Source organism: Adiantum capillus-veneris, chromosome 27 (assembly GCF_014529385.1).
Source record: "Adiantum capillus-veneris isolate H3 chromosome 27, ASM1452938v2, whole genome shotgun sequence".
Taxonomy (NCBI): Eukaryota; Viridiplantae; Streptophyta; class Polypodiopsida; order Polypodiales; family Pteridaceae; genus Adiantum; species Adiantum capillus-veneris.
In genome coordinates this window covers 88,363,664-88,507,842 of record NC_140957.1, presented here as the reverse complement: position 1 = coordinate 88,507,842, position 144,179 = coordinate 88,363,664, and the positions used below count along the sequence as shown (strand labels likewise).

The following is a 144,179-nucleotide window of genomic DNA, read 5'->3' as shown; positions in this document are numbered from 1 at the left end:
ATTGCCACGTGTATACATGCAGGGCTTCAAACAAGTGGATACAGAGCATGTGTCACATGTGGACCTAGACTTAATGCACGCCGGGCGCCCTCATTGAAGAAGCAAATCTACGAAGGTCATCAAGCGTATCTTCCAGAGAATCATGAGTTACGCGACTGCTTTTTGGGAAGAAGCCACCGAGGATGTCTGCACAAGCATGGTTAGAGAAAAAGGAGATGTGTGATGACGGTTTGCCCCCAGGGATGACGAGACTCTCTCTATGGTACGAGTTACCATATTGTCCCAGACTCATGATCAATCACTTGCTCGATCCAATGCACATATTCGAGAATGTGGGTAATCTGTTGTGGGTAATACCGCTCTCTCTCTCTCTCTCTCTCTCTCTCTCTCTCTCTCTCTCTCTCTCTCTCTCTCTCTCTCTCTCTCTCTCTCTCTCTCTCTCTCTCTCTCGTGATAGATAAAGATCTGTCTCGCAAGTAATCGAGATAAAGATATGTCGCAAGTAATCGAGAAAACTATGGAAAATAGAAAAGGAATTTAATTTATGACTAGAGTGTCTTGTCACAGCTACATATAAAAGGCACATTGTCCAAGACATAGCTTTTACAAGATACGTAGAATGCACACGGGAGACAAATTCACAAGAACTTCACAGGAATCTCTCTACACAGGAATCCCTCCCCCTTTATGAGTCCTTTCTCTCTCTCTCTCTCTCTCTCTCTCTCTCTCTCTCTCTCTCTCTCTCTCTCTCTCTCTCTCTCTCTACACAGAGGAATCCCTCTCCCTATTATCTATAGTATAGATTATAACTTGTCCATGTTTTTTTCTCCATTTAATATTAAGATTAAATGTTTGTGTGTTTAATGCAGGTATGGATGATGATGAGCTTCTTTCTTCTTTGTCACCCCAGCAGAGGAAGTGGTACGAGGAGTGTCATCGCTCTAGAGCACCATCATGTCGTTCCACTCCTTCAGTGTCTCCCTCTGTTTCGGAGCATTTAGCACACTCTGAAGCTTCGGTGTTGACGAGACGATCTTCACACTCGTGTAGGCACCGACGCTCTAGTAATGGCAGCGGCGGTTGCTGTGGGGATGCCACCGTTGATGCCTCAACACCGCCTCGTGCTCGACGAGGCTCCTTACCTTCCCCTTCTTTGCCCGCCCCCACACCAGCCATGACATTGCCATCTATGCCAGGTTTTGCGCGGTTATCAGCCGTTCCTGGCTACAGACCACTAGCTACTCCTTCGGGAGTCACCCCAGACGACGCTCCTCGCTTTGGAGCCCAAACTCCAATGGAGACACCTGACGTCCATACCCCCATCGAGACGCCGCTAGAGACACCTACTGAGACACCCAGGTTCACGCGTCACAGGCGAGAGGGCTTGCCGTACTCGGTCAAGATCAGCGGCGGCATCATCTTGGATGACAAAGGCAAGAAGGTGATCTCACGCATGCGCGGTCTTTGCTCTCAGGTGTTTAGACACTACATACTAAACACATGGAGTGAAGTGCCAAATGAATTAAAAGACAGAATCATCAGCATGCTGCATGACAAGTTTCCCATGTCAGCAGTCGGGATAAGCGCTTCAATGAAGACCTAATGAAGGTTTGAATGCGCGAATACTGCAAGCACAAGCGTTCTGAAGTACAAAAAGCAATAAAGCATGGCTAGAATAGACCATATTGGCTGGCCAAAGAACATTGGAAGAATGCGAAGTGAGCAACGCGCGAGAATCCTGACAAGAGGAAGCAACAAAAGGAGGCAGCCAAAGCACGAGTAGAGAAAGGGAGCTCGCACCACTTGGGGAGCGGCGGGTGGACATCATTTGAAGCCGATTTTGTAAGTGTTTTTTCATTGCTCTTTAGGTTTGGTAGTAACGTCTGTTTGTACTTTTAAATTCTAACATAATGGATTCTTTGTATGTTTTGAACAGTGGTCGATGTGATAGGACGTGACCCCACACCGTACGAGCACGAGTACGCAGGCAGAAAGGGCTTAAATGCCTTGATGGACATTCTGAGTTCTCACGGCGGCATGGTTAGTATTTCACTTTACTCTTTTACATTTGTTGTATTTTTATGATAAGCTAAGAAAATAGATTGTTTTGTAATTATATGTTTATACTTACAGAAAGTCTTATTGTTTTTTTTTTGTAGAATCTGATAGGTACGCCGCTTGGACACGATGAGACGTCTGATTAGACGACGTCATGCTAGCCATATCCAGATAGCATTAGTTTCCTTTTTTCATAGCATGTATAATGAGATGACGTGTATACGTCTTTTTGTAACTATTGGAAAACCGTGTATTTTCTCAATAATGACAATTGTGTTGTAACTATTACATTTGCAAAGCTTAACAATCAAGTGATTTTGCCTATGATGTGTATAATTTTCATGATTTACTTTCGTCCAATTACTTTTGTCAGTTTTGTATCTTTATTCTGCAAACAATACTATGCATGATGGAGTTAATGGTTATATTGTCTTGTGGGTGACTACTTTGGGTCTATACCTTGCACTTTCTTTCAAAGGTGAATCTGGGCTTATCTTGGAATTCATTACTCTCGGGCATCGCTATAAGCGTCTCTATTAAGTTTCTTCTACATCGTTATAAGCGTCGCTATAGAAGGACTGTAATCGTCGGTATATAGCGACGCTTATAATGATGTTCCCGTAGCGACGCTGTTAGCAAGGGTGTTAGCGATGTTGGGGAGTATAAAAACCCAATGTATTCCCGTCGCTAAAAGCGTCACAAGTGCACATAACCTCTTGTAGTGTATGAGGCTGGTAGCTACTAGTCATATACTAATGGCTACTAGTTTAGGCAATGGACAGTCTAACCACTAGTAGCTACCAATTTGATCTTGGTAGGTACCAATCTCATAGTGGTAGGTACATTATCTAGCTAAGGTAGCTCCCGCACTATCACTAGTAACCACCACTATGTGACATTAATTGTTCTATCTAAGGTCATTATTAATACCTATCATACAAGAAGGTATAGTTAGCAGGGTTCCCTTGATAACAGACATATAGAAAATAAGTTCTAACTCAATGCTACAAAAAGAAGTTAGGGTGAATACCATAGCCCATGCTTTTGGATGCATCACAATTGCTTAAGGGCACCAATGATGGTTTGGTTTGTGATTGAACTCCTTGAAAATTGGCATTGGTGCTATCGAGCATCACTAAAGCCCACATAGCTCTTGAAATGGGTTGCATGCATCCCATCTCCATGCATGTATCTCTACTTATAACAATGTGGCCAAAAATGTGAAAGGCATGATTACAGGGCAAAAAAACATGCCAAGTGCATCACCATCGTACATTGTCAACCCGTAAGCACTACAGACTTTGTGCAAAGCAAAGGTGCCCACATCCACATGTGGAACTTTTGGTGGAGACGTAGAGAGCAAAATTATACTTCTTTTGACCTGCATGCTTGTCAAAAAATCCATCCATGCACATGTACACTCCTCCATTTCTTATGCTAAATCTCTTTCCTCTTGATCCCTAGCCATAGCCTCAGCTGATGCCTTGTCCATGGCAATTCCTTGCAATGTTTGGATTGTTAGTGACAACTTGCCAACATTATTTCTAAGCTGCTCCACATACACTGCATCCACAACATCCATGTTGTCTTCTGCCTTGTGTAATGTAGCCTCTGCATCCTTCAATTGCCCAATGAGCATGTCTACTAGGAGATTGGAAACTTCATCTCGTTGCACATCTATGCCTTATGCAATTTAAGTTTCTTGGTAGCTTCATTACACTCTAACAATGCCAAAGCATGCATGCTTTCAACCATGTTGTAAATAGTATCTAAATCTACAAGAGATGGTGGACCAAATAATATATTTTTTTGCACATCATCCACTTTGGAGATAGGAGTTTATTTTCCTACCTCCAAGTGATATGGAGTCCTTGTCATTGGTCGAGAACTCTAAGGAGCAAAGGAGAAATGAAAAGCTGCCCGGCATGGTTCTCGTGTCCTAATGTGTAAACGTGCAATGAAATCATCCCCGTTTGGTAAAAGCAGATGGAGCTTTCAAAGGGCAAGAGGCCTCAATCACTCCATTGACTGGAAAGGTAAGGCTCCATGTGCAAAGCTATGTCAACAAAGAAGATTTCTTCATCTCTCCACTCAAGCATGAAGATGTTATCCTAGGGGCACCATGGTTTGATTGCATGGTTGTCACTATGAAGTGCCATGAAAGAAAAGTCCTATAGGAACAAGGATGTTGCACTTGATGTAAATAGTGTGGGCAACACTATACAAAATCAAACTTTAGACAAAATAATGAAAAATTATCTTTCTTATTACATGGTTTTTGTCAAGGAGTCTAAGAAAGATACATGTGTTTCTAATGAAGTTACAAATGAAACTGAAGAGGAGGTAGAATTCTCTAATTTCCTAAAAGAGTTTCAAGATGTGTTTACGGATGACATTCATAGGTCTACCTCCCAAAAGAGGAAAAAATGATCATTCCATAGAACTTCTACCTGGTAGTTCACCTCCTAATAAATAAGCCTCCTTATCTAGTCTCACCAACCCAACAATAGGAGATTATGAGACAAGTGAATGAACTTGTGGAAAAAGAGATGGTCAGGCCTAGTTCATCTTCATTTTGTTCACTAGTTCTACTAGTACAAAAGAAATACGGTACTTATAGAATGTGTGTGGACTATTGAGTGCTTAATCAAATAGCCATAAAGAATAGATTCCATGTTCATAGGATAGAAGATCTATTTGATAAGCTACAAGGGTCTATCTACTTTAATAGAATAGATTTCAAAAGATCTATTCAATAAGCTACAAGTGTCTACCTACTTTAGTAGAATAGATTTCAAAAGTGGTTATCATCAGATAAAGGTTGTGCTTGAAGATATTCATAAGACGGTCTTTCGTACAACCTTTGGCCTACATGAATTCTTGGTATTCCCTTTTGAACTTACCAATGCACCAACTACTTTTAGTTGGATAATGGAGAGACTCTTTAGACCTCATTGAAGCTTCATGAGAGTGTTCTTTAAAGACATTATTGTCTACTCCAAGTCTATTAAGGAACATAAGCAACATCTTCAAGTATTATTTCTTTCAAGGTTTGAGAGATAATAAGCTTTATATTAATCAAAAGAAAAGTGAGTTTTTCTTAAACGACATTCAATACTTAGGGTATATTGTCTCCCAAACAAGGATCCTGAAAAGTTGGAGGTAATATAAGGATGGCCTACACCAATGAATCTGCATGAATTGAGAAGCTTTATAGGAATGTGGGCATACTATAGATGCTTAATAGACAAATTCTTATTCATAACAGAGCCATAGTAAGATTTAACTAAAAAGAACGTTAATTTTTTATGGACTCCAAAAGAGAATGGATCTTTTGAAAATTTAAAGGCCAAGCTTACCTCTTAACCAATGTTAATATTACCAGACCTTTCAAAGCCTTTTGAAATCCAGTGTGATGCTCGTGGACAATGCCTTGGAACTATTGTGCTTCAAGAAGGACCTGCCATATCATACAAAAGTAGGAGATTGGATGACCAAGAATCCATGCTTATATGAAAAAGAATTGCTAGCATTTTACATGACCTAGATGCATGGAAGTATTATCTCCTAGGCACTCCATTTATTGTTAGGTAAAGGCGGTGTGCCTCACCGTGCTTTACTCGTGTCCGTCGGCCAATGTCCGCAGTTGCCCACATTTATCTCCTTATTCTTTATACATACAAAGAATAAGGAGCTCTCACTCATACTCTCACATGGTACTCATACAGTGAGATTTGGGAGCTCCACCCCACATCCTGTGTCGTGCTCTCTCTCTCTCTCTCTCTCTCTCTCTCTCTCTCTCTCTCTCTCTCTCTCTCTCTCTCTCTCTCTCTCTCTCTCTCTCTCTCTCTCTCTCTCTCTCTCTCTCTCTCTCTCTCTCTCTCTTCGCACTCTCTGCGTACGCGCACTGCATCCGCACACTCACATCTGGTATCAGAGCTGGTTTCATTCCCGAAATCGCTTCCACGCGCGTGCACTTTCAAGAGTGCAAACAGGGTTTCGACTTCGGCATCAGCAAATTCAGCTTTTCGAGAGCGTTTCCACTAGGTCATAGGTCTCCTACCGTTTTACCCCCCTTTTGAAGCCATTCGAGCCATCAAAAACTTCATTCGAGCTACGGTTGAGGAGCTGCATTTTTCAGCCCTCTTTTGGCAGTTTATGCTGCATTTTTGGGTCGAAACGGAGGTTTTTGGCATAGCTTTCACACCCGGACTCAGATACATGTGATCCAGGACTCTACCTTGGGGTTTTGGCACGCTCCGGACGCGCTCGTTATATCAGAATTTTAAAATTCTGAATGCTGAATTTTTTGCTGCAGCAGTTGTTTATTGTGTGTCGAGGATTCCACACATGGTTTGCTCTCAAATGTGAGAGTGATATTTGCTACAAGTTTCCTCACAGGTGGGAGGATACGATGTATGCCTTATGTGGTTTGATGCTCAGGAGACTAATGTGATTGCATTTTGAGCTCGACAATGTATGCCTCGAGCATGTTTTTTGGCAGTCTCATAGGTAGAGCAAATATTTGTGTACTAGATTTGCAAGTGTTTGCAATGATGTATGCAAAGTGTGGAGATTGGTGCATGCATTTGGAGTGCGGTTTGATGCGCTTGGGTTGCTCATGGTTTTGAGTGTGCAGTCAGTTTGGTTACTGGTTTTGTGGCCGTTTTACTGACAAAACTCTGGCGAAATTTTCCCAGGAGTTTTATGCGCATTGTTGGTGCGATCGAGATTGCGATTGCAGGTTGAGTCTAGTACTCCCACAGGTGTTGCCATTTGCAGTTGAGGACATCTTCTGCAGTGTTTTGGCTTGCATACCGGTTTCGACACAGTAGGTTTCTTGAGATTTTGCTTTGTGTATGTTTTTGTGGGATAGTGGTTGGAGATTACTCGCCATAGTTTGTGATCGAGCTTGGCTCTCACATTGACAGGTTTTGTCAGTTTGGACACAGTTTGGTGTTCTTGTACCCACTCTCGTAGGAGTGAGGATTTGTGTATGCTATGGTTATCTGGCACATTGGTCATTCATTGACACATTTTGACAGCAGTTTTTCACTCACATATGTATGTCATTTGTAGCGCCGTTGAGTGATACGTTGGCTAGAGCGGTTTGGCGCTGTGTATGACTTTGTGAGGTGATTCCAGACGAGTACATTCCCGGATTGGCCATTTGGGCATTTGTTGTTGTCTCCATTGCGATTTACTGTTGAGTTTTTGCTCCAGTTACAGAGGAGACTCTGCCGAAATTTTGCCAGATATGTATGCCTATTGTAGAGGCTAGTGCGCTTGACCTCTTGGTCACCTTCTTTGCTTGAGACAGTGGTTTGCTCTCGGGTGGGAGAGTTTTGTTATCTCGAGCATTGTTTGCCATAGTGTTTGGCAATTTGGATTGCGGCGTGTATTCCACATCCATCTCTTTTGCCCGTAGATTGTGGTTCTAGTGGAAGACCTTCTGCGTACTTTGTGCATCGAGCTATTCCGCACTTGCTTTTTTGGTTCTGTCTCAATTGTGTGGTTGCCGACAGTTTTTGGATTGGTTTTACTGCTCTTTGGTTGTACAGGTTGCCAGACATGGCAGTACGCACGTCAGAGTTTGAGCTCTTTGTTACAATGCATCTGATATGTTTGAGGGCGACAGTGTCCTTCAGACAGCTGTGTGTGATTGCAGTGGTGCTGATTTTTCGGTTTTGCAATCATTCTCAGCAGATATGCCTTTGCCAGAGGATGTTGACATGGTGATGCATAGTCAGGTGGTTCCTGACGAGGATGCATATGGCACTGAGGTTGCTGACAGGGATAGGTTGGCACACATAGTGCATGTTTCGTCGGCTTTCGGGTCTCTCATGTCTGACCTTTTGGTCTCGAGACCTGATCTTGCTTATGCGGTTGGTGCATTTGCAGTGAGAGTTGTCAGTCGTGCGATGACTGACACTGGCATTGTGCATCATCGAGCCATGCAGATCGTCACTCGATACGTGCATCAGGAGTGTCATCGTAGCTCTAGCCGTAGTGGTATGCATGTTGCCTCTACACTAAAGCAGTTACAGAGTGAGCTAGTGGGCATAGGTTGAGAGTCGTCTTCTCTCACCTCTTGTATATACTAGTTGTAGGCTAGTCTTCTCGCCACTTATCGGCACACAGCCTTTAGTGGGAGAATGTTAGGTAAAGGCGGTGTGCCTCACCGTGCTTTACTCGTGTCCGCCGGCCAGTGTTCGGCTGCCCACATTTATCTCCTTATTCTTTATACATACAAAGAATAAGGAGCTCTCACTCATACTCTCACATGGTACTCATACAATGAGATTTGGGAGCTCCACCCCACATCCTGTGTCGTGCTCTCTCTCTCTCTCTCTCTCTCTCTCTCTCTCTCTCTCTCTCTCTCTCTCTCTCTCTCTCTCTCTCCCCTTCACACTCTCTGCGTACGTGCACTGCATCTGCGTACTCACATGGTACTCATACAGTGAGATTTGGGAGCTCCACCCCACATCTTGTGTCGTGCTCTCTCTCTCTCTCTCTCTCCCCTTCGCACTCTCTGTGTACGCGCACTGCATCCGCGCACTCACATTTATTTTATGCATAGATCACCAAAATCTAAAGTATTTTTTGACGTAAACTAAATTAAGTGATAAACAAGTGAGATGGGCAAACACTCTTTCACAGTTTAACTTTCATAATGCTCACATAGTTGATAAGCACAACCAAGTAGCCGATGCTCTTTCACGAAGACCAAGGATGAATGTTGTATCAATAGCTACTCACAATGATCTATCCTCTATGATGGATGAGTATGCTACACATTTAGACTTCAAAGATGTAATGCAACTATTGCACCTTGAAAGAAAGAGGAACCATACAATGTGCAAGATGGTTATCTTCTCCATGGCAATAAATTATGTATTACATATAGCTTACATGAAAAGGTTATATAAAAATTTCATGTTCCACCTTATGTGGGACATAGAGAGATTCAAGCTACTCTCAAAGGAGTAGAAATGTACTTTTATTGGCCAACAATGAAGGCATACATACACGACTATGTTTCCAAATGCATTGTATGTCAAAAGAAAAAAGTATGATAGAGGAAAGCAGTCTAGCTTGCTTCAAGCATTTCCTACATGATTCCCCATATGGGAAAGTATATCCATGGATTGTATCTTTGGATTCCCTAGATCCATTCATGGGAATATGGGAATATGGACAATAGTAGACCGGTTTAGCAAGCAAGCGCATTTTACACCGGTCAAAAAGACTATTAAAGCACACCATATAGAAACCCTCTTTATCTCAAAATTCTTTAAGTATCATGGCTTACCAACATCTATAGTATCAGACAAAGATCCAAGAATGACTAGCAATTTTTAGAAGGGTCTCTTTGAGAATCTGGGTACTACGTTGAATTTCTCCTCGGCCTATCACCCACAATTGAATGGCCAAAGTGAGATAAAAGTTTTGATTATTATTGATCTACTTAAAATCTATGTCATGGAAGTAGATCAAAGAGATCGATGGAAACCGTATTTACCCTTAGTAGAGTATACGTACAATAACACTATCCATACTTCTACGGGAAAGGCACCCTTTGAGGTAATTGAAGAAAGACCCAAGCTCTCATTGATAGTCAAGACACTTGGGAAGATATTTGCTGGTAATGAGTATAGTAGAGACCTTAAAGAATCTTTTCAAAAGATTAAGGAAACTATATCCACAATGCAATAGAAAAAAAAGACTGTTGCTGATGATAAGCATAGAAAAGCCTTGATCTTCAAACAAAATGATTGGATATTGTTCAAGTTTCCCCAAAGCACTTCTAAGCCATATTGTAGGAAAGGGGACACAAGAACGCCAACGGGTCACCAAAAATATTATGCTAAATTAGAAAAAAGATATTATGGCCCATTTCAAATTCTTAAGCCTATCAATGAATTGGCTTACAAGTTATGGTTACCTAACACTTGGCTCATTCATAATGCCTTTCATGTGAGACTTTTGAAACCTTAAAAGGACGAGCCATCCAAAGAACCAATAATTGAAGAACCATCCAATTTGAAAGCCAAGAAGAGATACTTACTTTATGTGAAGCTAGCAAGTATGTGTGTCATGTGTACACTTGCCAAGAATAGTACAAGAGAAGGGGAGTAAGTTTTTATGTGTGTGAACATGCATGAGTTGCACTTTTGAGTGTTCACTTCTCATTGGACTAAGTTGTAGGCATTCCATTTAAAGACTATTAGCAAGTTTGCATGCATTAAAAAAAAGGGGGGGTTGTAAATTTTCTCTCTCTTTCTCGTTCTCACACTCTCAAGTGCCAAGAGTGGCCAAGAAAACTTGTTGTCTCTCTCTCTCTCTCTCTCTCTCTCTCTCTCTCTCTCTCTCTCTCTGTGTGTGTCATCGGAGCTCTAGAGATGGACTCTACGCTCAAGAGCTTGGCTATGGATGCAAATCCAAGGAATTTGTCATAATAACTATTATCTAATTCTCCTAAATGACTTTCTCATGTTAAACTGATCATTTAATATGGGGAAGTGCCAGGGGAGAAAAAGTTAGAATGTTGGTTAAGCTGGCAGACCGGTCACATCAGGGATACAAAGGAGGGAAATTAGGGATCCAAAGGGGGGGCCATCTGCAAAAGAGCAAGGTGAAACAATGGGCTTTAAAGACCCTAAGGTTCAGCCCATTAAGACTTCCAAAATGCGAAGGTTCCAAAATTCAAAGGTTGTGTCCAATGGTCAAAGCTTAGTTGAATTGGATTCTTAGTGTGTGTACCAAAAAAGCTTCACAAGTCCTACAAAGGAGGGAGTGAGCCTTGCAAGAAGGGGATGAGAGAGAAACACACACACACACACTCACAAGCCTCCTTTACACAAAGGGAATGAGGGACACATGTCAGCTCCCTAGACCAGATGCCCACAAGGTGTACTCAAATCCTATTGGATGGCCATGGAGGTGGACCAATGAGAATTAGGCTAGAGTAAATGTAGTTTAATTAATTTAAAAACACTTAATAAAAGAACCAATAAGAATTAAGCTCTCTAGAAGACTATTGGACAATCTCCCAAGGGGTCCAATGAGCATTCAGCAGCCTAATGGCTTGCCTGATTCCTATTGGCCAGGAGACAAAGGGGTCCAATGAGAGTTTAGTTGCATTAATTAATTACCTAAAGCTCTCACAAAAGGGAAAAGGGGAACACATGTCAGAAGGCTATCACTTATGCTCCTTAAATCCTATTGGCTAAGCTTGGAGAGATCCAATGGTGTGGTAGCATGAGCAGATAGCAAAAGGGGTTGACCAAGAGAGAGAGGGGGCTGAATTTTACAAGGCATTATTCCACACACACTCACAGAAGATCATGTGTGAAGCAAGAAGACTCTCTCTCTCCTTCTCAAGCTTTAATGGAAAGCTTATCACCTTCTCCAAGCTTGTGTGATAAGGGAGGCCTACACCAACAACTCTTGGCTTTGTGATGCAAATCCAACCAAGAGCCAAGCTTCAATGCATGTTCATCTCCTCTACCATGCTAATTACTAAGTTATGCTATGCTACTATGAGTGATTATGCGAGGAGATGTACATCTTTCTCGTAAGACTACTCCTTCTTCCTCTCAATCTACTCTTATACCCTGCTAGCTCTCACCATCTTCGAAGGTGTGTGAGGTCTTGGGTCTGAGACCGTGAGGGAATTGTTTTATAAGTGTTTTGCTTAGTGCTCGAAGCTTGCATCTTCATTGCACTAGCTAGTATTGAAGGAACACAAAGAATTGTATTGTAAAATGTCTCTCTTGATGGGAGAAACCTATAATACAAAGCCTTTTGGAGGGGGGACTGGCTCCATGTAAATTTGGTCCTCAACTATTGTCAATAGCTTAATTTTCTCTCTCTTTTGAAGTATTGTTCATGCTATCTAACTAGGTGTTATGATTTTTGTTGCTCTCTCCACCCAAGCACTCTAGTTATTCTTATTAGGAACCTATTCTAATGAAATGCTCACTATGTTCATGTTATTTTTCGCTACACACAAGTTACTAGGCCATTAAATGTTACATTGGTATCAGATCACAAGGTTTCTCTTTTCTTGCTCAAGAAGGGAGGTCCTCAAGCTAGCTATAAATGGTTGTTATTATTAATTGTAAATGAGTAAGTAGAATAGGGATTTTTTAGCCTTGCAGTACGCCTGCCTTCGTGCAAATAACGGGGCATCACCTTCGAGAGCTATGGTCTTAATAGTGGAGTCCTACGGGGCTTGCCTATGGCTTAACGACTATTGAGCTATTACAAGCTTGACAAGAGCTGGTGTTGTTTTGGTGTTGAACGACCTTCTCTTCTATTCCTTGCAATTAATGGTATTTGAGCCACGGGTATAGTAGCTTGAATGCTTTTTCTAAAGGGGTAAAGAGGAGTAGCAACTAGGGCTTGAAGTGCCAAAGTACATCTAAAAAGTTTACACCTAAAAGTTGTTAGAATGGCTGACAATAGTAAAGAGAGTGAAACTATTGTTGATAACTTTGATTTTGCTAATGAGCAGGCTACTAATGATGCCCCTATGCTTGTTAACTACCTTGTTTCTAGGCTTCAACAAGCCATCCATCCCTCCAAAGTGAAGTTCAACGGCAGCTTCGTGCTCATGGGATTCTCCAAACTCCCCACCATGACGAGAGAGTACCTAGAAATCCTCCTTGTGAGACTTCAAAAAGGTGCCTCTCTCCGATTTGGGAAGAAGAAGAGAATCCATACGAAGGGCTCAAAAATTTGCTTCTTCATGATGCATCTCCTTCTCAATGGAGAACTCAAGAGCCCCCACCGAAGAAACGAGAAAGAAGTGAGTCTCCTGCCACCTCGATGGAAATGGCTCCATGAAGACGGCAAGCTAAACGCTCTCCATCACCTCCTAAACGGAGAAGACCATCGCACACTTCTCCACACCATAATTCAAAGAGGGATGACAAAAAGCAAGAGAAGAAAAATGCAAGAAAGAGGACACCCTCTTCTCCATCTTCTTCATCCTCTTCCTCTTATGAAAGTGATGGTGCAGACAAAGAAGATCAAGGCAAAGGCGTGAAAGAGGTCACCCTCTTCTCCATCTTCCTCAAATTCTTCACCTTCTGAAGAAAGCGATGGTGCAACTTTTGGACCATCAAAAAGAAGAGGCCATAGGAAATCCTATGCCGCTTGGAAGAGGTCGTCCAAGCTCAAGAAGTTCAAAGAGGGAGGAAAGAGCATCTCTTTCCTTACCTACGATGACACCTTTGGTGCTACGGACAAAGTCTTGGCTTTTATCCAACAATTTGATGCGGTGTTTGGAGATGAGGGATTTACGGAGTCCTCTAAGCTATGCCATGTAGCTATGCACTTTCAAAAGTCTGCCAGGCAATGGTGGTCTAGCCTACGGGCCAACGCTGAGGCCATCGATGCCAAAGACAAAGTACTCACCGAATGGCGAAGCTTGAAGCTCTCTCCCTACGAATCCAATCACAAATATGTAGACAAGTTTTGGGATTTACATCTCAAAGCCACTGTCTTCAAAAAGATGGATTTTGGAGAGCAAAAACAACAATTTTGTGCGGGCTTAACTGAAGAAATGATGGAGTATGTCAACTCCCAAAGGCCACGCACCATTCGGCGGTTATACACCATACTATGGTGGCTTCTCGAATCAATTTCCAAACATGGGCTAAGAGAAATTCTGAGCCCACGGAAAACAAGAGTTCTAAGGGGAACGACAATGTCCAAAAGTCTCCTAGGGCAATTCCAACAAAGCTAAGGAGAAGGGAGTTTACAAAGGCAAAAACAAACTCTCTCCTGAAGAGCTTGAGTGTTATCACAAAGATAACCGTTCTTTCAAGTGCGACGAGCAAGGGCATGTGTATCGCGCTTGTCCCCAAAAGAACAACCGTCGTGAGCCTCCTAGAGCTACCTTGGTCGAAATCCAAGAAGAGGAAGCTCACCACAAAGGCTCTCCTCTATGCCATGCTTGGGAAAAGGTAAGAGAACATGATGCTTTTATTCTCTTTGACCCTGGTTCTACTCACAATTTCATATCCACAGAGTTGGCCACCAAGCTAGGCATACAAGCCTACGAGATGGGAGATGTCCTACCAATGGATGGTTCTTTCAAGGGGCAAGAAGCTTCAGTCACTCCCTTAATCGGGAAATTGAGGCTCCATCTCCAAATCTATGTGGACAAAGAGGACTTCTTTATCTCTCCTCTCAAGCATGAGGATGTAATCCTAGGGGCACCATGGTTTGATCGCATGGCTGCCAATGTTAAATTCCCTGAATGGAGAATCTACTTTGGGTTCACGGAAAAAGATATGTACATACCCATTGTACATACGCAAGCTTTCAATAAGTCAATAAAGAGCTCTATTTCCGTGTACATGATTTTTATTAAAGATTCTCAAAATGAACCTAATGCTTTAGCAAAAGAAAATATAAACAATCACAAGGAATTAGAGTTATCCAATTTTCTCAAGGGGTTTCCAGATGTCTTTATTGATGACATCCCTTGTGAACTACCTCCTAAACGAGGCAATGATGACCATGCAATTGAACTTCTTCAGGAAGTTCATCGCCCAATAAACCTCCTTATGGAGTTTCTCAAGCTCAACAAGAAGAGATTATGCGGCAAGTGCATGAGTTAGTTGAAAAGGGCATTCAGTATTTAGGTCACATTATCTCTCAAGATGGCATCCAAATGGATCCATCAAAGTTAGAGGTAATAAAAGGATGGCCTAAACCAAGGAATCTTTGTAAACTAAGAAGCTTTATAGGTATGTGTGCATACTATAGATGCTTCAAAGAAAAGTTCTCACGAATGGCAGGACCATTACATGACCTAACAAAGAAAAACTTAGGTATACATGGTCTGCCAAGGAGAACAATGCTTTTGAAAAGCTTAAAGAAAAGCTTATGTCTCAACCTGTGCTTACACTACCGGATCTCTCAAAGCCATTTGAAGTCCAATGTGGCGCTTGTGGTGATTGCCTTGGAGCTGTCTTGCTCCAAGAAGGGCACGCCATAGACTATGAAAGTCGAAGGATCGACCCTATTGAGCAAGCTCTAGGCATATATGAAAAGGAATTCCTCATAGTTCTACATGCCTTACACTCATGGAAGCACTATTTATTGGGGACTCCTTTCATTCTACGAATGGATTACCAAATCCTTAAGTACTTCATGACGCAGACCAAGCTCTCCGACAAACAAATGAGGTGGGAAAATTTCCTTTCGCAATTTCAATTTCATATTGCTCACATTGCTGGCAAGCATAATCAAGTAGCCGTTGCACTCTCAAGACGGTCGAGAGTGAATGCGGTTTCCATAGCAACTCACAATGATCTATCTTCTATGATAGATGAGTATGCTATTGATCCTGATTTTAGAGATGTGATTTTAGCCCTTGCACTAGGGAAGAGAGAGGAACCATTTACTTTAAAAGATGGTTATCTTCTCTATGGCAATAGACTATGCGTTACTAACTCACTACGTGAGAAAGTAATGTATGAATCTCATCCTCCTCCTTATGCAGGGCATATAGGGATTCAGTCTACCCTAAAAGGGATTGAAACATCTTTCTATTGGCCTTCCATGAAAGCAAACATACAAGAGTATGTTTCTAAACGTGTGGTATGCCAAAAAACGAAGTTTGATAGAGGAAAGCAACATGGATTGCTTCAACCTTTGTCAATCCCTATTCACCATGGGAAAGCATATCCATGAATTTTATATTTGGATTGCCTAAGTCTATCCATGGGAATACGGGAATATGGAAACAAGTTCATTTTATACATGTCAAAAAGACTATCAAAGCTCATCAAATGGCAACCCTCTTCATTTCACAAATCTTCAAGTACCATGGCTTGCCAATGTCCATAGTGTCGGATAGAGATCCTAGAATGACCACTAATTTCTGGAAGGGTCTCTTTGAGAATTTAGGGACAAGGCTAAACTTCTCTTCGACCTATCACCCACAAACGGATGGCCAAAGTGAAATACCTAACCTAACAATTCTTGATCTACTAAAAGCCTATGTAACGGAAGTAGATCAAAGGTCCCAATGGGAGAAGTACTTACCCTTAGTGGAGTATGCCTACAATAACATTGTACATACTTCCATGGGAAAAGCACCTTTCGAGGTAATAGAGGGAAGATCCAAAGTCCCCTATTACTTAAGGTACACGGAAAGATCTTCGCGCTGCAGATGAGTGTAGTCGAGACCTACAAGAATCTTTCCAAAAGATTAAGGATGCTATCTTTATCTGACAGCAAAGGCAAAAGGTTGTTGCTGATAAGCACAGAAGAGCCCAAGCCTTTAAAGAAAATGATTGGGTCTTACTTAAATTTCCAAAGGCTCGATTAAGGTACACGACGGGCAAGAATCCTACGGGACACCAAAAGTACTATGCTAAGTTAGCAAAAAGGTACTATGGTCCCTTCCAGATTCTTAGGCCAATCAATGCAATGGCCTATCAACTCAAGTTGCCCAGCCATTGGCTCATACACAATGCTTTCCATGTGAGCCTACTAAAGCCTTATAAAGGAGAGCCACCACAAGAACCAACTATTGAAGACCCACCGGAGATCGAGGACCAAGAAGAGGTACTGCAACCCGAGTCCATTCTCCGACATGAAGACAAGGTATTAAGAGGCGGTAAGACTATCCGACGACATCTTGTTAAGTTTAAGAATTATCTATTTGAAGATGCTAGATGGATGCAAGGCATACAATTAAAGGATAACCTAAACCTTGTCAATGCTTACAATGCTTCCCTAGAGTAAGCAAATGTACAAATGTTTAAAATGAACAAAGTTTTTGTCTTATAAGACTCTCTTTTTCTTTATTGTGCACAAATGTTAAGTAGTATGCATGCTTAGATCAAGTTTGCAGAGACGAAGTCTCCCAAACATCAACTAGAGCTTGTCACTCTACTATGGAAGATTGATAGGACTAATGTGCAGACATGCTTGCGACGGCATCTTAGGCTCTCAAGCGCCAAATGGATTAGTCATCCATTCTGGAACGATGCCGTAGGGTAACATAGGGATCCTCTACCCACTAGAAAAAAGGACTAATGAATAGGCTTTATCTTCTCTACCCCATGATCCAGGACGACTATGATTTCAAGAGAGAGGTAATGTCATAATAACTAATATCTAATTCTCCTAAATGATTTTCTCATGTTAAACTGATCATTTAATATGGGGAAGTGCCAGGGGACAAAAAGTTAGAATATTGGTTAAGCTGGCAGATCGGCCACAGTAGGGATCCAAAGGGGGGGCCATTTGCAAAAGAGCAAGGTGCAACAATGGGCTTAAAGACCCTAAGGTTCAGCCCATTAAGACTTCCAAAATGCTAAGGTTCCAAAATTTAAAGGTTGTGTCCAATGGTCAAAGCTTAGTTAAATTGGATGCTTAGTGTGTGTACCAAAAAAGTATTCACAACTCCTACAAAGGAGGGGGCAAGCCTTGCAAGTAGGGGATGAGAGAGAAACACACACACACACACACACTCACAAGCCTCCTTTACACAAAGGGAATGAGGGACACATGTCCGCTCCCTAGCCCAGATGCCCACAAGGTGTACTCAAATCCTATTGGATGGCCATGAAGGTGGATCAATGAGAATTAGGCTAGAGTAAATCTAGTTTAATTAATTTAAAAACACTTAAATAAAAGAATTAATAAGAATTAAGCTCTCTAGAAGACTATTGGACAATCTCCCAAGGGGTCCAATGAGGATTCGGTAGCCCAATGGCTTGCCTGATTCCTATTGGCCAGGAGACAAGGGGTTCAATGAGAGTTTAGTTGCATTAATTAATTACCTAAAGCTCTCACAAAAGGGAAAGAGGGACACATGTCAGAAAGCTATCACTTATGCTCCTTAAATCCTATTGGCTAAGCCTGGAGAGGTCCAAGTGGTAGCATGAGCAAATAGCAAGAGCGGTCGACCAAGAGAGAGAGGGGGCTGAATTTTGCAAGGCATTATTCCACACACACTCACACAAGATCATGTGTGAAGCAAGAAGACTCTCTCTCTCTCTCTCTCTCTCTCTCTCTCTCTCTCTCTCTCTCTCTCTCTCTCTCTCTCTCTCTCTCTCTCTCTCCTTCTCAAGCTTTAATGGAAAGCTTATCACCTACTCCAAGCTTGTGAGAAGGGAGGCCTACACCAACAACTCTCGGCTTTGTGATGCAAATCCAACCAAGAGCCAAGCTTCAATGCATGCTCATCTCCTCTACCATGCTAATTACTAAGCTATGCTATGCTAATATGAGTGATTATGCAAGATGATGTACATCTTTCTCGTAAGACTACTCCTTCTTGCTCTCAATCTACTCTCATACCCCGCTAGCTCTCACCATCTTCGAAGGTGTGTGAGGTCTTGGGTCTGAGACCGTGAGGGAATTTATAAGTGTTTTGCTTAGTGCTCAAAGCTTGCATCTTCATTGCACTAGTTAGTATTGAAGGAACACAAAGAATTGTATTGTAAAATGTCTCTCTTGATGGGAGAAACCTATAATACAAAGCCTTTTGGACGGGGGACCGGCTCTATGTAAATCCGGTCCTCAATTGTTGTCAATAGCTTAATTTCTCTCTGTTTTGAAGTATTGTTCATGCTATCTAACTAGGTGTTACGATTATTGTTGCTCTCTCCACCCAAGCACTCTTGTTATTCTCATTAGGAACCTATTCTAATGAAATGCTCACTATGTTCATGTTATTTCCGCTACACACAAGTTACTAGGCCATTAAATGTTACACAAGTAAAGACCTTCTTCTTCTTCATCGTCTTCTATTACTCTAATATGCTAAGAGCTTGCTCATTGAGTAAGCATATACAAAGTACTATTGTCTTGCTTGAAAAATGCTTCTTTCATCCTCATTTACCTCTTACCCCGTAGTCCTTTCTCATTGCTGGGGTGTTTAGGGATTGGAAATGAGGGTTACACCATGAAATCTTGAAGAATACCATCTTCTTGGTTTGAGGAAAGCTCCGTAGGAGCACAAATTGTGTTGTAATTGAAATTGAAGCTCTCTTTGAGAGAGAATTATGATACAAAGACCCTTTGGAGGGGGGACTGGCTCCAAGCAAATCCAGTACTCATCAAGTTATCAATCTTAATTGTGGTATTCTTTTTGAATTATGTGCATGGTTTTGATGTTTTAATGTCATAAAATCTAATATCTAACTAAACCAAATGATTTTCTCATCTTAAACTGATCATTTAATGTGGGAGAATAAATGGGAACAAGAGTCAGAATATAGACATGTGCTTATGGATCTATCTCAACACGGGGCCAAAGTCAATAGGTCCAAATGAGAGATGGTGTGTCAAAGAGCAATGTTAGATAATGGAGCTTGAAAGACCTTAGGGTTAGCTTCATTAAAGACCTCCAAATACTAGTGTTGAAAGTCCTTAGACCTAGGACCTTAGGCAAGCTAGGGTTGTGTGTGAGGTGGGAACCCGGCCTAAGCTTCAGGTGTTTGTCGTGCTTGTTGAATAAGGTGCTTTAGGTGCTTCATGACTAAGGTGCTTGAGGGACTTAAGGTGTTCAAAAAGTCAACAAAGATCCCTACATATGGGGGGGCGAGCACTACAAGTAGGGGTATGAGAGAGAACACACACACCCTCACTCAAGGCCAGCCTAGTCTAAAGAGGCAACAAGGACACACATCAAGCTCCTCTCCATGTTGTCCTCATAAGGTGCCTAAAGCCTATCGATTGGCCTCTAAAGGGGTCCAATAATCTTCTAGCTAATTACATTAATTGTTTAAGCATTTATCAAGCCCTCTCTCTCAAAGGGGTAAGAAGGACACTTGTCCTAATGTTAGCATTGTTGCTTGATATGACTAAAGCATGTGATTGGCTAGGCTTGTAGGGGTCCAATCAATTTCATTCTTGAGCTACAAGGAGGGTCGAACAAGGCAAGTTGGGGGTATACTCTCTCTTACACGCACTCACAGGTGCTAATTCTTACTTGGTGAAAGTACAAGAACTCCATCTCCTCTCTATGCTTGTTGAGAAGTTGAGAGCCTACACCAACACTCTTGGCTATGGAATGCAAATCCAACCAAGAGCCATGCCTCAATGCTAAGTCTTGCCATCTTCTCCATCTTCATTACTATGCTATCATGCTATGCTAAGCAAGAAGAGTGATGATAAGTAAGGAACTATTTCTTTCTCGTAATCATGTTTCTTCTTCCTTTTCCCTACCCTCATTCCCTGCTAGCTCTCTCCACCTTCGAAGGTGTTTGAGGTCTTGGGACTGAGGCCACGAACAAGTTGATGCTTTCATTTAGCTAGGTTACATGCATAATTGTGGTGCATCTTCGAAGCTTTCTATCTTCATTGCACCATTAAGGTCTCAAGGGACACTAAGCTTGTATTGTACCAAGTCTCTCTTTATGGGAGAAATTATAACACAAAAGCCTTTGGAGGGGGGATCGGCTCCACATAAATCCGGTCCTCAAATGTTATCAAGTTGTCTAATTCTCTCTCTTGCAAAGTATTGTTCATGCCAAGTTAATTAAGTATAATGGTTATGTTGCTACCGCTAACTAAGTTCACCCTCTATTTTCTCAAAGTAGTCTCATAAAAATGCTCACTATAGTTCTCTTAATTCCTCTATTCTCAATGTTCAAAGGCCATTTCCATGACATTGGTATCAGAGCTATTGGTTTCTCTTTTCTTGCTTAATAAGAGAGGTCCTTAAGTTGTCCATGAAAGGTTGGACATGTTCATTGCAATAGGGTAAGTGAGACAGGGATCTTTTATCTTGGTTGAAAAGGATTGAGTTCAAGGTACACTGTTGGGAACTATAGTCTTAATAATGGAGTCTCTCGGGGCTTAACCATTATTGAACTACTAGCAAGCTCAACAGGAACCATAATTAAACGAGCAATGTTAGACCCTCTCCACTATTCTTTGCAATCAACAGTCTCTAAACAATGGGTGTGGCTATTTGAGAACTAATTTTCAAAGGTAAAGAAAAGTAGCAACTAAGGTTTTTGAGGGTACCAAGGCACAAAGTATCTTTTACATAAGTTTAATTAGCATGGATGACAATAATCAAGAGATTAGAATGAATAATGATAACTTTGATTTTGCACATGAAGGTGCTACTGATGATGCCCCAATGTTTGTTGACTATCTTGTTAGTAGGTTGCAACAAGCTATGGGCAACCCCGCTTTCCAAGCTGAAGTTACTCAACAAATTTGTGCTTATGGGATTTCCCTACCTATCCAAGAAGAGAGAGAGCGTAGGAAGCCTCTTGTAGAGACTTCCAAAAGAAGACTCTCTCTGATAAGAGAGAAGGAGGAATCCAATGAACGAGAAAGAAGTGAATCTCTGAATTCCTCTAAAGATGTGGCTCCATGAAGATGATTGTTTCGACGATCCCCAACTCCTCCCAAGAGGAAAAGATCATTGTAGAGTCCTTCTCCTTGTCACTCCAAAAGGGAAGAGAGGAAATGAAGGAAGAAAAAGGCAAGAAAGAGGTCACATTGCAAAGGATCGTCCCTTTCATATGCTTGGGGGAAGGTGAGGGAGCATGATGCCTTCATCCTTTTTAACCCTGGCTCTACTCACAACTTCATATCAACAGAGTTGGCCACTAAGTTGGGCATTCGAGCTTTCAAGATGGGAGATAATGTAATTGTCGATAGAGCTTTCAAGGGACATCAAGCCTCCGTTACTCCCTTGATTGGGAAGTTGAGGCTTCATGTCCAAAGCTACATCAACAAAGAAGACTTTTTCATCTCTCCTCTCAAACATGAGGATGTTATCCTATGGGCACCATGTCTCTAAATGATGTTAATATTTTAATAAAACAAAGTAGTAGGAATCAAGAAGAATTAAACTTGTCTAATTTTCTAAATAGATTCCAAGACGTATTTATCAATGACATCCCTATGGAGTTACCTCAAAACAAGGGGATGATGACCATATGATAGAGCTTCTACCCGAGAGCTCACCACCTAATAAACCTCCTAATAGAGTTTCTCAAGCTCAACAGGAGGAGATTATAGTGCAAGTGCATGAGCTGGTAGACAAGGAGATGGTCAGGCCTAGCTCCTCTCCCTTTTGTTCTCCAGTCCTTTTAGTGCAAAAGAAATATGGCACATACTGCATGTGTGTGGACTATCGAGCACTAAATCATACCACTATCAAAAATAGATTTTCCATATCATGGGTAGAAGATCTGTTTGATAAGCTACAAGGTCGTTTCGTACAATGTTTGGTCTTTATGAATATCTAGTCATGCCTTTTGGCTTGACTAATGTACCGACCACATTCAATCGTTTAATGGAGAAAAAATTTAGACCCCACAACAAGTTTACTGGAGTGTTCTTTGATGATATCATCATCTACTCCAAGTCCTTGGAGGAGCACAAGCAACATCTCCAGGTAGTTTTTCAAGCTTTGAGGGAGAACAAGCTTTTTATCAATCAAAGGAAGAGTGAATTTTTCCTTCAAGAGATTCAATACTTAGGTCATATTATCTCTCAAGATGGTATTCATATAGATCCATCAAAGTTGGAGGTAATAAAAGCATGGCCTAATCCAAGGAATCTACATGAGCTATGAAGCTGTATTGATATGTATGCGTACTATAGACGCTTCATAGCAAAATTCTCTCAAATAGCAGGACCATTACATGACTTAACAAAGAAGAACGGTTAAGTACTCATGGATTGCTAAAGAGCAAAATGATTTTGACAAGCTCAAAGAGAAGCTTACCTCCCAACCAGTGCTTATGCTTCTGGATCTCTCAAAACCATTTGAGGTCCAATGTGATGCTTGTGGTGATTGCCTCGGATCCGTTTTGCTTCAAAAAGGGCATGCCATAGCATATGAGAGTTGAAGGCTCAAGGACGATGAGCGGGTCTTGGGCATATATGAAAAAGAGCTTTTAGTTGTTCTACATGCCCTAGACAAATGGAAGCACTATCTATTGGGGACTCCATTTTATTTTGTGAACGCACCGCCAAAGTCTCAAGTACTTCATGACGCAAACCAAGCTTTCCAACAAGCAAGTGAGGTGGGAAAATTTTCTTTCGCAATTTAATTTCCATATTTCTCACATTACTGGTAAGCATAATCAAGTGATCGATGCACTATCACGACAACCGAGGGTTAATGCGGTGTCTATAGCAACTCACAATGATCTATCTTCCATGATAGATGAGTACGCTACCGACCTTGATTTTAAAGACATAATGTCAGCCCTTACCTTAGGGAAGAAAGAGGAACCATTCACCTTGTAGGATGGTTATCTTCTCCATGGCAACAGGCTATGTGTTACTCACTCCCTTCGTGTGAAAGTCATGTATTAATCCCATGTTCCTCCCTATGCGGGGCATCAAGGGATTCAACATACTCTTCGAGGAGTAGAAACGTACTTCTATTGGCCTACCATGAAAGTGGACATACAAGAGTATGTTTTCAAATGTGTGATATGCCAAAAGACAAAATATGATAGAGGGAAGCAACCTAGGTTACTCCAGCCATTGCCAATCCCTAAATCACCATGGGAGAGTACATCCATGGATTTGATCTTTGGATTACCCAAGTCTATCCATGGGAATACGGGAATATGGACAATAGTCGACAGGTTTAGCAAACAAGCACACTTTATTCCTGTCAAAAAGACTATTAAGGCACACCAAATGGCAACCCTCTTCATATCTCAGATTTTCAAACACCATGGATTGCCAACATCCATTGTGTCAAATAGAGATCCTAGAATGACCTGTAATTTTTGGAAAGGTCTCTTTGAAAATCTAGGTACAAGATTGAATTTCTCTTTGTCCTATCACCCACAAACTGATGGCCAAAGTGAGATAGCCAATCTTACGATTCTCGGTCTACTAAAGACTTATGTTACAGATGTAGATCGATGCTCACAATGGGAGAAGTACTTACCCCTTGTAGAGTATGAGAACAATAATACTATCCATACTACTACGGGAAAGGCACCTTTTGAGATCATAGAGGGAAGACCTAAAAGTCCCTTGCTACTTAAAGTACAAGGGAAGATCTTTGCTGCCGATGAGTATAGCCGCAACCTACAAGAATCTTTCCAAAAGATTAAGGAGGCTATATCCAGCTCTCAACAAAGGCAAAAAGTTGTTGTTGATAAGCACAAAAGGGCCTTAACATTCAAAGAAAACGATTGGGTCTTACTCAAGTTTCCCAAGGCTCGATTGAGGCAAACAACGGGCAAAAATCCTACGGACCACCAAAAGTATCATGCTAAACTAGCAAAAAGATACCCTGGTCCTTTTCAAATCTTGAAGCCAATAAATGACATGGATTATCAACTCAAGTTGCCCAGCCATTGGCTCATACACAATGCTTTTCATGTGAGCCTACTCAAGCCTTACAAAGGAGAGCCACCAACAAACCCAATTATTGAAGGCCCTCCAGAAATCAAAGACATTGAAGAGGTGCTACAACCCGAAGCTATCCTTCGACACGAAGACAAGGTACTACGACATGGTAAGATTATACAATGATATCTTATTAAGTTCAAAAAGTATCCTTTTGAAGATGCTCGATGAATGCAAGGAATACAGCTTAAGGATAGTATGAACCTTGTCAATGCTTACAATGTTGCATTAGAGTAAGCAAATGTAAGTGTTTCTTTTAAATGATCAATGTTTTTGTCTTATAAGACTAATTTCCTTTTGATTGTGTACAAATTTAATTAGTATGCATGCTTAGAATCATGTTTGTGTTGACGACGTCTCTCAAACACCAAGTAGAAATTGTCACTCTACTTTGGAATTATGATATGGACCAAAGAGTAGACATGCTTGCGGCCGGCAGCTAAGTCTCCCAAGCCCCAAATGGATTAGTCATCCATCTTGGAATGATGTCATAGGGTAAAAAGGGATCCTCTACCCGTTAAGAAATATAGACTAATGACTAAGGCTTTATCTCTTCTACCACCTAGTCGAGGACGACTACGATTTCAAGAGAGAGGTAATGTCATAAACTCTAATATCTAACTAACCCAAATGATTTTCTCATATTAAACTGATCATTTAATGTGGGAGAATAAATGGGAACAAGAGTCAGAATATAGACATGTGCTTATGGATCTATCTCAACACGGGGCCAAAGTCGATGGGTCCAAATGAGAGATGGTCTATCAAAGAGAAATGCTACCTAATGGAGTTGAAAGACCTTAGGGTTAGCTTCATTAAAGACCTCCAAAGGTTAGTGTTGAAAGTCATTAGACCTAGGACCTTAGGCAAGCTAGGGCTATGCTTGAGGTGGGAACCCGGCCCAAGCTTGAGGTGCTTGTCGTGCTTGCTGACTAAGGTGCTTAAGTACTTCATGTCTAAGGTGCTTGAGGAGCTTAAGGTGTTCCAAAAGTCAACAAGGATCCCTACATATGGGGGGGCGAGCCCTACAAGTAGGGGCATGAGAGAGCACACACACAACCTCACTCAAGGCAAGCCTAGTCTAAAGAGGCAACAAGGACACATGGCAAGCTCCTCTCCATGTTGCCATCATAAGGTGCCTAAAGACTATTGGTTGGCCTCTAAAGGGGTCCAATAAGCTTTTAGCTAATTAAATTAATTGTTTAAGCATTTATCAAGCCCTCTCTCTCAAAGGGGTAAGAAGGACACTTGTCATAATGTTAGCATTGTTGCTTGATATGACTAAAGCATGTGATTGGCTAGTCTTGTAGGGGTCCAATCAATTTCATTCTTCAGCTACAAGGAGGGGTCGACCAAGGAAAGTTGGGGATATACTCTCTCTCTCACATGCACTCAAAGGTGCTCATTCTCACTTGGTGAAAGTGCAAGAACTCCATCTCTTTCTCTAAGCTTGTTGAGAAGTTGAGAGCCTACACCAACACGCTTGGCTATGGAATGCAAATCCAACCAAGAGCCATGCTTCAATGCTAAGTCTTGCCATCTTCTCCATCTTCATTACTATGCTGTCATGCTATGCTAAGCAAGAAGAGTGATGATAAGTAAGGAACTATTTCTTTCTCGTAAGAATGTTTCTTCTTCCTTTTCCCTACCCTCATTCCCTGCTAGCTCTCTCCACCTTCGAAGGTGTTTAAGGTCTTGGGACTGAGGCCGCGGACAAGTTGATGCTTTCATTTAGCTAGGTTACAGGCATAATTGTGGTGCATCTTCGAAGCTCTCTATCTTCATTGCACCATTAAGGTGTCAAGGAACACTAAGTTTGTATTGTACCAAGTCTCTCTTCATGGGAGAAATTATAATACAAAAGCCTTTTGGAGGGGGGATCGGCTCCACATAAATCCGGTCCTCAACTGTTATCAAGTTGTCTAATTCTTTCTCTTGCAAAGTATTGTTCATGCCAAGTTAATTAAGTATAATGGTTATGTTGCTACTGCTAATTAAGTTCACCCTCTATTTTCTCAAAGTAGTCTCATAAAAATGCTCACTACAATTCTCTTAATGCCACTATTCTCAATGTTCATAGGCCATTTCCATTACATCTTATGTGTAAATGTGTAATGTAATCAGGCTGACACAACCTCTAGTCTCCTCTTAAGAATTCTCTTAAGGAAAACTCTCTCCTTTCATAAGTTAAATTTCGTTGTATCTAAAGTATTAGATTCTCTGACATAAAGTGGCATCTATCTTCCGGCACTATCTTCGCGATGAGTTCGCCTCATTGTCCGTTGACATGTGCTTTCTTGCGCTTTCTCTCTCTAGCAATCATTTCTAGAGAGAGAAAGGCCATAGTGAAGCCTAAAATATAGTACTTGTCAAGTTGACGTTATTTATAACCAATTGTCAATGGTGAATAAAAAGGATTTTGGGCCTCATTTAGTCATAAAATAATGCTAATTCAATTCTACCTGCAATGATCTATGGTAGATTTTGGGTTTTTGCCTAAGATTTGTGGACTTGATAATCTACAGTCGAAATGTACATTGGAAAGTTGACAGAACATATTCCGAGAATAATTGTAATGGTATAAAAAAATAAGTTTTTATTTTCCTAGAGGGAATATTACCCTGATTACTATTGGCAGAAGAAATCTCAATTATTGTGATCTTTTGGGTGAGTTAGACTTGCTTTATTTTTGTACATGGAAAGAAATTGCAGATTCTAATCTTTGGGTTTTGCATGTTAGCTAAGACAATACCTAACAAAGATCGAGATTGGAATAGTTTTCTACTTCAATGCTTGGATTGATAAGAAACGTGTACATTGCATTAGTGAGAAACAAAAATTTGACTAGCTGGATCCACTATGGTATAGATGACAAATATGCTTGTGTCTGCCTATCACATGGTGTTGATAAATGCAAGCGAAAAGTCATTAAAGCAAACGATCTGGAGAGCCTTCAATAATGATCCGGTGGGCATCGGCCAGCATAAATAATGACTTGGCTGGCTAACTTGCATAATAAGACTCATTGGTCAAGATGACGAAGCTTCCATGAGATCTTCCGTTTGTGGAAATAAAAAGGAACGGTCCCATAACGAACCGCAGGGAAGCCGTGGGATAGAGATATATCGACGGGTGAGATGTGTGCAATCGAGTCGGTCGATCGGCATAGCCGATCCAACGGTCTATATTTGCCTGCCTCGTCCCTTTTCTCTTTCCTGTCCGCTCACGCTCATTCCCTTTCCTGCCATAGCCACGCGAGGCTCTCCGACCTACACGCAGACATCTCGCCATCGCCACCGCAGTAACCAAAGCTGCAACATCTCTCAAGATCAACGTACGCTTCGCTTCATTGCCTCTTCACCATGTTTGGACGCGCCCCAAAGAAGAGTGACAACTCTAGGTACTATGATATCCTTGGAGTCAGCAAGACTTCCTCCTCAGAAGAGCTTAAGAAGGCTTACCGGAAGGCTGCCATAAAAAACCATCCAGACAAAGGTGGCGATCCAGAGAAGGTACAGTCCTGTCATACATACAAACAAAACGTGCGTTTAAGTAGCGAATGGTCACGTGTGAATGTGGAAGATTTCCTGACTGTTGTGCACTGCTGCCTTTTAATTGGTGAATGTCTCCAGTTTCTGGAGTGTAAGGTGTGCTGTCTCATGCATTGAGACATCTCGTTAGATCTGCCTCGGTCTTTTTTGGATTGGAAATTGAGAGTTAATGCTGATCATTTCTTTTGGATTTCTCATGAGTGTACCTTGCTTATTGCTGCATTAATGAACTCATTTTGTCGTTCAGTTCAAGGAGCTAGCGCAAGCCTATGAGGTGCTAAGTGATCCAGAGAAAAGAGAAATATATGACCAGTATGGTGAGGATGCACTTAAGGAGGGAATGGGTGGAGGAGGTGGCCACAATCCTTTTGACATTTTTGAGTCCTTCTTTGGTGGTGCCAGTCCTTTTGGAGGTTTGTGCAAGCTATTCTACAATTAGAAGGATGTGAAGTAGTTGCCAGGAATTGTTTGAGTTTAATTTTAATGCTATGTACTTTTTAATATGAAACATTGTAGCTAGTACGATGAGTTGCTGTTATAAATTTGTAAATGGGTTACCAAATTGTATTGACTCTTGAGTAGGTGGTAGTAGCCGAGGAAGTAGACGTCAAAGGCGCGGAGAGGATGTTGTCCACCCTCTGAAGGTCTCTCTTGAGGACTTGTACAATGGCACATCTAAGAAACTATCTTTGTCGAGAAATGTCCTTTGTCCGAAGTGCAAAGGGTATGGTACCCAGCTGGTACTGATACGCGGTCTTTGTATTTGCTCAATGTGAAAGAATGCCTATGGTTATTCCTTGTTGCAGGAAAGGCTCAAAAAGTGGAGCCTCCATGAAATGTGCTGGCTGTCAAGGGTCTGGTATGAAGGTTTCTATAAGACAGCTTGGCCCTGGTATGATTCAACAGATGCAGCATGTTTGTCCTGACTGTAAAGGTTCAGGTATGGTCTTCTGGGTTACGCCTTTCTGAAATTTCGAGGAAAAAGAATTGGACTGCTGACCAATATGTGTTGGTGCAGGTGAAACTATAAGTGAGAAGGACAAGTGTACACAATGCAAAGGTGAAAAAATAGTACAGGACAAGAAAACGATGGAAGTGCATGTGGAGAAAGGCATGCAACACGGGCAGAAAATCACATTTCCAGGAGAAGCAGATGAGGCGGTAGGTGCCCTTATATGCAAGGTTATCAATCTACTTTGACGCAGTTGGAGCTGAAACTCTATAACTGTTTTTTCTGGCAGCCCGATACTGTCACAGGTGATATTGTCTTTGTTCTGCAACTCAAGGAGAATGCCAAATTCAAAAGAAAGGGTGACGACCTTTTTGTGGAGCACGCCTTGAATCTTACAGAGGCTCTCTGTGGTTTTCAATTTGTCATTACCCATCTGGACGGGAGGCAATTACTAATCAAGTCTGCTCCTGGAGAGATAGTGAAGCCAGGTAAGTACGTGGGTCAGGTCGTGTATTGGCAGCTGTGGTTATATCCGTTCTCGAATTAAAATTATGACAGTTTTCATGTGTATTAGGTGCCTGGCAATTCTTTCACACATAAAGCTCATGTTTTTGCATCTTTGCAGGTCAATTCAAGGCCATAAACGATGAGGGGATGCCCATGTATCAAAGGCCTTTCATGAAGGGCAAGCTGTACATCCATTTTTCTGTAGATTTTCCAGAGTCTGGCTCTCTTTCATCCGAGCAATGCAAGGCTTTGGAAGCCATTCTTCCACCCAAGCCTTCCAGTGAAATGACAGACATGGAACTTGACGAATGTGAAGAAACCATCTTACAAGATGTCAACATGGACGAGGAAATGAGGAGGAAGCAGCAGCAACAGAGCCATGAAGCTTATGAGGAAGACGAGGAAGGTGGTTCTGGGCCAAGAGTGCAGTGTGCTCAACAGTAAGAGTACGACTTATGAAAGTCCAAGTGGGATTGAAATTCCATTTAAGTAGTTCTCCCCCCTCAACTGGTGTGAGGAACAGGTTTCTTTTAATAGCTTGTCTTGCAGCGAAGACTGCCTTGGATACATCCCATGGACATAACTAATGCTCATCAGTCATCTTTAGACTAGATGGTGTGCCGTTAGGTTTTGAAGATGTGCTGGTATAGGATTTTTGGGCGTGTATTGTAATTTGGGTACCATACTGTTTTATCATTTAAAAAGAACTTCTGATTGTTACCGCTTGGTCATCATATGATCTGCTATATGCATGAAGTACTAAAGAGAGTGGGTGTCTCTACATTCTGCTCTTATTGACCTAAAGTTGGTTGATGATAGAATTGCTCGTGTGTTTTCATCTCTGTTTGGATAGGAGAGGTCATCTACCTCTGATAGAATTGCTTGTGTGTTCTCATTTCTGTTAGGATAGGAGAGGTCATCTACCTCTGAATTGGTGGATATGAGCAATATGAGAAGGGATGGGAGCATCAGCTATGTTGTCTATCTTTTGAAGTGTTTTTACCATATTTTATCTTCATGGTTTGATCTTTGATTTGCTATAATAATATCCACAAGTAGTCACAACAAATATCTAATTACAGGCTGTCTGCTAGTTTTGTATTGCCAGGTTTGGGAAAGGTCCGATTGATTGTCTTCATATGCTGAGGTAAAGGGAAGAATCTTGGTGTTTTATCTGCAGGTGGCTTGTATGCGTTGGAGGGTTAAGTGTGTGCGCTAAGGTGAAACCTTGTTCATATTCATGTGTCGATGTATTTGCTAAAAACGATAAATTAGATCAATGTTAACCAGAACAGAGCTTTGTGGAAGTTAAGTAAGCAATTAAAAAAAGCCGAGTTACAATGTTTTGAAACAAGAAAATTTAGGCAATGTCACCCAAGTGGTAGGATAGTTATCCCAAGAGTCATCTTGAGAAGCATGTCTCGTGTCCACAACCTGTTGGTAGATCCTGAAGGTCTTTTGGGTTTTCCCTATGACAAATTTTTTTCCCTTCTCCTTGGTTTGCACACTCATCATTTAGTTCTATAGGCACTAGAGAGAGTACTTACTAAGAGATTTTAACAACTACTATCTGGATTAAGCCATGCAGATTTGGTTGAATATCATGGTCCAGGGTTGCGGGGTTGCTGATCCCAATCATCAAAACCTGAATACTGCCAAACAATCAATTCACAGGACAAGTCAGTGTGTATAATGCAAATCGCCAGTTTAATGCAAATCGCCAGTTCTTGACAAATTGAACGATTAGACGTCAATTGCAAGAATATTGCATGCATAACGTCCCCCTCATTGTTGCCTGCCCCACTGTCTGAGACCATGATGGTTGGGAAAGGACACGTAATGCTCCATAAAACATGCTTGCCATGTGGCTCTAGGCTCCCGTCAATCACCACACTTACCCTACCCTAACTTGTGCATGCCTTGAAATCTCATAAATTTCTGTAGGGCCACCTGTTTAGCATCCACATTAGGAGCATCTCCTTCAAGCGGCGGGTGTGATTCAAACATGAGGTAACATAACAATGAAGTCCAAAAATTGAACACAATTTGTTATTTGGTATGTGGCTCTAGCACCCATCACACCAAAGCTCAAAAAAACTTTTTCCCAAAGACTTGGCAAACCTGTATCTGAGAAATAGTAGCGGCAAATTGACTAAATTTAGAGATTTTTACGCTAAATTTCTTTGAATTTGTAGGTTTTCTCACCTTCACATTAAAAAGTTCGAGGTAAATCTCAAAATTTACAGGTGGGATTATGCTAAGCCTAGGTTTTCTTTCCAGCATTGCATCACACCTTGGCAAACAAACCCCCCAATGCTCATCTCACACTCTTTGGTAGACACTGAAAGATCTCAGGATAGAGTTCTCTCTGTATTTTTCCTCTTGGAACAAAACAAGAAAGATCTCAAGATAGAGTTCTCTCTGTATTTTTCCTCTTGGAACAAAACAAGAAAGATCTCAAGATAGAGTTCTCTCTGTATTTTTCCTCTTGGAACAAAACAAAAAGAACAGTGAGAGTCAAATTCTGCTTACACTAAAGAAATTTGTGGTATGTCTAGAAAAGTTGATGTCACATGTCACATGCATACGCATGTGCAATTAATAACTAAAAGTTATCCACCCTTAGAATATAGATGTAGTTTCATCAGTCCAAAAAATAAGAGGACAATCCCCTACGAACAAATCAAAGGGTCACGGTGACTTTCTAAAAAAATAAGAAAATGATAAAATCATTAGGTTGAGTTTAACTAGAATTATTTAAGATAAAACATTGTTCATGAATATCTCTTTTTATTAAGGGACTGAGTTTCCTCCTTGTAAAGAAGCAAACCGAAAATAATAGTCGAATTTTTGAATTTGCAAGATTTTTGAACTAAGTTCACATATTTCACCATTTTTTCTTCCCTTTACCATGGTTAGTTCATTTAGTGTGTGTGTGTGTATGTGTAAAATAAATAAATATATGTATGTGTATATGTATAGAATTTACTAGAATTATGCAAGGTGAAAGAATAGAATACAAGTGAATTCAAACCATGTAAGGATGTGAAATGAAATGTGAAATAAACAGATTTATTTAATATTTCAAAATGGAAATAACATTTAAGGTAAGTCTCGTGAAAACAATGAAAGTATGCTTGACCCAACTCAATACTAAGGCTTCTTTTAGAAAGCCAAAAAGGTGGCCCAATTGTGAATCTTTAATCTTCTTGAAAGTCACTTGGCGGTGAAAGAATAGAATACAAGTGAATTCAAACCATGTAAGGATGTGAAATGAAAGGTGAAATAAACAGATTTATTTAATATTTTAAAATGGAAATAACATTTAAGGTAAGTCTCGTGAAAACAATGAAAGTATGCTTGACCCAACTCAATACTAAGGCTTCTTTTAGAAAGCCAAAAAGGTGGCCCAATTGTGAATCTTTAATCTTCTTGAAAGTCACTTGGCGGTGAGTGTGTGTAAGATTACTATGTTTAAGTAAAAGTGGAAGGCAAGTTGCACTTCTTCCTCAGATTTATATGATATCATTAAATAGGCTAATACAAAGTGTGATTTAAATCATACCACTAACTAAGAGGGCTCCCCCATAAACGCTCTAAATCAAACTTAAGAAAGGGGCCCTTTTAAATGTAAAGGGCCCTATAAAAATTCCTTTGTGTGCCCATAAGTTCTTCAACAACAAGTTTCCAATAGTTTGCACCGTGAAATTGGGAGGAAACTTTCTCTTTTTGACTTGTTGACCTTCTATACCTAGTTATAAAAATGTTTCTCAAGTGTAGGGGGTGGTTGAAGGACCCCTTACATTTTGTGTGAGACATTTTAGGTGAAGTGCCCGTCATTTTTGTGAAGGCCTATGAGGCATGGATTACTTTTTTCACGGGCCCCTTAATAGCACCTTTATAGGGTCTATGGGGGAGTCCTCTAAAGAGGCTAATACAAAGTGATACCCGACTCCAAAAGGAGGGTGTATGTTTAATTTTAAAGCAAGAGGGGAGTCACGCAAAGACCAATCAATTGAACATCAAGCTCAATTAAGTAATGATAAAGAGAAATCAACACCTTTAAAGGCGAAATAAGCTACCTTTAAATCTAAGGCACACTCTCAAGAAGAGAGCAAGGCTTTGAATCCTATCCATAGAAAGGCTATGTAAGGCCCCCATCAACACATTAAGTTTCTTTAAAGGAAAAATTAGCAAAATAACCCTCAAATTTGTGGTAATTCCTAAAACATCCTTTGTGCTAGAATAGATCCTCCAGATTTCACGGTTGTTTCCTTGAATTCACTTCCAGTTTATTTCAACTTTTTCTGTAATAGCTTTTTTGGGTTCAATCGGATCAAAATTGGTGCATGTTCACTCAGTTTCAGGTTGCAGATTAAACCTTTGATTTTCTGCTTAAAAAAAGTCAAATTTTGAATCCCATAGCTCGATTTGAAGTGATACCTGTAGACCAATCACGAGAGTCAGCAAAAACTCTACGGTCTTCATAGAACAATATCTAACTTGATCAAATTTGTACGGGAATCAAGTTGCAGACGAGGAATCAATGGCTTGACAGAAAGTTGTAATCGAATCAAGTGGAAACTGACGACAAGTCAATCAAAGGTGAGTATTCTATCCATGGCTTCATAAGTCTATAAGAACCTTAGATCTGATCGTGTACTAGGAAATCAGGGCATACTCGGAGAAACCTCCAGTAGAGTATCCACCAAAGAAAGCGTATAAGGCAATTCCTTGCACACAATTCTTGAAGAAGTCGCAGACACTTTTTCAAACTCAACATCCGAAATGTCTTCTTACTCGACTCACTCGGAAACCGGAACAACAATGCGCTATAAGCATATACTACCTTTTTACAAGACTAACCGCCATGGAGCCCAGGTTTACTTGGACCCTAATGAGGAGTATGCTCTTCACATTGATGACCATGGTATTGAGTTTGAAGAAGAGATTAGGGCAAACAAACAAGGAAAAATTTACATAGACAGAAACGGAACTCAGTATGTACAAGTCGAAAACCCTGATGTGGTAGACAAATGGGGGTTAGAAGTCAACACTACAATCCCAGATATGTCAGCAAAAGAAGGACCACCAACTTTAGAATTTGAGGGATACGATCAAGTAGATTTGAAGCCTTTGAAATGGCTTAGTACGGATAATCCTAGGATCGGGGTCTATTGTTGGGAAGATAAAAACATGAAAGATCTTCTGTGGACTTCGCATGCCAAACCAGAACAACTAACGGCCATGAAGATCATCTATATCTTCAAGATCAAAGATAAGGGATCAGTAGACCTACCAACCTACCTGTTTAGGGATTGTTATAACAACAACTTTGTTATGATGACTCCTGAGGAGGTAGAACAAACCAAATACCAAGGGTATTCCATACGGGATTGGATACTGGGACAAGGACCAGAAACAATTCCAAGAGATGAACAGCGTGAGAGATCATCTGAGAGTAATGTGAAGAAACCAGAAACCACCTCATCACGTAGAAAACTGGGTGACACTAAGGCCAGTCCAGTGCTACATGAGTCACTATTTCCAACAGATTGGCTTAAAGGACTTGGAAAAGGACCAGCTGCCAGGAGACCAGGAGTTGAACCAAACAGACGCGTCAGACCAGCTGATTTTCAGAAATGGGTCAAAAAATACAATGGATCAGGAGATCCATACGACCACTTAGCAAGCTTTAAGCAAGTGCTAAGAGCAGAGCATATATTCGAATTTTATACTCAATTCTAGGGGTTTGGAATGACATTAGAAGGAAAAGCATTGACATGGTTTCAAAACATTCCACCAAGGTCAATCATGGACTTGAACACATTAGCTCAAGGATTTGTAGCTGTTTGTTCCAAAACGGGGATCAAACATAATATAGTAGCTCAAATCTACAGCTTTGAATAGAAACATGGTGAGTCTGTTAGGGATTGTGCAACTCGAATGAAACAATACATTGCCAGATGCCCAGGGCTAGAGATACGTGCAGAAGAACGACTTGTATCTTTGTTTCTAGAGGGACTGTTAAACAAAGAACTTCATGCTATACTCTATAGTAAAAAGCATACAACCCTAGAAGAGTGTGTGTCAGATGCTATTGACTTAGGAGACAATTGTGATATTTTCAACGAAGAAGATGTCCCTAAGGATAACCAAAGTGAGAAAACAACAATTAATAAACCAGTCCAAGTGGGAACGGCTGCTGCAGCAAAGGATGCTCAAAAGGATGAATGACATGATGAACAACATGCAAAAAGCACCTATGACGGGACCACGACAAGGGGACAATCAATTAGGCCACAAAAATGGTGTGCAATTGAGGGTAAATGAACCAACCATGAGACCCACGAGTGCTACTTCAAACCAAAGTATGATGGGAATGTTCAGTATGTGCCCATGAGGCCACAAGGACAACCCATGTACAGATATCAGTCTAATATGGCTCAAGCTCAAAGACCACCAATGGGTATGGAAAGACCTCAACCTGTGTTGGGACAACAACCTCCATATCCAGGACATAATGCAGTGCCTATAAAGTACATGCACTCCGAAGGAGTCATAGATGAACAAGCATTAGGCCTGTTACACCCTATGCGGAGCCTAGTCCATCTACAATAATGGTAGAAGGAGATTGGTATAATTCACATCCACCACCAATGGAAGAAATCGTGACTTATGCTCCATCAGAGCTCGTACCAATGTATTATGTAGTTAATCAAGGTGTTAGACCTCCCATGGTAAGACCCATGTTTAAGCCAAGAACAGGAAACTGTCATAATTGTGGTGTAGATGATCAGTGGGAAAATCAATATCCAGAGCCTGACAAAAACCTCAAACCAATTGAAGCCTATTGCATACAATGTTGCAAAAAGGGAGGACACTAGATTGTCCTAAAAATCCTTTAAACAAGGGTAAAACAGTAATAAACGTAGTCCAAGTGATACCTAGTAGCTCATCAGAGAGCGAACCGATTGTTCCAATCAAGGTAATCACTAGAGCCCAAGCCAAGAAAAAGAAACACAACTCCTCTGATGATTCAGAAAATACAAAAGTTTCCTCTCAAAGAATCAAAAGGAGCAGAAGCAAAAGATATGAGATGAGAAAAAAAAACAACGAGTTGAAATTGAGGAGAAAGCAAAAAAGCTATTCCAGGAAAAGTTGAAATAAACTGGAAGTGAATTCAAGGAAACAACCGTGAAATCTGGAGGATCCATTCTAGTTCAATACGATGTATAGAGTTCTTTGTATAGAAACTTATAAAAGATTACCATTTTTGTCCATGTTTGCTATTATTGTGAGGGGTAGATTGGGAATTTGGAATATTTCAAGGGCATATTTGGGAATTTTAATCCAAACTTGAGAGGTATCTTGGGAATTTTCCACATTTCAAGGGTATTTTGGGACTAGGGTGGCTACTACCGTACTCTCCAACAAATCTAAAAGAAATACATACTATGCATGGCACTTAAAGAAGCAACATGAATTGATAAACAATAAATTTTACTAAGAATGATGGATCAACTCAAGGAATTCATGCTACTACATACTTTGCATAGTGTCAGCAACAACAAGAAGTGCAGAACAATACAAAATGCAACAAACAGTCATGTAAGCACAATAAAAATTTAATAATTTGATTGGTTATGTAGGACAAGGTCGAGCAATATTTAGTAGTAGGAAAGTTGATAATGAGGATGTTGCCTTTGGTACTCAAGAGATTTTCTAAAATGTTCATAATGGTGCTTATACTAAGAATAATAATGGCGAATATATTTTGGGGTATCACTTATGATTTAACTTGTGTTTTTCTTTCTTGCACCACTCTTGCCACCTCCTCTCTGTGAGGGCTCTGACTACAACATCTGCATAGCCGAACCCTTTGAGATCCACCGAGAAGAGACCCGATAAGTATGATCCTGCTAACTAATCTCCACCCAATCTGCATATTTAAAGGCCCTTGCCTATAAGTATCCCTCAAATTGCTAGGTCCCTAAGGGTTGCCTCCCACAAGACCCTTGTCTTGACACTACTTTCCCTTTGTGGAAGGGTTTGCATCCTTGAAAACAAAAGTAGAAAATCTCTTCTTGAGATCGTCCTATGCCCCCCTGAGAGAGTTCTTGATACATTGCCCCTCTATCTCAGGGTCTTGACAGAGCAAAGAGTAGTGGGCAACGTCCAATAATTAGCCATCCACGCTCATACAAATCCTCTTTGAATAGCTCAAGTGAAGTTCCCAAACATATGATCACACTTAGCATGAGCAATACGGTAAAACTTTGTACTTATACCATCTCCCTCACTAACCATCTCCTCGTCATCTTCATATCTTGCTCTAAACAACATATCTACCATTGGATTACCCTTCCCCAAAATATGCTAATAGTCTAGGTTCAAGGACTTAATGTAATCGCAACATAGCAATGTCACGAGTTGAACAATTGATAATCATTCCAAGAAGAGGGAAACAATCAATTTCTATCATCATGGATGCCCCTATCAAGAACTCCTTCTCACACTTCAATGTAACCACTCCCCACAAATCCCGCTTTACATATGCATAATATTGATGGCAAGAACTCAAAAACTTAGCTCCAAATCTCACCACATACATGGATCCTTCTTCATCATCTTGCCCTATTGCCTATCAAATTTGTGTAGGATTTTTATCCACTATCATAGTCATAGGTCTTTCACTCTCCTAGTCTACCTTCCTTGAGGTTGGTGGTGATAGATGTAGCCTTGTTAACTTCCCCATGCCTATTTTACACTCTTCTTGACATTAAATTTTTTAATTCTTTCTCAACAATCAATAAAGAGGATATCCTACATGTGCACAGAGGTACCCAAATAAGACAGAAGATGCATGCACCCAAAAAATTTAAACTTCAATTAGGATTGTGCATGTTTCCTTCATGTTTTTGATTGAATCATCCTTGTTGGACAAGGTCTTCTACCATAAGAAGCACCCATATGTCCCACTATCAACACTTCTTAGACTCCAAATATATCTTTGTGTCCTAATAAGGTAAGATTGACTTTTTCTAGTCTCGATAAAATCTTCTCAAAATCTTTCGTACAATTTGCAAATGAAGTTACAACATCCTTCAAATGTATAGCTTCATCTTGTCTTTTCTTCACATCTTTTGATACTAAAATCCCTCAAGAGATGGCATTGTATGCCTATGTAAATTCATGCACAACTAGTACTTGTTCACGGGCTACATATCCTTTGAGCTCCATTATTCCTAGGTATAATAAACCACTTATATTGATATTCAATTTGTTCTTAGCTTCAAAAGCCTTAATCACTTTAGACATTTTCATAGAGCACACTTCTACAATATCGTTTCTATCTTGCACAGCCCCAAGCTTGTACACTGTATCTACAAAATAAACCTAATGGAAGATTCCTACAGTACATTCGATATCTTATATGAAACCATTGTTACTCCTTTTTTTACATTATATACATAGTACTGCTCACTTATTTTAATATTCTCAAGCTTAGTGAAACATACTAAACCATGCTTTAATAACCCTTGAAAACCTGTATTTTGCCTTTGGGTTAGGCGAGATCCTTTTTCCTTTTGTACCACTACAATCTCGTGTTAAAATCTCATGCTACAATGCTACATGGCCAAAACCTCTCATCTGCTTGTAATCTTTGAACTCTTTGTTTGCAATAAGACTATCAGGGTTCCTCTGAGGATTCATACATAGAGTCTAGAACTTGATAGCTTGCCTCCCACCTCTACTCCTTATTGTGGCATAAGAAGGCATGATCATTGAAGACCTTTGCTCCCATGCAAATAGTTGTGATGTACGGCTGCCCAAGGATAAGGAGACAAGTAGACATTTCCTACATAGAATTTTTGCTCATCCTTGACATTGCCAATAGTGACCTTCACATGATGAGTTGTTTGTTGCTCTACTTATCCAACAATGATTGTGTCTATCGGCCACTTTCCCTTCATGAGATTTGATTTTCAGAGCCATGATCTATCAATGCAACATGCCTCCACAAGATCACCCATCTTGACCAAAGTTTTAGTTCTAGCTCTTGCCCAATGACTCCCAGTTTAAGTAATGGCTTTGTAAGTGGCTTCTTCTTTATTTTCATCATGCTCTTTCATAAGTCTGATAGATTCCTCCCACACTTTCATTACATTCTTTCTCATGAGCATGTATCCCTTGTGCCTTTAATGTCTCTCCTGTTTGAATGAAAATGCATGTTCTAGATCTAAGCATGGGATCATTTACCCTTAATATTTTGTTGGGTTCTTGAAGTAATGCCCTCTGATTATAATCCATGTAACAAAATTTAGAGGGATAGACTGCCAACATAATGGCCTTGTTTGATCAAGCCAACAATTTTGGCCTTCTCTAATCGGCAACATCGACTCATGAAGTCCTTTCTTTGAGAAAGCGTCATCTTCTTCCTTCAACACGTCTTCATCCTCCTGTAGAAGCATCACATAAACACACAAAACTCTTAACAAATATGTGAATGCTTCTCTTTAGAAGGGTTTTACTTATAGAGTTCCATGCATGGTTCATGCATGCCACATAACTTCTCCATTGTCTTCTACAAAACTAGCGAGCAAAAATGCTACTACGTAAACTAGTAAACATGGGTGATTGGACTGGAGCAAGCTTTTTGAGCGTGCTTTGGAGATATTTTTTAAGATATTTCTCAACTAACTAAATTTAGAAAAAGGCTCGTTCTAAAACGCTCACTCCAAAAAGAGTTTTTGCAGTGAACTTTTTTTCCTCTCTCTCTCTCTCTCTCTCTCTCTCTCTCTCTCCCATCCTTCTATCTCTCGCTGTTGGAATTAGGGTTGCAGATAAACGTACACAGCTTGAAGAAGACGAAGGAAGCTCAAGATACACAATAGAGAGAGTGTTACTTAGTGTGCAATGGAAAGATAGATATCCCTAGAGTGATGGGCGTATATACAATGCACGGGGGGAAAAACCTCCTAAAGAGGGAAAAAATGCCCTGACGGTCCTAGTGTGTTCACACACATCACTACCACATGTATATAGTAACAAATCCCCCCTGAAGTGATGCGGTGAATGAGAGGTGACACATGAATAAAAGGAAGTGCCATGCCCTGAGGACATGGTCAGTCCACAAAGGGGAGTAAGCCCAAAGTTTTGCGAAAAGCTTTGAGCTTCTCACGAGACAATTCCTTTGTGAAAAGATCTGCAAGGTTGTGATCTGTTGGCACATAAGCCAAGATGATCTCTCCTGTTGAGAGCCTCTCCCTGACATAGTGGTAATGCACCTCAATGTGCTTTGTGCGAGCATGAAAAACTGGGTTCCTCGCAACTGCCAATGCGCTCTAACTGTCTGTGTAGATAGTGTTGGTAGTGTCCTGTCCAACACCAAAATCAGCCATAAGGCGTCTGAGCCATACACACTCAACCATAGCTGTGAAGACTGCCCTGTACTCAGCCTCACAACTAGAAGTGGCCACAGTAGGTTTCTTCTTGCTCAACCATGATATACATGAATTGCCAAGCATGAAACAAAAACCACTTGTGGACACTCGCATGTCAAAACAACCAGCCCAATTTGAGTTTGAAAAAGCATGTAAGTCTGGCGGCAATGATCCCCCCTTGGGATAAAACAAGCCAAGATGTAAAGTGCCACTAAGGTAGCGGAAAATCCTCTTGACAGCCTGCCAATGGTTGGACCCTGGGCTATGCATAAATCTGCTGACCTATGAGACTGCAAACTGAATATCCGGCCTCATGTTGCATACATAAATGAGGCAGCCAACAATAGTGATCGCCAGCATCATGTAGACTCAACTTCAAACCTATTTCCATGGGAGTGGCAATAGGTTTGCAATCCTCAAGTCCAAACTTACATAGCAATGTCTCTATGTACTATTCTGACACAAGGCAATACCACCATCACACTGCTTAAACTATATGCCCAAGTAATGATGCAATAGCCCCAAATCTTTCATCTTGATAGTAGCATTCAAATCAGCCTTAAATTTAGCAATATGTCTCTCATTTGGTCCAGTGATTAGCAAATCATCTACATAAAGAACCACAATGAGAAGTACATCACCTTCATGCTTTACATATAATATGCTTTTTGTTGGACTGTTACGAAGCCTCGTTTGACCAAATCAGTGTCAGCCTTCTCATACCAAGCACGAGGAGATTGCTTCAACACATACAAAGCCTTCTTACATCTGCACACTTTGTCCTCTTGTCCTTTCTTGACAAAACCGCGAGGTTGTGTTACATAACCTTCCTTGATGTCACCATTCAAAAAAGAAGTAACAATGTCTGATTGATGTACATCCCAACCAAAATGAGATGCCAATGCACATAGAAAATGGACAATAGTCATACGACAAGTGGGGGCAAAAGTCTCTTCATAATCTATGCCTTTCTGCTGTGCATAACCCTTTGCAACAAGTCGAGACTTATGGCGATCGATCTCACCATCCGGCTTGCGTTTCAACTTCTAAACTCACTTCGTACCAATGGCCTTTTTGCCAGGAGGCAAATCACATAAAGTCCATGTGTCATTTTCTATAAGTGCATCATATTCTGATTGCATGGCAACCATCCAATTTTTTGAATTCTGTGCTTCACAGAGGTTCCTCAACATCATGTAAGCTAGACACAGCCAAAGCATAACAATCTGATACATAAGATCATGGCTAGAGCCTGAACGAGTACGACTAGACAAAGGTGCATCCAATTTACTATCACGCAATGTATGAAGCAGCCATTTTGGCATACCTCTAGCTTGCTCATTTTCAGCCTTTTCCTCATTAAGTACATCATGTACATCTCCATCAGTAATAGGCTGATCTGTAAAATTTTGGAAAACCTCATAGGCTGTACATTTGCCATTGGAATTTACATTCAAACTTCCACCACTTAAAAGAGGCAATAAAGTGTCATAAATGTTGTGTGAGCTTACATTACTATCTCTAGTACATGACAACAAGGGCTGAACATAATCTTCCACAAACACTACATCCTGTGAAACCAAAATATGCTTTGTTGCGGATGATACAATCTGTAACCTTTGCTTTCAGCACTATAACCAACAAAAATATATTTGACAGCCTTATCATCCAATTTTCTGCGCCGTGTTTGTGACACCAAAGCATATGCCAAACAGCCAAAAACACACATGTGTTGGATAGAAGGCTTTCTATCATGCCATGCTTCATATGGAGTAATAGACTGCAAAGCTTTTGTAGGACACCTGTTAAGTGCATAAGTGGCACACATGATGGCCTCAAGCCAAAGAGAATGCGAAAAAGCTTGACTTTTGACCATACATCGTGCCATTTAAGTGACCTATTTTTCCTCTCAGCAACACCATTTTGCTGAGGTGTATAAGGCACTGTACATTACTATTTTATCCCATGACTAGCCAAAAATGCATTAAATTCATGAGACATATACTCCCCCCCTCGATTGGAACGGAGGGTGCCCAAAGTACATTTTGATACATTTTCAGCCATAGCCAGAAATTGTTTGAAGCACATAAAAACTTCGGACTTCTCTTTAAGCGGAAATACCCATGCATGCCTGGAGTAATCATCAATGAAAGTCACAAAGTACATATAATTGCCCAAGGACGGAGTTTGCATGGGCCCACAAACATCACTATTTATGCACAAGCTGCAACCTGCACGTGGCCCTAACTGAACCATCCTTTGGAAACTTAGAACGCTGCATTTTACCCAAAATACAGGCCTCACAAACATGTTTGACAGGGGCTTCAAGAGACGGCAAAGAAGCAACCATATCAGATTTTTGCAAACGCAGCAAACTGGCAGAATTTCGATGCCCAAAATGTGCATGCCACAGTTTTGCATCTGAAACAGTCCTTGAATCTGCAACTACATTTGCAAAATTTGTCCACACTTGTCATACAAAGTGAGCTTATACAGCCCACGACACAAAAGGCCAGATGCAACAATTTTATCACCAAAACTGAGATCGTGAACTGTACATCTGTCATCCACAAATTTGACTACAAGTCCAAGTCTAGCAAGTGCAGATACAGACAAAAGATTCTTCTTGATCCCAGGTACATGCATCAACAAGTGTGAAAGAACTACCATTTGCAGCAGTAAGCACAATCTTTCCAACCCCCTGAACCGGATAAGAGGCATTGTTCGCACAAGTGACTGAATTCCCATGAGGGACAGAGTCGAGAGAAATGAACAATTCATGATGTGAGGTAATGTGCTTTGTAGCACCACTGTCGAAATACCACACATGTGAATATGTAGCAACTGACATGCATGCATCATGGACAACAGGATTGTAAGTGCACTTTGCACTAAAAGCCCATTCTGCATCAACATCAGCATCACAATCTCCTTTCACAAAAGACTCAACAATGGCTGCATTTGTAGTGGAACCAGCATTTGCAATGGAACCATCCTCTTTCTTCTTAGCCTCTTTGGCCTTCAATTTAGGACACTGCTTGATCAAGTGATCATTAGCTTTACAATAATGGAAACGCATCTTCTTGTTGCCCTTATCATCATAATTTCCAGACGAATTGTTGCCAGCAGAAGCATTAGGAACAGAAGTTTTGCCACTCGCAGCAGAACCATAAGAAGTGGCTACATTGCTGTTACCACCCTTTCTTTGAGAAGCAATAAAAGCATGTTCAACTGCATGATGCCTAGTACTGCTTTTTCTGGAAAGTGACTCTTGCAACAGCAATGTGCATAATACATCAAACTTGACAACTTCACGATTTCCTTGGGTCATAAGTCTCCAAGTACTAACAAAAATCTGGTAAGAATCTGGTACAGTCTGCACAAGGGAACTGTCTGAAATGACTTCACCTACAGAAATAAGTTGCTCATTGATATCCTTGACACCAGCAAGGAAAGTGTCCATATCATCCTCCTCATGCATAATCTTGGATTCCATCTCTTTATGCAGCAAAGCAATTTTAGTCTCATTGCGGCTTGAATAAAGACCTGCTAGAATATCCCAAGCATGTTTTGCAGATTTCGCTGAATGAATGTGAGGAGTAATGGTGCGCTTCACAGACAACGTAATCAACGCATGAGCCTGCGCATCCTTTACATCCAATGAGCTTATTATGTCGTAGGCAAAACAACTCTAATAGCAACAATCCTTGCAGTAAGACCTGCAACATCCTCAACGTTGCCTACATCCTCAAAAATAGGACGTACATCAATGCCTTGCAAAATACTCCAAATGCCCTTTGACACAAGAACATGTTGCATCATGTAAGCCCACATAGGGTAGTTGTGCTTCATTGCGGCTTGCATAAAGACCTGCTAGAATATCCCAAGCCTGTTTTGCAGATTTCGCTGAGCGAATGTGAGGAATAATGGTGTGCTTCACAGACAACGCAATCAACGCATGAGCCTGCACATCCTTTACATCCCAACGAGCTTGTTCTGCCGTAGGCAAAACAACTCTAATAGCAACAATCCTTGCAGCAAGACCTGCAACATTTTCAACATCACCTACATCCTTACAACCAGGACGTACATCAATGTCTGCAAAATACTCCAGACGCCCTTTGACACAAGAACATGCTGTATCATGTAAGCCCACATAGGGTAGTTGTCCCCATCCAATCTGCCCTGAGTAGCAAACATCTTGAACACATCTGTGTTGTTGTCAGCCATGGAAAATGCCTGCACCTGATGTGAAAACTGCCCGAAATGAGGAGAAACTAAGTGAGAGCAGCACGTGCTATATAGCACAACCCGCAGTAGTAGACTGTATGGGACCTGTTATGCAGTATGTGACACTGATAGAAATTTTGCACAAAATGATGAAATTGCCTGTGCAAACCTGGTTGTAGAACGCTCGCCAAACCTCACTGAAATCGGAGAAAGTGAGCAGGCGTGTGCTAGAGTAGCTGGCAACTAAGCCCGGGAGGATGCAACTTGCTTTGATACCAATTGTTGGAATTAGGGTTGCAGAGAAACACATACAGCTTGGAGAAGACGAAGGAAGCTCAAGGACACAATAGAGAGTGTGTTACTTAGTGTGCAATGGAAAGATAGATAGCCTTAGAGTGATGGACGTATATACAATGCACGGGGGAAAAAACCTCCTAAAGAGGGAAAAATGCCTCGGCGGTCCTAGTGTGTTCACACACATCACTACCACATGTGTATGGTAACACTCGCTACCTCTCCCTATCTCTATCTCTCTCTATCTCCCATTCCTTCAATCTCTCCCTCCCTCTCCCTTCCTTCCTCTCTCTCTCTCTCTCTCTCTCTCTCTCTCTCTCTCTCTTTCTCTGTCTAGTTGGAAATAGGGTTGCAAGGAAACACACAGCTTGGAGAAAAAAAAAGAAGCTGAAGACCCACAGCAAGTAGTACTACTTAGTGCGCAATGGAAAGATAAGTTAGCTCTAGAGTGATGGGCGTATATACAATGCCCGGGGGGAAAAACCTCCTAATGAGGGAAAAAATGCCCCGACCGTCCTAAGTGTGTTCACACACATCACTACCACATATGCATGATAACAAATCCCCCTGGGAGTGATGTATTGAACGAGGACCTGGCACATAGAGTATATGGAAGTGCCATGCCCTGAGGACATGATCAATCCACAAAGGGGAGTAAGCCCAAAGCTTTGCACTTCTCACAACACAATGTCGTTGTGAAAAGATCTACAAGGTTGCCTTCTGTTGGCACAGAAGCCAAGCTGATCTCCCCTATGGCATGTCTCTCTTTGACGTAGTGATAATGCAGCTCAATGTGGTTTGTGCGAGCATGAAAAATTGGGTTCCTTGCAACTATTAGTGTAGATGATGTTGGCAGTGTCATGTCCAACACCCAAATCAGCCATAAGGTGTGTGAGCCATACACACTCAACCATAGCTGTAAAGACTTCCTTGTACTCAGCCTCACAATTGGAAGTGGCCACAGTAGGTTGTTTCTTGCTCAACCATGATATGCATGAACTACCGAGCATGAAACAAAAACCACTCGTAGACACTTGTGTGTCATGACAATGACCCCCCCTCGTGGGATAAAACAAGCCAAGATGTAAAGTGCCACTCAAGTAGCAAAAAATCCTCTTGATAGTCTGTTGATGCTTAGACTGTGGGCTATGCATAAATCTGCTCATCTGTGAGACTACAAATTGAATATCTGGCCTCATATTGCATATAAATAAGTCATCCAACAAGAGTCTGGTAAAGAGTGACATCGACATGATCACCAACATCATGAAGACTCAACTTCAAACCTGTTTCCATGGGAGTGGCAATATGCTTGTAGTCCTCAAGTCCAAACTTACATAGCAATGTCTCTATGTAACGTGTCTGACACAAGGCAATACCACCATCACACTGCTTAAATTGTATGCCCAAGTAATGATGTAACAGCCCCAAATCTTTCATCTTGAAAGTAGCATTCAAATCAATCTTAAATCAGCAATATGTGTCTCATTGGGGCCAGTGATCATCAAATCATCAACGTAAAGAATGATGATGAGAAGTACATCACCCTCACACTTTTCATACAAAGTGCTTTCTGTTGGACTGTTACAAAAGCCTTGTTTAACCAAATGAGTGTCAGCTTTCTCATACCAAGCACGAGGAGATTGCTTCAACCCATACAAAGCTTTCTTACATTTGTATACTTTATCTTCCTGCCCTTTAATGAAAAAAACGTAAGACTGCATTACATAAACTTCCTCAAATATGTCGCCATTCAAGAAAGTAGTAACAATGTCTAATTGATGTACATCCCATCCAAAATGAGCTACCAATGCACATAGAAAACGCACAGTAGTCATACGACAACTGAGATCAAAAGATTTTTCATAATCTATGCCTTTCTGATGTGCATAACATATTGCAACAAGTCGAGCCTTGTAGCGATCAATCTCACCGTCCGTCTTACGTTTCAACTTACGTTTTAACTCGTAAACCCACTTTGTACCAATGGCCTAAATGCCAGGAGGCAAATCACATAAAGTCCATGTGTCATTTTCTATAAGTGCATCATATTTTGATTGCATGGCAGCCATCCACCAATTTTTTGAATTATGTGCTTAATCAAAAGATAGAGGTTCCTCTACATCACGTAATCTAGAAACAACCAAAGCATAAAAATCTTATGCAGAAGATGCATGGCAAGAACCTGAATGAACTTGACTAGACAAAGATGCATCCAATTTACTGTCACCCAAAGTATGCACCAACCATTTTGGCATACCTCTAGCATGCTAATTCTCAGCCCTTTCCACATCAAGTACATCGTGTACATTTGCATCATTAATAGGCTGATTTGTAGCATTTTTTGAAACCCTAAAGGCTGCCATTTGCCTCATTCAAATTACATTCAAATCTTCACCACTGAAAAGAGGCAATAAACTGTTATAAATGTCACGCGATCTTACATTAATATCTCTAGTACATGACAACAAGGGCTGAACAAAATCTTCCACAAATGCAACATCTCAAGAAACTTGAAAACGCTTTGTTTGTAGATGGTACAACCTGTAACCTTTGCTTTTATTATTGTAACTAACAAAAATACATTCTCTAATTTTATGCACTGCATTTGTGGCACCAAAGCATAAGCTAAACAACCAAAAACGCGCATGTGATCAATAGAAGACTTTCTATCATGCCATGCTTCATATGGAGCCATAGACTACAAAGCTTTTGTAGGACACCTATTAAGTACATAATTAGCACACATGATGGCCTCAAGCCAAAACGATTGTGGAAAAGCTTGACTCTTGACCATACATCGTGCCATCTCTGTAAGCGAGCTATCCTTTCTTTCCAGCAACAACATTTTGCTGAGGTGTATATGGCATTGTACATTGGTGTTTTATCCCACGACTAGCTAGAATTTCATTAAACTTATGAGACATATACTCTCCCCCTCGATCTGAACGGAGGGTGCTCATAGTACATTTAGAGACATTTTCAGCCATAGCAAGAAATTGCTTGAAGCACATAGACACTTCGGACTTAGTTTTGAGCGGATACACCCATGCATGCCTGTAGTAATCCATCAATGAAAGTCACGAAGTGTACCTTGGATGCTATATCTTGTTGGAATAGCTTCGGCTATCTCTGCTCTTGGGCAAACTAAACTCTATCAAGATGTCTTACTAGTGTTAAATCGTACAAAATATAAGGTTGGATTGGACACTCTCTGCAAGGATATTGAAGGATTGGATCTTTTATGCCGTTTGGGTACTAAGACACTTGGATCAGAAGGGGTGATGGCCTTCTAGTCAATATGATGTGTATAATAATATCTATTAAGGTTTTCTTTAAAAATGGGGCTATATAGAAACCATATGTATAATAATCTCTTTAAAATTTAATAATAAAATTTTGGAGTACATGAGCTCTTTTTGGACATCTATTTCTAGTTAAAAAAGTTGTAAGTTGGACATGGATAACAACTGATATAGTCCATTGACACCTGTAAAACACATCCAAGGCTAACGTATCTGTTGTTTTGTTTGAATGGATGCAAGTGAGGACTCTATCTTTTCTTGGAATTTTTTTGGCTTAAAGCAATTGTCTGTACATGATTACACTTACACCTACTGTTGGGGAAGTACTTCTGATATCTGTGTATACTGGAATGAGGCTTCATTCTCATAAGCTTTGTACAAAGATAATTCTAAAACTGAGTTGTTTTTGTACTTATCATTACTTTTTCTCTAAAGCCATCTGTCTTTTGAATGTTAAAGTTCAATTATGTCTTATTATTTAAGTAAAAACAGCTACAGACACGTCCTATACAAAGATCTCCATAGATACTATGCTTTGCTATGTCTCTCTTCGATATCTATGCATCTATGGTATCACTTTCATGCTTTGATTATGTTCATGAGTTGAGGTTTGGAGCGAGCTTTTTGAGCGAGCTCTGGGTTAGCTTTTTTCAGATATTGGTCAATTGACCAAATCTATAAAAAAAACTAGCTCCAAAAAAAGAGTTTTCAAAGAGACCTCCTGGAACGAGCTTTTCTATCTATCTCTCTCTCTCCCCTCTTTCTTACTCTCCTTCTATCTCCCACTACTTCTCCCTATCGCTATTTCTATCGATCTTCCACTCCTTCAATCTCTCTCTCTTGCTCTCCCTCCCTTCCTTCCTCCCTCTCTCTCTCTCTCTCTCTCTCTCTCTCTCTCTCTCTCTCTCTCTCTCTCTCTATATATATATATATATATATATATATATATATATATATATATATATCCCTCTCACTCTCTCTACATCTCTCTCTCTCTAGGCACATTTGATTCGAAAAGAATTTCATTGGCACTTTTAAAGGTTGCATCATCCTTTTGGCATCCTAAGGTCTTGAGATGCATCTCACACTACTGCATTGTCACGTTTAAAGATTGCTTCATCCTTTTGGCATCCCAAGGCCCATGTGCACCTTACAACCATCTTTGTAATCTTGGTCCTTCCACTCTTTTTATGTCCTCTCTTTGAAATGAACAATTCTAGAGATAAAAACTCATTTAAGTAGACCAAAATTAAATTTTGTTTCATTACCTCTCTTTTGAAATTATAGTTGCCCTCGATTATGCACATATACAAGGGAAGGTGGACTTGGTCCATTGGCATTTAGCTAAGCACATTGACACCACTTTTTACTAGATAACGAGTCTACCCACTGCTTGGAAGGCAAGGTTGTTGAAAGTGTGTCTAATCATTGTAGCTAGCACACTGTTCAGTAGTAGATAGCACGTCTACTTAGTGCTTGGAAGACATAGCTACAGCAAGTGTGTGTCCTTTTGTATGCATACACTTCAAACATTTGAAACATAAATGATGGGCATTTAAACAAATAAGACAAAATCTTTTCATCCCTTTGCTTTTGCAACACTTACATTGATGATTACTTTTCATACATTTCCTTGGAAGCATTAACTAAGTACATTTAATCCTTCAACTTAAATTAGCTTTAGATCACATATATATATTATTAATGGATTTTGAATGCTCCAAAGACATATAACTAATTGAGAGTTTGGCATGACCATTCCCATTACATTTGCATTTCCGATTTAGGTATTAATTTTCTCTTTCTAGCTTGAAAAGAGAAAATCATGTTTTGAGACTCAAACTTTATTCTAACTTCCTTAAATACATTGTAGAATGTTACAAAATGAATTTCAATAACTAAAATTTGATGGGGCTCAAACTTTATTCTAACTTCCTTAAATAAATTGTAGAATGTTTTAAAATGAATTTCAATAATTAAAATTCGATGGGGCTCTTACCAAAAGACAATATGGGTGACATTACCTTGCTCTTACATGATGGTTGTCCTCGACTGTAAGTTGAAAACATGGATTGATTGTGGATCCTCATTTGAGCAACAACACCAGTCCACAATAGGTGGCTACTCTAGTCAGTGCTTGAGAGACATAGTCTTCCACACATTGTGTTTCTCATGAAAATCTTAAATAATTTAGTTCTTCAATGAAAACATAAGAGAAACTTTGATTCATTGAAGTCATTTCAACATTGATATCTTGTTTGATGTCCAACTCATATGAAAATTGCAATTCGATTTTCCTTGGTCATTGAATCATCTTATTTTGCAATTCATTAATAATAGTCTTCAAATTGAGACATTTGAACTGGGATATATCCGCACATATTTTCTTACCTTTGGGTGGTAGCTTATGCACATGCTTAAGGAGCCTTGATAGTTTGATTTGTCCTTAAGATAATCAAATCCATGCTATGAATAATATGTGTCTCCATAAGAGGAAGTGTTAGGCTTACTTGAGAGGCATAACTTTTAGCAAGAAGGTGGCAACTTGAGCCTATAAGCCAATCATTTACCTTTCAGCTAGATAGGTGGCAACTTGAGCCTATAAGCCAACTTGATAGTTTGAATTGTCCTTAAGCTAATGAAATTCATGCTATTGAATAATAAGAGGAAGTGCTAAGCTTACTTGAGAGGCATAACTTTCAGTCGTACAAGTGGCAACTTGAGCCTATAAGCCAATCATTTACCTTTCTTTGTAAAACAACAAACTTCTTTTTGTGACTTTGCATGACATTGGTGATGTATGTGTTTCTCACCCTTATATCGTTGCTCATTTTTACTCATTTATAAGCTTTATTGGATGTGGCACATTAATCATTTAATGAAGGTATCTTAAAAAAACTTTGATGTACTAGCCAAAGATTTAATCCTTGGTATCATGTAGTACGGTGTGCTTTTATCTTTAAAATAATATTTAGAAGATCACGCATATACTCTTTTGTAAAACAATTTGTACACTGTGTGACACTTCAAATATGGAGAAACATATTCAAAAATATGTCCTATCCTTAAATATCACAAGTTAAGACATTGTCATCATAACATTAATATAGTGCCCCTTCAGCAAAAAAGACATGGGTTTTATTGATGCAACACAAAACCTTTTGTGTCAACTATAGTAGTAGCATTTGCATCTAGCATGGTAGGTAGCCATTGATATATGCTACTAAAATAATTTGAATTCTTGTGCATTATGAGAAAGCATAATTTATATAGCTTTGCTTGAATAAATGTAAGCAACGTGAAAAATAAAAAAATAGTGTAACTTATTTAGTGGAAGTAGATATCTCCTCAATAAATCTTTTTTCTTCAAAAGACGAGCAAGTATGATTGCTTGAATTGTCTCCTTGATTTTAATTTTCATGCATAGAGAACATCCAACTCCTTGTGACCTATTCATTGATGAGATGCTCTAGTTGATGCTTATAGTTCTCTTCTTTGGATTCCGTCTTGCAAGTACGGATGCTTCGCTTCACATTCTCTTGGTGTTTATGTTGTTACTTTTGTCTTTTGATTGCTTAAACACAACATTCTAAGAGGAAGTGGATGCTCTTTTGAGAAGAGATTCATGGTGACATGCATGGTTTGAATCACTTTCATTACTTCATAACAGCCTTTGGGAACCTCAACATGGCCTTTTTCCCCTCTCTGAGAGAAACTCATATGCATTCAAGATTTGAGCTACTCATGTTATTTAGATTCCTTGATAACTTCAAACGTGAAAGCTCTCCTTCTCTAATTAGAAACACTAATTTAATTAAAATAAAATATCTTTCTTTGTGATCATTAAAATTTTCTTGCTTGCACCAATTCATCTCTTGATTGAGAAAGAGATAAACCTTTGACATTTTGGATATTGCCTTGCGTTGGCGGAGTCTTTTAGATCGGTCATAAAGGAAAGCTAAAAGCAAACAAATTGTATATTTTGAACAATTGATAGACTTTTTACTAGTCTATAACTTTTTGGATATGTGATAGGCTTTGGTCCTCTCGCAAGGCTTGGAGTTAACTCCTAAACCTTATATATGGCTAACTCTCTTGTACTTAGATGTATTAGCATGTTGGATCTTTCTCAACTAATTTATGATTCCTTTTTGTCTCATTGAATCAAAATTCTTGCAACACTTGACAACAGCCTGAAGAAGGTTGTAAAATGATCTCTAAAAACGATTAGCCTACTCTCGGTCTTGGCTCAAAAATATAGTCAAGAGCTTGCTAACTTTTCTTCCTTAGGAGCTGAATTTGCTAATTTTTTGAAGAAATTGTGTGAGTTTAATTTGGCTTTTGTCACTAAACCTGCTACCCTCATTGTCCCCCTATCTGGTGGACTTTTTTGTAGAGATATGACTACTTTGGAGGCTGTGAAAGAGTTTTAAAACAATTTATATATTCTTAGTGAGACCACTCTTTGAACTCTTCATCATCAAGAGGAAGACATGAACAACCAGGGGCAGAGATAAAGTTTTTGTTGACATGCTCTCATGACACTTGCATTCCACATTTGTACTAACTCTAGTTTGTGATGTGTTATGATTGGAGATAATAGAAGGTATGCTTGCAAAAAACCTTCTCTCTTTTACAACTTCGAGTGCTACTACGGTCGCTTGGCCGCACTCAAACCCATGACCCGGATCACAAAAGGCGAATATTCAACCAACCAATCTAGCTCCTTTGGACACTTACCATTCGGATCTTATTGTCTCGCTGGAAACTATTCACACAAACATGGATATAAATCTTTTGATTTGAGCCTTGAGATTGTACACAGCAGCACATAGTGACGGCAGTGGTGAAATGCGTGGCCCGAGATTAGCTTGTAAAACGAACGCTATCCTGCATGCGGCGGGGTGTCAATAACGGTTCTGTGCAGGTTGTAAACCCTGCCTATGTGCAATGGCCAAGTTCGAGCTCATGAACAGAGCTCAATGTAGACCTTTGGGTCCTTGTTCCTCCCTTCACAAGCGCAGCCTCAGCATCACCCATCAAACAGAAAGCAATTTACTTTCCGGACGAGTTTTTCTTTGCAAAGGCATTAAAGCCCTGCACAGTGGAGATACCAAAGGCCAACTACCGGGTGATGGCTCTGCTTTGCGATTGCTTAGACAACACCCAACCGTGTTATGCCATTTTGCGCGTAGCCGCATGCTACATGTCCCAAATTGGTGTGCTGATAATAGACTTCGAACTTTATCAGTGCTGACGTTCACGAATCGGGACAAATTTGTAGCTAAAATCTGGCGAAAAGATCAGGATGCACAATTGTCTGCATTTATGGAGCAAAGTAATAGTGCCAATGAAGAACTCTTGCTCTTCTTTTTTCAACTTGATTTGACGACAAGACTGCAGGTACTGTCCTCTTTCTTATGGAGACATCAAGGAATGTGGGGTTTCATTGCAGAGTGAAGCACTTTTAGATACCTTGCAATCAATTGAAATTGGGTTGTATCATAGGGGCAGTTTGATAAATGTGGGGTCTCTGGCATATATCATGATGCGTTTGTGGTGACGTTGATGTTTCGTGTGATGATGCAACGTGGCATTACATGGGCGTTTGGTTTTCTTCATCTTGAAACTCATTTATATCAGTTCATGTGTTTTCGTCCAATAGTTGAGATATATATTTGAATTTGAAGGTTTGCAAGTGACAACAGCTGGTCTAAACATACCAATTTCTGTCCTGTGGTTGCTCAGAGAAGTTTGAAAAAGCAAGTCTGCCATATCAGTTCATGTGTTTTCGTCCAATAGTTGAGATATATTTGAAGGTTTGCAAGTGACAACAGCTGGCTAAACATACCAATGTCTGTCCTGTCGTTGCTTAGAGAAGTTTGAAAAAGCAAGTCTGCCATTCTAGCTGCTGGCCCTCTTAAATAGTATTTGGGGTGTAATGCGGCACATAAAAGCAAAATTCCATATAGTTTAGTGGAGAAGATCATGAAATGCTTTGTTTTTCAACTGTTAAGACTTCAAAGAATACTTTTTCTTTGATGCTGTAAAGCTTGAGTAAGCTCTAATGATATGGTGATGGATTCAATTCCATTCGACTTCTCCACATTGAAACTGTACAACTTGGATCTGACAACTTTGCTTTGTGTCCCTTAATGTAAGAGATAATACCCATTTTGAGTTATCTTTGAGGAATGAGCATGTCATTGAAGCCCCACTCCCCCACCCCCCACCCCTTCCCAAACAAGAAAAAGAGGCATGTAGGTTCGATAGATCAGCATGAAATGAAACTTGCTTATAAACCTGTGAAAGGTGAACTGACCCAATTTTTGCAGGGTGCACTTAAATTAGATCTATGTGAATGTGACTTCTCCATGTTAAAACCGTTTTGACAACTTGAATTTGGAAACTTTGCTTTTTGTGTGGTAATGCAATAGATTATTCTCATGCTGGAATTTTTTTGAGGAATCCATGCTCTATGCATATAAGGATGTCATTGAAGGGGCCTTCCCTCAGAAGGCATGTAGGTTCAGCATGCAATGAAACTTGCTTATGAACCTCAAAGCTGAAAGGAAACCTGCCTTTATTTTTACAGCGTGCACTCAACTTGGATCAATATGAAGCTGCTCAACAGCTAAGGGAAAAGATTGTGGAGGTAAAATTTTCATACTAAATGGCTGAGGAACTTTATGCTTGCGCAAAGAATCAATTACGTTGCTGGTTGACTTAAATTCTTGTGCATAAGTGGTTCTCGGATCTACGCCTTGAACACAGGTTGACTTTTGCCTGTTTTGAAGTTAAGGTGGACAAAGAGGTTGAAAGGTTAAGAGAAGCCAATTTGGGCTCAGTCTCTTCAAAAGCTGAAGCTCAAGACAAGGCCATTGCAATTCTTCGCCTAAAGTAAGGAGCTTATTTCAAAGCAATTTCTACTTTCTCTCGTATTAAAGTGCATGGATGAAGCATGCGGTGCTGTTCAAATATTTTGACTAGTATCATGTTTCTGTCAAAGAATTCAAGCTTCCGTAAAGAGTTGTGAGGTGTCCAAATTTTCCACACCGAAGGTAACTGACTTGGTGGGAAGGAGCCTGCTTTATGTATACCATGGCTTGCTTGGTTCAAAGCCCGTCAGTGAGATCATTCTCTAGCTTTGGCTGTTCTAGAGCAACATATAGTTGTTGATTTTTTTGGCAAGGACAAACATGATCAGTCAGAATGTTCATCACTTGGGGTCGCACTAGGAATGTTTGCAGATAAAGGTTTGTGAACTACTGCTTTGATTAGAGCTGTTCTTCAAAAAACGTCTTAAAAGAAGGTCAGTGGCCCAGGCAACGTCAATTGTACATAAAAATATGAATATATTACCAGATGCATCCAGGAAAAGCCCAAAATTAACTTCAAAGAAAAGGGCAAGTTATAGACTCATGGCAGTTATCCACAAGATAAACCAACCAGCTCCACCATGCATCATATTGACTAAACTTATCACTGAAAAGGTCTATGTACGGAGCTTCTTTCATGGTTTGGGACTACAGTGTTGCAAGGCAGAGTATGCGCCAATCTGTGATGAAACATGAGCTTTAATCTTGTTGCAAGAAAGAAAGTTTTTACATGATGAGCATTAGTGGCAGTGGAGCACCTGCTTGAATTGTGGATGCTTTGCAAAGATCATGCATTACTAGTCAAAGTTCAGCGTTCTGTGGAAGTGTCCGTGACACGAGTGGCTGAAAATGAGAGGGAGAGAGAGAGATGGTGCAAGCCGTGCAGGTTGCGAGATGCACATCTATACAAGAGTGTATACAATGCCTGGAGGAATGTGTCGAAGTGTAGCAGAAGGTGTGGTGACAAGGGAACAGTGGGGAGAGGGAGAGGGAGAGGAGAAGAGGAGAGAAAAACGCTAGAGAGAAGAGACGGAGAGATAGAAGAGTGGACAACCTCTGCAAGGGCAAACTTTGCAATCACAGGAGATTACAAGGCTCTATGCCAGAATGGGAGCGCCTCGTCCCCCCCTCTTCCTATATAGGGGAGTGAACCAAAATGCCCCACGACCCATAAATATGGGGAATAAGTAAATAGGTAGAACATAAAATAGGGCGCCCATCAAAAAGACCTAGAAGTGGCTGACGGGACTAAAACTGAAAAACCCCCATGCCTAGAATATGGAAAAGCCTCATAAGGTCGGGCATAGCCGCGAAGAAGTCCTCACTTACAAGATCTAGATGGAAAACAAGGAGATGACCTCCAAAACTCAACACCCCTCTCAAATCCTTGGTACACAACAAGACCAAGTATCTAGGGCCACCAATAGTGAAGAAGGAATTTGCAAGTCTCTGCTGCATCAAGCGCACCTCTGTACAGGACACCGCAGGGCCATGATAGAGAATCACGTCCACTAATGGAAATCAAGTGGGCACAACCGCAATCAGTGTCCACCAAGCTCTAGCAATCTATGTCAGACGTATAGTCTAGAGCTCAACCGCCTATTGTGTGGGCATGTCATCAATAGCTATAGGTTATAAGAGAAGTCGGAGATTTGCCGTGCCTCCTTGAGAACAATGCTAGACGCCAACATGCACGTGTCTCGTCACGGAGTATCACAAAGATATGAACAACCTTTGACTCGTCTGCTGCACCATTGTGCGAAGATTGGGATAGGCTTTCTAGGTTCTTTCAAGGAAGTAGGAGCAACCGCTTGAGCTTGGTGCTGAGAAAGAGATTTGACAAGAGTGCTTTCCATCTGCAAGTCTTTTTGAGTCCATGATGAAGATGGAGGTAGGTGAAAGAAGTGTCTAAAAGCCGGACTAGGTGCAACAGTAGTCGCCTCATTGGACTTTGAATTGCACTTTGACTTCTTCGGACAATTCCTAAGAATATGCCCCTGTTCTCCACACTTAGGACATGTCACCTCCTTCTTGAGTTTCTCACTAGTTCCAGAAGTATCATCCTTCTGTGCGTTTTGCTTTTGCTTCGATTCTTGGACAACCATCCAGCCTTCCTTTGAGCCGGCTCTAAACCTGGACCTCCATAACTGATCCTGATTCAACTAAAGAGAGAGAGAGAGAAAAAAAAAAAGAAAGAAACAAAGAAACTGATACAACAATCCTACATGTGATGATCCTCAGTGCACGTTGTCCTTTAACAGGAGGAGATTTAGACTCGTTGTCCTCTTGTTTGCTTGGTTGTTTCCCAATTGTTGCGAGTGGTCTCGTGTGCAGGAGCAGTTGGCAGTGTCAAAGGAGTCGCAATTGTGTGTACCTCTCTCTATCTATTAGGCATGTCAGTTCTATTTCGGACCACCCTCGGTCACTTGTATGAGCAGCTTGTTATCAGCGTGGAGAGCCTTTCCCAGATCTCTCTCTCTCTCTCTCTCTCTCTCTCTCTCTCTCTCTCTCTCTCTCTCTCTCTCTCTCTCTCTCTCTGTGTGTGTCACAAGACGGGCACCATGTGCCAATAGAAAAGAGCAGACTGAACACCTTTAAGCACTTCAAATAATAACTGAACTGAGGGAGAGAGAGAGAGAGAGACGACACGACACGGAGTGGCGGAATTCCACCCCAGAGAGTATTGGCCCCAAACCTTGGCGCCCCTTTCGGTATTTCTTTATATTGCATCAACACAATACAAGCCGATACTCCAGACTTTGCACCTTCTCCCGGAAGCATGCCAGAGAATGAGTCATGGCCTCATATTTAAAGGCCCTAGGCCCCAAAAGCAGTGTAACATGGAACGGGGGGAACATGGCCCAAACGTTTCGAAACGGTGTTCCGCACGAGTCCCGTTCCTGAAACGGAGATGGAAACGAAACGCTGTTCCGGAACGGGGTGTAACCAGAACGGTGTTCCGGAATGGGGGAATGAGGCTGAACAGCGAAACGCGGGGGGGAATGGGCAAAAGCAGGCATTTGGGGGGGAAAAAGTGGGCTTTTGGGGGCAGATTTGGGGTTGTTCGGGGAACATATTTGGTGCAGTTTGAGGGCAGGTTAGGGAGCAGATTTGGGAGCAATTTTGGGGTTGTTTAGGAGTTTATTTGGGACTAAGCTGAATGGAGGTAATTCAAGCCTTACTTTAGATGGACCGTTCCGGCCCCGGCCCCGTTCCCGTTCCGCCCCCCCCCCCCCCTCCTCCTCCTCCTCGTTCCCGTCCTGTTCCGGACCCTCCCATTCCCGTTCCCGTTCCGGGTAACTATGCCCAAAAGCAGTTTTACATGAAAAGCCTTAAAACTCAAAAGCATCTGGTCCAAAAGCAATGCCCAAAAGCTGCCTGCGTAATTTACGAAAATCCGTACAGCTTGCCACGTCAGCATGTTAGCGCAAAACGCGGAAATCCATATGGCCTGCCACGTCAGCACTGTCAGCGTAATTTTCGGAGTGTCCGTACTGTTGCCATGTCATCAGCTGCGTGCGTGTGTGGGTGGGTTCTGCTTTATTTTAATTCCTTTATGTCACTGGGGCCCCATCAGACGAGGTCCCCATAAGTTGGTAAGACTTCTTCTTCTATTACTTGTTCTTCTTAGGGTTTAGGCCCCTCAGCCAAGATTTGCAAGTTGGCTCCATTCTTCAGGGCTTTGACACGTCAGCAGTTTGTGACACACTCTCTCTCTAGCGCAGCCGTTTTTGACCTAGTAGACATGAGTTCACTCTTTTGATCATAACGTCTTCATTCGATCTCCGATTTGAGTGATCTCTAGCCTCAATTGACGCCCTCTATGCATCGATGTAAAAACAGAAAATTTGTGAGTTATAGAAAGCTTTTTTGCAACAACATTTTGAAGTGAACAGGTTCGGGGAAGTTGACTCTCATCTCTTATTTTACATAGAATGTCTTATGAAGAAAACATGCCCAAGGAGGAGGCAAGTCCCTTGAGCAAATATGAATGCACGACCTATGAAACCGAGTTACAATTGAAAGTATGCTTTTGAAAGTGCAATGGATACCCATGAAATACGGGGGTTGGCATAGATAAACTAACAAGCAAAGCCGATGTCGCACGTGTTGTTGAGACTTGGGAGCATGATGCACACGGATTGGAGGATCCTAATATACATTCATTGATATGGTCAAATAATCTCAAGCAATGAAGAGGGCAAGGAGGGGTAGCATGTATGATTAAGAAAGGATTGGAAGATTTTGTATCAATTGTGAAAGATAACAAACACAAAGGTTATGTATGACTGAAAATTATGACACGAAAAAGAGCACCCATTTTTATAGTTGGTTGCTACATTCCTCATTATGATTCTCCTTTTTATCTTGCATTGATAGAGATAAGCCTTAATGCTCTGGGTAACTGGAGAGGCAATAGATGAATGCCACTTGTGCTCCTCTTTGTAATTCACGCTTCGCGTGCACATGAGAATTGAGAGGTAAAGAATGCAGACCCTCCTCACCACGAATGATCATGGGAGAGTCACTTTTGGCATTTAGTGTGAGAGTATTGTCTGCCCAATCAATGAGAGGGTCATAGTTTTTCCATACGTCAACCACAGGTCGGACGCACACGGGTACGGAAGTACGGATGAGACTACCTGGAAATTCCACACGTCAGATAGCCTACTACATAGGATGCTCAAAAGCCTACATACTACACCATGTTTTAAACTTTATACACAAGCACAAAATACAAAACAAGTTTAGAAATTAGAATTTAGAGACTAGCTTGTGGGCACGGGAGAAGCTGAAGGTGAGCAAGAGAGGGGCGAGAGGATGGGCTGGCCACTGATTCGCAGCTCGCAGCTCACCGATGTGCTGCAATGCGTGCATAACAGAGTCAGCAACTCAACTCGCGCAGCCAAAAAACTGTAGGCGAAAAATTTTTGCCCCAAATTTTTTGCAGGGTACGGAATCACTTTCCGTACGTTTCCATACTCGGACGAGTATGGAAGTACGGCTTGGCAACCACAGGGGTACGAAAAAAACTAGGAAGAGGGTTATGCTCACGAAACCATCTAATGCCCAAAATCATATCACATCGTGAGAGAGGAGACACTACAAATTTTTTGGGAAAGGAAGCTTGTTTAACAGTAAATAACACATCAAGGCACTCTTGCATAATGAGAGAGTCCATACCGGGAGCGAAGTCTGACACCTCGAGAGGAGTTGTCTGACTAACCTCTAGGCGGGCTCTCTCTACAAGAGAGTCACCAATCACATCATGCATATTGCTTGAATCAAACAATATGACAAAACGCTGACCCTTCACATGACACAAACATTTAAAGAGAGACTCATCAATGTGTCTGTCAGAAACTTGTGGAAACTCAGATTGGTGCACTAAAGTGCTTGTGGTAGCTGTCGGTGCTTTGGGTTCTTTAAGTCGTGTTGTCTTAGGACAAGCCTTCTTAATATGACCCTTGACGTGACATTGATAACATCGACCTTCCTTAGCATAAATGGCTTGTTCTTCTTGCGTTATGTATCCTTCTATAATTCCTTGTGCGGCTTTTTCATCCGGGGTTAGCTTAGGTTTAGCAGGTGCTTTAGCTTTACCCTTAGAGTCATTTTGAGAGTTCTTTTCCGAAGGATTAGAGGAAGATTGGCTAGAAGAGCTACCGTTCTTACCATTCTTACCAATCTGTGGGTTCTGAGGAGTCTGAGAGGTACTGCGAGAAGACTTGTTCTCCTTAGGCTTTACTTTGTTGTGCTTCATCTCTTGTGCGAGAGCAATCACTATCGCCTTGTTGAGATCGACAGGGTCGAGGACTTCGACATCGAACCTGATATATTCGTCCAACCCGAAAATAAAAGCCTCTTTACGCTTTGCATCCGATTTGCGTAATTGGGTGCCAAGCCGCAAAATACGCTTAGCAAAAGACACGAATGGGGTACCAATTTGCTTGATATTGCGCCAATCTTCCTTTAACCGTGCTAGGTACTGAGGTGGCATGAACCGCGCCTTGAGCTTGTCTTGGAAGTCGGCCCAATTGAAAGAAAGTGTAACAAACTGTGGACGTGTTAAAGCCCTGAAGAATAAAACCAACTTATAGATATCGGCCGAGGGGCCTAAACCCTAAGAAGAACAAGTAAAAGAAGAAGAAGTCCTACCAACTTATGGGGACCCCGTCCGATGGGGCCCCAAGTGACATAAAGGCATTAAAATAAAGCAGAACACACTTAAAAGACTTTGCACATCAAAATATGATGACGTGGCACTTGTACGGACGTTCCAGAATTCGCGGCGGATTTTTAGGAAAATCGTGAAATTGTGATTTTTTGCGTCAGCTTTTCATATTTGATGCTTTTAGGCTTTGGGACTTTAAATATGAGCCTTGGGGACCCTCTTTGGCACGCTTCAATGCCCAGATTGCAGAGGAGGTGCTCCCGCGCCCCGATTGTTGTACTTTGCGAATCAACAATAATATAAAGAAATACCAAAAGGGGCGCCAAGGTTTGGAGCCAATACTCTCTGGGGTGGAATTCCGCCACTCCATGTCACGTGTCATCTCTCTCTCTCTCTCTCTCTCAGTTCAGTTGTTATTGAAGTGCTAAAAGTTTGTTCGGTCTGTTCTTTTCTATTGGCACGTGGTGCCCGTCTTGTGACAGTGGTATCAGAGCATCAGGTGTGTGCTTTTCTAAAAGCATACCGGTCCTACCAAGGAGGAGACAGAGCAAGATTGCACTTTCAAAAGTTCATTGGAAATTTTGGATTCGTGTTCCGGACTCGGACTTACTAGCCACTCCCACCCTTACTACATTGCGCATCGGGCGCGCTCCCGTCTTCACCGCTCATGTCTTACAGGGCATAAGCCATTAAGATCACTTGCAAGAGAAGGATCCAAGATTTATTTCAAGTCACTGTTTTTCTCGAAAGCAGTGCCATGCAGATGTTGATGTCTATAGCTACCAAGCCGCACACTTCCAAGGACTTGGCAAGCTTTCAAGAAAATTTTTGCCCGAAGTTATATGGTTTCTGACATCTTCCTTCGGAGTGCAACTTCTGGCAGAGTGGGGTATCTTGAAATGCTTGCCATGGAAACCCTAGCAGATTATAACTTGAAATTTCTCAACATCTCTGAGTAGATGTCTCTTCACGAGCAGATGACCTTGGAGATCCAGCGCGATTGCTATCTTGGGACCACCATCGCCGCCAACGAAAACACTCTGTCCAAGAGCTAATGGACCATGCTGTGCTCGGCGACAAACCTCATGGAAGGAACCTAACCCTAATTTGTGGTGCGGGTTCCACGATGGAAAGTCAGTCGACTTTTCGAGCTCGACTGACTTTGTCGAGATTGCTTTTTAAGTTTGAAATCTGTTTGAGAACTTGTTTGGTGATCTTGTTTGGAATTTGTTTGAAATGGATGGTATCTGTTTTGAACTCGTCTTGGTGCCGATTTGAATTGTTTGACTTTTGTTTTAATACCGGTTTCAATATTTGGTGATTTTACTCCCGGGTGGAGTAATGAGAATTATGTTTGAGGATGCTTGTTCATACTCATGGCTCGGACCCTTGTGGTTATTTGTGGGGGGAGTATTGAATGATTGAAAAGGGTTGTTTTTTTAAATTCATGGCCCGGATCCTTGTGGTAATTTATGGGGGGAGTATTGTTGTTGTCACTCCCGGCCCGGACCTGGAGGGTTATGCAGGAGGAGTATTAAGAAGTCTGAGCAATGGTTACTCTCAGTGGAAGATCAGTATGGTCTGGGTGTGATGGCTAATTTTACTACGCCGGAATATCAAGAGTTCCGATCTGGACGAAAGGAGAAGCTAACTCCTCGATCAAAAGAGTAGAAAGGAGAAGCTAACTCCTTGATCAAAACAACCGAAAGGAGAAGCTAACTCCTTAATAAAAAGAGCAAACTGATTGTCCCTCGGAATGTCCCTCAGAAATTTTTGAGCTAACTTGAGTTGTTTTGTAGATATGCTGTAATCGCGGACGATTACTCTCTTTCAAGAAGGGGAGATGTAACAAACTGCTGACGTGTCAAAGCCTTGAAGAATAAAACCAACTTGCAGATATCGGCCGAGGGGCCTAAACCCTAAGAAGAACAAGTAACAGAAGAAGAAGTCCTACCAACTTATGGGGACCCCGTCCAATGGGGCCCCAAGTGACATAAAGGCATTCAAAATAAAGCAGAACACACTCAAAAGACTTTGCACATCAAAATATGATGACCTGACACCTGTACGGACATTCCGGAATTCATGGCGGATTTTTAGGGAAACCTCGAAATTTTAGGAAAGCGATTTTTTGAGGTCAGCTTTTCATATTTGATGCTTTTAGGCTTTGGGACTTTAAATATGAGCCTTGGGGACCCTCTCTGACACGCTTCAACGTGCAGATTGCAGAGGAGGTGCTCCCCGGCTGTTGTACTTTGCGAATCAGCAGTAATATAAAGAAATACCGAAAGGGGCGCCAAGGTTTGGGGCCAATACTCTCTAGGGTGGAATTCCGCCACTCCGTGTCGCGTGTCGTCCCTCTCTCTCTCAGTTCAAGTTGTTATTGAAGTGCTAAAAGTTTGTTCAGTCTGTTCTTTTCTATTGGCACGTGGTGCCCGTCTTGTGACAGAAAGGGCGACGCCTTCCTCGGCTTCCTCTAGGTGCACGACCAACTGTGCCTCTTGCCACGCTTGATACCAATTAATGGCATCACGCAAGATACATGGCTGCCGTCAAAACTTTGTTATTCCCTGTTTTCTTCGCTGTTGCAAAATAAGGATTAAATTGATGCAACCAAGAATGAATAACATTAGCATCCATCTTACCGTCATACATACTGAACGTAAACTTTTGAGCGACGGGGTTGTTGGAATCCGCTTCTCGACTTGTGTTATGTGATGACTTCAGACTCGTCCACGTCTTTGAGTGACTCGGATTTCGAGGTTAGTACTTGTAGGACCAACTGTTGCATGCGTTGGTCTCTCTGCACCTCACGTTCTAATTCCATAGCCGCTCGCTTTTCGTCGTTTGCGATGCATAGAGCTTTGCGTGCTTGCTCGGCCACCAAGTGCGTTTGCTCACGCTCACGCTCCAAGGCTGCCTTCCTTTCTGCGTGGTCGCAATCCAAGGTGGTGCGTTGCGCCTCTTGTTGTAGCATGATGTCCATCATCGACTTGACCAAAGCCTCCATAGGATTTGGTACAACCAGTGGCGTAGATGGAGAAGGGGGAGGGTTGGAAAAAAATCCTCCTCCATGCTCATCACCGTCACGCAAAGTATCCATCCGGCTTCGGGTGATGACCATACACTGAGATCTTGGGTACTTAAGTTCGCGAGGAACTTGGGTTCTTGAGGTTCTTGAGGTTCTTGAGCTCGTTAGCTTGCAATCGGTGTTTGACAAGGCGTTTCTCTTACCCGAGCTCGACTCTTCGCTGTGGGCGCACCCCTTGGCGGCCTTGCGCTCACACCAAAGTTGCTTTTTCCCACCTCACGTCGATTGGCCGGCCGCTAAGTGCACGGTCCACTCTCAATGAGTGAAAAGAGGAACAAGGGGAGGCTGCACAAGCCCTTCTTTCTTGGGTTTCCTGTCACTCTTCAAAAACACGATTAGGAATCGACATGCCCAAGTGGACTTGGGTTACGTGCGACCGCAACAAGCATTTTTTTTTGCGGTTCTTTCCTTGAGTGATACAGAACATTGCCAAAGCTCTAATACCAATGTAATGTGCAACGGAAGTGTGTTGATCTTGCTCAAGATGAGTGCTCCAGATTGTGCTCAAGGGTTCCTTTTACTTACGGAAGGGAGAGCCTTCCATTTCTTTAGAGAGAGAATGCAATGATTACAAAAAAAGTGAATGCTACTGTGAATGAAGGTGCTGAGAGAGAGAGAGAGAGAGAGAGAGAGAGAAGAAAACGACACCAGACGGTTCTCAAACCTCCTCCAAGGGCCCCCCCTCTCTATGGCGAGAGAGGTCTATGCTATAGATTGCACAAATCTGGTACAATGGTCTAGATGCAATGGACTTGCCGGCGATTTCGAAGACAATGATGATGACGACAAGGACGGGCTGAAATCTGAAAACGCTAGGGCTGAAATGCTGAAATCTAAAACGTTGACTTTTTGCTGATCTCTCACACTGCATCGGTGAGGACGGCGATGGCGACGATGCGATGACGATGCGCTGAAAACGCAGATGCTGAAATCTGCGGACAGCGGGCTGAATCTGAAAATGCTAGCTGACTCGACGGTACGGCGAGGATCTACTGCGGGTAGGTGAGATCTGTGAGGCTAAGGGCTGAATCTGTTGTGGCTAAGTGCTGAAAACTGAAAACTGAAAACGCTGATGTGCTGGGGCTGATCTGGTGCCGGAATCTGCAAACGCTAGGCTTGATCTGCAAACTGGAAAACGCCAAGCTGATCATAAGAAAAAACGCTAGAGGATCTGTATCCAAAAATGCGTCTGTTGCTGTCGGTTGAAAACGCTATACTCTCTTTTGCCGGTCTTGCTGAGGAGAGAACATTGCAAGTTGCTGGAACTTCTTCTGTCTCTTCTGCTTAAAAGTGCTAGCGCTAGGTTTCTTTTATAGAGTCTTAGCAATTTGCCCTACTCTCTTTTCCAACAAAAGTCACTTATTAAATAATAAGTGAAAATTGGGTAATTTGGGAAAAAGGGTTCTATGCTCTGTACCAACAACACTAGAGAGCAATATGGTGAAGTACCAGGCTGGACAAGACCCTTTTCCTTCACTTGGTTCATAATTTCTTTTTTCTGGGCTCGGCTCACATGATAAGGTGGCCGGTTCGGTGGTGTGCTTTCATGTATCAGATCAATGGTATGATCTTCAGGACGAGCAGGTGGTAACTCGCTTGGTAGGCCCTCTAAGAAGTAATCGGCATGAGAGTGGAGAAAATCTTGGCATTCTTTATCAAGTTCATACATATTTGTCCTATCCTCATCACTCAACTCTTTAAAAAAGATCGAGTAAACAAACAGACTAGATTTCATTAATTTAGAAATGGCCGATGCCGATACAATAGGGATAGACTCGCCCTTAAGTTTTATATCGAGTACAATGGTTCTGCCCTTCTCTGTGGTCAATGTCGCTTTCCTCGCCCGATAGTCGACCACGGCGTTCTTCTTGTGGTGCCAGGGAATTCGCAAGAGGACATCACAACCTTCCAAAGGCATTATGTAAAAGTCCGCATGCCCCAAATACCCCTGACAATGCAACCGAAGTTTGCCATTGACAGGTGTAATGGCTACGTCTCTGCCGGGTGCCGCTAGAACTGCCTCCGCAAGTGGTCCCATCCGACCGAGAGTGATCTCAAGCTGCGCCGCCAATTCCGTTGAAATGAAGTTGGCCTTGGCTCCTCCATCAAAGAAGATCAACGCTTCTTGATCTTTCACTTTGCCCCAAGCTCGGCAAAGTTCTGTACTCTCGTCCAACGTGCTGGGATCTGTACCCACGCAATCTGGAACCAGTCCTGTTTTCATCTTGCCTTTTCTTCCACGTTCCTCAGCTGCTCTCGAACTCTCAGGCCTTTCGTCGTCCTTGTCGTTCTGTTCTTTCTGTGCCTTTTTAGGGCACTTCGCGGAGATATGTCCAGTTTCCCCGCATCCAAAGCACTTTCCTTCCATGATGTAGCGAGCTCTCTCCTGAGGAGCGAGCTTGGGTCATGCATCCTTCTTTTCTGGGTTGCTCTTCCTCTTTCTACTTTCATTTGTCGAAGTTTGTTCGGCTTTTTGTGTCATGATCTCATCGGTGGGGTAGGTCAAACTGCTTGAGTGACTGGCAAAACCCTGTTTCGCATGACTCATGAGCTTCTGAATGGAAGCTGACTTTTGTTCCAAGCAGTGATCGCGGATCTCTGTAGGAAGACCCAAGGTAAATCGCTCAATCCGTTCCTTGAACGAGATCTTCTTAAATGAAGAGGCGGGTAGAAAAGAGCTCCAGAATCTCTCGCAATAAGCGTCCACTGTATCCTTCTTGGTCATCCGAAGATGGTTCCAAGTAGTTCGTATATCGCGTTCATACTGTTGAGTCAGCCAAGAAGAAATAAAAAGCCTCTTGAATTTCAGCCATTTAAGTGGCACAGTCTTGTTTAATAGAAGCGTGGACCACCAAGTTCTAGCATTCCCCTTAAAGTAAGAGGTAGCTCTTCGAATCTTAGTGCTCTGAGTAATGCCCTCTCGCGAAAGCGATGTCAAACTGCTATACAAAAGACAAAGCCTTCGAAGCATCTCTATATCCAGAAAACGTGTCAAATTTAATTGACTGTCCACCTTCCGTAAACTCTCGGACTTTCTTGCTTTTGTCTTCCAGAAAGTCATACTGGTTGGGCTTTGTAAAAATTCTTCTTCTTTGCATAAAAGTTGCTGTCATCAGAGTTCGAACTGTCGACGAGTCCTCTGTAGAATTGTCAATCACGGGGTGAGATTTAGACTTCTTTGCCTTTTTCTCGCCCTTCCCCCCGAAGTGTTACTTCTTGCTTAGCTTTTTGCCTTTTCTGTCTTCTTCGCTCGAGTCAGATGAGCTAGAAGAACTGTCAGAAGAAGAAGAAGAAGAACTCGGTACTCCTTCAAATCGAACACGCTTCTTCTGCTTTCTTGCCTTTTCAAAAGTAGACTGACGACCTAAAGAACCCGGGAAGTCAGCTCCTTTCTTCTACTTTTTTCCGTGCTTTTTAGCTTTGTTCTGCGCGTCAAAAAGCTGAGCAATTCGTGCATCAACCACCTCTTCTAATTCTTTCTCTGTATACTTCTTGGGAGTAGGAGGTTTCTTGAGAGCGGGTTTGCGGGGTGGTTTTGTGGTTTTATGTCACTGCGTGTGCACCTCATCTAAAGAAGTTTGACTCATATATTTTGCCAATTTCGGGTCCTTGGCAAAATTAAGCATCATCTTTGTTGCATTGCCGATCAATTGTCGACGCTCCATCTCTTGATGCTCCGCCTGAGTAGGCCGAGACGGGCCATACTCCTCGCGTGAATCTTCGTTGTGATCCCTTCCCGCATCTTCGGATGCAGAGAGAGTCGAGTGATTTTTGCCTGAAGCCTTAGGTGCCGCGGAAAAAAAAATAGGGATCGAATTTCCTGTGGAAGAGAAATCGGCCGTGCTTTGATACCAGTGTAACAGACTTGGACACTCCAAGTCGAGAATCTACCGCGACAGCAGAAATAAACACTTCAAAACAGTTCACAGTTTACAATTTGATTCGACAGTGGCCCGGCGGATTCCGTGCCTAGAGATATTGGGCCCAAAGACTGGCGCCCCTTTCGCTATTTCTTTATGTATTAATCCGTGTTCAAAGTACAAGAGTGCGGGCAGGCACTCACACTCAGACTCTGCGTCCAGATGCTCTGAGTTATGAGGCCCTGCCTGCTTATTTAAAGAGTACAAGGGATGCCAAAAGCAGAGCCCCAAAAGCTTCCCATAAAAAGCTTCCCCATAAAAAACTGCCACAAAAATAGGCTTGCAATTTAAAGCATCTTGAAAATTAAAGCTCTTTCTCTCTCTCTCAAGCTTACGTAGAATAAAGCAAGAGTCTCTCTCTCTCTCTCTCTCTCTCTCTCTCTCCCATGCTGTATTGCGTAGCAAAAGCAATGCTCAAAAACTGCGTAGCCCAAAAGCCGTACGCTGCTGCCACGTCAGCACCTGCCCGTGAGTTGCGCCGCAGATCGCGGAGGCTGCCACGTCAGCATTTTTCTCTGCAGGGAATTATTTCCGCGGGACTGTTTTTAGTGGTCAGCCATGTCATCGTCTCTGCAACCTTTGCCAGATGGTGTGTGTGTACTGGGCAGCCATGTGTCCAGTTTGTGACACCAGTCACCCAATCGGCACCGCCAAAAACCTAATTACCAAAGCAAGCCTCACAAGGCCAGGCTCAGTCACAAAGAAGCTAATATTATCAACTACATAGGCTGAACTTCTATGGATTGTGTGAGAGACAGATTCGGTATTCAAATTTCTAGTGTCTTATAGATGGTTTGATACATACATCAGACATTTCACAGTATAGTTTGTGTCAAGAATATGGCTGGGGGTTGACAGCGACATGAAGGCTACAGTCATGGTGAAAGGTTAGCATGTGATCATTGAAAATTTTGCAATTGGCTATATAGCTGAACTCTAAAGCTTTGAAAAAATTATTTTGATGTGTCAATTTGCCTTGGAAGATACATTGTGGAATTTTTGACGTTGGTAGCTTGGTGCTTTTGTGATTCACCCTCTTCCAAATGCAATGCTGTGTAGCCAACTAGTTGTTACTTGAATTTCTAAAGAGTTGAGCAGCGAGAACCTTGCACAACTGTTACTCTCTCTCTTTCTTTTCCCATCTTGTATATTTTGGAGTTGTGACTTGAAAGCACGAAGGAGAGGCTACCGGGAGACGCGCGAGGTGAAAGAGTGCAAGTTTGGACCGGGTGGAGCCAGGCGTGAGTGCAAGAAGGCTATGGCGTAGATCTAAAGCAGGGAGAGACAGAGAGCTCGTACGATTTTGGAAAAACCCGCGTGTGTGGTTTTGTGGCCTTCCCACTTTTATTATAAGTGACTTTAAAAAATGTGTCCAGGTTCACATTCAAGTTCAATGTGAACCTGGACAAAGTATAGATTGTACATAAAGGGGTCATTTAGGGCCTTTAACCCAACAACCTCCCACTTAAAGGTATAAATGACGCCTTTAAGCTAACCAGCTCCCACCAGCTATATGCAATGCTCATGTTGAGCCTTAACAAGACTCTTGGTGAGAATGTCTGCAAGGTTATCCTATCTATTGATCTTAGTCAAGGTGACTAGACCATCCTCCAATACCTGACGTATGAATTGGTACCGCACATCTATGTGTTTGGTACGCGCATGAAACATGGAATTTTTGGCTAAATAGACAGCACTCTGGCTATCACATCCCAACACTGAAGTACTAGCAGGCATGCCAAGTTCTTTTGCAAGTCTACCCAACCAAATGGCTTCCTTTGAAGCCTCTGTGGCTGAAATGTATTCAGCCTTAGTAGTACTCAATGCCACAATTTTCTGCAACCTAGAACACCAAGAGACTGCACCACCAACAATAGCAAATACATATCCACTGGTAGATTTCCTGGTATCCATGTCACTTGCCATATCTGCATCACAATATCCTTGCAACTTCAAGTCACTTTTGCCATAACAAATACACTTTGATTGTGTACCTTGCAAATATCTCAGAATGCATTTGACAGCTTCCCAATGCGCTTTGCTAGGATTCAACATGTATCGACTAACAACTCCCACTGCATAAGCAATGTCGAGACGAGTGGCAACCATAGCATACATAAGAGAACCACAAGCTGATGCATAAGGGATTCCCTTCATTGCTTTCACTGCCTCCTCATCCTTTGGGCAATCTGCTTTGCTAAGCTTGGTGTATGGAGGTAAAGGTACTCCAAGGGGCTTAGCATCAGCCATATTAAATCTGTTAAGTACTTTTGCAATGTACTTTTCTTGAGATAAAAACAACAATTTCTGCTTTCTATCTCTTTTAATACGCATGCCCAAAATATGCTCTGCATCACCCAAATCCTTCATAGCAAATGCTGAATTTAGCTTACGCTTCAGAGCATCGAGACTAGTCTTATGTTTCCTGGCAAGCAGCATGTCATCAACATAAAGAACAAGTATGATGGGACTACCATCTTCATCTTTTTTGTATACAAACAATGATCTGCATGGCTGCGTTTAAAGCCTTGAGACAGCATAAAAGTGTCGAACTTCTTATACCATTGCCGTGATGATTGTCTCAAACCATACAGAGCCCTTTTCAGTTTGCATACTAGTTTCTCACGTGTAGGAACTACAAAAGCCTCAGGTTGTTTCATGTATATGTCCTCAATATCACCATGTAAAAAAACTGTCTTTACATCCATTTGATTCAATTCCAAATCAAGCACCGCAACGAGAGCAAAAAGGACACGTAACGTTGTAAGCTTTACAACAGGGGAAAAGATTTCTTTAAAATCAATTCCTTCTTTCTATGCATATCCTTTTGCAACCAATCTTGCCTTGTACTTGGGTTTTTCATCCACGATCTTAATCTTGTACACCCAGTTGTTAGGAAGAGCCTTTTTCCCTTTAGGCAATGGCATAAGCATAGTTACAAGGGACGGAGGGGGCGGAGCCTAGAGATGGGGGACATCCGATTCTGGATCGGGGACAGGTGGGGACGGACGACAAATTGGTTGCCAAGTGGGAACGCAGTCAAAACATCCCGGGGACGGGAGGGGACGGCAAGGGACGACAGTCAATGTCACAAACTGCTAACGTGTCAAAGCCTTGGAGAATGGAGCCAACTTACAAAAGCCGGCCGAGGGGCCTAAACCCTAAGAAGAACAAGTAATAGAAGAAGAAGTCCTACCAACTTATGGGGACCCCGTTCAATGGGGCCCCAAGTGACATAAAGGATTAAACTAAAGCAGGACCCGCACACACACACAAGACCGGCGTAGCAGCTGTACGGAAATTCCGATAATTGCGTTGACATGATGACGTGGTGGCTGTATGGAAATTCTGATAATTGCGCTGACATGATGACGTGGCAGGTTGTATGGATTTCCGCGTTTTGCGTTGATTGTTGAACAGAAATTCCGTGATTTACGCTGGCAGCTTTTTGGCATTGCTTTTGCGCCAGATGCTTTTGATTTTGAAGGCTTTTCACTGTAAACTGCTTTTGGGGCCTAGGGCCTTTAAATATGAGGTTAGGGCTCATTCTTTGGCATGCTTCGTGGAGAAGGTGCAAAGTTTGGAGTACCGGGTTGTACTGTGTTGATGCAATATAAAGAAATACCGAAAGGGGCGCCAAGATTTGGGGCCAATACTCTCTGGGGTGGAATTCCGCCACTCTGTGTTGCGTGTCATCTCTCTCTCTCTCTCTCTCTCTCTCTCTCTCAGTTCAGTTGTTATTGAAGTGCTAAAAGTCTGTTCAGTCTGTTCTTTTCTATTGGCACGTGGTGCCCGCCTTGTGACAGTGGTATCAGAGCATCAGGCGTGTGCTTTTCTGAAAGCATACCGGTCCTACAAAAGAGCAGACAGAGCTTTTGTAATTTTATTCGAGGCATCTTCGCCCTCCAACCCGGACTTATTAGCCACTCCCACCCTTACTTCATCGCGCATCGGGCACGCTCTCGTCTTCATCGCTGTGTCTTACAAGGAATAAGCCATAAAGAACCCAAGACTTGGAATTCATGGATTCAACATAATATTTGCAGTTTCTGCTCAACGAACTCCACGCCATTCTTTCACGGCATCCTCAGCAGAATCTTCCGATGCTGCAAAGTTTTCAACAATTTTTGAACTACATGTTACCCCCTCTGATGCCCCAGGTGGTACCTCCTCCTCCGGCATCAGAAAGTACGAGAGCTTCTAATGGGCAACCTTCTCAGCCGTCTTTTCCAATCGGGGGAGTTTTCAGGAATATGGTGCAGCCATCTGACCCTGATCCAATGCAACCGCCATTGCCCCCACCTCCACCACCACCACCGCCACTCGGCTACAATGGTTGGAGCCCATATAAATACCCTTATTATCCACACCCGGGATATACACCTAACCAACGCAAAGATTTCAAAGATGACGGCACGACAGTCAAATTTTTCACTTTTTCTAGGATGAAAGCATAGTTACCCGGAACGCGGAACGGGAACGACGACGGGCTCCCTCTCCTCTTTCTGTCTGCCATTGTGAGGATCACTGGTGCATGGTCCGAGAAGAAAGTCCCTCCCAGAATGCCAACTGTCCCACCCAAGTCATTGAAATGGTCACTAGTGTAGAAGCGATCTATCCGCGATAGATTCACTCCTCCCACTCTGCGGTCCGATGTAGAGAAGGCAAGAGTGTCTGGGGGCCTCACAAAACCAGAGTGTTGCCATGTATCCGAGACCCTCAAAGTCATACACAACCTCTCCCAAGCTGCCAAGTCGACTCCATGCACAGTAGCATGGCTGCCACCAATCCTGTCAGAAGGGTCCTCCAACATGTTGAAGTCACCCCCTATGCACCGATGTTCTGCCTGCGGCAGAGACTCAACAATCTGTGACCAAAACTCTGCTCGTGCACTCGCCACATTGGGCGCATATATGTTCAGGAAGCCCACAAGGCAACTCTGAACTTGCACTGAGCCCTGCCAGGCACAATAATTCCTCTGCCCACAATGGCATGCTGCAAAGAATCCGCAATAGTCATGCATACCCCACCTTGGATGCCTCAAGGTCCAAAAGCAACTGACCAAAAAGTATCATATCATCCACACAAGAGCTGACCACAACGTCTAATGCGGCTCTCACATAGATGATGCTCCTGTAGCATAAGGAGATCAATCTCTCCTCCCACAAGGCAGCGCTGAAGCTCCTGACGCATTCGGCCCCGTTGACACTGAAACTGGGGCCCACCAAGTCCCTGCAAGTTCCACGAGACGATCCTCATGGGGAGTGAGAGAGAACAGATGCTGCCGCAACAACTAAACGTGCTATCTTCGAGGCTGGCTTGGATGGGGAGTAATAGGCGTGACTGCAACGAGTGGCTGGCCCAAGCCCAAGTAGAGCGAGCCGTACGTAAAGCTACCTCCTCTGTCCAGGAGTCCTCATGAATGTGTACATAGCATGGCAAGCACTGTGTATCAGCAAAGAAGTAAACCACAATGTGTCTACATCCTGTTGTATCTGGAGGGGTCACTGCAAACTTGGCCAATGGCCACAAAGTCTGAAGCATGTCTGTAACTCCTAGGTCTCCCATGTGGTGAGAGAACTCTAGGACCTGTGTATGCAACCACTCCAACACTGAGTCGAGAGTTCACTCAGTCTGGTCCCTGTCGCAAAGGGGAAAAGAGAAGCCAACCGCTGAGTCCAAGGTCTCTATCCCCCTAGCTGCAAGGAACAAAACATGAACCCTGAAGCAGGCTGCCTCATGGTCTGTTGAGGGGTTGCTGAGAAAACGTGTAAAGTCGTAGTCAAAGAAGTCCCATCGGCACCGAATGTCGAAGCTCGTCAGACCACGAGGGACTGCCGCAAAGGGAGACGTGTGTACCTGTAGAGGGGGTCGCAAGAAAGGCTATCCCTCTCTCGCCAAGCGACTCGTGGCAAAGGCGCTGCCAAGAGATCTCCTAGCAGCCGGAGATGGCCCTACCCCCTGGGTCGACTGTGAAACTAGAGCGGGAGGGGGGGGTGTAGGAGCAGGGGGAAGAGGGAGAGAAGAGGGGCGGGGGGGAGCGGCAGAGGTAGAGGGGCGAAGGGAAGAGGTGGGGGGGGATGATGAGGAGGAGGGGAACTCTGGTGGAGGAGGGGCTGTCGAGGGTGAAGCTGAGGTGGGGGGGGGGGGAAGATTACGTAGCTCTCCTCTGCTGGGTCTGGTGCCGAGAATCTTGCAGATGACCGAAGTCGCCTGCAGGCGCTCTACCTTTGCGGCTAGGCTCGCTTGCTCTGTCGGTGATAAAGCAAGTCGAATGGTGGGCTCAACGCGGTCGGGCGTAGGGGCTTCAGTGGAGTCCCTCTGTGGCGGAGCTTGAGCCTCCATTTGTGTCTACTGCTGTGGCGGAGAAAGAGTAGGTGAAGCAATTTTTTGCAAAAGGACCCCAACAAGCACTGTCAAAGAACCAGCACTGCCAAAGCCAATCGATAGAAGAACCTCGGCGTGAGAAAGGCAGAACGAAATGAGCCGGGGGGGGGGGGGGGTTTCAGTGAGTGAAGAGAGGTGGGGGAGGGCGGGACAAGCAGCGTAGCGTGGCATGGAGAGGGCAGTGAAAAGGGGGGTAGCGGGCAGCGCAGTGCAGGGCAACGGGGGCTGCGAGCGGGCGAGCAGGGGTAGGGGCAGCGCAGTGGGGGTAGGTGACGCAGCGGGCAGCGGGTGCAAGAGGGGAGCAGGCGACAAGGGAGGGGGTAGCGCAAGGGGAGTGCAGGTGCGAGGGGGGGAGCGGCAGCAGCAGCGAGCCCAGGAGCGCGTGCTCTCATCCTCTATAGTTAGATACTTTTGAACTTTGTTTGAGAAGTATTGTTTGAAGCTTTGTTTGAAATTTGTTTGAAATGGATGGTATTTGTTTTGAACCTGTCTTGGTGCCGATTTGAAATGTTTGACTCTGGTTTTAATACCGGTTTCAACGATTGGTGATTATATGCCTGGGTGCAGGGTGAGAAAAGATGTTTCAGAATGCTTGTTCATACTCATGGCCCGGACCCTTGTGGTTATTTGCGGGGGGAGTATTGAATGATTGAAAAGTGTTGTTTTTACTCATGGCCCGGACCCTTGTGGTTATTTACGGGGAGAGTATTGTTGTTGTTACTCATGGCCCGGACTTGCATGGTTATTTACGAGGGGAGTATTAAGAAGTCTGAGGAGTGGTTACTCTCAGCACTTCCAAACGACGCAGGCTGCGGTCAGGGGGGAGTTTGGTTGTAAAAGGCCTCTATATCTCATGGCTTGGACCTTTTTAGGTTATTTGCGGAAGGAGTGATAAGGGAGTCGTTGAACAGCTCATGGCCCGGACCTGGTTATTTGCGGGAGGAGTGTTCATCGGCGGCTTTATGTTTCTATGTCTTGTAACATGCATATGTGAGCATTTGTGTTGCATTGTGATGTGCCAACCACTGAATATTCCTAATTGGATGAGATTGCCTGGGTATGTAATTTTAGTGTATTAAGACACTCGTGGAAGATCAGTACGGTCTGGGTGTGATGGCTAATTTTACTACGCCGGAATATCAAGAGTTCCGATCTGGACGAAAGGAGAAGCTAACTCCTTGATCAAAAGAGCCGAAAGGAGAAGCTAACTCCTTACAAAAAGAGCAAACTGATTGTCCCTTGGAATGTCCCTCGAAAATTTTTGAGCTAACTTGAGTTGTTTTGCAGATATGCTGTAATCGCGGACGATTACTCTCTTTCAAGAAGGGGAGATGTCACAAACTGCTGACGTGTCAAAGCCTTGAAGAATGGAGCCAACTTACAGAAGCCGGCCGAGGGGCCTAAACCCTAAGAATTACAAGTAACAGAAGAAGAAGTCCTACCAACTTATGGGAATCCCGTCCGATGGGGCCCCAAGTGACATAAAGGATTAAAATAAAGCAGGACCCGCACACACACAGAAGACCGACGTAGCAGCTGATGACGTGGCAGTTGTATGGAAATTCCGATAATTGCGTTGACATGATGACTTGGCAAGTTGTACGGATTTTGGCGTTTTGCGCTGACTGCTGTACGGAAATTCTGTGATTTACACTGACAGCTTTTTGGCATTTCTTTTACACCAGATGCTTTTGAGTTTGAAGGCTTTTCACTGTAAACTACTTTTGGGGCCTAGTGCCTTTAAATATGAGGTTAGGGCTCATTCTCTGGCATGCTTCCTGGAGCAGGTACAGAGTCTGGAGTACCGTCTTGTACTGTGTTGATGCAATATAAAGAAATACCGAAAGGGGCGCCAAGGTTTGGGGCTAATACTCTCTGGGGTGGAATTCCGCCATTCCGTGTCGTGTGTCGTCTCTCTCTCTCTCTCACTCAGTTCAGTTGTTATTGAAGTGCTAAAAGTCTGTTCAGTCTGTTCTTTCCAATTGGCACGTGGTGCCCATCTTGTGATAGTCAACTTTTTTTAAATTTGAAAACTGATCGTTTCTAATGGCTAGTTCCTCTCCTACAGCCATATGTTAGAACTTTGAAGCACCCCAATGGCTATAGAAGCCACCCTTTGGGTCCTTATTTCTCGATGTTTTATTAACACATTTGCGTCTATATGACTCATGTTCTTTGGTCTATTTAGTGTAAATTTGTGGTCAAAGTGATGCTCTATGTGTGTGGCATGTGTGTGGGTCAAAAAATGCCAAAAAAACTCTTTTTCTTTTTTGGCCATTCCGACCCCCGTCCCCATTTCCTGACTTTTGCCGTCCTGTCCCTGTCCCCTCCCTATTCTCGACCCCGACCCGCCGTTCCATGTAACTATGGGCATAAGATCCCAAGTATCATTTGCATACAAGGATTTCATTTCCTCTTGCATTGCAAGCTCCGGCTTGACTCACATGACTTAGCCTCTTTATAAGTAAGAGGTTCACCCTCATCTGACAACATTACATGATGCAAAGAGGGATTAAATCTCTGCAGTTGCCTTCTCAAACGAGTTGATCTACGTACCCAATGATTTACATTTTTAGGCAACGATTCTACATCATGAGGCAACTCATCGTTAGCTTTATCATGCTGCTGAAAGTCATTTTTCAACCAATTCAGATGGCTGTCCATCCTCATTAGGAGCATCAATATCATGTCCTACCTCTTTTGGCTCAAGGTTAACCGGCTGATTATCAATTTCAGCTTGCGCTAATGCATCATGAGGCTCTTTTTCAACATCAATGGGTGGCACGAGAGGCTAAAATCTGACAGTTTTCTTGTCAGAATCAGATTTTGTAGTATTCTTAAGCAATTTTGCCTCATTGAAAACTACATCTCGGCTACGAATTACCTTTTTAAATTGTGGTAACCACACTCTATAGCCTATTTCACCTTCTTCCCCATAACCTAGGTAGACTTCCTTCATGGACTTCATATCAAGCTTTGTTCTCAAGTCATTGCATACATGAACAAAAGCTTCACAGCCAAATACTCTTCGCAGCCAAATACTCTCAAATGATCATAAGAGGCAGGTATGCCAGACCAAGCTTCCTCTGGAATGTCATTTTTCAGCCTACTATTAGGAGAGCGATTGCAAATTTGAACTACAGTTTTTAATGCCTCTCCCCAAAACTCTTGGGAAAGATTAGCGGTGGACAACATGTAACGCACTCTCTCACATAAAGTACGGTTGTACCTCTTAGCCACACCATTAGAAGACGGACTATAAGGGGCTGTCAACGCCCTTTTAATCCCATTATCATCACAAAAACGTTGAAATTCAGCAAATACATATTCTCCTCCCTTGTCTGACATGAGACATTTAAGCTTAGCACTCTTTTGAGTAGTGACAAAAGCATGAAACTTCTTAAAAGCATTAAAAGTCTCGCTCTTACTTTTCAACAAATGCACCCATCCTTTCCTAGTACAATCATCAATAAATGTAACAAAATACAATGCACCACCAAAATACTTAACAGGCATAGTGCATACATCGGAGTGAATAAGATCAAGAGGATTAGCTTTGCGAGAGACACTAGAGTAATAAGAAGATTTCTTTTGCTTTCCATAAAGACAATCGTTACAAAAATCCAAGTTTTTGCCTTTTATATCAACCCTCTTCAAAGAGGAAAGCACATCAATACCCTTTTGGCTCATATGGCCAAGTCTCTTATGCCACAATTCCGTATGTGAAGCAACTTCAGCAACAAGAAGAAACTTGCCAGGCAAAGCTTTGCATCGAAGATAGTACAAAGTACCTCTTTTAGACTCTTTTGCAACAAGCATAGAGCCCTTAAGCAACTTCCATGAACCCCCAGCAAAGATGGGAGTAAAATCATGTGCATCTAACTGGCCAACTAATAGCAAACTTTTCTTAATGCGTTGTGCAAACCTGACATCATTCAATAAAAGCTCTTGACCGTTGTTAAGAGGCAAGCGCATGGTACCCATTCCCTCAATATTGCAAGCAAAATTATCACCAAGGTACACCTTGCCATAATTTCCTGCGGCATATGCATGTAGCAAAACACTCCAAAGATGGAGTCACATGGAAAGGAGCACCAGAATCTATTATCCAAGACTGGGATGGCCATCATTAGCACTAAGCAATGCATCAATGACGTGTTTCTTTGAGATAAGCATGTCTTCTGTATTAGCTATTACGAAATCTGAGGGGCGTGAAGCTGCAACCAAGATTTTCTCAATGTCTGACAACTTCTCAATGACCACACTAGAGGATACATTTGCATTTTCAGCATTCTTGGAGGAATCACCTGCTGATTTTTCCCCTTTCTTCTCATCTTTCTTCTTCTTCTCTTGCGCTTCCTTTTTCCTTTCCTGCTCTTTCTTGAAATACCTGCAATTTGGTTTCTTGTGACCCTTTCTGCCACATTGATAGCAAGTGACATCCTTATTCTTTGTCTTGCTCTTACTTCTGTTTTGAGTCCTATTGCCCGCATCACGCTTTTGATTTCTACTTCTTGCATTGTAGGCAAAGTTGTCACCTTCTCAGCTAGACTTGCGTCTAATTTCTTCATTGAGAATAGACCCTCTCACACCGCCATACGTGAGGCTGGGACTGTTATTCAAGGAGACAACCAATGTCTCTCAAGTATCTGGCAATGTTATAAGCAAGAAAATAGCTTTCAACTTATCATCAAATTGCTGAAGCCCACTGTCCTGCAACTGACTTAACACACCTGTAAAAGCACTCAAATGCTCAAAAGTTGCTTCGAGTCATCAAGTTGCATATTCACCAACTTCCGCATCAAATGCACCTGGTTCATAGGCGTGGTGTTCTCACAATTAGACTTTAGCTTTTGCCATATAGCATAAGCAGTCCAAACGCTTGATGTCTGACAAAATGTCATCATCGATAGCCATTTTGATGTAGGCCATGGCCTTCTTATTTAACCTGGCCCACTCCAAGTCAGACAAATCTTGCAGCTTACTCTCTTCCAATGCATTTTCACAATCCTTTAAGAAAAGGATACCTTGCATGCGTTCTTGCCAAAGGTCGAAACCTTGACCATCAAACCGTTTGATTTCCATCAAACTTTTGGTGTCAGATGCGGAATAGGTAGCAGCCATCTTAACTCAACCACAAGTGTGTATACAAGATAGATGCAATAGGCTGAAAATTTCAGCAAATAGGAGCTACCACAAGACTTTGCATACAAAAGACCATAGTTTCTTTACGTGAAACAGTCCAAGTTTGAATTTTCAGCTGAATATACGATTTAAATCACCTGTACTCGGCTTTTCACTCAAATCCTCGCTCTAAACATCAATACATACGATCCCATAAATTTGGTACACCTACGTATTGTTGTTATAACCTGTAATAACCTGTAAATCGCCTGTTTTGACCTAAAAACAGCCTGTTTTGGATTGTTTTGGCAGTTTCGGTGACCTTCTTGACCCCGGAAGCAAGGAGCTTCGCGATGGAAGTGAAAATCGTCATGGGAAAACAATATAGCTTGCTGTCTAGCAGCCTACGTAGGTCCTGTTTCGGACTCTAGGGCTCTGATACCAGTTGAAAGCACGAAGGAGAGGCTACCGAGAGATGCACGAGATGAAAGAGTGCAGGTTTGGGCCGGGTGGAGCCAGGTGTGAGTGTAAGAAGGCTATGGCGCTGCAAATCGAAAGCAAGGGGAGAGAGAGCTCGTACGATTTTGGGGAAACCCACGTGTGTGGTTTTGTGGCCTTCCCACTTTTATTGTAAGTGACTTTAAAAAATGTGTCCAGGTTCACATTGAACCTGGACAAAGTATAAAAATGTACATAAAGGGGTCATTTAGGGCCTTTAACCCAACACGACTCAAATTCTGGGTGTGCTTAATGCAAGGGGAGACCCACTCACATTATCTTGCTTGCATTGGCAAAGAGAGGCTTGGAGATGAAAGCAATATTGGCTGTCGCACTGCCTTTTCCACCAATATATGCTTCTTAGGCACCATGCCTTAGCATGCAGCTTATGTTGGTGAAGATCAGAGAGGGCAATCAACAAGCATCAGATGATTTGGATTGACTCTTCACTTATCATACGTACAGTTTGAATATGGCATTGATTTGTTTAAGAGTTGAAATGTTGGGCCTGTTTCGAATTGATTCGTTAAGTACTACCTGATTTTCACTACAAGACCTGGCAATATTGCTGCTTTATGCTCATACACGCATTTCTAAATGCAATGCTGTATGCACTTAATTTGTTTACTCTCGGAAGGAGCTAGGATACTGAGGTTGTAACAAGGAAGGATCCGTACGTACGTCCGGCTCCGTACGGACCGTACATCCGTACGGTATGGTACGGTACGGATATGTAGTGTACTCTTTTTTTTACTTGAAAAAAAAAACCCTACGCGTGAGGCCTTTTGTTTTCGCTTGGCTGGGTATAGTCTGGGTGCCTTATTTTACTGGTGAGTATCTGCAACAGTGACCTGTAATCTGCAAAGTCCATCTGCAGAGCCTTTTCGTGCGTGTTTACTGGTAAGAAAGCAAACCTTCTGTCTCTCCCTCTCACATTTCTTTGTGATTCTCTCGCGATAGCAAATGCCTTTTAGTCACAATGTCGTGTTCCTACTGCATGTGTAGGTCGACCATGCCTCGCAAACCTAACCCAGTCTGGAGCGCACACACCAATGTCATTGCGGTGGTAAATACAGGAGGGCAAGCAGGATCAGGAACACGCACTTGGACTTGCAAATATTGTGGAAAGCAGAAGACAAGTACGGTGAGGCGTGTGTTGAGGCGCCTTACTGGCATCGGCACTACAGGCCAATGCAGAGGATGCAAGCTTGTTCCGCGAGAGATCAAGGATGCTTTGATTCTAGAGCACTTTCCGGGAGGGGGTCTTCGCTCGTCCAAGGGTAAGAAAGCAGATGAGGCAACACAGGATGCATTGTTTGCAGATTTTCCAGATGCACCTACTCAGCAGGAAAAGGATGTTAGTAGGAAAAGGGCTCGTTGTTCTCAGGATGTAGATGAGGATACAGATCAGAGCACACGCATGTATACGCAGTCTACTTTGCCTTCACGTGTCCATGCACAGTCCTGGGTAAAAGAGAGGCAAAAAATTGCAGAAACAGAGATTGCTCGCACTCTCATAGAGTGCAACATTGCATTTAATGTCTTGCGGACAGAGCAATGGAAGCGAATGGTCCGAGCCATTGCACAAGTCGGTGCCACAGATTCCTGGAGTGGCTTGGATTATCAGAGGATGCGCACAAAAATGTTAGATGAGCAGTGAGAGATCATTGACAGAGCCTTGGTCCCAGTGAAAGCTGGGTGGCAGCAGTTTGGCTGTACTGTCATCTTTGATGGGTGGAGTGATATTCGGAGACGCCACATTATCAACATCCTTGTTTCCTCTTGCCTTGGTACATACTTCCTATGTGCTGTGGACGCGGGCAAGGCTGGTGAGCGTATTTCGGCAGAGTTTATTTTTGGGCACATTCGGCAAGCCATCAAGGAGGTCGGGAAGGATAATGTCGTACAAGTATCATTCTCGAGAGTCGAATCTCTTGCGCTTTTTAGTTTGTCGAATCTCTTGCTCTTTTTAGAAGCCATAGTACGACGTATAATGGTCACTAGTTTTGCAGGTTGTTACGGACAATGCGTCCAACTGCAAGGCCATGGGGGAGATGGTTGAGGCGGAGTTCCCTCCCATAGTTTGGACTCCATGTGCTGCACATTGCCTCGACTTACTGAGGATATTGGCAAGTTGACTTGGGTACATCCTATTGTCTCTGATGCGTCGAAGATGACTATTTTCTTCCGCAAGAAATATCAAGCACTTGCCATATTCAGGAGTCACAGCACACTAGACATGGTGCGTCCCTCAAAGACTAGGTTTGCATACATGTATCTAGTACTCTAGAGGCTTTACAGGTTGAGGGATCCATTGTTGCAGACTGTTGTGGACCCTAAGTGGCGCTTGATGCACCATGCACAGACGGAGCCTACCAAGTACATACAGAGGAAAGTGCTTGATGAGAGCTTTTGGGTAGAGGTACACTCTTTGGTAGTGGCTCTCCAGCCTCTCTATGTTCTCTTGCGTGTGATAGACATGGAGGGGTCGACTCTTGGCCTTGTGTATCATCTATTCATGCAGATGAGGCAGCACATAGCTACATGTACCTCCGTGACATCAGAGCGGTAAGTCGTTAGTCAATGCTTGATCCTTGGAAAGTTGGATGTTGTATTTGTTTTAAGTCTTGACTGTAAAGTCTTGTGAATTGCAGGCGGGATGACATCCTTGCTATTGCGGAGAGTAGATGGACGTATATGAGTCGTCCTATTCATGGGATGGCTGCTATACTCCATCCTCTCTACAAGACTCCAGAGCTTTTTGCAGAGAGCGGTTTGCTCAACTTGCGATCGGAGTACCTAGAGCGGATGTTCACTGAGGATGAGCAACTGGAGACAATGAGATGAGCAGCTACATGAACAATCTGGGACCATCTTTCTTGAGGAGTGTCTTTGAGGCAGGAAGCTACCAAGCTTTCCCTCACTTGGTGACAGAACTATGGCAGAGCTGGGCTTCCAAAGTTGTGCAATCTTGCACTACGTATTCTCTCACAGGTATTCTAATTGTGTTTACACGCTCAGGGTGTTTCGTGGTTCTCATTTATTCCTTTATCTTGTGTGTATGTCATATGACATATGTCTATAGAATTGCTTAGCTGGTGCTTGTGAGCGCAATTGGAGCGCCTACTCTCTGATACACACGAAGATTCGAAACCGCTTGAGCACTATGCAATTGGAGAAGTTGGTCTATTGTCAAGCGAACATGAAGCTCGTGCGTAGCTTTTATGCTTTGGGGTCACCCAAGCAGGTAAGTCTTAATAATAGATCATTGCTACATGATTCTTGGATATGAGAGACTCGATGTTAAAAATTAATACTTGGCTACTTAAACTTTTGAGCAGGTAGATCCGACTCTAAGTAAAGATGGTTCCAGATCCTACTGTACAGGAGATAGATTGTCGGATCAGAGATGAGCAGGAGGAGATTCTTCGAGAGCTTCATAGAAAGCTTGAGAGCGTGGATCAACGGGTCACTAGATCACGAGCACGAGCCATGGCCATCCCTCTTCGCCAGGAGGTTGCAGATCCAGAGAGAGCACGACGGGAGAGCATTCGCAGAGGCAAGCTGCCTGTGTGCAGTAGTCGTGGTCGAGCAAATGAGGCAGTGCGTCTCATTCTGACTGAGGAGGAGGATGACCCATTTGAGCTGTTGGAGGCAGGTGCTTCAGGAGATCCCACCATTGTTGAGCCAGAGTTTGATGAGGAGGGCAATGTCTCGACAGCAGGAGACATGGCCTCCTCATCTTCAGAGTCCGATAGGGATGTTTGAGTATCTTGATTGCCATGTAGTATGTAGTATGTACTTTGCGGCTGCTAGCATCTTAGCATGCTTCCTAGTCTCCTTTTTTATTGAGTCAGGACTCGTGCTTTGTTCCACCTTTGTTTATTGTGGATGAATTATCATTGGATGTACCTTTTGTTTGATGAGATTATGGTTTACCATTTATGAAGTATGTCATGCCAGTACTTTAAACTTTTCGAGTCTCGTCTGTTGTGTAGTGTGTAATCATGCAGTGCGTAAATACTAAATCAAGATCACTATGAAGCTCTTTGTAGTTTGTTATACTTATGAATATACTATCAAGTACAGACTGTATTGTAGGTTTTTGGCTTTCAAAAGAATAACCATACGAAATTTACGTACCTAACAACTCAATCCATTCGGTACTACGTAAAGGACGTACCGAATACGTACCGTACCTTACGTACCTTTCCACCTTGGATTGTAATCTTGAGACTCTTTTTGTTTTGGTGTGTTTGTGACTGGATGTTGGCTGTGTATCTATTTGATTAATTGTTGCTCTTTGTAACTTAAAAGCAGAGAGGCATTACTATCAGTTACTTGACCTTTCTTTTTGCTTATTGTTGTCACTAATTTCATTCCATTTTGTTTTGAGTGTCTGTGCCCTTTATTAGTTATTCTCCTGCTTTGGATCATCTTGTAGTGAGATTCTGACCTTTAGAAGTGTTTGGTACCCAGATGACTGGCCAACCCTTCTAGTAGTATTAAGACATGGGTAGATCAACAGAGGGGGGGTCTTGATTGCGTATCTGGTCAGAAGGGATATAGTGGCTACCCGGCACACTCTATTACTAATGTGCCAAAAGATGAATACCGGTTTGTGCATAGAACAAGAAGTAAGAATGGTTCACCAAGTTTGACCAGCACTCCTGTATACTGAAGAGATTAAGTAGCACTCCTTGAAAAACTTTAAGACTAAAGAGCTCAATCATCAAAAAGTGCCATGGCCTTCTTATCGGCCGCTCTAATTCCTTTCAAAGTTACCCTTCAGAAGCTCTCTATTGTATGCTTCCATGAAATCTGTTTAATGAATTTCAGGTCAAATGAGAAGTTCTATGCAGTTACTTGACATGGTGAACATCTCTATTTCAGGAACGATCTACAGCAAGCTGTACAAGCTGAGAATTATAATGGAGCTGCGGAATTGCGAGATCAGATCTCCAAGTTAGAGGTCAGTTTTATTGTTATTGCTTTGATTCTGTGATTTGTTTGAAAAAATGGTACTTTATGTGGCATGTCTCGTATATTGTGTGATGGCATTTGGTAGTATATCATGATTTAGCAGATAAATGCTTGAATTTCACTTTTTAAGTAGCTATGAATTGCATAAGGCTTTGTACTTACTGCAGGCTGAATCTCTAGCTGCAGCAGCCAGAGCATTGGTGTTTCAAAATGTAGAGTACTCCTTTCGACTTGGTCAGAAAGTGCGACATTCCAAATTTGGTAAGCAGTGGTAGCATTCTTAGTTCTTTGGAAAAAAATCACCTGTAAATTCTAGGAGAGTATCTTTGCTTGTTCTTCATCTCTTGCTTATGCCTTTTTGCTGACCTTACTAAGATAGTGATAATAACCATATAAAAAATGTAGCCTTTGTTTGTCTATAAAATACCTTTTACAAAGGCAACAAAGATTTGAATGCTAATCTCACAGGCTTTTTTGGTGGAATGTACAGCTAGTAGACATTTTTTAGGAAGCATTTGATAATTTCCTTAACATAAGCACGTAAAGTTGTCAGCAAGGGTCGCCCTAGATGTTGAATTATTTTTAAGCAATGATATTAAATTGAAGGTTTCTGAGGCAAAATTAGTCTTCTATTTTTTCATCTAAACAAAGTACTATGCAAGTCTTCAGTTTTCACCTATAGCTGAAGTGCCCTTTAATTTACTGAAATGATGGAGCTTATATTAGACTTTCAACACCCCATTTGAGTTTAATTTGCTTAGTAGGTGATGATTCAATCAGATAAGAAAATTTTCATGTTTAGAAGTTCACATGGTTAACTTTATAATGGACAAAGGCTAGGAGTACTAGTTTCTCAATTGGGTTAGCTTTTACTAGAGGACTTCATGCCCATTTTCAATGATAGTAGCATGGTTTTTTATACCCCGTTGTTGTTTGAGCGTTTTTCCCACTGGTATCATTGTACATGCTGTAGGGTTCTTCCCATGTCCTCTTGAAGTTTTTGTCTGAGTTATGACCAGTTGATATTGTGTTAATTCTTTCTATCTTCTGTGGTATGTATGCTAATTTTTCCTATTTAATGTTTCTTTTGGTGCTATGCCTTATGATGGCTGAGTCTGCCCTTCGTCTTTAGAGTTATGACACAAACTCAGTACGCAGATCTTTGTATTGATCTATGCTGGTGTTGCTGATGTGTGTGGGTGGGGGGGGGGGGGGGGGGGACTGTTATATGTGATGCAAAAAGTGTACAAGCCTTGTTTTCTTGCAAAGAGAGAGAGACCCGAGAGAGAGATAGCACCATCCCATGGTCAACTTCCTTGTGATCCAGGTCCTCTCTTGCTATGGACAGAGATTTTCCTCCCTTACTAGTCCCTGCCATCCTTCTACCACCCTTGCTCTACCTGCACCACCTCGGCTAGTTCTCACTCCTCAGGCCCCTCCACCACACTTGCCCCTTCACCTCCACCGTTGGTTCCCGCTCTGTTATCTCTACCCCCACCTTGATGCTGCTTTCACGGTCCTCCATAGAATACAGTCCCCTCTATTGGGACTTCCACAGAGCTGAGATCAATGGTGATGGTCTGGGTCTAGTGGAGATGCGAGTTTACCTGCTGCGCTGTTCTGGAGCTTCATTTCCCTCCCTTACTAGTCCCTGCCATCTTTCTACCACCCTTGCTCTACCTCCGCCACCTCAGCTAGTTCCCACTCCTCAGGCCCCTCCACCACACTTGCCCCTCCACCGTTGGTTCCCGCTCCGTTATCTCTACCCCCATCTTGATGCCGGTTTCGCGGTCCTCCATGGAATACAGTCCCCTCTCTTGAGACTTCCACAGAGCTGAGATCAATGGTGATGGTCTGGGTCTAGTGGAGATGCGAGTTTACCTGCTGCGCTGTTCTGGAGCTTCAGTTTCTTTGTTGAGTAGCCATCAGATGCCTATACTATCCTATAACCTAGGAGCTTTGGGCAAATCAATTAATCCTTCACTTTGTTCTACTTGATGCAACAAAGGCCATTCACACCTTGTTGGGGCATACTCCAGTGAACTTCGTTACTTCACCTTTCCTGAGCTGGCTGGATGAGTTGTTGTGTTTCTCTTTGCCCATGATCATTCTTGGAGATCTGGCTTGGGAGTATCATTCTGACAGTCAATTTTCTGCGCATACACAGCGCTGAATTTGCACCTGTACAGTGAGGTTATGACCCTCACCGATGCCTGCTTTGGAGTAGCAGCTAGCTACCCCGGTTCCCGCTCAAGGAGGCTCTTGCCTCAGCACAAAAGCATGAACCCACACAGCTGTACATCAGCCAAATGAAGGGCCCTCTTGTGGGGCATCACATAACTGCACGTAGGGGAGAGAGAGCAGTGTGTAGCGTGCAGGGCATCACTCCTAGCACCACACTGTACATGAGGGGGAAAGAAAGCACTCCATAGCTCTTAACCTGTGACAGTTTGCACAATAAGGCCTCTCCCTACTTAAATTTCAATGCTACCTCTTCCTTTGTGAGGCAAGTGCACAGAAATGTGCCACTTGGCGCATTTACAAGCATTTTCCCGTTTCGGGTTTGCCGCCTAAAAATCTCCCGACTGGTTGCTCCGTTGACTTTGCGGCAGAGTTGTAAAATGCTCCCCTAGTCATACCGGAGGTAATGACACCAACACATTTCACGACCCAAAATAGCAGTTCCCTAAATTTTAGGAAATGATTCCGTTGGGCTCCTACTGGTCATCTGACCATCTATCCTCATTGGAACCGCATCCAAAAGTGCAACGTGGCCCAACTGTCGGATACTTTCTGTTGGTAGTCCCACCTTGACTTTGTGCCTTTATTGAGTTCACTTCCTAGTATCCACCAACTTGCTAAGTGCGACGGGGGGAACCTACATGATCTTGCTCTGAGCCTAGACATCCTCTTACTATACGAATTCCAGTGCGGACCACTTCCCATCTGCGGGTGAAACTACCGTTCATATTGGCCATACAATGTCCGACCGTTTGCTACTTCAAAAAGAGAGTCTCAAAAATAAAACAAAAATCATTGGAAAGAAACCAACAACTAAGGTTAGCAGTTGCCACGTCCTCGTGACATAGTTAACAGTTGCCACGTCCTCGTGACAGTAGGCATTGGCTTTCACCCGAAATTCTTTACTTTAAACACACACAGAGAGAACGTGCGAAGGGAACCTACGACGGGAATTAATACTTATGCACACACACGGCTTGGAAAAGCTATACTGCTCCGAGCAGACGCCGACAACTTGTAGGCCCCAGAATTGGCGCCCCTTTCGGTATTTCTTTTTACTTTGAGAGGGTAAATTACAAAGTAGAGTCCTGGGAATCCTTTACCAGTATCCCGCTAGATACCACCTGTTTTGGCCAAATTTCGGCAGCATAACAGCCCCAAAAACTTGCTTGAAACCAATTTCTCTGCTAGAACTTACTTCCACTGGCATAAACCCTCTGATTCCTGCCCAAAAACGGTAAATTCAGCACGCTGTATTTACTGGTTTTTGTTATGTTTTCAGCCTTAAACAGTCCCCTAACTGTCCTCTGCCAGTGGGGCACTATTCCCAATGATTCTGGCATCCGTATGGTTGAAAAACAGTCAATTTACAGCGCATACAGAGTGCTGAAAACGCACCTGTACGGTGAGGTTATGACCCTCACCAGTGCCTGCTTTGGAGTAGCAATTAGCTACTCCTGTTCCTGCTCAAGGAGGCTCTTGCCTCGGCACAAAAGCATGAACCCACACAGCTGTACATCAATCAAATGAAGAGCCCTCTTGTGGGGCATCACATAACTGCAGGTAGGGGAGAGAGAGAGCAGTGTGTAGCGTGCAGGGCATCACTCCTTGCACCACACTGTACATGAGAGGGAAAGAAAGCACTTCATAGCTCTTAACCTGTGACAGGTTCTCAATGAAGTATCCTCTGAGCATAAATCGAGCGCCCCCTCTTCTGCCCTTGACCTGTAATGCATTTGTGAACAAATAGATGCAAAAGGGGAAGATTTCCATGGTTGCCAAGACCAGTGTATCACTGAAAACGCAGCAAAACAGCCCTATAAACACGCATCTGATGATCTTGTGCTATTAACACTCTTTTATCATCACATGTATCTGCAAGAAAGGTCGTAACACATAGATACAAATGACTTAATAAGACCTTCGTACTTTTGTCATTTCCATCTATTAAACTGAATTCATATGTACATTTGATGTACTAGCTCTATCATTACCCCTCCTTTGCACACGTTGGGTTGGGGCATAGGTAGTTGTGACCCAAAGGCTTCAAGGTAAAGCCGCAATACATTTGGTGACTTTGACAATTCATGCTCTTCCATCCACTTTGCATCCATAGGCGGATAGTTCTTGAACTTAACCAAATAACGTCTTGCAACTTGTCCTTTAACTTTTCTATCCTTATGTGCCAAAACTTGCTCACGTACTAGGATCTCATCAAGTTCCTCAACCTCTAGCTGATCCTCATCTGGCATATCTTTTGGCACATCACCCACGAAGGGTCTTAGAAGACTCACGTGAAACGTATTATGAATCTTCCACGCATAAGGCAATTTCAGTCGGTAAGCCACATTGCTAATCTTGTCAAGCACTTGAAAAGGCCCATAGTAACGCATGCTGAGCTTAGGAAACAAGCGTTCCTTGCCCTTCATCTTCTTTAACCTTGCCTTTTCGAACCTTAACAATACCCACTCACGAGGTGATAATAGCAATTTACGACGGTGACGATCAACAGCCTTTTTCTGTTTTGCCTTAGTCTTCTCCAAGGCAACTTTAATTTTCTTGTACATTTCATCGATGTCCCCAGCATACCGATATGCCTCAAAGATTTTGTCCTTTGTATGCAAAATGGGAGGAACCTTTTTGTCGCCTTCAACAATTTCAAAAGGTGCTTTGCCAATAGACGAATGCACCGTATTATTGTACGAAATACTTTTCCCACTTGCGCATTTCAGCAGATCTAAGACAGTAGAATTAGCCTCTTCTAACTGTCCATCAGTTTGTGGATGAAACGAAGATGAGAACTTGAGCATAATGCCCATGTTCTCAAACAATCCTCTCCAGAACAAACTGGTCATGCGAGGATCAGGATCACTGATAATCGATTGTGGCATACAATGGTACTTAAACACATTGTACATGAACAAGCGTGCCATCTGATTAGATTTTATCTTCTTCCTGACAGGGATAAAATGGGCCTACTTGCTGAACCTGCAAATAATGGTCCATATACCATCATTCCCTTGGCGTTCTTGGAAGATCAAAAGATAAAGTCCATAGCAATGCTTTCCCATGGCTTATCCGGAATCGCGAGTGGTTGTAACAACCCTGGTGCCTTTTGCCTGTCAAACTTGACCTTTTGGCAAATTATGCATGCTTGCACAAAGGCATCCACATCTCTCCTCAAGGTAGGCCAATAGAAGAATGTCTCTAGCGCTTTAACTGTCGCATCAATACCACGATGCCCTGCATACGGTGGGACATGACTCTCTTCCATGACCTTATGTCACAATGGCCTAGTGACACAGAGTCTACCATGCATCATCATAAAACCATCTCTGAGGAGGTAGTGCTCATGATGTTGCCCCTCTTGTAACTGTTCAAAGATCCTTGCAAAATCTTCATCAGCAGTATACTGTTCCTTCATGTCATCTAGCTCATGATGATAAGGAATTGACACAGCTGAAATTTGTGGCTTTCTTGATAACGCATCAGCCACAACATTCTTCTTGCCTTCCACATGCATAATCTGGAAGTGGAACATGGAAAGAATGTTTGCCCATCGCATGTGCTTTTCGGATAACTTTGACTATGTCAAGAAGTATTGCAAGGTCTGATGATCTGTTTGGACAACAAAATCAGTACCTAAGAGGTAGTGCTTCCAGCTAGAAAGCGCATGAATCACGGCCAAGAGCTCTTTCTCTTAGACTTGCATAGTCCTCTCTGGCCCTTGTAAAATTCGGCTATCATAAGCTACTACCCTTCCATCTCGCATAAGCACTGCTCCCATGCTGCTGCCACACGCGTCACACTGGACCACAAATGACTTCTGAGGTTTGGCAAAATTATTGGATCTGAAGTCAACTTTTCCTTTAAGAGACTAAATGTCACCAGCGTGTGACTACTATCTATCCTTTTTGTTGATTTCTTTCTTATTATCTATTTACTTTCACTTTTTGGAAACACCCCTCGGGAAATCTAACTGCCCTGCATTGCATAGCTAGTGTGGAACTGTCCAGAGGGAGTCCAGGCCTGAGGGCAAGAGAGCACTAAGGTTGGACAAGGACTATGGTTAGCCAAGTGGGGTCATTGACTAGCCAAAGTGGAATCCTTTGCTACAGAGGCTACATTTCAGTTTTGGATGTGGCCGCAGTGTACAAAGAGGGTCGGATGACCTAGAAAGATATAATGGCAGCATCTCCTAAAATTTAGGGAACTGCTATTTTGGGACCTGAAAATGTCTTCGCGTCATTACGTGCAGTTTGACATGGGGATCATTTTGTTACTCTGTGGCCAAGTCAACAGAGGCTGCAGGTGAGATATTTTTAGACCCGAGGGTCTAAAGCGGGAAAATGCACAAATGAGTGACACTTGGCACTCTGAGGCCAGTTTACTACTTATAGAGAAGGCAAAAACGTGATTTATAGCTGGGAGGCTCATTTTGCAAGTCTCTGTCACAGGTTAAGAGCTATGGAGTGCTTGCTTTCCCTCTTATGCACAGTGCGGTGCCAGGAGTGATGCCCTGCACGCTACGCACTGCCCTCTCTCTCCCCTTTGGCAGTATGTTATGCCCCTCTAGTGGGCTCTTCATTTGACCAATGTACAGTTGTGTGGGTTCATGCGCGATTGCCGAGGCAAGAGCCTCTTGCACAGGTACTGGATTAGCTAGCGGCTAATCCCCCCGCAGGTACAGGTGAATTCGGAGAGGTTTCACGCCAGAAATCTCGTCCGATTCAAAGGGCAAGTAGCCCTACAGGTGCGGGAGCTCGAGGACTTGCTAGGGATGCGACCGGCACGCGGAACGGAGCCCGAAACAGTGAATTACAGCCTGCTGTGTATTTTTGCAGGTTTAGGGTTTTGGCCCTAAACGGACCCTAATACCCCTAGGAGGTTCGGGGATGCAAGGGGACCGTTGTACAGGTGATCTGGCGCATTTTCAGGGCTGAAAACAGAGAATTCAGCGTGCTGCAGATTCTCGCCAGGTTTTGCAAAGTGCCCGTATGCGTCGGGAAAGTCAGTCAATGCGTGGGAATACTGACCGTGAAGGGTTCTAGTACAGTTATGCTGCCGAAATCGGGCTGGAACAGTGGAAATTCAGCCGAGTTTGTGCGGGGCAGCTTGTAGGAACCACAGCGTTTATTCCCTCTTTTGAACAATAAAGAAATACCGAAAGGGGCGCCTAAGTTAGGGGCCAATCTGGTGTCTGTCTACTCATACAGGTGCAATCTAGCAGCCTGTATCCCTCTCCCCTTTGATGTGTCTTGAAAGTACAGGTAAAATAGACGACTAATAATGGGTGAAAGCTAAATCAAGGTTTAAAGTAAAGTCTACCGCCCTTTTTGGATTGAACAGGCCGGTTTCATGGTTCCATCGACGGGACTAAATCACTTTTTCCCATAGAAGTGAGCCTTGGTCAGTTTTCGGCTTGAAGACACAGGGGATCATAGACGAGACACAGGGAATTGTAATTATGGCTGACAGACCAGATGATGTGACTGAAGAGGTTTCCTCTTCACAGGGTCAACAGACACATGAAGTGGGTGAGTCCTCAAGACCACCACAGACTGATGATGATATATTCAAGACCCAGTTGGTTACTGCTGTGGCTATGTTCACACAAGTAATGCAGAACCCAAGGTTTTTAGCCTTTCTGCAACCTCCTGTTCCGTCTCAGCAAGTTGGGTCACTGGATCATATTCAAAAGCCTGTTAAGGCTCGAACACAGGTGATTCATACCGCACAGTCAATGGAAACACCTGTACACTTGACGGAGAACATGCAGTCTCCACAACGTATGCCTAAGGTGCAAGAACAGGTGGCTGAGATGCCAGTTTTTCAAGCTGTACCAATTCAGCCCGCCACCTTTCAGCAGCCTATAGCTGGTTCTAATGGGCAGGGAAGCAACTTACAGGCTATGCAACAAGTCTTCCCACCACCTTCAGTACACCCTGGCTATTTTGGAGGTGGATCCGTATTCCAAAGCATGGCTGGTCATGCACCTGGAAATCAGTTTTATACGCCAGGAACAGTGTTTGGGGGTGCTCAAACGATGATGCCTAACCCCATGTACAGTGTCATGGGTATGCAACCAGGGTTTCAAAGCACTCAGGGGCAATTTGGGATGCCACAAGCAAGTTTTGGTATGGCTGGAATTACAAATCAGCAGCCAAATATGGCATTTCCAGGTCAAGTTAATAGCGGCCAAGGAACACAGATGAACCTTAATAGTGTTCCCATGTTTCAGTCACTTCCATATGACAATTTAACGCCGCTGGAGAGGCCAACTCCGTACAAAGAAGGTGGCAAAGGAGTGTCATTCACGACCTTTACAGGGTTTGATGACAGGAAGAAGGCTCTTTCATTCCTCCAGCAGTTTGACAAGGCCTATGCAGGGGGAAACTTTACAGAGGCTTCAAAGGTCCGCAAGGCAGCCACTTTCTTGACAGGGAATGCGGGACAATGGTGGACAACTTTATTGCTTCAAGGGCAAGCTCCGTCCACATGGATTTACTTCAAGCAGATTTTTGCAGCAGCATGGTTATCTGATGATTTCGAAGCAGATGTCATGACAGAATGGCACCAGCTTAATGCTGCCACTTGCAGAAATCTGGATGATTACAATCGGAAGTTTTGGAAAGCTCTACTTCCAGTAACTTCCTATAGGTTTGTGCCATTGACAGAACAGATAGAAAAATACTGTTGTGGCCTACCCAAAGGATTGAGAAAATACTGCACAAAGACCAAAGTCACTACTTTGACGCAGCTCATCGAGGTAGCAAACACTGGCAATGGTTTGCTCAAGGGAGAAGATTGTGAATTTAACACTGGCGTCAAGGCAGGATCAGGCAAGAAAAATTCAGCCAAGAAGCACGTTCCCAATGAGGCTCCTAAAGGGACTCAGGAGTCAGCCAACGCAGGGAAAGACAAAGCTACGGCTGAATCAGAAAAAGGACCAGCAAAGAAATGGAAAAGACGTTTTCCTCGCAAGTCAGAAGAGCAAAAGAAGGTCCTGAGGACAGAGAACAAATGCTTTATATGTGAGCAGCCTGGCCACATTGCTTACAACTGTCCTACAAAGAAAAGGCCAGCTGATTCTGAAGACAAGGAAGACAAGAAAGGAAAGAAGCCCATGGCTGGTCTAGTGCCAGATATGGTGGGCGATAAGCCAAATTCAGATGCAAGTGAGCTTTGCAGAGCATGGGGAAAGGTTAGGGATCAAACAGTGCTTATCTTCTTTGATCCAGGTGCCAAAGCCAACTTCATTTCCCCAGAATTGGCTTCAAAGTTGGGAATCAGACCTGAAGAGATGGGGTATACAGCAGAGGCAGGTTTGGCATGTCCTGGCCATACAGAGGCTGTGACACCCATCATTGGAAAGTTGCGTCTACATATCCAGTCCTATGTAGATGCTGAAGAATTTTACATCATGCCACTGGACGGATGTGATGTGTTGTTAGGTATTCCTTGGTTATTTCGTGTACAGGGAATCATGGATGCCTACAACAAAAAGATCACTGTACAGAGCAGGGGAAAGACTCACATTCTGGATGTAAAGCTTAAAGGGGAGTCTATTCCTACTGTATCAGCTTCTGCTATTACTTCTGTAATGAAAAAGCATCTTTCTGCGTACTTGGTTTTTGCACGTGAAGTGTCAGATTGTGATGAATCAAATTTATCTGTGCTAGATAAAGAAAGGTCAATGTTTTTACAACAGTATAGTGACTGTTTTTCCGATTCATTACCGTCTCAATTACCGCCAGAGAGACCCGAGGACCATGCGATAGATTTGGTGCCAGGCAGTAGCCCACCAAATAAGCCTCCGTACAGGGTTAGTGCGGCTCAGCAGAAAGAGATAATGGGCCAAGTACAGGAGCTGTTAGAAAAGGGGCTGATTCAGCCCAGTTCATCTCCATTCTGTTCTCCAGTGTTGTTGGTGCAGAAAAAGGATGGCTCATGGCGTATGTGCATCGACTACCGTGCACTGAACAAGAATACCATCAAGAATAGGTTCCCTATACCTAGAATTGATGATATTATGGACAAATTAGAAGGAGCAGCTATGTTTAGCAGGATAGATCTAAAGAGTGGGTATCATCAGATCCGCATTAGATCAGAGGATGTGCACAAGACTGCTTTTAGAACAACGTTTGGCCTTTACGAATTTTTAGTGATGCCCTTTGGTCTCACAAATGCTCCTGCTACGTTTAATAGGATGATGGACAGAATTTTCCGTCCACACCAGCAGTTTGTTGGTACGTTCTTTGATGACATGATAGTCTATTCAAAGAATGAAGAGGAGCATAGGCATCACTTGGCCATTGTGTTCAAAGAGCTACGCAGTCATAGGTTGCTCATCAATGCAAAGAAAAGTGAGTTTTTTCTGGAAGAGATTCACTTTCTGGGACACATTGTCTCAAAGGATGGTGTCAGAATGGATCCTGCAAAAGTTGAAGCGATCAAGTCATGGCCAAATTTGAAGACGGTGCATGATGTCCGAAGCTTTTTGGGACTATGCTCCTATTACAGAAGGTTTATCGGAAATTTCGCTGAGATTGCTTCACCTTTACATGCTCTTCAAAAGAAGGCAGTCACCTTTAGATGGACACAAAAAGAGATTTCAGCTTTTAATCTCTTAAAGGAAAAGATGACTTCAGATCCAGTCATTGTGTTGCCAGATCTTAGGAAGTCATTTGTTGTCCAGTGTGATGCCTGCGGTAGTAGCATTGGTGCTGTGCTAATGCAAGATGGCAGGGTAGTAGCCTATGAGAGCAGAATTTTGCAAGGGCCAGAGATGACCATGCAGGTCTATGAGAAAGAGTTACTGGCTGTGATTCATGCGCTCTTAAGTTGGAAACACTACCTGCTAGGTGCAGATTTCGTTGTCCAAACGGACCATCAGACCTTGCGATACTTCTTGACACAGACAAAATTATCTGAAAAGCATATGCGATGGGCAAATATCTTGTCCATGTTCCATTTTCAGATTGTGCATGTGGAAGGCAAGAAGAACGTTGTGGCTGATGCCTTGTCAAGGAAGCCACAAATTTCAGCTGTGTCGATTCCTTATCATCATGAACTTGATGATATGAGAGAACAGTATGCAAATGATGAAGATTTTGCAAGGGTCTTCGAGCAACTAATGGATGGACAACGTCATGAACACTATCTTCTCAAAGATGGGTTCATGATGATGCATGGCAGATTGTGTGTCACAAAGCCATTGCGACGCAAAGTTATGGAAGAGAGTCATGTCCCACCGTATGCAGGGCATCGTGGTATCGATGCTACAGTTAAAGCGGTTGAGACATTCTTCTATTGGCCTACATTGAGAAGGGATGTGGATGCCTTTGTGCGAGAATGCCTAATATGCCAAAAGGTCAAGTTTGACAGGCAAAAGGCACCAGGGTTATTGCAACCACTACCTATTCCAGATAAACCATGGGAAAGTATTGCTATGGATTTTATCTTTGATCTTCCGAGAACGCAGACAGGAAATGATGGTATTTGGACCATTATTTGCAGATTCAGCAAACAAGCTCATTTTATTCCTGTCAGGAAGAAGATAAAGCCAGATCAGATGGCACGCTTGTTTATGAGCAATATTTTCAAGTATCATGGCATGCCACAGTCGATTATTAGCGACCGTGATCCACGCATGACTAGTTTGTTCTGGAAAGGCTTGTTTGAGAATATGGGTACCACGCTCAAATTCTCTTCGTCATTTCATCCTCAAACAGATGGACAGTCAGAAGAGGCAAATTCTACTGTCCTAGATCTGCTGAAGTGCTATGTGTCAGAGCATAAAGGAAAGTGGGAGCAGTATTTGCCATTGGTGGAGTATGCATACAATAATACAGTGCATTCATCAACTGGCAAGGCACCTTTTGAGATAGTTGAAGGTGGCAAGAAAGTTCCTCCCATACTGCATACAAAGGACAAGATATTTGAAGCAGATAAGTATGTTCAAGACATGGATGAAATGTACAAGAAGGTCAAAGTGGCCTTAGAAAGGACTCAGGCAAAGCAAAAGAAAGCAGCTGATCGTCACCGTCGTGAAGTAGTATATTCACTTGGTGATTGGGTGCTTTTACGCTTTGAAAAGGCAAGGTTAAAGAAGATGAAGGGCAAGGAAAGACTCTTTCCAAAGCTCAGCATGCGTTACTATGGGCCTTTTCAAGTATGCGACATAATCAGTGATGTTGCATATAGGCTGAAATTGCCTGACAGTTGGAAGATTCACAATGCGTTTCATGTGAGTCTTCTCAGACCCTATGTGGGTGATGTGCCAGAAGATATGCCAGCTGAAGATCAGCCGGAAGTCGAGGAACTTGACGAAATCTTGGTCCCTGAACAGATTTTGGCACACAAAGAAAGGAAAGTGAAAGGCAAGGTTGCTAGGCGTTACTTGGTAAAGTTCAGAAACTATCCACCAATGGATGCTAAGTGGATGGAAGAAGGTGAACTTGCAGAGTCACCAACTGTGTTATCACTTTACCTGGAAGCCTTCGATTTGCAACCTACCTTGACCCCTTGAGTTTCAAAGCTACATGGATTGTCAGTGTGACAATGGCTTCTGAAACAAATGATGTACATGGTATTTAAAGTGAGCTCAAATCAAATACCTGTTACATGAATGTTAGAGCTGTACAGATTGTCAGTTTGGCAATTGCTCTTATGGAATGTCCAAAAGTTTGATTAGTGCTATAGAAGTGAGTATTTCTTGTCAGTTTGTCAAGGATACAGTGATTGCTTCTATTGAAGAGTACATGTGTAACTGCATTCTTAAACTGTCGGTTTGGATATGCTCGAAAGTGTTACGGGATCCAACGTGTACTATAAGACAGTGGCAAAATGTGCAGCTACCATTTTGTCATTGGAAAGTTAGTGACTCAAAGCAATGGCAGAGTGCGAAGCTACCACTATGTCATTGGGACAGGGTTCACACGCAGGCAATACATGAGTCCACGAGGTGTTGAATACACCAGGGTTGACAATGAGCATGTATGTGTCGTATATGTGTCGACAGGTGTTGAATACATCAGTGTTGACAGTAAGCATGTACGACATAGATGCAAACGAGGACGTTTGAGATTTCAGGAGGGGGGTATGTCACCAGCGTGTGACTACTATCTATCCTTTTTGTTGATTTCTTTCTTATTATCTATTTACTTTCACTTTTTGGAAACACCCCTCGGGAAATCTAACTGCCCTGCATTGCATAGCTAGTGTGGAACTGTCCAGAGGGAGTCCAGGCCTGAGGGCAAGAGAGCACTAAGGTTGGACAAGGACTATGGTTAGCCAAGTGGGGTCATTGACTAGCCAAAGTGGAATCCTTTGCTACAGAGGCTACATTTCAGTTTTGGATGTGGCCGCAGTGTACAAAGAGGGTCGGATGACCTAGAAAGATATAATGGCAGCATCTCCTAAAATTTAGGGAACTGCTATTTTGGGACCTGAAAATGTCTTCGCGTCATTACGTGCAGTTTGACATGGGGATCATTTTGTTACTCTGTGGCCAAGTCAACAGAGGCTGCAGGTGAGATATTTTTAGACCCGAGGGTCTAAAGCGGGAAAATGCACAAATGAGTGACACTTGGCACTCTGAGGCCAGTTTACTACTTATAGAGAAGGCAAAAACGTGATTTATAGCTGGGAGGCTCATTTTGCAAGTCTCTGTCACAGGTTAAGAGCTATGGAGTGCTTGCTTTCCCTCTTATGCACAGTGCGGTGCCAGGAGTGATGCCCTGCACGCTACGCACTGCCCTCTCTCTCCCCTTTGGCAGTATGTTATGCCCCTCTAGTGGGCTCTTCATTTGACCAATGTACAGTTGTGTGGGTTCATGCGCGATTGCCGAGGCAAGAGCCTCTTGCACAGGTACTGGATTAGCTAGCGGCTAATCCCCCCGCAGGTACAGGTGAATTCGGAGAGGTTTCACGCCAGAAATCTCGTCCGATTCAAAGGGCAAGTAGCCCTACAGGTGCGGGAGCTCGAGGACTTGCTAGGGATGCGACCGGCACGCGGAACGGAGCCCGAAACAGTGAATTACAGCCTGCTGTGTATTTTTGCAGGTTTAGGGTTTTGGCCCTAAACGGACCCTAATACCCCCAGGAGGTTCGGGGATGCAAGGGGACCGTTGTACAGGTGATCTGGCGCATTTTCAGGGCTGAAAACAGAGAATTCAGCGTGCTGCAGATTCTCGCCAGGTTTTGCAAAGTGCCCGTATGCGTCGGGAAAGTCAGTCAATGCGTGGGAATACTGACCGTGAAGGGTTCTAGTACAGTTATGCTGCCGAAATCGGGCTGGAACAGTGGAAATTCAGCCGAGTTTGTGCGGGGCAGCTTGTAGGAACCACAGCGTTTATTCCCTCTTTTGAACAATAAAGAAATACCGAAAGGGGCGCCTAAGTTAGGGGCCAATCTGGTGTCTGTCTACTCATACAGGTGCAATCTAGCAGCCTGTATCCCTCTCCCCTTTGATGTGTCTTGAAAGTACAGGTAAAATAGACGACTAATAATGGGTGAAAGCTAAATCAAGGTTTAAAGTAAAGTCTACCGCCCTTTTTGGATTGAACAGGCCGGTTTCATCTAAAAGCTGAAATCTCTTTATGGGTCCATCTAAAAGTGACCTCTTTCTTTTGCAAAGCGTGAAGAGGCGATGCTATCTCTGCAAAATTCCTGATAAACCTTCTATAGTAGGAACATAATCCCAAGAAGCTTCTGACATCGTGCACAGTCTTCAAGTCTTGCCATGTCTTAATAGCTTCGATCTTTGCGGGATCCATTCTGACACCATCCTTTGAGACTATGTGGCCAAGAAAGTGGATCTCTTCCAAGAAGAATTTACTTTTCTTAGGATTGACAAGTAACCTGTGACTGCGCAGCTCTTTGAACACAATGGTCAAGTGATGCCTATGCTCCTCTTCATTCTTCAAATACACTATCATGTCATCGAAGAACGTCCCAACAAACTGTTGATGCGAGCGGAAAATCCGGTCCATCATTTTGTAGAACGTGGCAGGAGCATTTGTTAGCCCAAACGGCATCACTAGAAACTCATAAAGACCAAATGTCGTTCTAAACGCAGTCTTGTGCACATCCTCTAGCCTTATACGAATCTGATGGTACCCACTCTTAAGGTCTATCCTGCTGAAAATTGCAGCACCCTCTAAACGATCGAGAATATCATCAATTCTAGGAATAGGAAACCTATTCTTGATGGTATTCTTATTCAACGCACGGTAATCAATACACATGCGCCATAAGCCATCCTTCTTCTGCACTAGGAGCACTGGGGAGCAAAAGGGTGAAGAACTAGGCTGAATCAGCCCCTTCTCTAATAACTCCTCACCCTGGCCCATAATCTCTTTCTGCTGCGCGACGCTAACCCTGTAGGGAGAACTATTTGGTGGGGTACACCCTGGCACCAAATCTATCCGATGGTTCTCAGGTCTCTCTGGCGGCAATTGCGACGGTAATGAATCAGAAAAACAGTCACTAAACTTTTGCAAAAATGGCAAAAATGCTGACCTTTCTTTATCTAACACATATAAATTTGACTGACCACTATCTGAGACATCATATGCAAAAATCAAGTACACAGAAAGATGATTCTTTATTACAGAAGTGATAACAGAAGCAGATACAATAGGGACTGGCTCTCCTTTTAGTTTTACATCCAAGATGTGAGTTTTGCCTCTATGCTGTACAGTGATCTTTTTGTTGTAGGCATCCAAGACTCCATGCACTCGGAACATCCACGGGATCCCCAACAAGGCATCACATCCTTCCAGCGGCATGATGTAGAACTCTTCTATGTCCACATACGACTGAATATGCAGACGCAGCTTTCTAATGATGGGAGTAACACACTTTGAGTGGCCAGGACATGCCAACCCTACCTGTGCTGTGTACCCCATCTCTTCAGCTCTGATGCCCAGCTTCATAGCTAACTCTGGTGAGATAAAGTTGGCTTTGGCACCTGGATCAAAGGAGATGAGTGTCGTCTGATCCCTAACTTTATCCCATGTCTTGCATAACTCACTGGCATCTGTACTGGGCCTGTCACCCACCATGTCTGGCACCAAACCTGCCGTGGGTTTAAGCTTCTTGCCTTTCTGATCTTCTTTATCATTTGAGTTAGCTGCTCTTTTCCTTTGTGGACAATTGGTAGCAAAGTGACCATGCTGCTTGCATATAAAGCATTTATTTTCAGCCATTAGGACCTTCTTTTCCTCGAGCGACTTGCGCACAGAAGGCTTCCTTTTCTGTTTCTTTGCTTGCACTCCAGAAGTCCCGACTGAATCCTTGTCTTTGGTGGCCTTTCTTGACCCCTGTGACGCATCAGGCGCCGTTTTCACAAAGGGATTCTTCGCTGAATTTTTCTTCTGCTGCCCTTCTTTTTCATTGCTCGGAAACCCACTGTCCTCTCCTCTCAACAAGGCAAGACCAGTGTTAGCAACTTCCATAAGCTGAGTGAGGGTAGCCACTCTGTTCTTGGTATAGTAATCACGAAGCCCTTTAGGCAGCCCACAACAATACTTCTCTATCTGCTTTGTCAGTGGCACAAATTTGTAGGAGGTCACTGAGAGTAACGCTTTACAAAACCTCCGATTGTACTCCAACAAGCTCTTGCATTTAGCCGAAGTAAGCTGGTGCCAAGCTATCATGACGTCGGCTTCAAATTCACCAAGCAGATGCAAACATTTGCTTGAAGTAGACCCAAGGGGCGGCTGCCTGTCCTTGCTATTAACAATGTCGTCCACCAAGTAAGCGTATTGTCCTTTAAGAAAGTGACAGCTTTCTTGACTTTCGAGGCCTCTGTAAAATTCCCTCCTGCATAAGCTGTATCAAACTGCTGGAGAAAAGTGAGAGCCTTTGCTTTATCCTCAAAGCCACTGAAAGTACTGAACTTTACAGCTGCACCACCTTCTTTGTAAGCTTTCGGCTTCTCAAGTGCCCCCAAGTTGTCATAAGGAATGGTCTGTAACATGGTCACTGTAGTAGGCATGATCGGCACATCTTGGCCATTCACATTTTGCATTAGAGGTGCAATATCTGATTGCTGTCCAGAAAAACCAGCCACGCCAAAATGACCTTGTGGCACCCCAAACTGGCCCTGGTTGCACTGAAAACCCTTCTCCATGTCGATACTACCATACATGGGGTTTATGATGCCTTGCATACCCCCAAACACTGTTCCTGGCATGTACGGCTGACTTCCAGGCGCATAAGCAGCCATACTTTGGAACACTGATCCACCCCCGAAATACCCAGGATGTACCGTGGGTGGTGGAAAAACTGGGTGCATTGCCTGGTATCCAGTTCCCTGTCCATTCAAGACAGCATGCGGGCTTTGAAAGGTGGCGAGCTGAACTGTTATAACCTGTGGAACAACCACCTATTCATGCACGGGAGGAACCTGTTTTGGAGCCCCTGACTCCGCAACATGCGAGTGTTCCCTATCCTGCTGAGTGGCATGAAGTATTTGGGCTTGAGCCTCAACAAGCTCCATACGCAGCGTAGGTTGCCTATTTTGCTGTTGCACTGGTGACGCTTGCAAGAACTCCATAAACCTTGGATTCTGCACCAACTGTGAAAAGACATTCACCGCGGCAAGTAACTGAGTCTTGAACGCATCATCCTCAAGTTGCCCAGTCATAAAGCCCTGTACTACTCGAGGGACATTCACATTAACAGGAGGTACAGACTGACGTGGCCGTGAGCTCTCGCCAATCTCGAAAACCATAGGGATTTCTTGCCTATCCTTCGAAGAGGAACCCTCTTCCATAATGCCCTTCCCTTTGTCGGCCATAGTGTAATCCCGCGTTCCTGCACTCTATGTCTTTACCCAAAACAACCGAGACTCACTCTTTGAGAAAAAAGTGATTGATATCCCGGCAATGGAACCTTGAAACCGGCCCGTGGGGCGATAGGCGTTGGCTTTCACCCGAAATTCTTTACTTTAAACACAAACAAAGAGAGCGTGCAAAGGAACCCTACGACGGGAATTAACACTTAAGAACACACACGAATTAACACTTAAGAACACACACGGCTCGGAAGCTAGAATGCCCCGAGCAGACGCCGACAACCTGTAGGCCCCAAAATTGGCGCCCCTTTCGGTATTTCTTTATTCACCTGCTAGAACTCACTTCCATGGCGTATACCCTCTGATTCCAGCCCAAAAACAGTAAATTCAGCTCGCTGTATTTACTAGTTTTTGTTATGTTTTCAGCCCCAAAAAGTCCTCTAGCTGTCCTCTGCCAGTAGGGCACAATTCCCAAGGGTTCTGGCGTCTGTATGGCTGAGAAACAATCAATTTTCTGTGCATACACAGTGCTGAATTTGCACTTGTACGGTGAGGTTATGACCCTCACCAGTGCCTGTTTTGGAGTAGCAGCTAGCTACCCCGGTTCCTGCTCAAGGAGGCTCTTGCCTCAGCACAAAAGCATGAACCCACACAGCTGTACATCAGTCAAATGAAGGGCCCTCTTGTGGGGCATCACATAACTGCACGTAGGGGAGAGAGAGCAGTGTGTAGCGTGCAGGGCATCATTCCTAGCACCACACTGTACATGAGGGGAAAGAAAGCACTTCATAGCTCTTAACCTGTGTGACAAGTTCTCAATGAAGCATCCTCCGAGCATAAATCGAGCGCCCCCTCTTCTGCCCTTGACCTGTAATGCATTTGTGAACAAATAGATGCAAAAGGGGAAGATTTCCATGGCTGCCAAGACCTGCGTATCACTGAAAACGCAGCAAAACAGCCCTATAAACACGCATCTGATGATCTTGTGTTATTAACACTCTTTTATCATCGCATGTATCTGCAAGAAAGGTCGTAACACATAGATACAAATGGCTTAATAAGACCTTCATACTTTTGTCATTTCCATCTATTACACTGAATTCATATGTACATTTGATGTACTAGCTCTATCATTACCCCTCCTTTGCACACGTTGGGTTGGGGCATAGGTAGGTTGTGACCCAAAGGCTTCAAGGTAAAGCTGCAATACATTTGGTGACTCTGATAGTTCATGCTCTTCCATCCACTTTGCATCCATAGGCGGATGGTTCTTGAACTTCACCAAATAACGTCTTGCAACTTGTCCTTTGACTTTTCTGTCCTTATGTGCCAAAACTTGCTCACGTACTAGGATCTCATCAAGTTCCTCAACTTCTGGTTGATCCTCATCTAGCATATCTTTTGGCACATCACCCACGAAGGGTCTTAGAAGACTTACGTGATCCCACCTTGACTTTATGCCTTTATTGAGTTCACTTCCTAGTATCCACCAACTTGCTAAGTGCGACGGGGGGCCTACATGATCTTACTCTGAGCCTAGACATCCTCTTACTATACGAATTCTAGTGCCGACCACTTCCCGTCTGCGGGTGAAACTATCGTTCACATTGGCCGTAGAATGTCGACCATTTGCAACTTCAAAAAGAGGGTCTAAAAATTTAAACAAAAATCATTGGAAAGAAACCAACAACTAAGGTTAGCAGTTGCCACGTCCTTGTGACAGACTTTGTACGCAATTGTTTAGTATGCCAAAAGGTCAAGTTTGACCGGCATAAGGCACAGGGATTGTTACAGCCTTTACCCATGGCAAGCACTATATGCTTCAGTTGCGCGGGGGATGTTGAGGATGCCAAGCATGTTTATGAAGAGCTACAACTTTTAGCTAATACATGCCTATTAATTGAATGTGAATCGAAAGCGCTTTGTCATGCTCGAGTATGTATGCAACATAATGATAAACGCAAACTAGCTAAATGGTTTACCCGCGCTCGACATCGTGCGTTTGTGGATAAGGGATGTGCCTCAAAACAGTTTTATAAGCACGTACACCATTGAAGGGCCTCTCAAACCATCAAGAGGGTTATGCTTCGATTGGACCATTGGACAACCTCAAAACATGAGCTCGCTGATGCCATGGCTTCACACTGTGGGAATGTTTTTTGCTCTTCCTCCTTAAGCTTCTGTTGAAACTCTTTATGCACGCCAACTTTTGTTATCTACAGTGCATTCAGTTCTCTCGCCTTAAGATGCACAAGCAATGGAGGTGGATTTTACTAAAACTGAATTGCACTCAACATTACTTGCACGTAGTCGATGGCGTTCCCTTGGTTGGGATGGGCTTACTGTGGAATTTTTTATCTCCTTTTGGGAGCCTCTAGAAAGCCTTTACTCTACATGATGAATGCTACATAGACTAAGCAGAATTTGCCATTATCATGGAAAGAAGGGTTGCTAAAATTATTACCCAAACAGGCCCTTTGTAAGCAGTTTCCTCATTGGCGGCCGATCAGTCTTATGCCGGTCATATACAAAATACTGGCTAAGATGATTGTACATCGCTTCAAGGAGCCTCTTCTTGCGGCTATCCATGCAGTTCATCTCTTGTCGCCAAATCATGGATAATCTGGATAATATTTTAATTGGAATGGAGTATGCCAAATATACTCAGCAAGATCTACTTGTGATGCAGGTAGATATTGTGAAGGACTTTGACATGGTACAATGGGATTTCATTTTCGACACAATGCGGGCCCTTGGATTCGGTCCTAAGTTAGCCAGTGTTGTATATTTCTTGTATGCCTATAGTACCTCTTGTGGCCTTCTTGATGGTGAGCTGATTGACCCTTGTCCACTCGGATGCTTAGTTGGGCAAGGTTGCCCCTAAGTGCCTTGTTGTATGCCATTGCCACTCACCCCTTGTTGTTGTATTTGGATCACTTGACTTCGCTTGGTTGTCTTCACGGGCTGCAACTACCCTCTAGAGATGACTTTATTGGGCAGGCTTATGCCGATGACTGGTTGTTGAAGCCTTGTAATAAACCATATCATCTTTTGTGACCTGGAGATATTCTCGGTCCACATGTGATTGTCTGACGATATCCTATTGGTTGGAAGGTAACCAATACTCAACAAATGGATCGGGTTATGCAACGCCTGAATGTCAAATTGCAATACTGGAAACTGTCCCCATGGCCCTTACATGTCGGCTTCGTATTGTCTAGAACATTATGATGACATATGTTAAATTCTACTTACCGTTGTTGCATTGGCCTCGTCCTCGTCTCACATCGCTTATGTCTAATATATTCTCTCTTTTGTGGCACACTATTTCTCATATGAAAGGGCTCCGTTTGTTATCAATAGACAAACTATGCACTTCGAAGCGTTTTGGGGGGCTGAATATTTTGGACCTTTGCCGTCATGCTCTTGTGAGGAAGGCCATATTATTACCTACTCTTGCGCAGTAGTCTCAACCATGGTGGAGAGTCGTGATTGCCTCATTATGTGAGCATGTTACCACTTCCGCCTTTGGCCACTAGCAGACCTCCCTTAGGGAGATTGTGTTTGGCATGATGGTCGGTCACATTCTTGGTTGCGTAGCTGCCTCTAGTGTATTCGTTGCTTGGGAAGCATTCACTTGCTTATCTTTCTTGGTGTGGCAGACAACCAAATGGCAATTCGCTACTCTTGGAAAGGCACTGGAGCAGGGCATTCTCTCTTACTCTTGTCGACCAGTCGCCACACCAGGCATACTTCCTTTCTTGCCAAGGCATACACATAGTGGATGATGTGGTTGACACGTTTGGGAATATGCTTAGTTTCTCTCAGGGAGCTGCACACTTTGTTTTGGGCACACATTATTACCAGACTTGGAGCGTGCTTGAGCACATGCTATCTGTTTTCTTGCACATTCCGTCACTGGCCAATGGATGTCATACGTCGGATTGGACTTTATGGGACACCTTTGGACACCTTTTGTTACCATTTCTGCTAGCAACATTTATACTTCTCTCCTGCACGAGTCTTGGTTGGCTGACCATTATAATGCGATATGGTCTTTGCATAAATCTGATCAGTGGTGGAGAAAGAGCCATTTGCCTCTGAAGGAACGTCTGTCTCTATGGTGCTGCTTGTTGGGAGTTCTCCCTCTTAGAACTCTCCTTAGTGCACGTCACATCAGCTCTTCTCATTGTGTCAAATGTTCAGCTTGTGATGAGACTGTCAGACACCTGCTTTGGGATTGTCATTTCAGTAGGGCCTTGACCGCATATCAACATGTATGTGCCTCCGCTTTCCCTCGGTAGTTTTCCACAAACAGTTTTGGGCTTTTGGCCCACCTTCTTTTCAAGGATTTGCGGTCTTCTTCACATGGGTCAGACTTTGGGCCCTATGGTCTTTGTGGCATCAACACAATTTTCAAATGTTCCATCGGTATGATGCGGATCCCTTTCCTTTGTTCAAGATTTCACTTAGACAATCCTTACATTTTGCCCTTGATGTTGGGGACATATCCCTAGATATCCTGCAACTCTTCTATGTTTGCTTTTAGAGCCTTTCTGATCTTTCCAATGGGTTTTCCTCACTTTGAGATTTCCCATTTCTAAATTAAGATTTACAAAAAAAAAGTGAGAGTGAGTGTGTGTGTGTGTGTTGCAGTATTAAATTTAATACATATACACAAAAGAGCATAACGTTTAAATGACGAGTGGCTTTAGATGACTGGACATAGATTTGTACAAAAACGACTCAGTTTTAGATTCATTTTTGTAGAATATAATAAGAATGAGGCATCATTCCAATGATCTTATACAATAAACTATAGAGTTGTGGAGATCATCTAGGTTGAATCGGCAGGGTTCTTCAAAGTCGGATAGTGGCAAAACCAAAAAACTCTAAAGTAAAGATAGAATTCTCACCTGCATCCATATAAAGAAGACGTTAGCCTTGAATATGCATTACAGGTGTCAACGAGCTTATCAGTTGTTATTCATGTCCTACTTAAAAAACTTTTTAACTTAAACCCACTATCCTTTTTAGAGCATCAAATAGTGCAAAGTATTTAGGAGACAAATAATCCTTCCAAAAGTAAGTAGATAAACCATAAGAAGTGTATTTCCACATGTTTTCATTGTGATAAAAAAACCACCATCCCTTCTGATCCAAGTGTCAAAATATCCCCTTAATTTTAAAGTGTATTCATTGTGATCAAAAGGCCACCACCCCTTCTGATCCAATCGTCAAAAGATTCCTCTAATATTTCTTTTTTAAATATAATTTTTGATGTATTCAAAACATGATGTAACTTTTTGAATTACAAACCCACTACAAGGGCATCAAAAGGCCATTACCCGTTTTGATGCAAGTGTCTTGACAAATATTCATTAAGATTCTGTACATTCAACCCTTCTAATTGAGCCATAACAAGGCCGGAGAGTGAAATTTTATGTAAGGTTGAAAGATAACCTATGAGTTTCAAACAAATCCATTTATTCGACCAATCAAGCTAAAAAAGCCCCAATGTATCAATCATCTAATGTTCGGACATAGATATTCACGAAAGATGAAAGCCGACCTCCTTTTGAAATGTTTTCAAGAGTTCCCTTTGGTAAAGATAGAGTTTAAAAAAATCTCCATACCAAACCGAGCCCTTAGTGATTTATGGCAGACAACCCAGTATCAAGAATCAGGGCTCAGTTCTCTAAGTTAAATTAGAGCTTCAGCCATAATATTAATAGTTTTAAAACCAGCCGTTTAATGCCAACAAATTTTGACAATTATGAGTCGTGCTATAAGGACAGCCTTGACAGCCAGCTGGTGAGGTTCAGAAATTGAAAGAAACCCTATTCATCATTAAATCGACCAATCTTTCAACATTTACACCATTAACAGTCAACCACAATGGTTGCAAGCTTTGTTGAGCAATGAAAGCCACCTATGTGACTCGGCCATTTTTTCACCTTTTAAATTAAGTATAGTGGTGAACTATCAAGACAAATTCGTAAATATCCATGCTAGAGACAGACACAACATTATTCGATTACCCTCATATGGTAATGAACTGCAGACAAGCAACCCTAACCACGGTTTTAGTTTCATCATCTTGTCTACAAAGATCATTATCCAGCAATATGTTTCAAGGCCACAGCCTATGTACGAACGATTCATCTACAACCAATAAAACACTCTTGTCTCCTTTAACCTTACTGGGATACATCTAGAGGACAAGAGGTATGCAAGATTGGTCGTCGAGCAGAACGGAGTAGCAGGCGACGTCATAGCCATTAGAAGTCAGCGTATGGAAGAAGCCGAGAGTAAATGCCATGCCAGGTAGTGTGAAGCCACGAGGTAGGTGTGCGTAATAATGTTTTAAGGGTCAAAGTCATAAGCATCATCATCTGACAAAGTGGCACACAAGATGTCCTCTACATCTGACAGCTCCTCAATCACGACACTAGAAGCCACATTGGCCTTCTCTTTGTCCTTTGAGCTATCCTGTGCATCTGCCTTGACTTCCTTCTTCTCTTTCTTTTTGTCTCCACCATTCTTTTTCCTTTCTAACTCAGCTTTACAGTACCTACAATCAGGTTTCTTGTGACCCTTTCTGCCACATTGATAGCAAGTCACATCACCGTTGCCTTTGCTTGCATTTCCCCTTTCTTTACTCTTACTCTTACTCCTTTGTGCATAAGCATTCTTCTTTTCTATCTTGCCTCTAACCATGTTGGCAGAGCTGCCTCCCTCTCCACTTGCTTTCCTCCTGATTTCTTCATTCAAGATAGAACCCCTAACACTATCAAAGGTCAAATTGGGGTTATTGGACAACGAAACCACCAAAGTTTCCCATGACTCAGGTAAGGTCGTAAGCAAGAAGATAGCTTTCAGCTTATCATCAAAAGGGGACAAGCCAGAATCCTGTAAAACTGCGACAAAGTACCTGCGAACAATGACAAGTGCTCTGCCGCGCTCTTGGACTCATCTAGTTGCATGCCAACAAGCTTTCGCATCAAGTGCACCTGGTTGACAGGCGTTGTATTTTCATACATTCCCTTTAACTTCTCCCACACATCAAAAGCAGTCGTGAGACCTTTTTCATCAATGACGGTCTCATCTGTCATGGCCATTTTAATGTATGTAACGGCCTTCCTGTTCATGCTAACCCATGCTTTATCCGTCATAGTCTGTGGCTTCACCTGTTCAAGTGCCCCTTCGCAATCCTTAAGGAATAGGATTCCCTGAATCTTGTCTTTCCAAAGATCAAAACCTGTTCCATCGAACCTCTTAATCTTGAAGAGGTTCTTCACATCCGAAGAAGATGAGGCCATAGTTGCACGAAATAAGAGGGATAATACGCTGAATTTTTTGGGCAAAATGCGCAAAAATCGAAGTACAGCCTCACAGAGATGTGCACTACAGCTCCAAATGGTCACAGGAGCAATTTGGGGCAAAATAGATTGATTTGGGCACAAAATTCAATTTTTGAAATTTATGCGCAGGAAATTTCAGCGAGCGAATTTGTGCTCGAAAACAACAAATTTAGTTGTTTTTAGCCTCAGAAGACATACATAAGGCTAATACACAGCCTTTAGAAGCATGTAAGCACAAAAGCCCCAATTTGTAGCATCAAAATTGCATGAAATTGAGCCACAAATGGTCATACATCGACAAAATTTGTCAAATGTGTTTAGATTGCATCAATTTGCACTTTCCCCAATGTAATCGCACCATAATAAACACTTGCATAAACCTGCGCAAATCTGAAATTTGCTTAAAACACCTGTTTTAGGGCTTGTTTTTCTGTAATTTCAGTGTTTTCGGGTAGCGGGGACTTAGCAAAAGTATTCCCACACTTTAATACATCATTTGCAAAACCTATATTTTGCTGTCATAACCTGTAATTTCCTGTTTTTGACCTAATTTCAGCCTGTTTTAGGTCAATTTTGGTTGCCGGGAGCTCTCTGGTGTCCGGGGACAAGTCCTTTGGCGACGAAATTGCAAAATCTCGCGATAAAGTTTTGGTTGAAATTCAGCGTTTGCAGGTTTGGGGGCAAACCCTAATCGGGCTCTGATACCAGTTGATGAGCGCGCGGCGGTGTGTGCAAGTGAAAGAGCACGCGAGGAAGTGCAGTGTGTTTGCAAAGAGGGGAGACGAAGCGCTAGCAGAAGAAGAGGGAGAGAGAGAGAGCTCACGTTTTTGGGGAAAACTCAATAAGTGAGTTTTGGGTTTTCCCACTTTTATTATAAGTGACCTTTAAAAAATGTGTCCAGGTTCAATATGAACCTGGACAAAGTATAAAAATGTACAAAAAGGGGTTATTTAGGCCTTTAACCCAACAGCAAGGACAATGGCACGAACCATCACAAGTTTACTAAAAAGTATACACATCAGCTCCATCATGTTACAAGTGAGCCCTAGTTTAAGATAGGTGCATCAATATAATGTGTGTGTGTGTGTCAAGGATGAAGTAATCATAGCAAAGTATAGTGACCAAGTGTGTGTGTGTGTGTGTGTAAGAGAGAGAGAGAGAGAGAGAGAGAGAGAGAGAGAGAGAGAGAGAGAGATGAAAATGAAATGTTATATTAAATGTCTTCAAAAGGCCAAAATGACCCATGAGACCATATTAATACAATCTTGGTGGATCTAATACTATGTCTGGATACAAAAATAAAGTCAAGTAAAGTGAAAACTAAAATCTTAACTGCTAGATGTGAACTAAGCAGCTAGTTGGAACTATGTAGGATATGAGGGGAGGGGGGGGGGGGGTTGAGAGTAGTGACTGGGGACTAATACAACACAATGTGGTTGTGCGTGTGGGAATATAATGGGTGAGAGCTGATACAAAGGCTGATACAAGATGAGCAGGATGTACAATCCTCAAAAGATCTAAATCTTGGGAGATCCATCATCGGTCGTTGGCGGATCTCATCAATCTCCTCCATGGTCGATAGTTTGACTTGGCATCGTGCATGTCGGACCAAAGTGATCCGAATCCTCTGATGCAGCCTCCATCGATGTTGTGTAGTCCTCCGTAGTGGTGGCGTCTAGATCTCCCTAGCTCAGTCGCTTGATTGATCAACGTGCCTCTGGTGTGAGGAGAATGTGAGCTCTGTTGTGGTAGCTGTACCTCAGGCTGCTCAATGTCCACTCTAAAGAAGTCTATGATCTGTCTCTGAGATTGGCTAGCCTCTCCTCTCATCAGGCTCTCTCTGTGTCTGTGTAGTTCGAGCAAAAACAAATCCAGACATCTTTGATCCTCATACCCCATGACTGAGTGACTCTATAGAGTGGTCCAAAGCCCTCTCTGAAAGCGGCCTCGTATCTCATAGTAAACTGGGCAATGACATGTGTAGTGCAACTCTGTCTCAGGCTCCATGTGACATAGGGGACATGCCCTGGCCTCTGCTGGTACTCTGAATCCACCAAATGTTGCATGTGCTCTAGTCAGTCTAGTGTCTGCTGCTCTCTTCAATGAAAATGCTGGTCCACTAAAGACCACTCCAAGTTAGGTGTAAGCATCTGTATACTCCACTGTCTCATGGCCGTATGTAAATGTGGGTGCTGATCTCCTGGGCCATTGTGGGGTGGTGTTAAACACCATAACCTTGGTTTTATCAAGGTTGACAGACAGACCACTGTCGTGAGCAAACCTATGCAAAGCATCCAAGTGATGTTGCATCCCCTCCGGAGAGTCAGAGATCAACACAATATCATCAGCATATAACATAGTGGAATCCATGTCCGTGCCAAGTGTGCACCTCTATCACCCTCACTTTCAGTATAGTCTGATACCTCATCCACATACATACCAAACAGAGTAGGAGAGAGCAGGCAGCCCTGCTTCAACCCGATATTGGAGTGGACTAATGTAGATAACCCCACCCCTCTGGAGTGCTTACATGCCACACTACTGACGTGTATAATGCCATAATCCCTCAAATCAGCTTTGTGGGTACTCCCATCTCCTATAGTCTACGCATCAATCTAGTTGTGGGCATTGTGTCAAATGCTTTGCGGAAGTCCACAAAGCTACAATAGATCCGTCTCACTCGTGATTGATCATTGCCCTCCTCAATAATGGCTCTGAGTATCAGAATGTGGTTAAGAGTAGAAAAACCTCTCCTGAACCTTGCCTGCCTGGTTGCGCGTATACCCTCCCTCTCTGCCCATCTACTCAGCTTCTTCTCAAGAATGGATGCGTACAACCGTGCCAATGTGTGTCCAATCATGACAGTGCGATAATTCCCAAGCTCCATAGGGTCTCCTAACTTGAAGATAGGTACAATAGTAGATAAACTCAAAGTATCAAGTAAACCCTCACACATGACACGGTTGAACATCACTGCTAGAAGCTCTACGAGCATTCCCTGGCATGTATAAAATGCTCAGCCACTAAGCCATCATGATCATATGCTCTCCGAGTCCTCATCCTATCAATGGCCTTCTTCACCATCTCAGCGGTGTAAAAAGCGCATGCGTGTGGGCATGGCTCGGGGGGGTCGGGAAGAGGCGGCTGTCCAAGAACTGTGTACAGAGATGACACATACTGTCCCCAGGCCTCTGTAGAAGTAATCGCAGGAGGGGAGGAGTGCTCATGAAAGAGTCGCCATGCCTCACCTGAGTCCTGAATAGTTGATATAGATCCTGTTCTAGTCGAGCAAAAAATCCCTCTTCTTCCGCCGCACTAGGCGTCGGAAGGCAATTTGTGACTGGCTATGACCCCCAAAAGCACCTCCCTCTGAAGCTTGGCTCTCGTCTCGGGGCACTCCTCATCATACCAGCCGGTTTGGGGCATGCTCCTAGAACATCATCTCTGCTTAGGCTGGGTGTGTGGGTATGCCTCTGCTGCTGCATCATGCAATGTTTGTGTTAGTATAGTAGTAAGCTCCTCCAGAGGTTGCCCTGGCTCCTTAGTGCACAGGTGCCTGTAGATCCCATCTATGTAGTCAGAATCCGTCTCTCGCCTGTAGATCCCATCTATGTAGACAGAGTCCGTCTCTCGCCTGTAGATCCCATCTATGTAGACAGAGTCCGTCTCTCGAATCTCATGTAAAGGTGTAGCGAGTAGGGGCTGCTATCCGTAGTATGTGTGCTACACTAAACTAGAAAGAGATGGTCATCAACACAAGGGCGTAATCTAATGCCACACCAACAGGTCTAGGTCCAACTATGAGGTCCTGGATACTAGAGATAAAGCTCGGCTGTCACATGACATATTCCAATGTGCTGGCTCCATGTCTGTGTGGAAAGCATGTAAAACCTCCCGCAACAGGAAATCTCTGTAGGCCATTCAAAATGGCCAATCCATGTGCAGTCCCCATGTCTATCAAGTGCCAACGGAAAGAAGAGAATGAACAACTTTAAGCACTTCAAATAACAACTGAACTGAAAGAGATAGACGACACACGAGACGGGGAGTGGGGGAGTTCCACCCCAAGAAAGGAGTGGCCCCAAATGTTGGTGCCCCTTTCGGTATTTCTTTATTATTGCCGATTCGCAAAGTACAACTTTCGTGGAGCACCTCCTTTGCAATCTCCGTGCTGAAGAGTGCTAGAGAGGGCCCCCAAGGCTCATATTTAAAGACCCAAAGCCTAAAAGCATCAAATATGAAAAGTTGACCCCAAAAAAACACATTTCTAAAATTTCGGGATTTCCCTAAAAATTTGCCATGAATTCAAGGATGTCTATACAAGTGCCATGTCATCATATTTTGATGTTATAAACTTGTTTGACGTAGTTTCGGCCACTTTCGGGTGCTTCAAATAAGTTGTCTTTGACTTTTAGGGTTTTTAGGCCGTCGGTCGCTGATGTGTGAATTGGTCGGGGATTCCTTCTGTTTCTTCTTCTTCTTCTTCTAGGTTTTAGGCTCCTCACCCGAGATCTGCAAGCTGGCTCCGTTCTTCAGTGGCTTGACACATCAACAGTTTGTGACATCTCCTCTTCTTGAAAGAAAGGAATCGTCAACGATTACAACATATCTGCAAAACAACTCAAGTTAGCTCATAAATTTCCGAGGGTCATTCCAAGGGACAATCAGTTTTCTCATTCCAAATCAGAGCTCTTGATTTCTAGGGTCGTTGGCTTCCCAGAAGAATCTCATCCAATAAGGAGTCTCATTCCATATTGGAGCTCTTGATATCTTGGGTCGTTGGTTTCCCAGAAAAATCTCATCCAAAAAGGAATATTCAGTGGTGGTTGGCACATCACAATGCAACACAAATGCTCACATATGCGTGCTACAAGACATAGAAACATAAAGCCGTCGATGAACACCCCCCCAGCAAATAACCATCTCGGTCCGAGCCATGAGCTATTCAACGACTCCCTCATCACTCCTCCTGCAAATAACCTAAAAAGTTTCGGGCCATGAGATAGAGGCCTTTACAACCAAACGCCCCCCAAATGGTAGCCTGCATTGTTTGGAGGTCTAAGAGTAATTACTGTTTAGACTTCATAATACTCCCTCTGTAAATAACCATCCAGGTCCGGGCCATGAGTAACAACAACAATACTCCCCCCATAAATAACCACAAGGGTCCAGGCCATGAGTAAAAAAGCACTTTTCAAACATTCGATACTCCCCTTGCAAATAACCGTAAGGGTCCGGGCCTTGAGTATAAACAAGCATTCTCAAACATCAATTCTCTTTTGTACTCCACCGGGGAGTAAATCACCAATCATTGAAACCAGTATTAAAACCAAAGTCAAACAATTCTGCTAGGGTTTCCATGGCAAGCATTTCAGGATAACCCACTTTGCCAGAAGCTGCACTCTGAAGGAAGATGTCAAAAGGCATGTAACTTTGGGCAAAAATTTTATTGAAAGCTTGCCAAGTCCTTGGAGTGTGCGGCCTGGTAGCTATAGACACTCACCACTTTATGGCATTGCTTTTGAGAAAAACAACGGCTCGAAAAAAAGAAATCTTTGATCCTTCTCTTGCAAGTGATCTTTATGGCTTATGCCCTGTAAGATAGAGCGATGAAGATGGGAGCGCGCGTGATGCGCGATGAAGTAAGTATGGGAGTTGCTATTAAGGTCGGGGTCAGACCACGAAGCTTCTTTCATAAAATTTTCCATAAAATCTAGAAGCACTATCTTGCTATGTCTCCTCTTTATAGGACCGGTATGCCTTCAAAAAAGCATAGGCTTGGAGGTGTGATACCACTGTAACGAGGACGGGCACCACGTACCAACGGAAAAGAATAGACTAAGCAACTTTAAGCACTTCAAATAACAATTGAACTGAAAGAGATAGTAGACGAAACACGAGAGGGGGAGTGGCGGAGTTCCACCCCAAGAGAGCATTTGGCCCCAACTGTTGGGCCCCTTTCGGTATTTCTTTATTATTGCTGATTCGCAAAGTACAATAGCCGGGGAGCACCTCCTTTGCAATCTGCGTGTTGAAGAGTGCCAAAGAGGGGCCCCAAGGCTCATATTTAAAGGCCCAAAGCCTAAAAGCATCAAATATGAAAAGCTGACCCCCAAAGAACACATTTCTAAAATTTTGGGATTTCCCTAAAAATTTGCCGTAAATTCCAAGATGTCCGTACAAGTGCCACGTCATCATATTTTGAGGTTATAAAATTGTCTCACTTCGTTGTGGCCACTCTCGGGCGCTGAAAACAAGTTTTCTTTCACTTTTAGGGTTTTATGCCCCTCGGCCGTTGATCTGTGAGTTGGTCGGGGATTCCTTCTGTTTCTTCTTCTTCTTCCAGCTTTTAGGCCCCTCGGCCAGGGTCTGCAGGTTGGCTCCATTCTTCAGTGGCTTGACACCTCAGTAGTTTGTGTGAGAGAGTTTTCTAGAGGTGATAAGTTTCAAGCTTGGAACTAGCATAGAGGTGTTATATGTGGTTTTATAGAGGTATTAATTTTCATTTTTGGAACTTATATGGTACATGTGTGCCCAAACCTTACTTTTCAGGCTACAGAGGTGTTATATGTGGAATGGATCCTTTATGCTCAGAATCAGAGAGCTGGTCTGCATCTGCTCTTGTTCAAGACTTACCTCGGGGAAGAAATCAGCCGTTTTACCAGGTGCAGATTCTCTTGTTTTCCATTTTTGATGGCAAGTTTCTGCTCAACAGTTGTGAAGATTATTGTCAAACCACGCAAATCAAGCCCAACAGTGTTTAACAAGCATGTAGGGGAAAAATTTTCTTAGTAAATAAGCAGATCCTGAATAGTTCAATGCCTACCAGAAGAGGCGTGGCATTGTTGTGAACAATTGTACTCACAAATAACTACGAGATGTCCAGCTATTCATAAATTTTTTGATGACTGGGATAATGTGGTAGCTTGGTTGAGAGGTTTGTTGTCTCAACAGTATCCCAGAATGTGAAATGATTCGAGCCTCCAAGTTTGCATTATGCATGAGTCCTGAAATTAGGCCAGAAGAGGGCAGAAGTCGAGCACCTGAGTAGCCTTCCATAGCGTCTGTGAAAGTGATCACCGGAGGGCACTTCCTTAGCTTCTAGAAACTTAAGGCAAGGCAATGAGTCGATCCTTCAGTATTTCATGACTATCTGACTCACGAAGTTTTATAAGGGAGGCGGTGATTTTTGGCACTTGAGAATGATTAAACATATTATATTCTTCAAGAGTATTGTTTTGTTACCGAGCAATATTTCCATGAAATGCAGATGGAACTCTGTCCCTTTCTTGTAGGTTCAGAGCCTTTTGTTTTGAACATTCTTCTTATGCTGTGAGGTAAACTTTTTCTTTTTCACAAGGCCAAAGAACTTAACTTTGGTAACGTGTGAAAGTCAAACCCTCAGCTCGCAAACCACCGTGAAAGTTAAATGCTTCATTATTTAATTGCTGGGTCCTCTATATGCGGCAATGGCCAAACATGGTTTTGATGCTTCTCCTTGTTTTCCTATGGAGCACATAGAGCGGAATTTTAGAAACTCTAAAGATTTCTATAAATCAGTGTGGCCTTGAGAGTTGTTTTGGATGAGAACTTCTCATACCTTTTTCCCTAAAGGTTTTAACTTAGAAGGAAAATGTTCGTCATGTAAAAGCAAGACAAATTACCATATGAAACCTAAGCTGTGGCGAAGACATCCCAAACCAGAGTTAGTTCTTTCTTCAAATGATCGAAGAAAGGCATGGAACCATCTTGTCGTAGCTTTCAAATATGTGAAAATATTTAGGACAAAAAGCTTTAAACTATAGTGATACTCGCTATCTCTAGTAGTAATTAATCATTGTCCTTAAAGTAAAGGTACCTTTCTTCTTATGTGAATGGAGCTTTGGGTCATGTTATTACTACATATTGTTTTATTCTTCCTTCTAGATCCGTGAAAGAACTATTCTCTAGAGGCACTAAATATAGGCTCCCTTCTTCGGATGACTCTTGCCTTCTCAAAGCCATAGAAAAAGGTATCACCATTTTGTTGTAAATTTTGAGGAGTCTGTAGGAGTTCAAGGTGTTTTTCCTCATTGGAAGTTTGTCATCCTTCAAAAGGTTTCAACATCTTGCTCTAGGAATGTTTCTTGAGGAAGGAATAGCTCATCTTCTTATGACCTTCATGCTCTCTTATGTAGATAAGTGCTCCAATAGCTTTATTGTTTCATGCACAAAATTCTATTTCGAATGCGAGGTGGTGAAGTAAACTCTCCAACTTAGAATGGTTGCAATATCTCTGCATCCTAAATTACCCTTTTTTTATACCATTTGGAAATCCCACAAAAATTCTATCAAATCTAGATTATAGTTGCTTCTTATAACACCTCTCTAACAAAGGTGTTCAAATGTCTATGTTATTGGTCTAAAGCCATTTTGCCTAGTGTCAAAGGTGCAATGGAAAAGGGTGAATCGGGTGAGGATCTTATTTGCAACCATGAGCAAAACCTATTCTCGGGACCGGGTAGCCAACAAATCTCCGATCTATCGTGACAGATCTCCTCAGAATCGACTTCTATCACGTACCACCCACCGCATGGGCATGAGGACTCGATTTATAGATGAGACCTGTAGTGTAGGGTGTCAAAGCACAGAGAGACCCTAGAGCAGGTTGAATCAAGCTCTCCACAGAGGCCTTAAGAGGACTGAACTCACATATGGTCATAAGTTAGCATTCCCACTTTCCCACCATCTTAACTCGATTTAGAGTGCACAGTGCTTTTTGTTTTGAGAGCCGAGCTGAGCCGGAGTTATTGGCACAGGACTCAGTCACATATTTGTGCTATGAATGACACATACATTATGATTAGATGCTTCCTATAGCAAGGCATTTGGATTGTTGAGTTGTTTATAGTCTTATGTATGTGCCTTGAAAAATTTAATAGAGTTTCTGCTTTTCAGGTATTGGTTGATATGAGAGCAGAGCCAGATCTACTTGTTGCTTATGGTACGCATACCTAGAAATGATTATAAACACTTCTTCTACTCTTGACAATGAACTGGAAAAATTGAAAGCATTGTAGAGAGGCTTTGGGGTGTTGAGGACTTAAGGAAGGTTCAATACTAACGTAGATAACTCGACATCTGCTAATAGTACAGGTCTGGTCCCCTCGGATTTGCAGACGAATGAAACACAAGCATACTCCTTTTTTAGCATTAGCAATCTGCTATATAATATGCGTAATCTTATCCAGCAAAGGCTGTCTCAATTCAATGAATGCCAGTAATCTATAAATTGATTGTCTTGAATAACTGAAAGGCTTGTAGAAAGAAAGAAGGATGTTTTGTGTTTTTTTGGATAATTGTTCTTGTGTCCCCTATCTATATCATTGTAATGCTCATGAGATCATGAGCCAAGCATATGGTATGTTCTAGAACGAGTCGATCTAGATGAATCATCACCTGCTTGTTCTCAAAGTTCACCGGTCGAGAAGAAATATGTGCCGTTGAGAATGTGCTTTGAATGTAGAGCACTCAATAAGACTCCCATGCAGAACAAGTCTCTTATTACCAGGATTCATGACGTTCGAGACAAGCTACAGAGGGTGTCTAACTTCAGCCATATGGACTTGAAGAGCACTCAATAACATGTGGGCTTGGAGGAAGTGCATTGAATATAGAGCACTCGATAAGAATATCATGCAGAACAATTTTATAATTTCAAGGATCGATGGTCCTGGATAGACTATGAGGGGTGCCTATCTTTAGTGGTAGGAACTCGAATAGTGGCTTCCATCAGATTTGTATGTACTGAGGATGTGGGCAAAGACCCCTTTTCAAACAACGTTGGGGCTCCATAAATTTTTGTTTTGTCATTCAGGCTTACAAATGCTTCAGCTATGATCGTCGAGCTTTTCTTGGGACGTTCTTTGACGATATGATGTCTTTGTTTGAGATGAAAAGCAGCATTGAGAGTACAATTTTTGAAACTTTTGGACGAGCGATTGGTTGTCAATGGCAAGAAGAGAGTTCTTTATGGAGGAGATTCACTTTCTTGGGCAGACTCTCTGTAAAAATGGTGTATGCATGGATCCTGCTAAAGTCTGATTTAGTTTGGGACATACGGAGTTTTGTTTGACTCTGTCCTTATGACAGGAGACTCTTTGAAATTCCTTCACCTTGGAATGAGCTGACCAAGAAGGGTGTAGCTTTTCGTTGGTGAGAAAGCTAGAAGAAGGCTTTCAAAGAGTTGGAAAAGAAGGTAACTGTGAAGCGATCCTCTTTCTTTAAGAACTGAGGAAGTTTTTTATAGTATTTGTGATGTTTGAGGCATAGCGTTGGTGCTGTTCTTACGCAAGATGAATGGATGTCACTTACTTATAAGAGTATTCTTATTGGCTTATCGTTGAACGGCGTACAAGGAAGTAATGATGTGGAATCTTGGAAGTATTATCTACTTAGTGCTAGTTTTTTAGGACAGACCGAGCATCACTCGCTGAGGTATGTGGTTAAAGCTCTGAGACAAATACATGAAGTGGGCAAGCTTTTTGTCCGTGTTTCGCGTGGAGATTGTTCATGTGGATCTGAAAACAAGGTGGTAGCAGTCAATTATTGTTAACTCTGTTGTTCTGAAAATGTAGCTCGAAATGCGCATGGTGTTTGAATTTGGTCTTTTGCTCGTGTTAAGTGCAATATGTATAACACTCGTCGCTTCCTGCAGTTGCTGAGGACAACTTGGTGCCCCCTAAGGAACCTGACAAGGTATGCGACTGCACTTCATCTACAAATCACTCGAGTTGAATGAGAGCTGAGACACTAGGGGTTTGTTTTGTGAGCAGGACTCCTTTGATCACCCTTATGTTTCCTTCCTATTTTATGGGATGGATTCAGGTGGAGATTTCATTCCCATAAAACAGCTGCGAGAAAAGTACAACCAGGCTCGGCATGAGCTGCCATGGGAAGATGGTAAAAAAGACATCAATAGCAACGACGACAATGCAAAACCTTAAGTCCAAAGAGATAAGAATGGGCGGGAAAACTAGTTCAAGCTATCAGCTCAACCTACCTTTGGCATGTATGTGCACTTGTATTTAAGCACATAATGGGTGCAAGGATATGAAGGATTTGCGATATGCAAGGGCCCAGAATCCTGCTCCGGTGATGCAGTTATACCATCAGGTTTGTAAATGTAAATATCTTGTAAAAGCATTTAGACATCATTTTGGTATTTTGCGAACCAAGGCTTGCAGACTAATTTTGCTCAGGGAAGGCCCACAAAATGCTCTCACATTGAGAAGCTAATTATCCATGTCATCAATATTGATTGGTGGTTCAAGAACATAGCCTTCTATTTCAAAGCTTTGGTGGTTAAAATTAAAATGTGTTAGGGGTAAGCATGTTTCTTCTAGCTTTTTGTAAACTTGCTATTTTCAGCTCTCTTTTGCACTTTTGGTTTTGATGTTTGTTTTTACTGTCATTCTTCAATAGCTTGCTAGACCGAGCTCATTATTAAAGAGCTTATATTGCTTAGAGTAAACTTGATGTCAGTCTATGTATGTGTAGGTAAAAAAATTAATGACGTAACTGGAGTTCCGCGCACAAAAGGAAGAAATGGGGAAGATGAGATGGTAGACAGCTCACCAAAGGTGTTGATTAACCGTAATGCCATGGGATTACAAAACCTCGTGAGGTACTTACAACAACAAAAGCAATAGGTATTTCAAAGTGGAAAGTGAGTGATCCTTGTACTTACTAAATCAAACCATGACCAAAAAGGTTAGATAGTGTGGAAGAGAGTGTCAATAGCATACTCCATTTGTTATTGAGGCCCATCCTATGTGGAAGGAAGAAAATATGTTGCTCCCATGCCTAGTCTGGAAGGTGCAGCGCAAGGCTCCAGTGGCTTATCTGCAAGCTTGCAACAATTGTAAAATAATGCCAAGCGTGCGTAGCACTTGAATTTAAGCATAAGGGAAAAAGGGTTTAAGGCTGCGGTTAGGTTAAGGGTTGAGAGAGAGGTTGACCAAATGCGTTTCGCTCCGTGAGGAGCTCATCAGTGGTAGGAGGTGGTAGTAGGTTTTAAAAGGAGTTCAAAAGAGGGAGGGGGAGTTTATATAGGAGGTGGGTTGGGGAATGTCAAGAGGGGGGGGGGGGGGGGGAGGAAGTTTGTTTGGGAAATAGTGTCAAAAGCGGTTTGTAATTTTGAAGATTTGTAGAGAGGTTAAGGGGAAGAGGGTGAGGGCAGAGGCTAGTATTAAGGGAAGAGGCCTCCCCCCAACAAAAGAAGGGGAAACCGGGGAGGGGGGATTGAGAAAAAAAATGTGGGAAAAAATTATTTTTTTGAGGGTAAAATTTATTACCGTTGATGTTGAAGGTAGCTTGGTTTGATTGTATTGCAAGTGAGCAAGTGAGAGAGGGGGGAGACCGTTAAGTTAAAGGCAGTGTGGTTTTTTAAGGGTTCAAGCGTATTGCAACTAGAGCGAAGGGGAGTGAGGGGAGGCTGCGGTGGGGTGGGCAAAATTTATTACTGTTAATCTTGAAGGTAGCTTGGTATGATTGTATTTGCAAGTGAGCAAGTGAAAGAGGGGGAGACCGTTAAGTTAAAGGCAGTGTGGTTTTTCAAGGGTTCAAGTGTATTGCAACTAGAGCAAAGGAGAGTGAGGGGAGACTGCGAGGGTGTGGGTTAGCGTGTAATATAGGGAGATGGGGATGGATGGGGGGTTTGCGAGAGAGAGAGAGAGAGAGAGAGGAAGGACAATATTACCATAACAAAATGTTTGGGCAAAAAAAACTTGATAGTGCAATGTAGGTAGGTGGTAAGGATTTCAACAATCAGAGAGGGTTAGGGGTTATCTTACATCAAAAATCTTTTAATGGTAAAGGGTAGAGGGTAGTTGGTGGTATAGGGGTTTTCTTTACATCATGAGATCAACGCAAAGAAAGGAGTACAATGATCCGAGGTATGTCGAGGTTCCTTGTTGAGGGAGGCTCAAAACAGATTAAGGAAAAAAGGAGGAGAGGAAAAGGCCAAGTAGGGGTGGCCCAAGTATGTGAAATTTTTGGGCGTATTCCTGTAAAACATAGAAGTGGGTGTTAGGGTAGGGTAAAATATAAAGGGAAAGAGATGCCTTTCAATGTGGTTTTAAGGCTCTAGTTAGGATAGAGCTTAAATTAGGGCCATTAGTCCAACAAAGGGTGGGTTTGGTCGAGATGTGCAAGGGAGGGGGAAAGGCTGCATGCTAGCTGGAGAGGTTTTCCAATGGTTCGGGTAGGATTGAGTTTCCGAGTTTCTTGTGAGAAAGGAAGTTTAAAGATAATGGAGAGAACTTTTTTGGTTTTTGGAATTTTTCTTAAAAGAGAAGGTCTCTCTTGGTAAGAGATTGAGCAAAAGACTTTTATTAAAAACCTTCTAGGATATCCCTTGCAAAGGAGCCTTTGGAAGAAGAGGTTTCTTAGGCTTGAGAAGCCCTTTGAGGTGCTCTCTCTAATGATATACCGTTTGAGTTCTGCTTTTATAAAAGCCAACTTTTGGTGGAGAGGGTGCCAAGAGATCTAAGGTATGTATTGGTAAGAGTTTAGTGGTTTTTGGTGGCAGTTAGAGTTTAGAATGCCACATTGGCTAAATCGATGTCCTTTATGAAAATGGACATCCAGGATAGTGGCTTCGAAGGTGGAGATGACATGGGTGATCACTATATGCCTTTGTAGAGGGGCGGCATAGGAGTCTAGTGTTTTGGAGAGTGTGCTAAGTGTGCCTATCCAGATTCCATACGCATCATCTATGAATCTTTTATAATACGCCAGGTTGGGGTTGTGGATAAGAGGGGAGTGGTTTTCTAAGTGACAGAGAAATAGGCAAGCATAAGCCACTGCAAAGTTTGACCCCATAGTCGTGCTTTTTATTTGTTTCCACACTTTTATCTTTGAAGCAAAGTTAATGGTGTGAGAGGATTAGGGTGGCAAGTGAGATGATGAACTCCGTTTTTGGATTATCAAAATGGTTAGTGATAGAACTTCTAAGGGCTAGAAGTCCTTGGGTATGGGGATGCTAGGGTAGAGAGAGGTCATGTCAAAAGTGAAAAGGAGACTGTGTGGAGGGAAGGGTTTATCTTGAAGATCTACGATAAGGGATAGTGAGTCTTTTAGGTGTTGTTTTTGTGTAAGGAGGATAGGGTAAAGTTGGTAGTGTAGCCATTTGGAGGCATTTTCTAACATGTATCCTCGATAGGAACAAATAGGGCGGGCTACAAGGGAAGGTTTATGAATCTTAGGAAGGAATTGGATAGGGCAAGGTTTGAAGGGTTTGGAAATCGGTGTAAGAATAAAGGTTGATTCTTCTAGAGTAAGGAGAGTGTATTTAATGGTGATGCAGTAGAATAGGGAGGCGATGTAGTTGTGTGGTGGTATGGTAACAGGCTGATAATGGATTGGTCATTGAGTTGCCTAAGGGCCTCCTGGTCATACCACTCTCTAGAGAGGATGGTGAGGCCTAGGTTTTTATCGACCGGTTTAATGATTATGGAGTCGTCTTTAGAAAGGGTTTTGAGTGCTTGTTTGACAAAATTAGGAAATTTAGAGCGTGAAGCGTTATCGCCTGAAAGTGTAGAAATTAGATTTAGGTGGTTTTGAAGTGTGATGTTTTTTAACTGAGGGTTCAGGGAGGGGGGCATCCAAGAGGGGTTAGGGGATTTAAAAAGGGAAGGTGGGTTGGAAGGTGAATTTTGAAAGAACACTTTGAGTTGAAGGCTTCTAGACAAGGCTTCGTGGGCTTGGAGGATGAGCTTGGGTGGGGGGTTGGAGAGTGGGGGAATGTATTTGAGCCCTAAGTCTAAGCATTTACTTTCGTTGAAAGAGAGGGAACGAGTGGTTAGGTTATGTACAAAACTAGAGGTATGGTTAGTAACAAGTGAGTGTGAGGGAAGCTTACCAAAGAGCATGAGCTGGTAAGCATGCAGATTAGTGAGGAGAAGCCAAAACTTACGCATGCTTCTTTTCCTTCTCTTCATATGCTCATGGATAGGGGTGGGGGGAATTTGTGTGGAAGATGGTGAGGTAGAGAGGGATAAACCAATCCAAAGGTTTGGGAGGAGGAGGGGCTTACTAAAAAGCAAGTGAATCCAAGACAATGGATGCGAAGGCCCTAATCCCTCCTCCCTCTCCCTTTTCCCAAATCCTTGCCATTATGATTGTCATCACAGTTGTCCTCCAGGTTGTCATTACCGTTGTCATCATTGTAGCCATTGCGGTTGCCATCATTGTAGCCATCTCGGTTGCGAACGCCAAAACCGTTGCTATCACGATTGAAGTTTAGATTTAGGTTGGTGGGTTTGTTGTATTTTGAAGGTTTGGTAAATTTGTTGTAGGGAAAAGGTTTGGCGATGGAAGGAGGAGGGATTTTGGGTGAGAAGAGGTTATGAATGTGATTGAGAGGATATTTAGGAGCTAAAGTAGGTTCTTTGGGCATGGGGTGCCTAAAAGGTCTTTTAGATGGTGGGGAACATGGTGGAGAGGGGGATTTTGGGTTTTTGGAAGATTGGTTAAGAGGTTTGGTAGGGGATAAGGAGTGTGTAAGATGGGGGGGATGGGAGAGATCCTTGGATGGTTTGTGGGTATGGTGGGAGGATCTAGGGGGGGCAAAAAGGGGCTTTGGAGGGAGGATGGTGACTTGAAGTTTTGGAGTAGCGGGGATTGGTGGAGGTTGCAATAGTAGGGGGTTTGGAAAATGGGAGAGATTTTAAATGCTTATGGACTTCAAGTTCCACAAGCTCTTTGATAGTTTGCTCCTTTGGGAGGTGTAGGATTCCCTCCTTCATGGTAGCAATAGAGCGTTTCCTAGATTTGTAAGCTTCTTCTTCCTTTGAGGAGGCCAAGTGAGAGTTAACGATAAATGATTGCATTAGGGAGAGAAATTGTTGAAGAGAGGATTCCTTCCAAACCCTTAGGTATTGGTGCCAATCGCAAGAGGCTAATCGGGGCAAGGTGATACAAGAAAGATTTTTCACAAGATCGGTGAGGCGGCTTTCTACTTCGAGGTGATATCCTTCAACTTTAGATTGTAGGTTTTGCACTAGAAGCTTTTGCCCTTGGGTAAGGGCTAGTGTACAATCCATTTGATATTGGATTGTAAGGGCGGTGAACTTGGCATTAAGGAGAGCTTGGGCTTGGGTATCTTCCAAATGTAAGCGTGGTGGTTTCATTTAAAATAGTAATGCTCTACTCTAGCTCATTCTTAGCATACCAATTCTTTCACCGGGATGTTTACCTTATTGTAGCAATAAGGTGGGTTTCAAGACAAAGGATTTTTTTTGAGCTATTTAGGGGGAGCCCATCCTCATCATCATGGCTTAGTGTACTCGTAAGGTTGCAGGTTCGCAGAATTCATGAAATATTCCCATTTCTTCTCTTATGATGGGTAATAGGCTTGGGTTTTTTTTTTTTGGCTTTGAACTGCGTAGGTTTATTGCTAGTGGTGTTTGTCCACTTTTGTGTCTTCGAAAAGCTTAGATGGGTGTGAAGTGAGTTTTCTTTTAGGGGGCCTTAGCCTTCCCATACTAGGACGTCTTAACTTACTGGGGGCACTAGGCCCCTCATTAGGGATTCTGGTGTCCACTGCTGTTCACCTTCCTCAGAAGGTCTTTTGGGCTCTAGGTGTCTCAACACGCATTCATCTTCTTTGACTAATGCTTTAATATCTTTGGTTGCTTTTTGTGTTGTGAGTTGCAGAGCAGCATGGGCTTTATTTGGGATAGAACCGCTTTGTGTGTCCATAATTGCCACGGCTACTACTCTTGTGCAGGTATTTGATAGGTTTAAATTGTTGATAGGTACATTGTTGGCCTTAGTACACATCTCTTCTATCACACCTCATACAATCTTCCCCTTGTAATCTAGCATTAGCTTGTTCACAAATAAATTTCAAACAAATGAAGTCAAGGTTGTTGGGGGCCTTGTTAGTATAAGTGATAAAGAGCTTTTCGATGAGTTGTTTTAATTCAGTGTTATTCTCAAGACTCCTCCCAAATGCATGTTTATTCTGCAAGTGTGCCATGCAGTGTGCATGGAACAAACCTATGATGCTAGTCAGAGATTTGTTTGGGGGAATCCATTATAATTGTGCTGATAACGTTTATTAGCATAAGATCGAGTTCCTTCATAGCCTCCTATTCGTCTAGACGTTGCATTTGTAGTGGGAGTTGTGAGATGATTTATGGTGAATCCTAGCAATAAGCATTGGGAGGCAGTGAAGGGTGTAATGAGATATTTGAATGGTATAGAAGTGTTATCCAGTTTCTTTGGAGGCAAAGACACCTATGTAGTTGGTTACACAGGTACAGATTATGAATGTGGACAACAAACAGGAGGTCTATGATCGGTTGTCTTTACATTTATTGGTGGTGCCATTTCATGGTAATCTTGTGTGCAACTTTGTGTGTCTCAATTTACCATGGAAGCAAAGTATGTTGGCATGCCATATGCAAGCAAAGAAGCTATATTGGTTACTTGTATAGTGGAATGGAGAGTTCCAGTTTTGCATTGCAACAGCAAGTGCGTTACAAACTAGTAGAGAATTCAATGTTTCATCTGAAGACAAAGCACATTGTAGTGAAGTATCACCTTATTCGTGTTGTGCTCAAGGAGAAGTGCATAGACCTTGTCAAAGGGAAGAAAGGAGGGCGGGCCGGGTTGGGGGGGGGGAACTACGGTCACTCACAAGAAATCATTTATATCACGTGCACTCAAAAGGATATTAAAAAAAACCTCCATATTTACACACTCCAAGGAAATAAAAGAACCCTTTTTTTAAGGAATATACAAATTCTTTCCCAAGATCAAACAAACCCTTTTGTAAATATAATTTTGTTAACCCTTTATGTTGAACTCACATGCTATATTAACATACCTATAGGTGACCCCCTCAAAGGATTCACACAGATGCTATACTTATTGATCTACTAACCAAAGGTTTAACATTGAGTACTTATGGGCGTCCAGATTCTATATACCTTGTACATACGTCCATAACTTGTTTAAAGGCACATTGACCTTTATAGTGGGAGATTCTTGGGGTAAAAGGGCTAATGTGCCTTATTTGTGTTTGATTGCCCACTAACCCATAATACTAACCTTTTTATTATTATGTCAATGTATTAGAAGAGTAAGGAGCTATAGGACTTGTATGGTGTAGGAGCTCCACCCACACCATGCTCTCTCTCTCTCTCTCTCTCTCTCTCTCTCTCTCTCTCTCTCTCTCTAAGGTCTGTTGGGATAGTTTCCTACGACGTTAAAACTCCTTCTTCTTCTTCTCTCTCACAGTGCACGCAGACTTCATCAGAGAAGACATTGAGGCTCTTTCAAAGCTAGAGTCAGAATAAATGTGGGAAGCCTCTTTCAAAATAGGGGAGATTCTATTAAAAATGTTTCTCTTTGAATCCTTACTTTTTGCCCACCAAATCAAGATTTTATTAGAGCTAAGGCTCATCTTATAAAAAAATTGTAGTTACACCTGACCTACTTGAAGTGTTTACTCCTTGGTTGCAACTAGTCCAATCTCTGAAACTCTTTGTGGAATTTCACATCTTCTTGTTGTTTAATTGCTCTACTAGTTTTTGATAGTCTCTACCATGATGGTGGCAAAAACCTAGTGTTTACTCCCTGGTTTTAACTAGTCCAATCTCTAATACTCTTTATGGAGTAGCAATGTATTTCACAGCTTCTTGTTGTTTAATTGCTCTGCTACTTTTTTATAGTCTACCATGATGGTGGCAAAACATACAAATCAACAATTTTTAAAACTCTTTGAACTTCACTCATTAACCTTACTTAGATGCAATACTGTTGCAATATTTTTTTTGACAAGAATGAGGTTAGTGTAATTTCTAGCTTTTCAGACACCTTTATCCTGAAAACTTACAATTGACTAACTGTAGCGATCTATTCAAGCTAAAATTGACCATAAGCTTGTACTATACTAGAACAATGTGTGGCATATGCATGGATTGCGGTCGATGCATGAAAACCGTACAAAAAGTTGATTACACCAGCTTGTAATCCGTAGTGTGTACATGGTTCACACCACTTTCCAATGAGTTTGGAAGAGATTTCACTTATCGAATCCAGGTTTCCAAGTCCATTTCTATACTTCGTATCGTTTGCAACCTTGTTTTTTATTGACTTGTAAAGCAAAAGTGGTTCAATTTCAAAATGATTTCAAGGTCAAGGTTTGAGACGTTGGTTTGATCAAATGGTCATGTGCATGGATTGCAATCCATGCAAAATCACCTTTTCACATGAAACTTCACCCACTGTTTTCACTTGTTACTCTTAAGTGTAATGGCATCGCTTTTATGCATGTGCTCTATGTGTCGTCTAGATTTTGATTTTTCTTACCAATGCTTGATTTTTCTCGACAACCTGGATTTGGTCCAAGTTGGTTTAGTTTCTAGATTGTTGTGACATGTTTCAACTCTATTCCAAGTACAAGTTAGTTTTCCCCTTCAACTCTATTTTTTTTGCTCAACTCTATTCTCTTGCAATTACCAAATCAATTGTCCTTCAACCCCATTTTTTTGCCAAATTTCAATTTTGCATGTTTTGCAAACTTTGGGGATGTTTTCGGCCTTTCAGTTTATCATTTAATGTCCAAATGGTCCAAGCTTCTGGATTTAGGTCCTACATACTCTCTAGAAGCTTTGTTAGATCCTTGTTGCTAGTTGCCCCCTGTACATGGATCGCAATCCATGCATTTAGCGAAGTTGCACCAAACTTATCAGCATGCTTCAAGATAGTTTGCTAATACTCTTTTCAAGATCAAGAAGCGTTTTGAATTCTCAATTGTGGTTTCCGCTATTGAAAGTTATCATCTTGCTTACATATAATTTTGTTGATACTCTTTTCAAGGAATGAAAGCTTTTTAAATTCGAAGCTTTTACTATTTTCAATGTTTTGCACTATGTCAAAGTTATGGAAATTTTGGCCAAGATATGGTCATGTTAGGATGCCACTTTGAAGATGACGAAAGAGTTTTTTATGCTTATTTACCCTACTGCTAATGGTAAAAAAAATAAAAGTATTGAAAGAAACTTAAATCCAGCAATAACTCAAATGAAAATGAGGCTATGATGATAATTCAACAGCAAAAGAGTGACGATCTCATGGACATAGATATTTCAATTCAGAACTATTCACAAACACTCAAAAAACTTTTAAACAAGAGAACCAACAAGAACCCCTTTCTTCCAGCCCCTCCAAGCACAAAATTAGGTTTTGATTGCTATGTCGTGGATGTGTATGGATGATGCAACTCTAACCGTCATAGAGGTCTCTAAGCTAAGAATAGGTTACTCTACCGGCCCCGAGTTGATCCTCGGCAATGACGCCAATGTGAGTGGGTCACCATGACAAACACTACAATATAGATGTTTGGGAACTAATATAACTAATGTCCATACACAAGGAGTTGACTATATGAAAATGAATGCTTTTCATGTCAGAAATCTTTATTAGAAATTAGTGGATAAGCTCCCAATTACAATACGTTGTTCCTCTAAAAATCGACCCTTTACAAAATGGATACGACTCATTTTTATACTTAGGGATTGGGAAAATTTAATATCTTAGATTTATAGTTCATGAAGAAAACAAAAATCGTAAGGTAGAAGTCCATTGAACCCTCTTCACCAAAGAAAGAATTATACAATCGCGATTTTACAAAAAATGATAGGTGATGAAACTCTAGAGCTTTCTGTGAATGGTAGCAAAATTTGCTTTCTTTTGAAAATATGTCAATGTCACTTTCAGTGTTTCCTTGTGGCAACAATATTGCCAATGGAGCTTCCCTTCCTCTTGGATGGGTCAACTTCCCATCGCATTAGCCATACAAGCTTACTTATCCTTAGGTAAGCTCCTAACCTAGCTCTTAACACCAAATATAACACGTCCCTAAAAGGCAAAAGTAAACAACTTAATATATTGAAAACCAAACAAGTAGTAAATGCAAGACAACCACTTGAATCTTAATTGCTTCATAGCCTTGAAGAAGGAATGATTTTGATTGAGAATGAATGAGAGGCCCTCTTTTTGGTCTGCTCCAAAGGGGTGAGGTCTTAGTTATGCCTCCCCTTTTTGCTAATGGAAAAGAAGATTTTTATTAAAAAAATTACATAGTTTTTTTATTGGTTGAAAGAGATAGAATATAATCATTAAAAGGAGATTCGTATGCTTATCTATATTGTTATTAAAAAAACCAAAGGTCATCATCAACGTGGCCACCTCTCCAGTTTTGATTAGCTCTAGCAGTGCCACCTGGCAGCACAAGGTCCACGCAAGTAGCTTAAGAAGCGGCTGCAGAGAGGTTGCAAGGAGTGTGAGTGGGAGATGAGGGCATTGAGATGGGGAGTCCAAGCAACGTTGAAGCCTCAAGTTGTGGAAGGTCCAAGCGGGGCTTCACTGAGGGTTGCCCGCAAGCCAATGCATGGCAGCAAAGCCAACATCTCCTCTCTCCCTTAATGTCACGAGCCCCCCCCCCCTCGGAACAACAATTTCCTATGTGTCTTTTCCCTCATGCGGTAGCTAGCTAGTAGCGAGTCCTAATTTCCACGCGTTTTCCTTGAGCAAGTATTGCAAAGGGGGGGGGGGGGTATGTGTGTGGGGAGAGAGAGAGAAGAAGAAGAGAATTTTAACGTCGTAGGAGACTATCCCAAGAGACCTTAAAGATCTATTTGACGAGGAGAGTTGAACTCAAGACCTTTTAGTCAAGAGGGAAATGGCATAACCAATCTACCACACTTGAGAGAGAGAGAGAGAGAGAGAGAGAGAGAGAGAGAGAGATCCTTAGCACAATTGCACCCCTCACAAGTCTTTCCGTCCCTCTCACCTAGTTCAGCTTAATGCGCACCACAATCACTCTCTTATAGCTCTTTGCTTGCAATAAGAAAAATGTTAAATTTGGCGGCTCGCTCTACATGCCTTGATTTTGCGAGCCTTATGCAGAGTTCAAGGGCCAAATGAGCTAGTCCTATAGATTACATCCTACTAACAATTACGATCAATTTGCAGCCTTGTATCATATCTCCATCATATATGACAATCGCAATCAAAGGCATCTATATTCATAATCGACTTATCAATTATATTGGCCTAGCTTTTTCATCCTAAGGATATCACACATGTTGCCAAAGTGCAACCTTTTGGTAGGTCCATACTGCTTTCAGTGCTTGGCTGGCACTTCCAAGGGCCAAATCAGCTAGTCCTATAGACTATATCCTACTCACAATTACGATCAATTTGCAGCCTTGCATCATATCTCCATCATATATGACAATTGCAATCAAAGGCATCTATATTTATAATCGACTTATCAATTATATTGGCCTAGCTTTTTTATCGTAAAGATATCACAACTGTTGCCAAAGTGCAACCTTATGATAGATCCATACCACTTTGAATGCTTGGCTGGCACTTGGAGGTTGAAGATAAAGCTTGGAAAGACAAAGGTTGAAGGTGCTACACTGTTGGGGATCATGTGGGAGTCCTTTCTCATCATTGCAGGTTGATCGTCATTGTGAGAGGGGAAACCAAAGGACTTAGCAAACCGGTAAAGAACAATGAAAGATCCAACTTTAAAGCCGTTTGATGTCAAGCTATGATTATTATGCTTTTGCGCCTTTCTACCCCTCATTAAATTGTGTGATTGAAGTGCTTCTTCACACCTACAATGTTATAATATATGGTCTATTATACTCTAAGCATTCAACAACAAGATAAGCATTAACGTTTCATATCTCCATCTCCGAATTTTCTCAAAATCTTCTCTCTAGAGATTCAAACAAAATTTCATATAGAGCATGTCCTTACTATTGCACGCATTTGCTACAATTTTCTTATAACTATCATCTATTTTGACCTTGCAACAAGGTCTTCTTCTTTCTTTTAATATATAAGAGACTAACATAGGGATAAAGCGTGCTCCTTCTACTGAAGTGTTAACATTAACGTGCATACCACGACAAATTCATTTGCACTATGAGCTCCGGTGTTGGGTGGAGAAGAGGGTGACCTTAATGGTCATCAATTTGAAACCACATGATGGGCTTGAGAGCAAGAGGGCAATATCAAGCTCATCTTGCTAAAGGAAACTTTTGCGGCTATGCTAATACGAACAAGGTATACGTAAACTATTGTAGAAGCATCACCTTGTAAGGATTTTCTTTACTCCTCTCTCTCTCTCTCTCTCTCTCTCTCTCTCTCTCTCTCTCTCTCTCTCTCCGTTGGAGGCGAGGGGAGTCCCACTCACATATATATTAAAACCAAAGAGGTGAGACTCCACGTGGTTCCATCTCCATGCAGCCACGGCTCAGCTCTAACAGCCAACACATGGGTGGGCCACATTCACATTGAGTTGTGCATTGGGGGTGACACCTTCGCTATAGCCTTGAGTTGGAGGCACACACGTGCCTTGAACAACATTATAATTCACCTAAAGCTATGCAATTACATCTCTCCCAAGTACCAAGGACAAGGTGCAAGGAGGTAGCACACGATTCTACTCTCATTGTAAGCAAAGGGCAAATAGAAAAATGAGCTAAAGAGTTAGAAGGAATGGAAAATAAATTGTTTCTATCTCTATATGATCTGCAAAGTTATAAATATCTCATCTTCGTCACTGCTGTCAAATAATTTTAGCATGCAATACAATGCACATACTTGCTTACACCAAATAGAATGTCCTTGCACTAAGGTAAGCTCTGTATGCTACCTTGTAGTAAATTTGATATTGTTTGTACATATTTGCTTACATAAAATAAAATGTCCTTACACTAAGATGAGCTTTGTATACTACGTTTGTACGACTTTGTTGTAAGCTGCCTCGGTTACCAATTTTGTCTCTATGAAGTTGCTTGAGTATACGCCCAATGGAGTTGGCTTTTATTATTACAGTCACTCTTTTTGTATGCTTTGTGAGAGAGAGAGAGAGAGAGAGAGAGAGAGAGAGAGAGAGAGAGAGAGAGAGAGAGGAAAGTTGCATGCAGACAGAGAGTTCCCTATTTGTTATAGTGCTTGCTAAATACGAGAGGGGGAGAATCTATGTAGATTCCCCTTTTATTTTATCAAAATCTTGCACACATACTCACATCAGCACTGAATCATGGAAAGGAGACTCATGGGGCCCCTATATAATGTACATAATTATTTTATTGTAGCTGATCATTTATAGGCAGACCTCGTGATCATCACTTGTTTATGAGGTGGTGGCTTTGTACATTGTATGTGGGATATATGTGTCCTCTTCTAAAGGCTTGCACTCAAGGCACCACATTTGCTTCAACAATGTCTTATGCGTCTAGGAAGAGTATGCAAGTGAAACACCCATGAATAATAGTACGAAACGTTTGCAAAATATTCAAAATATAAAGAAACATACAATTGAAAAATTATTAAGGGGAGGTTGGTTAAACCTATCCATCTATTCCTTGGTGTCGGTGCCAAAAAAATCGTGTTTGCATCAGTGTGTAGCTTCTCCATGGACACTTTAAAATGTCAAATTTTGAGGGATTTGTTTTGATGACAACCTAGCTACGCTTAACACATCTCCTACATACTTAGGAATTCAAAAGAGGGAAAACCTATACATTAAGAGAGATCCAAGCTAGATATCCTATCTCCCAACCCTTGCTAAGTGGCATCACCACTAAGTTAGTCACAATTAGAGTTGGGGCTTAGGTTCTTTTGGGTCGTCTTATCCTCGAGAGGGTGGAGAGCAAAGGAGTAGCTTAACAAAGAAGATTGATGTGCCCACATTTGTGAACATTTGAGAACTTAGCACCCAAGTGAGCCTTGAGGAAGGGCATCGCTTCCAAAGGAGCTCTCAAAGCGAAGCAATGAAGAGGGGGACACATGGAAGGAATATATGTGCGTGGACACATAAAGTAAAATGTCTAAAGGACTCTCTTAACTGTGGGTGTGTTTTGGGGGGGACGACAGGCGCACATGGAAGGAATGTAAGCGCATGGACACATAGAGAAAAATTGTAACTCTGTGTCTTAAGTGGGCAACCTCTTTTGAGAGAGAGAGAGAGAGAGAGAGAGGAACATTTGACTAAAATCCTCATTCCACTTGTCTTCCTGGGCTTTATGTGTATTTACCATGAGTGGAAAAGGAACGAAAAGCTCACTTCTTTTTCCTTACAAGTACCACAAGAGGAAGAGTGACATGTATTATGATGCCTTATAGAGATAGGCCTAGTGTGTGTTTTCCGTGTACATAATATAGAGAGAGACGTAATATATGTAGAGAGAGAGAGAGAGAGAGAGAGAGAGAGCTCATAAGCGCACAGTCCTTCCTACTAAAGAGAGAGAACAACAGATTTTAGAGCCTTCACAGCCAAGTCCACCTCGTCACTAAGTCTCATTAAGCTCTGCAGCGATGAATCTACTCTTTTTCCTCAGAAGAATGGAGCCCTTGCTGCTCATCTCTCCATTTGTCATTGTGTAGTCTGGATTCTTCTGCAAGGTTAGCTCCCCGCCATCGCTATGGCCAAGACCAAATCTTCCAAGAAGAACGTCGACAGCTACACCATTAAAAGCACCAGCAAGGTTGTGAAAGGTAATTCACCTCAACTCTTTTTTGCTTTTTGTTTCTTGGAAAATTTGCTCTTTGTGTCTACGATTGTTTCTCTGCTCTGCATTTTCTGTTGCTTTGATTTGCCTGGCTATTTCACTCTTAGCTGAAAGTTCTACTGGCATCTGTGTCGCAAATCTCTTTTCTCTGTGCGTTCAGTGTAAGTGTGTGCTAGAATGCTTCAAAAAAACAGGGGCTGAATGCAACTCCATAAACCAGCTAAAGTCACTTTCGTTTCAGTGGGTATGGTGGCTTCACATTTTTATCGGTTTTACATCATTTCAAATTTTGCAGTTGGGGACACTGTGCTCATGCGTAATCAGGAGCCGCTGAAGCCGCCATATGTGGCCAGGGTAGAAAAGTTGTGGGCAGACGGACGGAATAATGTGAAAGTTGATGTCCGTTGGTACTATAGACCAGAGGAATCTATCGGAGGTCGCCGACAGTTTCATGGTGCTAAAGAAGTGTTTCTCTCTGATCATACAGATACACAGAGTGCTGATACGATTGAAGGTACATGCACTGTGCATACTTTCAAAAGCTACACCAAGCTTGAAAATGTAGACTCCGATGACTATTTCTGCCGGTTCGAATACAAGGCTTCTACTGGAGCTTTTACACCAGACAGAGTAGCAGTGTAAGCAATATTTGTATGTTCATCTCTCGTGTTTATATTTTTTGATCATTTTAACATGTTGATTTCAATATAAGCTGTTTGCTGCTCTTTAGGCTGCCTGCCCATGCTCTCTATAATAGTGCTTGTTTTTGGCCTTAGAACACCTGGGAACTGGATGGATCTTTGGTTCCTTTTTTGTTCACTGTTAGGGTTCAGATGCCAGTTTCTTCATAGAATTCTTTACCTTAGAAGTGAATTATGAAATCCAGATTAGAGTCTAACAGAGGCCGTGTAGGGTTGAGTAGTCAAGTAGTAGGACTAACTATTATGTATTGACAAAGGGCTTAAGCAACTCGGAAGAGCGCATTGACCATTGACCAATAGGGTTGATATTTGTCAGCTGCACTTGTTTGTGACTGTTTTGTTCTTTATCATATTAGTCGCTAGGTAATGGGATTGAAGCAAGGCTTCAAGGCTTTTCAAGGTAGGCAGGTATTTGACGTTTGAGGACCTCCAATGGTGTATACACCCCAGTCCCCCACTCTCAGATTGATTCTTCACCCCTCTCGTAAGAAATCCTCCTCGATTCATCTCTCCCTATTGTACGTGGGGGAGATATACAATAGGGTCTTTTTCATTACCAGGACACTGTTTTGTTTGTGGCAAAGCATGTCAAATGGAAACTAGATGCACTAAGAGGATAGAGAGTCTAGAGCAGAGACAATAGAGAGTGACTTAGGAGAGACAAGGGATTTCATCAGTTTCTAGAAGATCAAAGGTAGAGAGATCCAAGAGAAGAGAAGCAAAGAAGAGAAGAAGGCGCTAGAGGCAGACAAAAGTGCCTCCAGTTAGGTAGGTTTACAGACGCAGGGATCCACCATGAGATCCACCTATCTTCTTTGGTAGAGATACCACCGAGATCTCTTGAACCATTAAGGTTCCTGGGGATTCCACTTGTCCATCTTCTTTGGTTGAGATACCACCTGCATCTCTTGGGCCCATCAGGGTGCCTAGGGATTCTATGATGCCTTCACGAAGTTTTGATAGTGATGATGGTCCTCTTGCTGTGCGTATGACACGGTTTGAGAGGGATTTCCCCCCTCTTGGAGTACAGAAGTATGTATATGTTAGGAGACCTGAGAGAATTTCTTTGAAAACCAAGAATAGTCTTGGTCATTCATTGTATATTTAGGGACATTTTTGGGATTACACCTCTGTGGTGATTGGCTTTTGTACATGTTATGTGGAGGTTGTGCCCTTGAGATGTTCATTACAATAGACAATATCTTTTGTGGGAGGGAGAGAGAGAGAGAGAGAGAGAGAGAGAGAGAGAGAGAGAGAGAGAGAGAGAGAGAGAGAGAGAGAGAGAGAGGATATTGCACTAGGCATTGTGGTTTTGCTGCATCGGCCGAGGTGGACAGGGATTTTGGCAGATTTGTGTAGGTTTCTTTCAGCCAGAGAGCTTCGCTACCATTTCTTGATTAGAGTATCTTATCCCTTGATGTATCCTATGGTTTGTATGTAATTTTCCCCCATGATCTTATTGAATATCTCTCAAGGTTTTTCACATATTTCTTGTATATGGGCATGGCTACATTGGGAGAGAGACCACTTTAAATTCTCATCAGGGTTGGAGGGTGTTTTTCAACACTTACTCTGGAGACCCGATTGTTGCACGGCAGGGGAGTAGTGTTTGGCATTGCACGGATTGGCCATCATGGCTGTCACATCAGATTGGAGTTTGAGGTTGAGATACCTCTTGATCAACAGGTGGATGCTCATTGGCAGCCTATTAGCGTGTTGGGCTCTCTACAGAGGTGCTCTTGTGTTGACCCCATTTTCACTACATAGGATGCACCACATTGGAGAGTGTGGATATGGTAGGGAAGGCCCCTGGTTCAGTTGGATTGGGATCCTAGTGAGTGGTTGTGGCCTTCTTTGAAGGTTGATGGGACCTCTTTCATTTTTTGAGTACACTATCTCTCTTGGAGACATATCCAGCAGACACGACACGGCCGTGCTTTTCAATGACAATTTGGGTCATGCATCTTGACCCTCAGGATTAGCTGCAAGATATATTATTTCATGTTAATGATAGCGCATGTTGCTTGTTGGCACGTGGGCTTCGGTCATTGGCATAACAGCCATAATACGTGTATTTTATATAGAATACGAGCCGTCCCATATTGATCCGAGCTAAATTGCTAAACACTTCCGCCGCACGTGACATTGGTATCAGAGCTTTGTGCGTGCTTCGGCTTCGCAAACTCGAGGGAAGAACCACCAAGGACCCAAGCAGAACCAAGAACCCATAGAATCTCTCTTAGTTTTTTCTTGTCAAAGCGTCCCTTCCTCGGACTTAATAGCCACTCCCACCATTAGTCCATCGCGCATCGGGTGTGCTCCCGTCTTCATCGCTATGTCTTTGAACGAAGATCGACATCGGATACATGAAAATCCAGATGAGTACCAAGATCTACTTGCCTATATGGAAGGAGTTGGAGGAAGGACCCCTAACCCTCTTCTGCATTGCATTTGCATGTAACGTGCATCCACTTCCGTCAACAAGCAACCCTTGGAAATACCTTCGAGCAGCCTTACCTTTCATCTTCACCCGCAACGTTTTCATGATAGGACTATTTGAGTGGTAGTACTTGCTCGCAAGGCAGAGTCCGCATCAAGGCTGGTATTCTGCGACAGTAGTAAGGCTACCTAGTAACTCGTATGGTTGGTGTTTACATCACAGTAGAACCTACATCCGCTGGAGGAGTTTTCATCGGCTTCTGCATCCACAAGCATCATAAGCATTCAACATCATAGTACAGAAAGTAACTTGCGATGAAGTTGAAAACTCATGGCTGATTGCTAAAGCTAGGCTGGTATTGATGCTGAAAACAGAAACGCTGATGATAAGGCTAGAAAGCGCTGATATGCTGAAGTAAAAACGTTGGACTGTTGGACTGCTGAAAAACGCTGAGGTGTTGATGAGGAAACGTTGGTGAAGGGGTGCTGAAAAACGCTGGCTGATGCTTGATCCTTGTGTTGCGGGTACTTGTACTTCTTCTTCTTCTTGCCTCAGGAGGTGACAACCCCGATCCACTAATATAGCAAGGAAAAATTGGGTCGAGCAGTATCAATTAAAGACTCCACGACCTTGCAAAAATGATGCTGAAAAATGCCACTTATTATTAATGACTTAAGAGATTGTTCACACGCCTATATGCTGAAATGAATGTATTGTGCAAGAGAGGGTATGCAACTATGACCGGCCTGAACATGCACGTTCTACTAGAGGCTCACAAAGTGCCATGCTAGGTCCTTAACTAAACTACGACCGATGCTAGATTGTAGCAGAAGCTTGTCCACGTGGCTTGTGCAATGAGCAAGTGACATCCCCTTGTTTAAGGTGAGACACAGTTGCAGATCTCAGCCTTCAAGCATTAGCGTTTTCGGTTCTAGTCCTTAGCCTCGCAGTATCAAGTATCTACTGCAAGTACCCATCATTGTCAAGTCAGTAAAGCAAATACTTGGTCTGGCAACAAAGCAAGGGGGCCCTTGAGGCATAGTCACAAGGGAAGCGTCCGAAGGAGTGGGGACGGGGGACGGGGCTCAAATGGATTTTTAGTGTAAAAAAGAGGGCGGGCCGCAGGACAAGTGGGGACGAGAAGCTAAAAAATGGGCGTCCCCTGTGACTATGCCTTGAGGGTGGTTGGGACCCAACTTGCCGTGTCGTCTCTCTTTTCTCTCTCTCTCTCTCTCTCTCTCTCCCCTTCATTGTCTTCAGTTAAGTTTCTCTTTTCAAGTGAAGTAAAGTAATCTTGTGTTTGTGCGGAGTACTAGATCCGAGGTAAATTGCTAAACACTTGTGTTGTACCTGACACTTTTGGTCGAAGTGCCTTTCTTTCAGAGGCTACTGCCATCCTCTCTTTGTTTAGCTTGCCAGGGCACTTTTTACTTTCTATAGGAGACGTTTTTTACCCCGACCTTCAGTCTTTTCCGTTTGGCCATGTGTCTACTTGTATCTCGTTTTACAATTTTCCGTTTGATGCCTACGGGCTTGCTATGTAAACAGTGATGTACTTGCTCTCAAGATAGGCACCATTTGAGCGTTCTGGGAGAGTTTCAAGTTATAGAATCAGCCTCTTTTTCTTGCAAAAAAAGAAAAAAACGTACATACATTGAACACACACACATTGTCACAAGACGGGCACCACATTCAAACGAAAAAGAACAGACTGAACAACCTTAGGCACTTCAATTAACAACTGAAAGAAAGATAGAGCAAACGCAACACGGAGTGGCGGAATTTCACCCCAGAGAGTACTGGCCCCAAACCTTGGCGCCCCTTTCGGTATTTCTTTATATTACTTGAACTTAGTACAATGCCGGTACTTGCGCTTTGTACCTTCTCACTAAAGCGTGTCAGAGAATGAGCCCTTGGCTCACGTTTAAAGGCCCTTGGCCATAAAAAGCAGCTACATGAAAATCTTTCAAACTCAAAAGCAACTGATCCAAAAGCAGGTGCTTAAAAGCAGCCAGTGTAAATTACGGAAATCCGTACAGGCTGCCACGTCAGCAAGCCAACGCAAAAAGCGAAAATCCGTACAGGTTGCCACGTCATCAATCGGCGTGAAATCCGGAGATCCGTATTGGCTGCCATGTCATCAGTTTTTTACGCTATTCTTTTTGTGTGTGTGGATCCAACTTTAATTTAATGCCTTTATTTCCTCTGGGCCACATCGAACGGGGTCCCAAAAGTTGGTGGAACTTTTACTTCTTCTGTTGCTTCTTTTATGGTTTAGGCCCCTCGGCATCTACAGGTTGGCTCCGTTCTTCAGTGGTTTGACATGTCAGCAATTTGTGACACACACACAATTTTCTTACTTACATAAATAATTAAATAGCATGTGTGTATATGTGTATGCACACATGCATGTATGTATGTAGACAACATGTCAGCTACGGCTACGGATGTCTTTATGCTGCACATAGAAAGGCCTCAAAATCTTTTGTCTTGTTCCCTATGCGACAACATTTTAATGTAAAATTTGATCGTCGAGCAAAGTTGCATTTTATCTTTTTTATTTTTTAATTTTGACTGCCCTCTTAGATTTTTTGTGAGAATAAATACTATTGTGACTCCTTTTTATTTTATAAGAGTTAACGCGTTAGATAGCAGTTGATCCTTAAGATGCTTAGAGTCAGGAGTCGATTAGGCAATATGTTTGAATTAGTTTTAATAATTTTTGTTTTGTTTAATGGGCTTTAGGTACTGCAAATGTGAGATGCCATACAATCCAGATGATCTGATGGTCCAATGCGAGGAATGCAAGGATTGGTACGTTGTGCTTTTCTTTTTTTTTGGTGGGGGGGTACTTCTAAATTTATTGCATTTGCAGGACTGGTGGCAGAATGTAATATGTGTTTGAGTTGGTATTCTTTGTGCAGTGAATGTTCAGTATGGTGTGAACTTTTGCTATGTATGAAATTTACTATAATGCATGCATTTTGATTCACTTGGTCAATGAAATGCTCAAAGGGAAACCCTTTTACTGTGTTTTCTTGGAATGGGAGGCTTTGTGCATATATGTGGATGGTAATGGGCATGTGTAGGTTTTAGGATGAATTGTGTTAGCTCGTTTCATAGTCGGGAATTTGCGTCACCCTCCTCTCTATTTGTGACCAGCTGATATTTTGGAGATTCTTTTTATCTGTAGTGGTGCGTTTGTCTTGTGTTTACAGTTAGCCACTCAATTGTTTAGGTCTAATAATTGTATCACCCTTGGAAATGAAGTGCATTCACAGCTCTCTTAATTTTTTTTCTAAATGTTTCATTGAGTGTACTCAATAAACTTCTATACCTCGGAAAACTTTCATTAAGGATGAAGTTATGTCTTTGAAGTTTTGAGTGCATACACAGAAGCATTCAACATTTGCACCCTCAATGACTATATTGGTCATTTATCTTGAAATGACGTTTCTTATGGGGAATCTTTGGTAGAGCTTGTGTCAAGGGCATGTGACGGACTATGATAGAGTTACCCCTTGAAAAATTGACAGGTAGTTCCTTGAAGAATCAAAGATATTTGTCGGTGGGACTTGTACCTTGTATATCAATGGAGGTTATGGGGGAATAATTTGTAAAACACCGGCCATTTTGTGAAAGAAAAACTCTTTAGCTTAGTGAAAGGCTTCAAAATTTTCTATTTCCATTCGAGTCTTCAGTTGCGATGGTCCAACTAGTGCCATTATTAGGTTGAAAGAATTTGCGTGAAGTAAGGGAAATGTTTCTGTCTTACACTTTTTTGTTGTCACATTGTACTTACAAATTCTGTCAGTGCACAATTGTACGAATATTTTCTATGGTGACCGTGTGTATTTAGCTGATGGTGCTAAATAGATTATTTTCTTATTTTTCAGAGTAATTTCTATTTAATGAAATTAGGATTTTTCAATGTGTACACTTGAATTGTAAAGGTTAGGAACTGTAGATTTACTGGAATTGATAAAAGCCATCAGGAACGGACGACTCTAATGTGTCATATGATGGTTGTACTGTTAGTTCGGTGGGAAAGACCGGAAAATGGATATTCCCGATGTTTCACATGACCGGTGATCGGAACATCGGAAACGGAATATTCCATTGGTCTAGCAGGGAATCCAAACTGGAAAAAGGAACACGTGTAAAGATGCAAGCACAAGAATAAAGACGGGTTCTGAGAAGCTTTCTCTAAAATGTGGAATATTTTTAAGTGCTTTCCAAGAAAAGCAGATGCT

At 42.5% G+C, this 144,179-nt stretch overlaps 4 protein-coding genes across 5 annotated transcripts in view; all 4 read left to right on the top strand.

Moving 5' to 3' along the window:
- Positions 1-27,675: 27,675 nt before the first annotated feature.
- LOC147422356 (dnaJ protein homolog) lies at positions 27,676-30,174 on the top strand. Its single transcript, XM_086503657.1, has 7 exons — positions 27,676-27,956; positions 28,243-28,408; positions 28,578-28,719; positions 28,802-28,935; positions 29,014-29,156; positions 29,237-29,435; positions 29,573-30,174. The coding sequence occupies exons 1-7, from the start codon at positions 27,807-27,809 to the stop codon at positions 29,896-29,898; spliced, it is 1,260 nt and encodes a 419-aa protein (XP_086359783.1). The 5' UTR covers positions 27,676-27,806; the 3' UTR covers positions 29,899-30,174.
- Positions 30,175-53,505: 23,331 nt separating this feature from the next.
- LOC147422355 (uvrB/uvrC motif-containing protein) lies at positions 53,506-122,352 on the top strand. 2 transcript variants are annotated; one of them, XM_086503330.1, is made up of 9 exons: positions 53,509-54,133; positions 55,326-55,385; positions 55,533-55,630; positions 85,697-85,775; positions 85,954-86,047; positions 117,749-117,861; positions 120,134-120,179; positions 121,893-121,933; positions 122,011-122,352. In XM_086503330.1, exons 1-9 carry the CDS (start codon positions 53,681-53,683, stop codon positions 122,179-122,181), a joined length of 1,155 nt encoding a protein of 384 aa, XP_086359456.1. In that variant the 5' UTR covers positions 53,509-53,680; the 3' UTR covers positions 122,182-122,352. The 2 variants fall into 2 exon arrangements, with proteins under 2 accessions (XP_086359457.1, XP_086359456.1); XM_086503331.1 differs by lacking the exon at positions 120,134-120,179 and having other exon boundaries at positions 53,506-54,133.
- LOC147422354 (uncharacterized) lies at positions 122,288-128,149 on the top strand. The gene is made up of 4 exons (XM_086503333.1): positions 122,288-122,350; positions 122,516-122,561; positions 122,735-122,861; positions 127,895-128,149. The coding sequence occupies exons 1-4, from the start codon at positions 122,288-122,290 to the stop codon at positions 128,055-128,057; spliced, it is 399 nt and encodes a 132-aa protein (XP_086359459.1). The 3' UTR covers positions 128,058-128,149.
- Positions 128,150-136,463: 8,314 nt separating this feature from the next.
- The window catches only part of LOC147422352 (chromatin remodeling protein EBS-like), a 73,098-nt gene continuing 65,382 nt past the window's right edge, over positions 136,464-144,179 (top strand). Inside the window, exons 1-3 of the mRNA XM_086503332.1 lie at positions 136,464-136,771; positions 137,081-137,423; positions 142,672-142,740. Of these exons, the coding sequence (XP_086359458.1) occupies positions 136,699-136,771; positions 137,081-137,423; positions 142,672-142,740 (485 nt within the window). The 5' untranslated portion in view covers positions 136,464-136,698. The remainder of the gene's footprint in view (positions 136,772-137,080; positions 137,424-142,671; positions 142,741-144,179) is intronic.

Bases quoted from the DNA above. Each gene is read 5' to 3' on its own strand.
- LOC147422356 (XM_086503657.1), top strand. From the start codon at position 27,807: ATGTTTGGACGCGCCCCAAAGAAGAGTGACAACTCTAGGTACTATGAT. The intron at 28,409-28,577 runs GTTTGTGCAAGC...ACTCTTGAGTAG, and splicing joins TGGTGCCAGTCCTTTTGGAG to GTGGTAGTAGCCGAGGAAGT. The intron at 29,157-29,236 runs GTAGGTGCCCTT...TTTTTCTGGCAG, and splicing joins CAGGAGAAGCAGATGAGGCG to CCCGATACTGTCACAGGTGA.
- LOC147422355 (XM_086503330.1), top strand. From the start codon at position 53,681: ATGGCCAAGTTCGAGCTCATGAACAGAGCTCAATGTAGACCTTTGGGT. The intron at 86,048-117,748 runs GTAAGCAGTGGT...CTTACTTTTCAG, and splicing joins AGTGCGACATTCCAAATTTG to GCTACAGAGGTGTTATATGT. The intron at 121,934-122,010 runs GTATGCGACTGC...TTTTGTGAGCAG, and splicing joins CCCCTAAGGAACCTGACAAG to GACTCCTTTGATCACCCTTA.
- LOC147422354 (XM_086503333.1), top strand. From the start codon at position 122,288: ATGAAGGATTTGCGATATGCAAGGGCCCAGAATCCTGCTCCGGTGATG. The intron at 122,562-122,734 runs GTAAGCATGTTT...ATGTATGTGTAG, and splicing joins AAAATTAAAATGTGTTAGGG to GTAAAAAAATTAATGACGTA. The intron at 122,862-127,894 runs GTACTTACAACA...TGTGAGTTGCAG, and splicing joins GGATTACAAAACCTCGTGAG to AGCAGCATGGGCTTTATTTG.